A 144,179-nucleotide genomic window follows, 5' to 3' on the forward strand; every position below is an offset into this window, starting at 1 on the left:
CACGCCCCTCATCCCCATCTCCTCCACAAATATGCTCTTCTTCCTGTGCTCCCCATCTTTGTGAGGCTGTCGTAACCAACTCATCACCCAAGCTAGAAAACCCGAAGTCTTCAAGTGGCCCATAGTCCAATGCCCACAGGCCTTTGCAAGGCAAATCAACGTGGCAAGCCAAATGGCATTTGGGGAGAGGCCTGGAAGACAGGAACCAGCAGGAAGAGTTAGATCATATTCCTTCACATTTTTGTTAGTTTTTCTAATTGCAAATAATCCAAACAAAAAGAAGTAGATCTTAAAAGTCATTCAAGATCCCCATTTCTCAAAGACAGTCATTCTAATAGCATACCTCCTGTCAGACCTTTAAATGCATATATATCTATAGGTATATGTATATTTTGGATTTTTGTCAATTGTGAATGTATTAATTGTCTAGTTTCTTGCTTCTTTCATTTTTAATATATTTTGAAGTCTTTTCATATCATTTTTTAAACATGTGCATATTATTACATTATCTGACTATGTCATTTCATTTAACAAATATCGTAATGGACATAAAAATGTTTCAAACTTATCACTTGTACAAGCAACTGAAGTGAACCACCTTGGACATGTATCTTTGTGCATTTGAGTGAGGAAATCTGCAGAATAAATTTCTAGAAATGGAACATCTAGGTCAATAGATATTCACATTTTAATCTTTGATGGATTCTGCCAAATTGCCTGTAAAACGCTCTCTCAATTTACCCCCTTCCCAACGGGGAATGCATTTCCCTACCATCTCACTAACATCAAGCATTATCCATCTTTAAAAGTGTTTTGCCAATCTGATAGGTGAAAATATATTTTTGCTGTTTTAATCTGTATTTCTTTGTTAGTTTGAGCACTGTGGGTTTTTTTTCTGTTTCTTTTTAAGTGACTTTCTAATTCAAATCTGCACATTTATTGTCCTGTTGTTTTCTTTTTTTATTGAGTTGTAGAAAGTTCTTTATATATTAACACTATTAACCTTTACTATGTAATAAATTTTGAACATGTTTTTCCTCAATCTGGCATTTATACTTTCATTTTATTTATAGTGTCATTTGCCTTACAGAAATTTTAAATATTTATGTAGCTAAATGTTTTCTATCACGATTTCTGGCCTTATTTTCATTTTACCTGCCTTGTTTTTAATGATCTGTTAATGATTTTGCTCTCTAGTTAATCATGAGTTCTTTGAAGGCAGAGGCTATCTCTTACTCATATTGGTAGATCTCTACTTTAGAAATCACTCACCCCTCAGCCTTGGCTATGATAAGTATTCAATAAATAAACACATCTCAAATTTTTATTGAGTTGACAGAGTTCCGTGTGCTATAAAATACGCAGGCATGAAAAGTTTAATTCCAAGATTGAGGTTGAGAGAAAAGCTCTAAGGTAAGTTGGCCTACAAACCAAAATGCATGGTGAGTTAGAAAGTGTAATTTCAATCAATATGTGGAATAAGATCAGGGTTCAATTCAGCTGGTAATAGAAAATTATTAAAAAGATCACAAGAAATGTGCTCTATATTTGTTTCATTTTAAAAGCTTGTTTTTGTCACTGAATTATCTGCTTTCAGAATCAGAGTTTAATATGAAAGAGTTATAGTTTAATATAAAAATAGTCACAGTTTAATACAAAAAGCCTGAATTTAATATAAAAATAATAAAGTAGGGAGTACAAATGATAATCTGGATCTCATGCAAACCATATACCTGATGAACCACTCTAACCATGTTAACGACCCTGTGTCTACCCCTAGCTGGTGGCAGCATACATTAATTGTTGGACACATAGGGAAGAGAGCAAAAGGCAGAATCTTACGTGCAAGGACTGCACACCTCAAGGTATAAAAGGCTGTGGTTTGTATTCTTAATGCCACTGCAGCAAAACTTGGGAAAGCCATGCAACGTTGGGGGAAATCCCCTGGCCTCAGTTTGGCTATTTTAAAAACAAAGAGGTCACCAGGTGGCCTGGCAGCTCCTTCCAAAACGGAGGTCCTCAGAGTCTATGAACATCTTTCTGTAAAACGGTTTCCAGGGCCCTGCCTTCGTGGGATTCCCTTGCGATTTAATCAGAGGTGTGAAGGCAAACCCATCGCAGCTGTTACCAGCTGTTCTGTGAGGCTGCTCTGGGAGCCCCCAAGAGTGTCAACACCGATGTCTGTATGAGTTAAATTAAATTCCAGGGTCTGGTGTGAAGCTGGAATGGGCCTTGATGTTGTTATCTGTCTGCTGCTGGGTCCCTGCAGGGCCCATTGCTTCAGCTGAGATAGCATGAGAGAAGGGGAATGGAGCAGAAGGGGCAGTCTTCTCTCTTTTTTATTTATGCATGGTTCATACTCATTTTATTACATAAATTAGACCCTGGTCACTTCCTAAAAAGACTCAAGATGATTCATTAATTCACTTGAATAGCCAGTAGCCTGTGCCTGCTCTGTGCCGGACCCAATGCTAGGGGCTGGAGGAGACAGAAACACATGGAAAAAATGAATACTGTCTCTTCCATAGTAGGACAGAGGCCCTGGATATACAGAGACTATGAGGGCAGAAGAAGGAGTAAGCAATTTTGATAGCTCAGATGTGAATATGGTGAGGAACAGAGAGGGGAAAGGGAATGAGTGCCTTCTAGGAGGCAATATGGCATAATGGTTAAAAGCCTGAGCTCTGGAGCCACGGTTCAACCTCTCTAAACCTCCGTTTCCTTATCTGGAATATATAACTGCAAAATAGAATAGTAGAACTTCCTTTCCTGAATTGTTGGGAGGATAAATGAAAAATGCATATAAAGCACTTAGCACTACGTTGAGCACATGGCAAGCATGTAATCCATAAGTGCTATTCCTATTATTATTCTGTGATCAGTCACTAAGATGGGCTTTATCATCAAATATTGCATTATACTCATTTTACAGATGAAAGGGAGGTTCAGAGAGCTTATGTAGATTTCCTAAGGCCACACAGCTTGGAAGCAAAATTCTAACTAACTAACTTCAAAGCCCATTTTCTTTCCAATGCTGTGATGCCTCAAGGTTTCCCAGAAGACCTGGTATTTGAAGTGAGTGTTAAAGAATGAAAAGAAGTTCCTCTGTGGAGGTTAGGAAGAAGGAGGAAATGCCAGACAAAGGAAACAGCAGGTGCCACTAGAGCACAGAGGCAAAGGTGGAACGAGCTGTCTGGGGTTGGGGCGGCGGGGAGAAGCTGCTGAAGCTCTGGGTTTCTCAAGTTTCCTCCAGTGGAGGCTGGGATGGAGGACATGAAGATGGACCAGATAGAACATTCAGTGACTCTTGTCTTGTCCTCTGCCCACCCTGAAGTTGAACCCTCACAGCAGGTGGGAATCAGAACCATTCCTGTCCCCTCTTCTGACCTTCAGGGTACATGGTCTGATGGCCCTTGTGAGTCCCTTGTTCCCATCTGACCAACATTATGGTCATTGCTGGAGCCTCCGCACATCCATTCCTCCACTGTACCCTGCTCCCGGGCCCAAGAGGTGTTTGTTTGTTAATGGGTATTCTGTTTTTAAACCAGCAAAAGGCAGAATCAAGATAGGGAGGAAAACCTCTCACACTCTGACACGAAACCAGGACTTGCTTTATAAAGGGCTACCGATTAGGAGAGTTTTAGCATCCTCATAATCTCTACCAGCCCCTTCCCATTCTCTGATGCTCTTTGAGTTTTTGTAAATTGTGTTAAAGTATTTTTGGTTAGGTAAAATCATCTGGGATAGCCAAGATTCTAAGATGACCCTCAGTGACCCTCGCTACTATTTAAATCCCTCCCCTTTGAGTGTGGGTGGCACCTGTAAATATGATATCACTCCTATGATTATGTTATGTTATGAGGCAAAAGGGAGATTATTCTGGGTGGTCCTAACTTCATCAGGACATCCCTTTAAAAGCAGAGCAGAGCATTTTCTCTGGGTGGTCATAGAGGAAGGAACCAGACATGTTCCTGCTGGCCTGGAAGAAAGCAAACTGCTATGTTGTGAGTTGCCAGGAAGAGAAGTGGTCTCCGGTTGCTGACAGCAGGCCCCAGATGATGGCTAGAGAGAAAACAGGGGTCTCAGTCTTACAGTCTCAAAGAGCTGAATTTGGCCAACAACCTGAATGAGCTCTGAAGTGATTCTTCTCCCAGAGCCTCCAGAAAGGAATGCAGCCTGGCTGACACCTTGATTCCAGCAGACCCTGAGCAGAGAATCCAGCCATCCTCTGTGAGGACTTCTTAACTAGAGAAACTGTGAGTGCAACAGAGGCGGGCAATTTGTGACACATCAACAGAAAACGAATACAAGGCTCCTCATACAGATATAAAAGGAACAAGTGTCAAATACTTTCTTTAACTCACTAGTTCATGAGGTACTCTGTAAACAGTTACAACCTGTTCAAAGGAGGAGTCACAGAATCGCCATGTAGACAATCAGGAATATTGAAATAAATGCAAAAATTGTCAATATCCACAGAGCAATAATCATTACAACTCCAACGGACAAAATTCATTTGCACTTCTAGGGGCAGGAATCACCACATTGCTATCAGTTTTCTACAATTTATAAGGTTGTAAAATAGCTCGAAAACAATGACAGGAGAAGATACACTGAAAGAAAGGGTCATCTAGGAGGACTAGATTAGAATTACCTAGAGGGGGTGACTGGGTGGCTCAGTTGGTTGAGCGGCTGCCTTCGGCTCAGGTCATGATCCTGGAGTCCTGGGATCGAGTCCCATATCGGGCTCCCCTGCTCAGCAGGGAGTCTGTTTCTCCCTCTGACCCTCTTCCCTCTCGTGCTCTCTCTCTCTCATTCTCTCGCTCTCAAATAAATAAAATCTTAAAAAAAAAAAAGAATTATCTAGAAGTTACTACAAGGACAGCCAATAATCTTCATCGCCCAGTTTAAAGGACTTTCACAATCTTTCCTTATTAAGTGGTATGGAAATGCAGCTTCAAGATAGGCCATCACTGTCACACATATCCCTTCCCAAATATTGCCACTTTAATTCTGCCACACAGAGATTGTGGAGTGGCTATGGACTGGGTTTCAGTAAGGCCAAGGGCTGGATGAGTCTTCACATCCGTGATCTGACTCATGATTCTGTCTTCTCACAAGACTCAGGTGGGTAAGGTAGAACCAGTAACAGTTACCCCCATGATGTTGCTTGGACACTGGGGCCCAGAGAGGAGGGGTCACACTGAGTCAGTGGCAGGTGTGACCCTTGATCTTCTTCCTTCCCATTCAGGGCTTGTCTTCTCCATGCACCACCCTCCTTATCCTCAGGTGGGTGAAATTTCTGCCTACCTTTCCCTCCCCTCCTTTGCGCTGGACCAACCTCCCATCCACACTGCAGGGCTTGGCACCTGATGTGGGGATTGGCTAAGGCCTCAGATGCCCCGTGTCCAGCCTGCAGAGAGCAATCCCAGGCCTCTGAAGAGCCTGCCTGACCCAACACCTCCCAGACTTCCAACCACCCTTTGTGCCCTGAACACATTTATGCCTATGTTCCCTTCTTTTGCTCTAGTAGCCCAACAGCCCCCAGAATAGCTCTCAGATATGACTTGCCCAAACCTGCTGTGCCAGGGCCACCTGCTCTGCCTCTTGGGCTGCCCACCCCAGCCACCCTCCTCTGTTGGCTTCCCACTGGCCCTTGGGCTGGGAAGTCATCTGGGAGGCCAGGCATGCCAGTCTGCCGGAGCTTCTTCCCAAATCCTCCTCTCGACTGGTGCCAAGCACTAGTGCAGGACAAGCCACTCACTGATGCCAGGTCGGGCAGCTGGCTGGCAAACTGACCACCTGCTCAGCCCACAGAGAGTAAAGTTTTTGTTTTGCTTGCTTTTTAAATCCTGGAGCTGAGACTCAGAGCTGAGAGGTTTTGAAGAGAGGCTAGTCTAGCCCTACACCTTTCAGACACGATCACTGCAGCCCAGAGAGGAGATGGGCGCTGTGAGGGCTGTTCTCATTGGCTGGGAACCTGATCTATCGGTCAGGTGGGTTCAGTACTGAATGCCCTATCTGCTCCTTGGGGACCCCTGTGGGTGCAGATCAAAGGGGAGTGGGGTGCAGCTTGATCAGGACTTTTGCATTTGCTAAAGAGGCAGAATAGCTGGAGATGGAACCAAGCATCGGCTCAGTTGTGTGACCTCAGTGTCTTCGGTTTCCTTGCTTCTCACCCCCTTCTCTGTCTCTCTCTCTCTCTCTATGCCTCATGCTCCAGCCCTGTGAAGGAACCACATGCTATTTCCCAGACATAGCACGTTCTTCAACACCACTGGGGCTTCCACTGTGCTCCTGCTGCCTGAGCTGCCCTTTCCTGACTCCTGCCTGTTTCAAAATTCAGGGCAAGCTCCATGGGGATCTCTGCCCCTTCTGTCCCTGCTTCACTCCTGTTCCCTGACAGAGGAATTCACCTGTCTCTGTTTGCAACCCTTTGCCCTCTTTTCAGCACCTGCAATACCTGGTTCCTCCTTCTTTGCATCTGTTTGTACCCCCTCCAGCTTGTGAGCCTCTCGGAGGCGGCAGCCGAGTCTTACTCGCCTCCATAACCACACACACACACACACACACACACACACACACACACACACACACACACACACAGTCTGCCAGATGTTTGCTGGATATGGGTACACTTAGAAAACAAAAAGGGACAAATACCTTCAGTGATATTTACTAAGGCTTTTGGAAAGCATCAAATGTATTTAATTATGGAGAACCATATGGAAATAATATAACTAAACTTAGAAATTTACCTTGGTTAAAAATATCACAATATAGAAATGATCTTAAAGACAATTTAATGAGTTGCTGATCTGAAAATGGAATCACATTTTAAATATTTTAAATACATCCTATTTATTGAAATGGTAATAACTTTTTAAAAGGTCCAGATGACTTGGGCAATGCTTGAGCATGAATATTTTTGAAATGTGTTAAACTTTTTTAATAAATAGAGGAAGAAGTAAAGAAAGGGAAGGAAGAAAGGAAAAAGTTACCAGAAAACAGCCCTTTGATCTCCTTCACGAGGCTCATCATACTCATTACGCCATCAGGGCAAATGACACCTCCCTGTGTCTCAGCTCCTTCATCAAAAGCCAGAGCTGGACGTGGTAGTGAGAGACATGCTGGGTGCTGGTGGAGGGTCATTGCATTGTCTTTCAATTACCCTGGACCCAGCAGTAGAGAGAAAACTCTGTCTTTTGCGGGGGAGAATGAAGTTACTAGCAATGAGAGAAAAGTAAGACAAGGAGCATGTTCTAGAAGGGCTTTTGATGTCAAGCTGGTCTGAAGTTGGGAAGCCTTTGGACATTTGAAGCCAAGTCTCTCTCTTCTCTGAACTTCAGTTTCCAAAATGAGAAAGTTGGACCCAATGAGTCTAAGCTCATTTCCCGCTTCCACAGTCTGTGAACCCACCTCTGGCAGGCTAATTATGAAAAAGCAAAATGATCCCGTCAGGGCTGGAGAAAGTTCCAATGCCCACGCTTTATAGGAGACATCTCCCTCTTTCTCACAATTTTCCCCAAGCTACAGAGCCAAATCATTCAGCCAGCTGCTGGGGACCTCCGATTTTGGATCTTTTTTGTCCTTTGTGCCTGAAAATCATTCAGCTTATCTTCGACCTGCTGGTATGTTCCTCATATGTCAAAACAGCTGTTGGAAAGTGAAATGGTTGGATCTAAGCAACTGGGGAAGAGTTGTTTGTTTTAAGGCTGGAGACCCAAGAAATGCACATGGCTCCTTTTGTGGGTTATATTACAGTGCATCTGCAGGGCCTTGTTATTTCTAATTATAAAGTAGTTTCATGGCTTCATAGTGTCTGTTGTGCAAAGGGTGGGTAGAGATGGCCAGAAGTCCTGAATTCATGTTATGGCATGGCTGGAAAAGGAAAGGATGTTTATGCATGAGCACGTGAATATCCAGACTGACTGCTGGCAGAGCCAAGATTCACGGACCCAAGCTCTGAGAATGTCATGGGTGGCACCACTCACTATCCCCACACCCTATGGCTGAGTCATATCCCTCAGTCTTTTCACATGCGTTTCTGCTCAACTCCACCTCCCCGTCCTGGGTGTGAGGTGTTTGTGAGGCAGCTTGGACCAAGCATGCTAAGCAGGACTGTGACAAATGCAGAAACAGTGATGCAAAGAACATGCTAAGAGGAGTTGTCACAAGACTGATGTTTCAATAAGCTTGGTGTGTAAATACAAGCAGGACTCCTGAGGACCCAGGTGACTTTTCCCTATTTGTGTCCAGGAGGCAAGGGGACCAAATATCCCATAGACTGGTATTTGAAACCCATAACCTTTCAGGTGGCAGAGGGAAAACTGAAGCATGAGCCGTGACTTGCCTCAGGTCCCACAGCTGGTCAGAGGCAAAGTGAGGGTGGCAGCCCTGGGTCTGGCCTGACCTGCTCCTCTCCTTGCCCTGCCAGGTGGCCTCCTGGGGCTTCTTCTTCAAGCCTCAAGGCAGACCAGGGCTCACAGGAGCAGAGAGCTCATGAAACATTCAGAGGGAATGTACTATTACCTTCCGAGGCCTAGAATCTTGGGTCATTTAGGAGGAGCTAAGGAATAAGGAGACGCCTTCTCCTCTTGGGTTAAGAAACAGACCAAGCAGATGCTAGCCCATGGGTGGGCAGGGATGCCACATATTTTGGATCAAGGCACATTTGATGTGATCTCTGCCACCTACTACTTGGCAAATGTTGACACTGGCAAGGCGCATAGTGCCAGGCAGAGGAAGGAGATCTGGCCTAGGGTTGGGCGACCAGTGTGCCTGGTGTGGTTCTCTCTCTGCCTCACAGCCTCTGCCCATTTAGTGCTGAGTGCCTACTGCATGCCAAGTGGCTTCAATAGATGTTGTCTCATTAGATCCTAGAGCTGTGGGCTGCTATAAGTCCAGGCTGTGGACACGTGCAATGGAGTCCTCCTTAAAGTCCCTCTCATTACATCCACAAAACTGCCTTGTCACGTAGGGGTTGGCTATCTACTTTGAGATCAGGCAGCTGAGGCCCAGACAGAAGAGTGTAACCATACACATTCTAGGGGCTGTGGCCAGGATTCAAACCCAGGTCTGTTGGACTCTTGACCCATGCCCTTTCACCCCAGCACTCTGCCTCTCAAGGAGAAACACCAGAAGGTCAGGCCTCTTCTTACTGTCTATTTTCTCTCTGAGAGCACTTAACAACGTTTATGGCTTTGATGGCCAGAGGCTGAGTGAGGTCAGACACCAGACAGAAGCTGGTCCCTGTGGACTGCAAGACAGATGGTGGAGGGACAGGGGTCAGTAGGGAGAGGACACCTAGAGAAACCCCCCCCCAGGGTGCTGCGGGTAGGAGCAGGGCCTTTCTTACTCTGAGGGAGCCTGTGTTGATGGTGCTAAATGAAGTGGACAAGGTCAGACTCCCCTGTGCACACCCGCAAGTGGAGTCAGCTGGTCAACCCCAATTACAAGTCAACGTGCTGCCATGACAGCTGTCAAGCCTAGAACGCTGAGATGCAGGCAGAAACAGAGTGAGTGCAGGACATCAAGGTGTCGAGCCAAGTGGACGGAGCAGCCCTCTGCCTGCTCACCCCTCTGAGGGCATGACCTGCTGTCACTCTGGCCCTCAGCCCCAGAAGGACTTCTCCTGGAGCCGCATTCTGCAGACAACTTGACTACTTGACTACTTCCTCCCTCCCAGCGGGGCAGTGAGCCATCCAGACTCCTGCCCAGCATGGCAAAGGGGAAAGCAACTTCAGCGAATGGGAGCTGGAGGGGCGCTGCCAGGGGGCCAACCTGAGGGCAGCTGAGCAGAGGCTGCTGGTCGGGCTGCCCAGAGTGGGGGTTGCTGGAACCCCCCCCCAAAAAAAGCTCAGGCTGTGCCTAGGAGCCAGGGACTCTCACATGACACCAACAGGCGGAAGGAGACAGGGAGGTGTTAGAAGACTCCAGAACAAGACATGGGAGCCCAGGAGGTACCTAGAGGATGGCTTTGCAGGGTATGATTCCTCATCTTGAAGTCGGTCTCTGGCATTTGAGATTCTGGAGCCTGGAGCTCAACAAGGTCCCAGGTTAGGTTCCCCTAAAAAGCCCCATGGTCCACTGACTGCACCCACTGTTCTGCTGCAGGAGTGGGGGGTGGGTAGAAGCACAGAGGACAGCTGTGACTCATCAGGAACCCTCAGATTGGTGGAGCAGATCAAAGAAACCCTGTGCGACTAGGACTTGTGCTTCTGGGCATGGTGAGCCATGGCATGGGCGCTGCCAGCCAGGGAAGTCAGTGGCCAAGCTGGGCAACAGGGCTCACAGGGAAGCTATGGAATAGGAGGAGAGGGGAAGGAAAAGAAAGGGAGCGGGCAGGGAGGGTGGGGGACAGGAGAGGTTGTGGTTGTGGGTGGGACAGTCACTTCTTGGCAGACCTTGGTGATGGGGAAGCTGTGGTAAACAGGAGGGAGAGGTAGAAACGAGCAATCCTTGAGCAGAAAATCTCAGCTGGCTCTGGCATTCTCACTTCCCTAAGCCCAGGGACATAGAAGGAGAGAGGAGAGAGGCCAAGAAGACTCCAGAACATGGCTTAGCCCTGCTCGTGCTTCATGCCTATCCAGTGTACTCTGGAGGGGCTTTGCAAGGACCTCCCTGTGCATATCCATGCCCTGGATCCTAGAGAGGACTGATGGTGGGGCAGGAGGAAGAGAAGGGCAACAACAGCAGAGAGGCCACCCTCTCTCACTCAGTTAGACTCAGGAAGGACTTAGATCACAGATGAACTGGAGGCAGCAGGGAGCAGAGGCAAGGACCCCATTCCTCTTGTCTGGCCAAAAAAGCCCCTGCAAAGGCCTGCTCTTCAACCACAGAGGACCTGACAGAGATGCCCAGTGATCTGGGCTGAGCTCAGCCTGACACGGGGCCCCTCTCCTGATGAGCCAGACGAGGTGGAGGGGACCCAAACATGTGTCCCCATGTCACTGCTACCTTATGAGTCCCCTAGTGTGTGGGGGAGTCTGCCCTAGGTAGCTAGGTGTTTCTTGGTGTGAAGATTTCTAACCAGCTGGAGCAGGATCTGAACCACATATTGTGCTTTTGCTTCATCCTAACCAAATCCTCTCCAGATTGTGGACAAAAAGCCTTCTAGAGATTTTGGAAAGAAAACAGAAGGGAAAAAAAAAGGACAAATATAAAAGAATAAATCCCGGTGTTGGCTTTGACCAAAGTGAGCAGAGACCATCTAAACCATTGCTTTCTGCCTCTTGAGGCTGTAGGTAGTGGAGGGAAGCACAAGTATTCTGACCTTAGACATGCCTAATATGGTGCAATTATGGAAGAAACTGGTAATTACAGAGATTGCATCATTTTCTGTATTACTAAGTTGTTACCAAGTGTACTACTAAGTAGATTCCGCTCGCCCAGGGGATATGTAACTAAGTTTTTGGCTTGTGAAAGGTAAAGCCAAGAGCATTTTTTGGAATGAAAAAGTTGAGACTGAAGGAACACAATTTCTCCATATTAGAAAGCAACAGGGGACACCTGGGTGGCTCAGTTCGTTAAGTGTCTGCTTTTGGCTTAGGTCATGATCCCAGGGTCCTGGGATCGAGTTCCGATCGCTTCTCCCTCTGCCTGCCACTCCCCCTGCTTGTACGCGCACGCTCTCCCTTTCTCTCTCTCTCTCTGACAAATAAATAAAATCTTGTTAAAAAAAGAAGGCGATAGGAATTTCCAATTTATTGAGAGTGCGGAGAGGAGGGAAGGACTCAGTAGGGAGAAGTGGGTCCCATCAACCGGGTGGTGTGTAGAAGCCAAGGAGACAGATGGCTTGAAAGGGCCTCTCTGTGACAGGGATGATCAATGAACTTGAGCACCAATAACATCTGGCAGGTAATTTTAAGTTGTTTCTTCTTCTGTGATGTCATTTCAGGCTTTGTGTTAGTGGTGCTTTGGGGAATGACAGATATGGGGTACAGGGACTGGAGTTGTCCAAAGAGTGCTAGAATATGATGGAGACATGGTGTGATGGTTGACTTTAAGTGTCAGCTTGGGTGGGCCACAGTACTTAGATCAAACATGTTACTGTGAAGGGATTTTGTAAATGAGGTTAACAGTAGACTTTGATGGGAACAGATTACCCTCCATAATATGAGTGGGCCACATCCAATCAGTTGAAGATCTTTAAAAAAAAAAAAAAGACTGACCTCTCTGAGAGAAGAGGGAATTCTGCCAGCAGACTCCTCCAGATTCAAATTATGACACATCCCTGGATCTTCAGCTTGCCGGCTTACCTTGCAGATTTTGAAACCTCTCTCTCTCTCTCTCTCTCTACACATAAAATACACACACACACACACACACACACACACACACACACACACACCCCGTTGGTTCTAACATAGTAAAGATGTAACCAGAGGTGGGCGAATGGAAGCTATTATGGAAGTTTAGAACCAGATATGGCAGGCAAAGGCAAGGACATGTAAATTCCCTACCCCCCATACAAAAATCTTGAGAGATATTCAGGAGGGGACCAAATTTCCTATCAAAATCAGGCTAGAGGCATGTGAAGCAGCTTCTGTGTAGGGAACAGGGCCACTCCAGGCACTGTGGGCAGGGAGGGATTTGCCCCAGGGCAGGGGGTTCTTACCCAGTCAATGGCAGGGTTGCCAGGAGTAGGCTCCCCGCTGGCCTCCAGGAAGAACCCTCAGGACAACACAGAACACAACACAGAACTGAACCCCCGGGGTTACAAATGCCTCTGAGAACACCACTGGGACTCTGCTTGCAGAAAAAAAGCCAAAACTACCACTGTTGCTGCTGCCGCTGCAAAGGCTCTAGAAATGAGACAAGAGGGGCACAGGCAGGGAACGTGGCTGCAGGGAGATGGTGTGTTTCTGGGTTGCTGGCCAGCGGGAACAGCAAGCAGCAGGTAGGAAAATGGATCTTCCTCACTCCAGCTTCCAAACCTCACACAAGTGCACCAAAAGGATGGCACCTGCCTCACACCTGCAGCTCTCACCACGACAGGGTCTGGGAAATGTGGTCTTGAGCTGTCCAACCTGAGCGAGCCCCTCCACGGGATGCTCCTGGGAAATGTCCTGGGGCACATGGGAGGCTCTGGAAGCACACACACAGAGGAGTGAGGCCTACAGCGACAAGAGTCCTCTCTACGAGCACACAGGGTGATAAGTCACGGCTCAACCATGCCTGCCTTCCTAGGTGTGGGGCATGAAAGAACACAGCTGCTGGGAGCAAGAAAATGTTCTCTGCTCTCGTGTGGAAGATGGAGAGCATTAGCAGGAGATGGGGCATTTCACTCCAAATGCAGTTGAGATCATATCTTGGCTTTGTTCCCTGAATCCGCACAGTTATTTGTATTCCAGCATAAAATTCTAACTCCCAGGACCTGGTTAACAAAGGCGGCACACGACACATGCCCCCGGGGGCCAGCCAGATGGAAAGCCCAGTGGAATTTCACTTTGAAGTGTTCTGTGTTATCTGACTCATTTGCAAAAGAAATGAGCTTTGTGGGGTGTTCAAATGTTTCCAGACATAACCAGTTGCCCCCAAACCAGAATAAAGTTATAATCTCTCCTTCACCTTACACACACGCATGGGCACAAATGTACACAGGTGGTTAGAATCAGATTTTGTCTCCTCCCCAGGCTCTGCAAGGGGTAAGCAGGAGGAGGAATCAAAACAAAAACACCTCAGATCAAGAAATGATGGATTTGTTTTTCTCCCACTTTGACAGTAGAATCTGAATAACTGTATGGCTGGTCTAATGAATTACACACTCATTTGTCATCAGGATAATGCAAAATAGGTGACGAAATATTCTCAGTCAGCCTCCAAGGCTCTGTGGTGTCAGGGACCAGCACATATAGATTTGGGCTTAAATCTCAGCCCTGCTGATTTCCAGCTGTCTGACCCTACAGAAGTACCTTCTGCCCTCTGAGCCTTGGTCTCCTTTCCTGTGAAATGAGCATAAAAATGTTGATCTCACAGTATGGTTAAGAGGAGGGCATGAAAGGGCTTCAGAAACCACAAAGGGCTGCTCGCACATTAAGATCCCTCCTTCTACCTAGCGATCCTATTACCCCAAACCACCTTGCCTTCCCTGAATTCAAGGAGCAATCCCTCCCTTCCCCCCACCCACCACCCGCTGTGTACTTGTTCCAGCTCTTCCCTCTGCTTAGAAAGCCTTCTCCTGCCTACTTCTCCACATCCTTGCCAATATCCCCTTTTGGGATGGGGGCTGCCCATTGCTGATTTGGGAGGTGGGAAATGGTGTGAGGCTTGGTTCTCTTCACTTCTCAGTAACTCGGCATCCCAGGGCCCCCAGAACATTAGAACCAAAGGGCCTCGGAGACCATCCAGTCCAACTCCTCACTGATGACATAGGGAAAGAGAGGCCCAAGAGGCCGAGGTGTGCCAGGCACCTTAAGGAGCCCTGTGGCACCCAGGCCACTTGGCAGTGCTTGCAGTAGTAAATTCTTGGGCCTCTTGTTTTCCTCTTTGTAGAAGTCAGGGTTCTCTAGAGACACAGAATCAATAGGATGGATATGAGGGAGACCGGCAAGTCTGAAGTCTGCAGAGCCGATGTCCCAGTATGAATTCTAAGGCCAGCTCACTGCTGCAGAAGCAGGATTAGCTGATATTCTGGTTCAAAGGCCCTCAGACAGAATTCTCTTTTGCTCAGGGACGGGTCAGCCTTTTATTCTATCCAGACCTTCAGCTGATTGGGTGAGGCCCACCACCACAGGAAGAGCAATCTGCTTTACTCAGTCTAGTGATTTATTTATTTATTTTTCTACACCTTTATTTATTTATTCATCAGTAAGTTTAAATCCTTGAGCATCACACAGATTCTATGGTCAATGGCTTCAGCAGGAAGGTTGCTTCAGAATTTGGCATGAATCATGCCACTGTTTCCATAAGCATGAGTTACCTTTCCCCCAGATTACTCTAGTTTTGTTTGTTTGCCACCAGGACTCACTGTGCTGGTCTTTGCTTTGTATCCATAAGCACACCTCTCGCCCAGACAGAATTCAGTTGCAACTCAAGCATGAATACCTTCAATTTTAAGAAGAGTTATGTGTTCCCTCTGGTCTGGAGACCCCACTTATAGCCAGCAAAAATGGCCTTGGACCACAGCCTTCAAGACATATTTGTTGTTTTAGGAGTCCTGTTCCCAGCAGGCCTCCATAGGCTCCAAGATGGTGGAAAAAGAAAGACCAGTCTAGTGATTTAAATGTTAATCTCATCAAAAAACACCATCTCAGAAATACCCAGCATAACGTTTGGCCAAATATCGGGGCATCCCATGGCCCAGTCATGTTGATGCATAAAATTAACCATCCTACTCATGAAAGTCAAAAATCTTTCAGGAGTTAAACAAGTAGGAGTGTGTCTATGAGATGGATATTTAAAACACAATGGAGGGGAGCCTGGGTGGCTCAGTTGTTAAGCATCTGTCTGCCTTCAGCTCTGGTCATGATCCTAGGTCCTGGGATTGAGCCCCACATCAGGCTCCCTGCTCTGCAGGAAGCCTGCTTCTCCCTCTCCCACTTCCCTTGCTTGTGTTCCCTCTCTCGCTGTGTCTCTCTCTGTCAAATAAATAAATAAAATCTCTTAAAAAATAAAATATAAAAAATAAAAAAATAAAACACAATGGAATTTGGAGAGAGGTGATTTGGATTTATTTTTTAATTTAAATATTTTAATTTAAATATTTCTAAGTGAGATTTCTGTTTAAAATGGCGTTTGGTTGGTACTTCCCCCTTCGCATCCCCCCCACCACCCATATTGTTGGTAATACAGTGATGAAGACAAATTCGCAAAGACTAAGATGCAGTACGTGCCCTCTTTAATACCCATCACCAGGCTAACCCATCCTCCCACCCTTTACTCTGCCTTCTTTACAGCATTTCACACTTTCAAATGTACTATGTAATTTATTTATTTATCACATTTGTTGTCTCTCTCCCCCACTGACATTGTTGGGAAGAATTTCAATCAGGATTGGAACACAGATAAGGAAAAGGAAGACCAAGCAGAAGCCAGGATTTCAGCTGCAAGATGAGACTGGTGAATGAGGCCCCACAGCTACCACCACTGAACCCCAGATATGCCATTTGTGCAGTTGACAATAGGCCTTGGCCACTGCTGCTAGCCCTACTGGATATGGAAACAGTGTGGCCACCACTCATGGCTAGAAGTAGATTTTTCAAGGCTCCTACTTCTTTATCTCAATAGACCCTATCCAAGGCAGCTGCACTGACTTGGCTGCACCTGGGCCCTAGCAGCAAGGGAGGCTGAGAAAGCAGGTGTTAGGCATACTCACTGCCAAACATAGAAATGGGGTTCAGACACTGAGCAGCCAAGAAAAATATCTACCACATTGGGGCATACCAAGGCCATGAAAGAAGCCCAAAAATTCCAGAAAGTTGGGATTGTACAGGCCATCTTCTCTTATCATAATCTAGTAAATCACAGCTGTTTGGCTGAAACAGACCAAATTCAATAGGATACAAGCAGAAAAGAACTTCATTCTTTCTTCCTGCTGTTCCTTCAAACTGGTTCTGTACAGATTATTTCTTCTCCAATCCTTGCATGAAATCTCTGGTGTGTCCTACCATGTTTCCAGTCATCCTTGGATAAAACAAACAAGCCAAGAAAACCTCTACCTTTTAGTCACAAAAACTGTCTTGCCTTTCTCAGTAAGGAAAATGTGTCCTATCTTCAGTTCAATCTTCTCCTCTTCCCTGCTCTGGCTAGTCAGGGCTGGGAAGCCTGTGGTAGGGGAGGTGGCATGGAGCACCTCTGTCACATTTCTCTTCCTCCAGCCTCTTCCACTCTCAGCCTCTCAACCTAAAGCTCCCGACCCCTTCAGGTGGGACCCAGAGGCAGCGAATGTCAGGGATAACTGCACAATCTGATGTGGCTGGTGCTGCTAGGGTCAGTGTTGCTGTTCTCTGGCACTTTTGTGGGTTTCACAGAAATCTCCCCACCTGGGACCCTGCGATTACAATCTCCAGGACAGGATCAAGCTTGTCTCTGTCTGGCAGCTTACATCGCCAACTGATTCCAACTGACTCCAACCCTCAACCCTGGGCGGTCTGTGGTCCATCTTCCCCACGTTATCTTTGTTGGATCCATCAACCCTCCAAGGGGACTTTTGGGGCAAAGTCCTTATGAAGATGGCCCTAGGTCCAGTCTCCCCATGAGACCCACAGTAGGTCCATGAGAAAATGTATGCATCTTTGATCCCTTCTGTTGACAGAAGTATGACTCATTCTCTATGCGGTCTTCTTTGTTCCAGCCCCTCAGGTGGATGGCCTTGGCCTCAGGCCTTTGAATTTTCCAGAAGTCAGTCCTTCCCAGTCCACTGCTCCTAGACTCTAAGGGACACACATATGGAAATGAGAGGGAAGCATTCCCAGCCTCCCCCAGGTGAGGGGAGGGTAAATGTCTCCAACAACTTTCTCAGAGAACTGTTCTCCCCCAGACTCTTCACTCTCAACCCTTTCATATACTTGAGGTGGATATTGGGTTAAGATGGTAAAACTCAGTTTCCAGATGCTTCCTTAGGAAGACCTGTAGAGATGGTCTGGTTTCTCACTTGAGGATGTGGGGGTTTTATTCCCAGATTTGGGGGCTTCAGCCAAAGTGAGAGGGAGTCCCTAGTACAAAGAATCTATTTTAATAATAAAATTTTAAATAGGAAAAAATTTGGAAATAAAAATATATTCCATATAAGAAAATAAAAATATTATATATTAAAAATTACAGTTAATTATGTTGTCCAGAGAAAATTTCATTGAATATTTTAAAAAGAAACAATAAAAATTAGTCATCTAAGCATTTAACTCAAGAAGTTAGAAAAAAAAGCAGCAAAATAAACGTGTGAAAAATAGTAAGAAGAAAGCAATAAAGATTATAATAAAACTGAACACATTCAGTAACAAGAACCAGTAGAGGGATTAATAAAACCAAGAGTAGTTTCTTCCAAAAGTCCAATAAATTATACATACTTCAGGAAAAAGTAATCAAGATGGATAAAGGAAAACAGAAAATGTGGCATTAAAATTAAGAAGGGTGACAGAACCAGATACTGATAAGATTTTACAGTTATAAGAGGACATTATGTATGTCTCTAAGCTAAATACCTTTAAAACTGGGAGAAATCAATAATTTTGTAAGAAAATATAAGTTGGCAAAGTTAACCAAAGAAAGAAAATAAAATACTATGGAAGGAAACAACACAATTATTAAGGAACCATTACCAAATAAGGCTAAGAGCTCGCACTGTTTTATGAGCAAATTTCTCTAAACCTTTGAGAAACAAGTAATTCCCATGCTATTTAAACAGTTCCAGACCAAAGAAAAATATGGAAATCTTCCCAACTCCTTCTACAAACCCAGCATATCCCTGATTCTCAAGCCTAACGGGAGTGTCACAATACAGAATGCTTGCCTACAGATTTTTTGAAATCACAATAAAGCAATAGCAAATAAGATTCAGAAGTACATTAAAATGATAATACCCCATGCTAAATAAGGTTTATTTCAAGAAGGTAAGAATGGTTTGATATAAATCTATTGGTATGGTTCCTTATATTAATAGGTTAAAGGAGAAATACCACATGATCATCTCGAAAATGCAACAAAAGAACACAATTCAACCTCTATTTCCAAATTCTGAACACTCTTAGTAAACTTAGAATAGAAATATATTTCCTTAACTGAAAGGAGTATTTCCTACCAAAAGCTGCTATCACACCCAGAATGAAATATCAGACACATCCCTGTTGTGGGCAGGAACAAGACATGAATGCCTGTGATTACCATTCTCATTTAACAGAGGACAGCTGATTAATTCTTAAACAAAGGATATGAATAGCACAAAGAAGGAATCAAAGATAATATCTGCAGATGATATAATTTTCTAGCTTGAAAATCCAAAGTTATCAACTAAAAAATTCTACTACTATTCATTATACATGAATGAGAATATTCAGGAAGGTGATCAGTTACAAAAAAAAAAAAAAGAATCAATCACTCTCAATACATTAGCAATAAAATGGGAGAAAATCCAGAGGATAAGAAGAGCCCATTCACAATAGTAGCAAAATACAAATGATCCAGAAATTAATGTAACAAGAAGTCTATGTGACAAAGACTATAATGCTTTACTGAGATATGTAAAGACAACCTGAATAAATGGAAAGGTATATCTACAGCTTCTGTCTATGGCCAGACAGGCTGAACACTTCACAACTCCAATGTGAATGGCGCCCCCTGGGGTTGTGCAACGGCACCCCCTGGGGTTGTGCAATGTGGTGGCCTTGGACATATCATGTTCCTGGGTGGAAAGATTCAGTAATGTGAACTTATCAGTTTTCCCCAAATGAATTTGTAAATTTAATAAGATACCAGTTAAAATCCAGCAGGACATTTGAGAACTTAGCAAAATAATTTTGAAGTTCATAAATGTGCAAGGATAGTCAAGAACATTCTGAAAAGAAATAGTAAATGAGGAGACTTACACTGCCAGGCATTAAAACATACGCCAAAGTCAGAGTGTATTGGTGGCTCAGTCAGTTAAGTATCCAACTCTTGATCTCAGCTCAGGTCTTGATCTCAGGGTCATGAGTTCAAGCCTTGCATTGGGCTTCACATTGGGCGTGGAGCCTACTTAAAAAGAAAAAGAAAAACATATTCCAAAGTCAAAATAAAGAAAACAGGGAGGTACTGATAAAGAAAGTTGGTACATTCAGCTCAACGGAACAGAGCAGAGTCCACAAACAGATGCAAATTGAGGTGCCAACTTAGTATATGATAAAGGTAACTATTTATACATGTATGTTGGGATGGGGGGGATATCACACTAAAGTGATGTCAGGACTACCAGCTAACCACTTAGAAAAATAGAAACTTTTTTTTTTTTATATAGCAGAGACCATAATAAATTGCATTTGTAGACTAGATCGAGATGGAAAACATGAAATGACAAAATATAGGTGGACATTTATATTTTCCTAGGGGTAGTTTAGGACTCTTATTCAAGCCAATATCCTCATTAGTTTAGGGATGAACAAATCATCAATCATTTTTGCTGTGTATTATGAAAAAACATACAAAACTCCTAAATATTCCTAATTTATAATTTTCCACGCAAATGGAGCAAAAGTCTCACTGAATCTCTCATGAAAGAGCAGGTTACAAAGAGAAATGTAATTTTATTTTAGAGGGCCATATAGAACTTTTAAAACATAGCTTCAGGGGCGCCTAGGTGGCTCAGTCGGTTAAACATCTGCCTTCAGCTCAGGTCATGATCCCAGGGTCCTGGGATTGAGCCCCGCGTCGGGCTCCCTGCTTGGTGGAGAGTCTGCCTCCCCCTCTCCCTCTGCCTGCCACTCTGCCTGCTTGTGCTATCTCTCTGTCAAATAAATAAATAAAATCTTAAAAAAATAAAAATAAAATAAAACATAGCTTCATTGGGGAATAATTTATTACAATAAGTTAGCAATTTTATTTGTAGTTTTTAATTGAAATATTTATTGAGATAATCATAGATTCATATGTAGTTGTGAAAAATATTACAGAGAAACTTTATCCAGTTTCCCCCAATGGTAATAACTTATAACACTGCAGTACAACATCACAGCCTAGATATTGACATTGATAGCATCCACTGATCTTATTCACTTTTACTTGTACTCACATGTGCGTATATTTAGTTCTATACAATGTTATCCCATGTGTAGGTTGGTGTATCTACCACCACAATCAAGATACTGAGCCGTTCCAACACCACAAATATCCCCCATATTGCCCTTTTATAACAACACCCATATCTCCCCCTCCACACACACATAGTTTAATAAATGTTGACAAATAAATACAGCCCTGTAATCTTTTCCACAATTAGAAAACATTTCTATCATCCCAAAAGTTCTCTCTTTCCTTTTTGCAGTCAATTCCTTGCCCTCATTCCTCACCCTTGCCAACCATTGATCTGCTTTCTATTCCTGTAGTTTTACCTTTTCTAGAATTTCATAGATATGTAATCAGCGTAATGTTTTTGAGAGTCATCCATGTTGTTGAAAGAATCAGTAGTTCATTCCTTTTATTGCCACATAGTATCCCTTTGTATGGATATGTCATATTTTGTTTATCCTTCCATCTATCTATAGACATTTGGGTTTTCCAGGTCTTTATTATTATGAACAAAGCCATGAATATTCAAGTTTTCATCTGAGTGTTTTCATTTCTCTTGGGTGGCTACCTAAGAGTGTGATTGCTGGATCATATGGTAAGCATATGTTTTATTTTGGATAGTTTCTAAAGCTATAGTTTTCCTTCTTCAAAGTCTAATCTGGTATTAATAGCATCCCATGTGTTTTTGCATTTCAGATACCATATTTCCCGTTTCTAGAAATTCCATTTGGATCTAAAATTTTTTAAACTTCCATTTCTTTCCTCATCATGGTCACATTTTCCTCTACCTTCTCAAGCATATGGATCATGATAGCTATTTTAATGTTCTTTGCTAAATCCACCATTCTCTATCATTTCTTGGTTTGTTTCTAGTGATTAGTTTTCTATCTGGTGATGAGCCACATTTTCCTACTTCTTTGCTTGCTTGGTAATTTTTTATTAGATGCTGGACATTATAAATTTTACATTGTTGATTGCTGGATTTTGTTGTATTCCTTTAAATACCACTGGATTTTGTTCTGGAGCACAAATCAGTCGGATCCTTTTGAGACGTACAGAGAAGATTTTAGTCTAGGGTTAATTTTGCCTCACTATTAAGGCAATACCTCTTTGAAGATTCTGTTCAATGCCTCATGTGTAAGGATGTCTATCCTCTCTGGCTGGTGGGAACATGAAGAATTCCCAGCCCCATGTGAGCTCTGGGAACTATTTTGCCTACTCCTTGCCTGGAAACAGACATCTTCACTTAGGACTTTAAAGCATAACATTAAAGGCAGAAACTGTTAAGGAAAAGAGTTATAGATTTGACAACATAAAAATTTTAAGCCTCTCTCTTTGGTTTCCTCTTAAATTCACTTCAAGTCAGCTGTTGTTTCTCATTAATTTGAATGCCAGTTGGTAGAGGGAGAATATCAATGGGTCCTGGGTCTGGAGCCAGCTCTGCCACTCACCGTGCAACCACAGGGGAAATTCTCCTTTCCAGGCCTCCTTGCTGATCTGCAAAAGAGTGGGGTGCTCCCTGAGGCACTTCAGCCCCAATACCATGCCCTCTGGCCAGATAGTACCAGCTTCTTGCTCATTTCTCTGCCTCCATAATAACTGATGCTCGGGGCCTCCAGCTCCACCACCTCAAAGCAGCCTTCTTATTTCTATTTCCCTTTTTAAATATAATTTAGTTTTTATCTGATTTATGGACTTGGTCCCAGTCACTGAACTTCATTTGGCTTAGACGGCTTATTGATTTTCAATAACGGTGGAGCAGAAGAATAAAGAGATGACAGCAGCACTTGGCTACAGACCCAGGGCCGGCTGAGAGAGGCAGGAATTAATCATCTCCGGGGTGATCACGCAGGCTGTCCCTGGCAGGACAGCGACCCAGGGAGCTTGGCCAATGTGGGACAGCACAGCAAGCCAAATGGTGATTGTCTGCGTCTGATAACATGAGCACACCAGACTTCTCTGCCTGAGTTCTAATTCTAGCATTACCCGATGTGAGTCAATCACCCATCCAGCATCCTCATCTCCACCGAGGGGACGCTGAAAGAGCTCCTGAGGCTAGCTAGAGGGAGGCTGCGCCATTTGGATCAACAGGGAGGAGAAGATGATTACGTACAAACGTGCCAACATTAAATAAATGAATGGAAAGATAAATAGATGGTGAAAGGTGAAGGAGATGCAGATGTGCCGGGTATGCTTGTTGATTTTGGCGTGGCTTCTCTTGGTTGCCCGTAGCAGCTGAAAACAGCAAGTCTGATCTATTTTTACTTCCCTAAAGAAATGGAAGGGAAAAAAAAGCTTTCTTTGTCTCTGGTCCTTTGCATATGCTGTTTTCTGCACAATGTTCCAGCCCTCTTTTTGTGTGGCCACTCCTGCTTCTCCCTCAGGTCTCAGCTTAGTTGCTGACTTCTCTGGGAAGCCTCTCCTGATCCCCTCCTCCCCGTCCCAACACTCTCAACCCCTTTCCTCGTTCCCCCACCCCTGGTGGCCCCTACCTCATGCTCCCCCAGATCCTGTGTTGACCCCGCTACCCTGTTAGGACATTCACCACACTGTATTACAACAGTTAATATCGACAGTGTTGTAGTTCACTGTTACAGCAATAGCAATAGTCTGTTTTCTTAACTTTAGGTCCTACTAACTCCCAACTCTGGGAAGGCAGCGACTGTGCCTGTTTATTCACCCAGTGTCCTGGTATATAAGAAATAATAAATATTTGCTGAATGAATGAAAGCTAAAAAGAATGATTTTCAAAGTTACACGTTCAAACAATATTTACTGACAGTTATTTAAATACTAACATTATGGGTAGGTGTTGAAATCTATTAATTCCTTTACTTAATCCTCTCTACAACTCTTTAGTTGTATGCATAATAAAACACTCAGAGAGGTAAGGTGACCAGACCAAGGCCACGCAGCCAGACTCTGGCTAGGCCAATTTAGAACCTGGGTCCCCTGACTCCTAATTCTAGTTCTACTCCTTTCCCACTAGGGGAACTCAACTGGTTCCTTCTCTTCCAAGGACCCCATAGTTTTCTCCTCTGTTTGATGAGTGGGTTGAACCAGACCAGTTCTTAACCTTTGAGAACTGATGAAAGCTATGAACTGTAACCCCAGGGAAATACACCTATGCCCTGAAAAAATTACACACAATTTCACGGGTTCATAGACCCCCATAAAACCTAGCCTCTGTTCTCAGATTAAGGGACCCTGAACTCACTGGTCATGAAGACCAAGGCAGCCCTCTCAGTCCTGCACAGTCTATGATTCACCCACTGACGTTGGTTTTATGAAGTGGCAAAATTCTTCCATTCCTTTTTCAAAGTCTCAATCCCATGTCTCCTCCCAGCCAGCTGGGAGCAGCTCCACCCTGCCGTGAGACCCTATTAGCCCCCAAACCCCAGGGCCCTGCCAGACTGCAGCTGTCACACTGAGTCCTGGTCCTGATTTATTCTCCATGGTGTCTCTCTGGATGAGAAGTTGTGCATCACAGCAGGACTCAGCCCCTGGTAGAAGAAATGGCCAAGTTCAATCCTTAACAAATAAAACCACTGCTGTTCAGTAATTCCCATGGTTCATAAAAAATGGGATTTTCTTGCTGCAGCAAATGTGGAGGGTGGGAGATGTAAAGATGCTCCCACTTCGGTCTATGGAGGGAACCCTAACAATATAAATCAGTGAGATAGATAACCTTCTCCTCTATTCATTATCTGGGCAGGCCAGAGCCAATGTGTTTTTTTTAAATCCCCTATTATCAGCCCTTCCCCCTCAAGGATAGCTGCACTATCCTCGTCTGAAATCCACCAGGAACACGACAGCAAAGAAACAACTTTCTGTTTCTGAAGATTATACCAGTTCTCCAGGATCTCGAATGCCAGGCCAATAATTTCCAGTGAGTCTTACCAAGGGGCATCCAGGATGGGGCAGACCCCTGGGGAAGGTGCTGGTGAGAGTGATAGCACCAGTTTTTTGGGTTAGAAAGCTCATTTTGGCTGTGCATGGGGATCCATTGGAGGGACTGGGAAAGATGAGGATACAGATGAGGTGTTTGGGGAGAAGCCTGGTGCAGTCAGGAGAGAGGCCTCCTCTGATACCTTTGCCTTCTCTTATTCCCACAATGGGGATGGCACAATGTCCATTATAGCTGTATGCAGACAGGATACTCTGCCGCCCTGAACGAGGGAGTGTCCAAGAAATGTAAATGGAAACTGTTTGGTGGAGCTTATTGGAAGACTTTTTAGGGAACCCTTTTACCCTTCTTCACTTCTTCTTTCTTCCTATCTAGAATGCAGATGGGATGGCTGGCACTACAGCTGCCTTCATGCAACCATGAGGAAAATGCCAAGAGAAGCACAGAGACATCAGCTCTGACATGCTGGAGCTGCTGAGTCAATGCCAGACACTGTCTGCTTCTGGACTCACACTGTGAGAAAAATCCCTGTGGGGCATCAAATGGAGAAGTTAAATAGGAAGATGGATAAGTCTGGAGCTGGAGTGTCGAAGGCATATTACATGGGGGTGGGTGAGATGATTCAGGGAGAAGATAGATAATGCTTGCTTGCTTGATTGAGTGACTGATAAAAAAAAAAAAAAAGATGGTCCTGGAGAACACCAGCCTTCAAAGAAGAGGCTGGAGAAAAGGGACCGCAGAGAAGGAATAGCCAGAGAGAGAGGGCACCTGAAACCTCTGGGGTCTTGGGAACCAAGGGAGGACAGAGACTCTGGAAGCAGTGAGTGGTCAACAGTACATGTGACAGAGAGGGCCAGTGGCTGACACCAGAGAAGGGGACTTAGTGGCCATCCTCACACATCAATGCCAGTCTGTCCAAGGACCCCACTGTGCCCTCCAGACCCTCCTTGTAAGACTGTGGGCACCTCGCAGGCTGGCAGCTCCCAGGAGTCTGCATAGACAACAAAACAATGGAGAGAGAATACTTCCTTCCCGGACACTGTGACCAGGAGATATTTTGGACATGATTACTGGACATGTATTTTCTCCCTCTTCCTAGCCTATGTTCAGATGCACTTGATCTTCTTAGATTTGATTTTTCTTTGCTCAAATGGCACACAGCGAGGCATTCAGTACCAGCTCTGCCGCATGCTCTGTGGGCCTCAGACGACTCACTCGACAAGTTGAAGGCAGAGCAGAGGCTAGAACTCAGGCCTTCTGATTACAAATCCATCAGGTCTCAAAACCCACCAGTGTGAACATTTCCTAGGTCTGGCTTTTAACAAATGTATTGGAGGTTGGCATGCTGCCGATGTTTTGCTGGCTCAGGAGTACCGGGATATTTTTTGCAAATTGGGTACTCCATCATGTAGAAAAACATCTTTTTAGGGGGTAAAACATCTGGAGTTACATTGCATGAAAAGAAACTGAAGGCCAGGTTACACACTTAGCACACAGTTCTCTCGTTTTAATGATGCTCAAAGATTTGGAATGTTCATCAAATCTGTTTGTTGTTGCTCTGACTTTCAATGTTTCCCTGGGGAGGTGCCGCTAGTTTTTTCTGTCTTGTTTAACCCAGTAGGATTTGTAGGGAAGCATGTGTCTCCCAGAGCTTGAACAAGATCCCCACAAAAGCTCCAGATCTCACAGATTCTAAGTCACAAAAACAAGCTTCTAAAAATAGAAATTGCCTGGCAAGAACACGAGTCTTGTCCTACTCAACCCAACCCCACAGGCAGCCTTTGTTTTGATACCAGGCCTGATGGTATTAGTATTCGGGGACTTCTACTCAAGGGCATAACCACAGTCAGCAAATCTAGCAATGAGTAGAAGACTGGACACAAAACAGGGACGTGATAAAAGGCGGAGCTTTGCAAGTCTCTAAAAGCTTGGGCAGAGTGCCCAGAGATTTATAAAGTGCTGGTCTTGGAGTCAGAAACCCAAACTCTAGTTCCGATTCTCCACTGATTGTCTGGATGCCCTTAGGGAGCTTCTTCCCCTCTCTGGGCTTTAGTTTTTGCATCTATAAAATAAGGATGGCAAATTCCAAAGTCTACCTACTTCAGAGTTGCTGTTGAAAGCCGTACGGGGGACACCTGGGTGGCTCAGTCAGTTAAGCGTCTGCGTTTGGCTCAGGTCATGATCTCAGGGTCCTGGGAACGAGCCCTGCATTGGACTCCCTGCTCAGCGGGGAACCTGCTTCTCCCTCTCCCTCTGCCATCCCCCCTGCTTGTGCTCTCTCTGTCAAATGAATAAATAAAATCTTAAAAAAAAAAGTTGTACAGATGTGAAGCATCAGTCCATAAAAAAAGACTGTCCCTTGGTGACCGGGCTCTGGTAGAGCACATTCAGACAGCCTGCGGTGCTCTTTGAGCAGCTCTGGAAGACTCTTTCAGGCAGAAGCATGTGTTTTCCTCCAGAAAGGACTCTTCTTATTGAGGCCATTCATGGAGGTGCTCACAAGGACTGTGTGGGCCACTCCTCAGCACCTGACATTAAATTGGGAACCAGTCCCTTCCCTTGTCTCATCAATACAGACCCAGAACCCCAAGTGTGCAAGACAGATACTTTAGCTGCAGGGGCTACAACTGATGGCCTCTGTTTGGTGTCAGTAAGTCCGCCAAAATAAGAAAACAGATTTGGTGGTGGGATTGCATCCAGAGAAATTGACCTCATCTTCACTGTCACCCAGTCAGGTCATTGCAGGTGCTTCTGTGAGCAGGAGGACAAACCAGTCTCTTGTGTTTAGAGAACATCTTGCCCCTTGGGAACTTCTGAATCTTGTTTGTGAGTGTGTGCACATGTGTGTGCATGTGTGCATACATGAGTGTGCCATCTGTGGGGCTGTATATTCGGGTCTATGTGCATGTTCATGAAAGCACATCTGTGTGCTTTCAGGGGTGTGTGTGTACATGTTTGTAACTGTGTGTGTGTCCATGCACATGCATAAACTTGTGTGTGTGTGTATGCATGCATGTGAATATGTCTATGCCCAAGTGCACATACTTACTCTCTCACAAGGAGGGAGGTTTATTCAATTGCACCAGGACCACAGGATAATTTAATAAGCCCTGGGTCTCCTTGTCCAAGATGCTGAGCTAGGGAAATGACAAAGCCTTTCCAAACCTGAAAGACAGATTAGTTCATTTTCAGGTTTTGCCATGAATTGGTGGTTCCCAGGATGGCTAATGGCTTAGAGAGGCAGCATTTGCATCCAGCAGTGTCAGAGTGGCTATGGGATTAGTGGCTAGGGGGTGATTTAGGATAGCTATTTGGAAACATCTACCATTTTCCAATAATGCTTGAGAAATTGCCTCTCCTGAGAAATTTCACGAGGGCCTGGAACAGTGATGAAGGACGCCGGGGAAAATGCAGATTCCTCTTGTCTGAGCAGCACAGATGCAGGCCTCCAGAAAACCTGATATCCCAGATACCTCTAGGCAGATTGGCCGCATCGATTGCACTGTTGCCCACCCCGGTCTGTGCACGTGCTCGTCTCCCTGCACCTCCCCCGGGTCACCCCCCAACAACTATCTGATGAAATTAGTATTTGAAATACAATAAAGTGATTAGTTCACTTGACTGTGACAAACATATTTAATCTTCACCGATCGATAATGTCAGAAAACCAGCACCATTAGTTAAATTATCCCCTGGACTCAGAGAAGCAAACAGCCTAATTGAAGAAGGCAAACACCAAGGCCTCCTTTTAGCCCAGGCACATCCCACCTCATGGATTTGTAGAACTCTGATTTGAACTTTAGCCATAACCTGATTTCTCTTCAGCCACCACTGTCTGGACCCACTCTGGGCCTCAGTTTACCCATCTGTCAGTACAGTGCAGAGATGGAGAGGAGAGACTCTGGAGCAATGATCTGTTCAAATCAGCACTAGCTGACCATGGATGAGTGACTTAACTTCTCTGTGCCTTAGTTTCTTCATCTCTCAAATGGGGATGTTGATACTAGCATGTGGGTTCTTGGAAGGGACAGGTGAAGGAGGTCTGGCCTGGGTTCTCCCCCTGGTCCTGCAGTGCCACAGTTTGACCACTTTGGCTCCTTCCCCCTCTCAGCCTCAGTCTCCCCGTCTGTAAATGGTGGGAAGTGAGATTGCACAGGCTCCTGCAGCCCTAATGTTCCATAAGCTTCAGAGCCTCACGTTCTTGTCGATATATATGGGGGTTACTAGAAGTGAGCCAGGGCAGGAAGGCTAAGTGATCTCATAGCCAAGGGAGGATGCCTTTGGGGCAACATAATAATGTTCTGGGATCTGGCAGGGTAGAGAATAGGGTTAGTAACACAGGGAACCATGCTTTCTGGGTGTGAAATGAAATCAATTCCATTTCGTTTCAGCCCAAGAAGCCTCAAAGGCCTGATATCCACAGTGGGTCTGCCTGGCCAAGGGAAGGAAATGTCTCACTCACTCATCCAGTGTTTGTGAAGCATCATCTCTGTGGCAGACCTTGTATTGGGAACAAGAGATACAGGGGGCGACCAGCCCCAGCCTTTGTCCTTTGTCTCCAGGGACTGAGACACATGAACAACCACCTCCAATATGGTGTTGTATTAGTTTCCAATGGCTGCTGTAACAACTCACCACAAACTTGGTGACTTAAAGCAATACAAATATATTATCTTATGGTTCTGGAGGTCAAGAGTCTAACATGAGTCTCATTAAGCTAAAATCAAGGACTTAGGAGGACTGCGGTCCTTTCTGGAGGTTGTAGGGAAGAATTCAATTATTTGCCTTTTCCAGCCTCTAGATGCTGCCTGCATTCCTTGCCCCACCATCACTTGACCTCTTCATCCATCATCACATACCTTTTCTGTCTCTCACATTCCTGTCTCCTTCTTATAAGGACTCATGAGTAATTGGACCCACGTGGATAATCCAGGCCATTCTCCCCATCTCAATATCCTTAATGTAATCACATCTGCAAAGTCCCTCTTGCCATGTAAGGTAATATATTCAAAGGTTTCAGGTGCATTCTACTTACGACAGACATAAAAGTCCCAAAGCTGGAATAAAAGACTAGGCTTCACCCTTCCCAGGAAGGCCTGAAGGTGCCGTTAGAAGTGGTCCTTGAAGCGTAAATAGTATTTGGACTTCAGGAGCAGAAGGAAGATCATTCTAGGCAATAGGAACAAGAGCAGCCAAGGGTTGGAGGTGGGAGATTGTGTGGTATGTTTGGAGAACACAGTGGCTGGAAATGAGCAGTGAGGCAGGAGAAAGGCTAGCACGCGAAAAGCCTTGTATGCCAGACTTAAGGGTGGGGAACCACAGAAGGGTTTTAGATAAGGAAGCAGGCAGCTCCGACTTGAATTTCACGAAGATCATTCTGGTTACAAAGGGAGTATTGATAGGAGGGGGTAAACTGAGGTCAGGGACACCAGCGAGGAGACCGCTACGGAGATTCTGAGATGATGAACTAAGATATTGACAGGGACAGAATTCTCAGAGGCTGTAGGTATGATGCCAGCACCTGGCACTGATTGGGAAAAGAACGTGAAGGAAAGAAGGCTAAGACCACCCCCAGGTCTCTGGCTGGGGTGATGGTGGACAGCAGAGCCAGAGCCCCTCACTAAGACAGACCTCTTGTCTCTAAGTGCTTTCTTCAGCACGGCCATGGTATCGGGGCACTGTGAGCATGCGTGTTTGTGCACCCACCTGTTGCAGTGCCCACGGTGACTGAGGCAGGGCCTGCCGCCTCTCTCCAGACCTGGCTGGTGCCCCCCTTGCAGAATGGAACACCAATGCCCAGCTGCTGCTGGGATGTTGCCTAGGCATTTCCACATGCTGCAGACCCAGGCCGCCACGCCCTCTGACAGGGGCATAATTTATTCTCTCTAGCACTGATTGTTGGAGGGAAATCCTCCTGTTTCCAATTACTCTGTGGGTCAGGCTGATAAAATGTTGGACTGAAGGTAATTTCCAATGCATAAAATGTGTTGGGTGTAGAGTGTTATTAAGAGAGAACAATGCCCTGAACAAACACTTCCTGCAAGGAAGCCTGGCGTGAAAGGGACTCAGACCCCAATCCTGCTTCAGTTCCTCAGGCTGGCGGACTTGCCGAGCTCAACTGGAAAGGACTGTGAGAGTCACCTGAGCTAGATCCTTCCCTTCAATCCATTCTGCAAGAAACAGGACAGCAGGGTGATCAAGCCACAAGCCAAGGAGTCTCATGGCCCTGGCTCCTATGTCCCGCTCTCCCACTCACCAGCTAGGGACCTCAGCAAGTCCTTCAGGACTGCCTGTCAACCTTACTCGCTTTACAGTATCAAGGGAAGCACTAAACCTTTGTCCTTGGCATCACTGGGGTCTCTGCTGGACATCACTTGGACTTAAAGCTCCCTCCTTGTAGATTCCACCTGGGGAAGGGGAAGAGCAATTAACACCTTTCCATTCCCTGAAGGACTGGCCCTGCCCCCTACCAATTACTGAATCAGGACCCACCTGCTCTTGAAAGTGGTGACCAATTATCAGGAATAAGTGTGAAGGCGAGGCTGCTGCCCAGAGCCTCATTACCTGCTTCTTCATCAGCCTGTAGGGGAGGGAGAGCCCCATCTAGGCTCCCCCTAGAGCAGGAGGATCAAGGGAAGATGAGGATTTTCTGAGTGTTCATCCACCTGCTGGAAGGAAGGGCACTCACTCTGCACTGTCAAAGAAATGAGGCAGAGGCTTGTGGGTTGTTGTGTTTTTTAATTATATATGCATGTTTCTAGCAGATAATGGATTTAAATATTTGCCTGTGTTTCTTCTGTCATTTCCCTCCTGGTTCCAAGAAAGAACCTGGCCTTTACTCTCCATTGACTCTGGAAGAGCTGCTTGCAGGCATCGGTTCCCACTTGGCCTTTGTTTTCCAAAACACTGAGTTGCTGGAGGATTCACACAAGGGAGGCAGGGAGAGAGGAGCTGGCTGTGAGAGGGGAGATGTCCCAGCAGGGCTTTCAGGAGCTGGGGCCCACACCCACTTTTCTGAAGCGCCAAGGGAGATGGCAGGCCTTGGAGGGGGATGGCTGAGTGCCCGCAAGGAGGCTGGACTCTGCCTGCACACTGCCCAGACTCAGACCACAGAGCAACTGGCAGTGACCACATGCAGGCCAGTAGGGGCAGCCATGACAGGCCGGGCTAGGAGCCATTATCCCCTTCTCCCTGCAATCTGGGGACCCAGGGAGGGTGAGGTGCTCCCTCACTTTCCGAAATGCCTGAGTCTGAATGTCCCAGCATCCTGGCAGGGGTAGGGAAGAGGTGGAGGCTGTGAGTGTGAGTTAGAAAAAGTGAAGTGATATGATTTGTCTTACTGATTCAGGGTTTGTTTGTTTTTTTTAAGATTTATTTATTTATTTGAGAGAGAGAGTGTGCACACATGTGTGGAGGGGTGGGGGTGGGGTCGAGCAGGGCAGGAGAGAGAAACCTAAGCTGACTCTGCACTCAGTGTAGAGCCTGATGTGGGGCTCTATCTCACAACCCTGAGATCATGACCTGAGCCGAAACCAAGAATAGGACGCTTAACTGACTGCACCACCCAGGCTCCCCAATTTCGGTTTTTGAAAAAAGACACAGGCTATGAGGGATAGCAAAAGGATAAAGCCATCCCAGGCTCTGGCTTGGGTGATTGGGTGCCTATATGAAAATGACTGGAAGGAAATTCACTAAATGTTCACAGTAATTTTCCCTGGGTATAGGAGTTAAGGGGGATTGGTATTCTCTTCTTTTGGTAACAGAGCTTTTATAAATGTTCTCTAATAGGATGTTTTACTTCAGTAATAAGAAAAAAACCTAGAATTGATGTACCACACCTTTAGTGGCCCCTCATTACCTATAGACTAAAAGTGAAAAACCCCATGGCATAGTTTTCAAGGGTTTCCTGCTTCTGGAATCTCCCCTCCCTTTAAGCCATCGTGTCTTCCTCTGTTCTGCCTCCCCTCCCCTGGCCATTCATCCTTCAAGACTCAACTCAGAAATGCCCATCCCCGGGGAGCCATCTCCTCCTCACCCACTTCTACTATGGCTCTATGATCCTTCAGTGTAGTGCCTGTGTCCATTTTCTATCTCCCCAGCCAGCCTAAGAGTACCACAGGGCAGGGACCAAGTCTAATTAATTTCTGTTCCCAGCCTCTGGCTCAGGCCTGGGCACACAGTTGGTGCTCATTAAATGCTTGCTGAATGAACCGTGGAGGAACTGTTGTCCTTTTCTCTTTGTATACGGGGATCCTTCTCTCCTTGACGGGGATGAGGTGGGCAGTGCCCCCAACACTTGCCTGCAGACAGTAAGACTGGAGTGGGGACACGTGACAGCCCAGCTCGTCTCCGGGGTATTGTCATCCCTTTTGCTCCCTGTGCTGATAGGGAGTTTTATGAATCAGGCTACAATGACCTTCAAAGAAATTCTTCAGGTTCCTCAGAGATGGCCACTGTCACGCACCAAGCGCTTGGCAAGCAATTCAGTTCCAAAGCACTCTGCTTCCCATCCTCAGCTTTCCTTCCACTTGGACCCTACCGCACCTAGCAATCCAGAGGTGTGCTTGCCCAAGGAAGGTGAAGTGGGGTATGGGGAGGCCTGCAATGTATGCCACACAGGCTTACTCAAAACAGCATGGAGAGAACTGGAAATGCAAGGAGCTCCTCCTACCCAGTGCACACCTCTTCTCTACAACTGCCCACTCCTGTAGATCTCTTCTGCACATGGCCTTATGGGAGACAATTCTTCATGGATTTCTCATGTTTCTGCATGTCTTACAAACAGAAACACTGTCAGCTTTCACTCCAGACTCTTGTTTTTATGGATGTCTATATAGGGAACAGCCTTGGAAGATAGAGATCATTTCTCCTCCTAGGGCAGGTGTGTTTGCTGTCCAGTGAAATAAAGGTAATGTCTCTCTCTGGGGCGAAGATAGATCTGTGTATGAGCCCTGGTAAAATAGTTGGATTATCTAAACTTGGGGTTCCTCAGATTTAGCACACACCCATTATGCATGTACTACCCACCAAGGCTGCTCTGATCCCCCCTGTGGGACTCAGGGAGAAAGGGAACTGATGTGAGCATGAAACTAATGCTGATGGCTATATCATGAGCAATAAAGTCTTTTGTCTCTGACCCAGGAGTCTCATGTCTTCTGCCGCCCTCCATGTAACTGTGGCAGGCTGGTTTGGTAGCTTTCAAGTAGGGGAAAATATCAGACCTTCACAGCCCTTGACAGGTTTACATTCAAAGGAAATATTGAATTTTATAAAATGTTTCCAGTTTTCTTGAAGTTTTTATAAAACTTCATAGAAAACTTTTATAAAACCAGGAATGAGGCTGGAATTTGTTGAACTGGGTGCCAGTCCTTTACATTCATTATCTCACAGAATCCTCCCTACAGCCCTGTGAAGTGTATGTGATAAGCCCCATCTTACAGATGAGGAAGCTGAGGCTCTGATGAGTGAGGGGACTTGCCCAGGGTGGACTGAATTAGAGACCCAGTCTATTCTCATTCAGCCCTGGTGCCTCTATCTCAGATCCCAGCAGTGCAGAGAGCTCAGAGCAGCCTTGAAACCCACTCTGTGTTAATAATCTAGGAAGCAATAGGTGTTTCTATGGCAACCAGATTCCCAAGGTCCACATCAATGCAGCAAGCTTCAACCCTGAATCTGACCCTAAAATCCCTAAGCTGCAGTCTTGGAGGTTATTCCCAGGGAAATATTCTGGCCTCTTCTTGGTAGAATCAATTCATAGAAAGGGGAGACCTCAACCCTGGTAACGACTGGAGTTGAAAAGTGCTAGAATGTGTACATCCTCCTGAAATTGTTAGACATTGCCATGATGGAGTCAAGAAGTAAATACAAATTGAAGACCTAGCATGTGCCAGACATTGTTCTGGTAGTAGGCATAAAGCAGTAAAGAGGACAGAAAATCTCTCTGCTTTCACAGTGCTTCATTTTTAAAAGATAAATATATAATTTAGTAGGGACTAATCATAAGTGTTAACAGCAATAACAAACAAAACAAAAATAACAACAAAAACAAAACAGGGTAAGGACATAGAGAGTGAAGAAGGGGTGATAGTGGAAGTCAAGAAAAGTTTCTCTGAAGAGAGGAGGTTTGAGCTGATATTTGATGAAAGGAGGAAGTGAGCCAGATAAACACAGGGGAAGAGCCCTCCAGACAGTGGAGACAACAAGTGCAAAGGTCCTGGGGCAGGAGTGTGCTAGCATAACTGAGGAGCATTGAGCTGGCTAGGTGGCTAAAGAGGAGTGACCAAGGGTGAGCCCAGTAGGAGATGAAGTGGGACTTGGGGAAATGAGGATGGCCTCCCATCAACGCCAGGCAGAGTGGTGTTTATATCTTAAGGCCTGTTGTTTTCCGTTTTTGAGCTTGAATTTCCTTACCTGCTGCATGAAGCCACTGACATCTTCCCTGATGAGATAATGTATCTAAAGCATGAGGTCCTAGCTACTGTAATTATCATGGGTTTATTATTGTTTAATTTCAGTATCTTCTCCTCACCATGCTCCTATTCCTGCACCACTAGAATTGGATGCTGTCGCTGCAATGACTTTGCGCCTGTGAGCCGGGGCACCGGTGGGGTGGGGGGTTGAGCCTTTACCAGTAATTACTGCTCCTGGGAAGCCCTCTTGGCTCGGCTCCACGCTCAGCGTGGTGAGGACGACAGCCACTTGTCAGAAGCCTCCCAGAGAGACCACCTGGAAATGAGAGCAGCCCTGACCGGGGGAGCCGTGCTGAAGGGGGAAGGGAGTGCAGGCCCCTTTGTCATTAGGCAGCCAGAGCTGGAGGGATCGCTCTGGTTTAAATTAAGGATTTAATGAGATGAGGCCAAATTAGATGCAATTAAAAAGACACTTTAGAGCTGGCAGACAACCAAAAGAGGCAGTAATGACTTTCCTAGAAGGGAATCCCACAGGCTGGGGGTGGGGAGGACCAGGAGGTTTGGTTTTCTACTCCTGGAAACATCCAGGGTTGGGGGATGGAAGGATAAAATAGGATCAATTATTGACAATGCTGGTGGCCAGTGAGGGCTGGATGGCCCTCAGATGTTGGCCCGGGAAGGGCCTTTGAGAGATTGCCAAGGCTTATTATGGTTTCCGAACTGGGATTTTTAGTGCCCACAAGGATCCAAAGAAGACCTTTACTAAATTTACCAAGCACTGTCCAAATATATAACCTAAATTATTTTAAATCTTGAAGCAAAAATGTTGTGCATGCTTTCAAAATTTTAGTTCACTGGGGCTAGCCAACATGCTGCACAGTGAGATTCTATATTACCCTCAGGATAAAGCTTCCATGGTGAGCCTGGGCTCCCGTGTGGATTCTAAGCACATGCACCGTTGCTTGGGAAGGTTGCTCAACTGTCTCACTGTACTGCCCTCCTTGGGTAATTCAGGCCTGGACATGAGTTCACATGTCACATTGTCCTAGGTGAATCATGGACAGAGCTCAATTATATGTCCAGCACAGTTAGATGCAAGTCTTGGACACTGAAGATGGGCTGGGGAGTAACAGGGGAGTAGGTAAAAGTGCCAGAAATCTGATACTATTGTGTCAGACTATTGCTGGGTGTAAGTTTAGGCACTTTTTAAAAAATTTTTTATTTATTCATTTGAGAGAGAGAGGGAGATAGCATAGTGGGGTGAGGGAGAGGCAGAGGGAGAAGCAGACTCCCCACCGAGCAGGGAACCCGATGTGGGGCTCGATCCCAGGATCCTGGGATCATGACCTGAGCCGAAGGCAGACGCTTAACTGCTTAACCGCTTAACCGACTGAGTCACCCAGATGCCCCTAGGCACTTCTTATTTGATCTGTTAACTCAGTGAGCTCAGTACAGTCCCATGGTTACTCTGCTTACTATTCTAGATAACGTGTTTGGATAAAAATGAATCCTAAAGCTTGGATTTAACATGCAAAACAAGATGAATTTGACTGTTTGGAAAGTTTGAGTGAAGAGCTGTCAGAGATGGGCACTGAGGTGTGAGATTTTCTTAAATGACAACCCTGGACACCCTTCAAGCTGCATTTGAAAAGTATTTTTCTACCAAACAATGAATATTTAAACTAAGAAACCTATTCATCATCTCTCTCCAAATTTAATACTGGCTGTTTAAGGAACGAGAACAGGGCTTAGGTATTATTAATAATTCAACCCTGAAACAAAATAATTGCCTATTATTCCTCTTGAAGTTCCTAGATCAATTTAAATGGAGAATGTTCTAAGATTGGAAGGTTAAGTGTTTCGAAAATCTTTTACCATTTGCAACTACTATTCGTGGTGGAACAGGATCTTAATAATACAGTGAAACCAAATCTAAACACTGAAATAAATTGGATATTGATATGGATACCGGATTGCAATTATTATTTATAATGTCCGATTTCAAATTATTTGGGTTACTGAAATGGTCTCATTATCCTCACTGGTTGACTTTATAATAAGTAGTGCTTATACGTTAGAAATGAAACACAAATTTATAATAATGTCATTCTTGTCAGTTTTACGTAATGGACCTCCACTGTCAAATGTGTTTGAATATTACTGCTGAAATGGTTGGAAACCGCTAACCTAATCCAACCCCGTGGTGATACAATCAAGAAACAGACCCCAGAGAGGAGCAGAGGATTGTTCACTCAGGACCACGAGTCAGCAGCAGGGCTGGGCTTATAAGGGGGATCCCCTGACCGCAGCTATAAAGAGGCCCAGCTCTGCTTCCTTTCCACCTGGTCCGCCCTCTTCTCTCTCAGTGGGACCCTCTCCCATCCATCTCTCTCCACACAGTGCTAAGCTGTGACTAAGTTCCCTCTTTCAAATCCTGGGGTGGATTAGAACAGCACTTTCAAACTCTTCTCCCTGGAGCCACCGGGTCACATAGGGGAGCCTGGTGGCCCACTGTCAGGCAAAGGGGAGACTGAGCAGCAAAGCGCCAGCCCCCAGCCCCACTCCAAACAAAGACGGTGAGTGGAACATAGCACAGTGCTTGAGCACAAAGGGCTCGGACACTGGGATGCCTGGTTCAAAGCCCACCTGCCCCTCTAACTGAAGTAAACCGGGCATGGCAATACTGCCCGCCCAGTAGGGCTGCTGGGAGAACTTAGGGAATCAATCCATGATTGATTCTAGCCAATCACTCTTAGCCATTATTATCTGTTTTATAATCAGGCATTGATGTAAGATGTTCTTTTTTCTAAAGGATTTGGCTGCTAAGGAATGTAGGGCAAGAAACCGGCTTAGAATATAAATCTAAAACATTTTACCCTGGCATTTATAGTCTTCAGCCATTTCCACCCCTCTTGGCCTGCCTTCCTGTGTCTTCTCACTGCTCCCAAGGTATACCCCACCCACTCAGCACCCCCCCCAACTCCGTGCTTTTGCAAACACCACTCCCCTCACACACGCCTCATCTTGCAAAGGCCTACCCATTATGCCACCACTTCTCAGAAGCCATCCATGGTAGTGGACCTCGATAGTGGCAACTCCAGAATTTCTACAGGAAGGGTTAATGGCAGCACTGGATTGGGGCGTGGAGGCTGATGTCTGTGCCACAAAGAGTAGCTTCGACCTAATCCTACCGGGTACTCTGGAGTGTAAGTCATGCCTCAGGGTTCTCCTGTCCCTCGAGACCAGGGAGCTGGGCACCTGCCAGTCATTAGCTAAGGGGAAGTTAATTCCCAGACACTTCAGTCTGCCTGCACTTTTGGGAAGAGTTTTCTGGTAGCCTGGGGCAGGCTACTGAAGGGGAGTCACTGGTATAGACCACTGAAAGCAAAAGAACATAGGAGGCAGGGGAGGAGGGCAATACACAGACTGCTGGAGGGCCTCTGAGGGGCACTGGGTGGAGCCCTCCAGCCTCCACCTCAGACACTACACCATTCCCTGTATTCAAGGAGCTTGCAGAGGGGAAAATGCATATGCCAACAGGTAAATTCAGATTCATAGGTGATCTGGGGTGATCACTTGTCTCCACTTTTCCAAAGATCACCTGCAAAGTGGGGAGTTATAAACTAGGAATTGAAGTGTGCTTTGCACTGGAAGTGACTGAGCTTGCATTACCATGCCTGATTTGCATCTCTCGCTCCCACCCCCAAGTCGGGGCTGCTATCTGTGCTGTTGCCCCAGGATGGTCAAAGACAACGCAGGAATCACAGGGCTCTGGCTCCCCACAGACTAATTGCAAGCCCAGGATATCAAAATGGACTGATTTCCCCAGGGACACGGACATGTTTTCATAATTCTGACATTCTCTTTCATCCTACATCTCTGACAGAGCCAGGATGTTAATCAAGTCATTTCCTGTGCATATCCACACTCCCACCTCTGGTTGTCAGGGCAGTGGAGACGGACACTAGGGAGGAACTGGGATAGGGCTGTAAGAGGGCTGCAGCTAGGTGACAAACCTGAGAATCTGTGAAGAGGGGGCTCTGTCTTCCCAGTTGATCCTGAAACCCAATCCTAATCCTGTGGAAAATTCACGGACTGCCAGAGCTGAAGGGCCCTTGGTCTCCAAACCATGGCTTCCAAACAGTGCTCCTCCAACCCGACATGGCAAGAAAGGATCACCAAGGTCCCCAGGAGGGAAGGGACTAGCCATCTGCCCCAGTCTTGAGTATGGCCTTCCACATTAGAGGCCATCTGAAAAGCTATCTGCAAATGGTAAAGAGTCCCAGGTGCACTGACCTGGCGAAGCCATTCCCCTTAGGCTACAGAGGCCCCTGGACAGAGGGAAGGGAAGAGTCCAGCAAGCTGGGCAAGAGCCTGGCCTGGACCCAGAGCTCCTGATTCCTAGTTTAATTTCCTCACCTTCACTGGCCCCCTTGGCTCCCCACCCCCAACTACCTCTCACCAAATCCGAAATTCAGAGCATGAAGCCTGGAAGGGACCCAACAGGTGATTCATTGCACACCTCCTCCTGCCATCAGGCACCTGGCTGCTCTCACAGCAAATGCTCAGCCAGCCTTAACTTGGACCCACCCAGCCACGGAGAGTTCATTGCCTCTTGTGGTGGTCCCTCCTGTCTTTGCACAACTCGGTTAAAAAGTCTTCCTCTGGGGCGCCTGGGTGGCTCAGCTGTTAAGCTTCTGCCTTCGGCTCAGGTCATGATCCCAGGGTCCTGGGATCAAGCCCCGCATCGGGCTCCCTGCTCTGCGGAAAGCCTGCTTCTCCCTCTCCCACTCCCCCTGCTTGTGTTCCTGCTCCCACTAATTCTCTCTCTGTCAAATAAATAAATTTAAAAAATCTTAAAAAACAAACAAAAGTCTTCCTCCTATTGTTCCCCAAACTGCCTGCTGCTCAACTTCCTCAGTCTGCCTCTGGAGTCCCATGAGGCACAACTAACTGTTCCCCTCTCCTGGGATAGAGCCCTTTAGAGGGCAATAATAGCCACCCCAACCTTACTCCTTAGAAAAGATTTCTACTAGCCCTTCCCATTCAACTGCCACTTTATGTGCTGTTCGTACTAACAGCCAAAATTCTTCACTGCTTTCCTATTCACATAATATTGTCACCTTCATTATGGCTCTTGCTCTTCATGAGAACACTGTCCAACATGCCCGGCAAGGATCCTATCAGTCCATTTAACAGCAGCAACCAACAGAAGTGCCGGGATTTGCTCAAGATCACATAGCACAGCTAGACTCCAAAGTTTCCCATTTTCCTTAGGAGAATGCTTGGGTGCTGCATCTCGGTAACCATGGCGCTCTCATTCTCTCAATAGCAGGTGTCCCTGATGCTTCCCTTAAGGGCCCATCCAACCTTGCAAGCCCCCTAATTGGGGTGACATTGAAAAGAGTGTCTGGCTCCTGTGGCTGTGATATTTAAATCATCTGAGCCCTATGTGAGCAGGTAGGGAGGTGGCTACATGGCTCTGATCGCCTGGGACCCCCTCCTTAATCATGTGGGCCCCAGTGGTTATATTCCATGTGGAGAGCTGGGCCTCTGATGTCTGACCTTCAAAAATAGGGCAGCTCTGGCCAACAGGAGGCAGCCGGAGCCGCTTCCTCATAATGCCAGCTGACTCATTTTTTTTTTCATTTGCTCAGCCAGTTGGTGGGTGAATTAATTAAGTGATACAGCCAGAATAAACAGCTACAGACTTCACTCTGCCAGCCTTAGCATCCTCCTGTTTTGGACTCTTTAGATGGATGCTGGGAATGGGGGAGCAATGGCTTGGGACTTGGGATGAACTGGGTTTGAATCCCAGTTCTGCTACAGCAGCTTGGTTGCATGGTTTTGGACAAGTCCCTTCCCTGACACAAGCTTCAGTTTGCTGGTCTTTACAGTTAAAGGACTGGATTCAGGGAGTGCAAGGGGGCACTTTTCAGGATGTTGCTCTTCAGAGCCTTGTGCAAGAATGAGCTAGATAAATGATAAACAAAGATGCAGAGGTTGCAAGCTGATGGCCTGAGAGGTACATCTGTTTCGTGGATGCGTTTTATTTAATGAGCATACTACTATGCAGGGATAGGTTTTTACTTTGAATGTGTTGAAATGGGAAGTACATGTTTTAGTTTGGCCCCGTCCCCACCATTCCCTGCTTTCCTATACCTAGTCTCTTTTGGGACCAGTCTGGCTTCTGAAGACTATTGAGTGTGCAGCCCCCGGGGCTGGTTGAATCATTTTCTGTGGACAGGAGAATAACAGGGACGACAATAATAGCCACTCCTGTTCTATGCTTCCGTTTTTTCCATCTATTGAAGTGTTTGGCATGATGCTAGGGTCTCCAGGCAATTTCACAAAGTCTCCAGTTCCTTATTCTCCATCCACATAGAATTGTGGTGAGGCTCAAGTTGGCTGTGTGTGGTAGGGATTAAATGTATTCTTCTACAAGCTGCTTGCCAGTGTGATTGCATTTTAGAGATGAAAGCTAACTTCGTCTTAGTGGATGATTGTTTGGGAAAACACACTATCAGATCTTTGTTATCGAAAGGCAAGGCCCAGGGCTTGATTTTGCAGAGTGGGGGATGGTGGTAAGGGTTGTGATGGATGAATGGAAACAAAACTGCTCCACGTAATAAAGTAAAATTAGGTCATACTTTGGTAGAGAGTTTATAAAGTTAACTGGTTCCAGATTTCTTGAAAGCTCAAAAACAAGATTTGGGGGGGGGCGACTTAAGACATGGGAGAGAAAGCATAAGAAAAGGCTTTTGTCCTCAAACAGGAGCGAATCTGAGCAGCACTGACCAAGGGAGATATAGTCAGTCAGTGATTCTCAAAAATGTTAAGTTGAAAAATGTCAACACACTAGATCAGGAATCACCAAATTATGGGTGTGGGTCAAATCCAGCCCATTGCTCATTTTTTTACTGCCTACAAGGTAAAAATGGTTTTTATATTTTTAAATGGTTGGGGAAGAAACAGAATATTTTGTGACATGTGAAAATGATATAAAATTTGATTTTCGGTGTCCATAAAGTTTCCTTGGAACCCAGCCACGCTCATTTGTTTACACACTGTTTACAGCTGATTCTGCACTACAGTCACAGACGCCGGTAACCACGCCAGAGGCTGCACTGCTGCCCAGTGTACAATCACCTCAGCAAACACGCTTAGACCCCTTGGAGGAGGAATGGGGGACTCATCACCCTATAAACTTGTGTTTTGGGATCATTCCTCCTAAAAAGCCTCCTCTTCTGTCAGTGGGTTCCAGGTATGAAAACTGGCTCAGGTCTATAAGCTAAGAAATATGCATGCCTTTTATTATTGGGGCAGCCATCCATCCTTGGCCTCCTGCCCCTCCGTTCTTGTCTTCTGATTACAGATTTCAAGCAGCGCCCTGGTTGGCTGACTGTCTATTTTGCCTGCAGGAATGCCGACTTAGCTCAGGCTGCTATAAGAAGATGCTGTAGACTGGGTGACTTAAACAATAGACATTTATTTCTCACAGTTCTGGGGTGGAAAGTCCAAGATCAAGGGGCCAGCTGGTTTGGTTCCTGATGAGAGCCCTCTTCCTGTCTTACAGATAGCTGTCTTCTTGTTGTATCATCACACAGTTGGGGGCAGGGGGTAGGGAAAGGAGCTGCTCTACTCTCCTCCTCTTCTTATGAGGACACAGATCCCATCATGGAAGCTTTACCCTCTTGACCTTATCTAAACCTCATTACCTCCCAAAGGCCCCACATCCTAATACCATCACAGTGGGAGTTCAGGCTTCAACATGTGAATTTGGGGAGAAAACAAACATAAAGTCCATAAGAGATTCATTGCTCTATCAACATCTCCACAACTTACAGAAGATCAATCCCACTTAGCTGCTTCTTCAACTTGACTGGTTGTTACCATATTGGGGCCCCTCCTCCCATGGCGGGGTGTGTGGTGGTGGGGGGCGGATAGCACAGCCACCTGGCCTCTGTTACTTCAGGGCCCACGGTCCCCGTGGCTGTCTACAAACCCAGCCTTGTGACCACCTTTCCTACTGTCAGCTCTGGCTGGCAGAGGAGAGCCACCACCCTACTCATCAGCACAAACCTGATGGTTTGATGAATGGTGAGTCCTTGGGTCTCCCATGGAGTGTAATCCTCTGGTGGGTCTTCTAGCCTCACATGAGATACCATTCCAGCATGCCCACTTCCCTGAGCCCTCCTATCCCTCCTCTACCATCTCCCAGGGCAGCTCAGGCATTTCCACCTTGGTCTGAGTGGCCACTACTATTGCCAGGCATTTTTTAAATAAAGATTTTCTTTGTTTGAGAGACAGTTAGAGAGTGAGGGGGGAGGGGCAGAGGGAGATGGAGAGAGAGAGACTTAAACCAACTTTGTCCCGAGCCAGAACCTGATATGGGGCTCGATCTCATGACCCTGAGATCATGACCTTGAGATCACAACTTGAGCTGAAACCAAGAGTTGGACACTTAACCGACTGTGCCACTCAGGTACCCCTATTGCCAAGCCTTTAAGAGCTGTCCCAGCAGTGAGTTTGCCTCAAACCCTGGAGTCCTTGCCAGAGTGTGAAATCTTAGTATCCTGAAAAGTGCCCCCAAGTCAATAAATTCACTCTTATTCAGTCTCATGTTCCAGCCTCCTTGCCAAGCACCCTCAAAATCCAATCCCAGGGCTACTCCTCTGGCTTCCCCTGGAATGTGCTAGCTAATTTTTCTACCTCCTCCTTGGGACTCACCATGTCCCAGAACAAGTTATGCGGGATTTAACCTTAGTTATCAACATGGCAGCCAGTGGGGGTAGCTCCTTAGGACAGGACTCTTGTTTTCTCGGGGTCAGGGGGTAGAGAGTAAAAGGTTTCCTAAAGGAAGAAGGGCTAGCTCCTACTACAGAGGAGTCAGTCACCTCTGTAAGCTCTGGCAGTTCAGGTATGTCAACAGTCAAAACTCTTGGGGATAACACCCAGAAGTCTCACCCATGTTTTAAAGTCTGAGGTTTTCCTAGCCAGGACCTTCAGCACAACAGACCGACCTTGACTGAGCATTTAAACATCTATGGCCTTCCACAACTCCATCAAGTCCTGACTGCTTTCATTGCAAAGATAAGAATTTCTTTGTAATTTACCAAGGAGAGCCCTGGCTCTCACACTTAACCTTTAACTGTTGTTAACTGCCCTCAGTTTCTTATTATCTCTGTGCAGGTCCCCAAGTCACCTCTTGCAAAATCTTCAGTGGTTGGGTTACCACCTTGTGCCAAGGACTAACAGAGCCCAAATGCCACTTGGGATGGGTCCTCCTTGACATAGCCAGCCAGTGAGTGAGCCAGGCTCCAAATCCCATCATCTTACTGTCTGTTTTCTCATAGCTCACCTCTGTTAGTTCAAGTCTTCTAAGAAGTAGATACCAACAAAGGGTTTGATGTGCAAGGGAATTATTAGAAAAAACACCTAAGAAGGACAAAAGGAGATGGAATAGAGAGTAGGCAGAGGCTGCAGACTGTGACACAGGTCTGCCGCCCATGAAAGGAGAGAGGGAAGGAGGACTGTCAGGAAGGAAGAGTGTCAGACTCCAATGCAGTTCCAAGAAGGTCTTGGCCAGTACCATGGGGAGGTCCCAAGCAAAGGTTAGAGGTGTCCCATGATGGGAAGAAAGGGGCCAACACCAGTAACCCAGTTGGGTTCAATCTGTGGCTAGAAACAGCCCTGGGGAAGTATGACCTCAGCATGATTGCCATGATGGATTCAAAGGTGGTGCGATGGAGAACTGTCAGCCACCTGTGCTCTTCCAAAACTTCTCTTAAAGGAACTTCCATGGCCACCACTACATTTCCATTGGCTTGTCCCACCTTCAATGCAATGCCACAAAAATTAGTTTACTGACCATAGAGCCAGGCAAAGGCGTGGGGTCAGATAGAATCCAATTGAGCATTATTTTAAATTTTATTATAAGTGCCATCCCTGTCAGAAAGGAAAATTGGGAAAAAATGGGGAATTCATTTAGGTATTGAATAAAGTGATTCATTGTGTAAAAGTAGATGCCTCATGGTTGGTGGGGGTGGGGTGTGTGTGTTGCAGACTCAAGTCAGATAAGTAATTTAGGTAATGGTATAACTTGCACCTAAGGGACCTGGGTTATGAGTACAACTCTATTTGAACACTATGAACTTAGAATTCCCTGGTGTCACATTAAAAAGTACATGAGAAGTATCACCCAGGACGATTATGTTTCTAAGTCTCCAGTGCCAGCCACAACCTCTGGACAACAGGTAATGGCTTCCCTCCGAGGTGGTAACTAGAGCATGGTCATGAATGAGTGGCCAGAAACCTCAGCTTGATTGAAATAAGTATTCCTGGAGTGGAGACCTCAATTCTCCTGGGATGAGAAAGCAGTTCCCTTTGTTAAAAGGAGTCTTTTTAGCCTCTGGAAGGTATAAATTAAATACAGAAATAATGAAGTCCATTAAACCCATAATATTAATACATTTGTATTTAAATTTAGGAATGATCTGTCCATATTTGCTATTTGCCGAGTTTGTGATTTGTTAAGAGAATTTGGCATATCTGAGATTATACTGTAAGTATGTAATTGAGTAATTGATTTTAGACTTGTGATTTAAAATTAAAAGTTGTAAGAGAATTTGATTAGTTTTGTAAACAGCACTGGAATGTTTATGAGTAGTTGAGATTCACCATATTTAGGATTTTGATTTATTAAATTCACAAGAGTAATTTAGGTGCTTGGAAAGGTTTTGCTTGTTAGATCAGGCACACGAAGTGCTCTGAGTGAAAAAAGGATGCATCAAATTTATAAACACACTTCAAAAAGCTTAAAGGAATCAAATAAAATAAATTGTAAATGAGACTGTTTAAGGGAATTTGGATTTACAATGAGGGCAATAAAATTTGAAATTAAACTTAAAGGCTTAGGTTTTAAAATTTGTTATTTTTCTGCATCAGAAAAATTATCCTGGTCATCAAGAACTCCTTCTGACACTATGTCTAAAAGGAATCCATCATTGTTCTCCAACCCAAACATTGGTTCCTGAGTGGTGTACAGCACTACCATGCACTCAGGTGTCCAGATGAGGGTCCTGGGCACACCTTGTGCTTCCTTCCTTCTTCTGCACATCTAAATAGTTCCCTGTTGCTTATACCTCCTTCATGACATGGGATCTACCCTCCTGTTTCCCCCTACCCCTCAGGCTTCATTCCTCCCAGGTTACTCATATGCTTCAGGGGGCCTCCCTGCCTCTGGTCTCCTCCCTTCTTTCTTTTCTTTTGAGAATTGCAAAGACACTGCTAAGAGAAGTAGGGAGACCCAGCCTGCCTGGCTCTGGCTACCTTTACATCTGCTGCCCCCCTGGCAGCTCCAGAAGTCCGTGGAGAGACATTCTCTGAGTACTTTGCCCCTGAGTAGCAGATGGTCCTTCCAGAGCTGAGTCACAGCTTCCCGTCTAAAATGGCAGTATATCTCCATGAGCCCAGTTGTTGAAGACTACTGTTGATGCTGGGATGTGTGTTAGGAGAGGTGCAGCCTCCTCTCTACCCATCTGCTTCTGCTGCACCTCTGATTGGGGTAGAAGCCCTGGAGAGGTTGAGGGTGACAGCAGCTGCCTTCTCTGGGCCTTGCCCCTGCTGATCACTTTCCTCTAAGGATCCTGTCACCTGACCTAACTCTGAACTCTCGGAAGGCAGAGCCCTATTCCTGCCTCCCTTAAGGCAGAGATGGGCATCAACTGGAGGTCAAAGAAGCAAGGAAAGGACCTTTGTAGCAAGAGCATGGGAACAGAGCAGGAGCCCACGTCCAGCTCCACCGTGGGCTATCTTTGTAAGCCTGAATAAACCATCTCCCTCTCTGGACCTGGTTTCCCTGTCCCCCTATAAAGTATTGGAGACCCCTTTACCCAGCAAAGCCACTTCTAGGTGTTTATCTGAATATACTCCCACATGTGTACAAAGAGACCCAAATAATGGCAACCTCGCTAGTAACAGTGAATAGTGAATAGTGTCCATCCCAATGTCAATCAACAGAAGCATCCTTGAATAAATCATAGCACACATGGAGACTGCGTCTATCAGGGTACAGTCAAAAAGAATTTGCTCCAGTCATTTTCCACCCCCAACATTCTGTTATGAAAATTTTCAAATATATAGGAAAATTGAAAAAATTGTAAAGCGAGAGGCACCTGGGTAGCTCAGTTGGTTCAGCATCCAGCTCTTGATTTTGGCTCAGGTCATGATTTCAGGGTTGTGAGACTGAGCTCTGAGTTGGGCTCTGTGCTTGGCAGGGAGTCTGCTTGCAATTCTATCCCTCTCCCTCCGCCGCCCCCCCACCCCGCTCACACATGTGCTCTCTCTCTAAAATAAATAAATTTTTAAAAAGATCTTTAACAAATTGTAAAGCGAATATCCATATACCCACTAAAATGAACATTTGGCCTTAATTGCTTTATCATATATATCTATCCCTCTAACCATCTGTGTATCCATCTTATTTTTTGATGTATCTCAAAATAAGGTGCAAACAGCAATATGCTTTACCCAGAGACACTTCAACATGTATATCATTAACTAAAGTTCCATATTTGTTTACAGATTTTTAAGGTAAATTTTCATGTAATCAGATACACAAATCACAAATTTTAAGTCTTCTATTCAACGGGTTTTGCCAAATTCATCCACCTGTGTAATCCAAACCCTCATCAAGATATACAACATCAACATAATAGGTAACTTCACTCCAAAAACTTCCAGGCTCCCCATGCTAACTGACAGGGCTAAAATTACTTTTTTTTTTTCCCCAGTCAGTCCCCACTGCCTCCACCTCCACCTGCAAACACTGTTCTGAATTTTTTCCAGTAGAACTTAGTTTGTCTGTTCTAGAACATTCTATAAATCGAGTCCTGCTGGGCAAGGTCTCTTTCAGTCTAATGTTTTCAAGACCCACCTGTATTATGCATTGTGGTTTGTTTCTTCTTTTTGCTGAATAGTATTCTATTTATGATATGGATAATCTGTTTGCATGACCACTATCCTGTTGATGAACACTTGGGATATTTCTAATTTTTGTCTATTTGTGAATATAGCTGCTATGAATTTTTTAAAATATTTATTTGTTTATTTTAGAGAGAGAGAAAGAGCACGAGCAGGAGGGGCAGAGGGAGAGGGAGAGAGAATCTCAAGCAGACTCCACACTGAGCACAGAGCCTGAAGTGGAGCTCGATCTCACAACTCTGAGATCATGGCCTGAACCGAAACTAAGAGTCAGATGCTCAACCAATTGTGCCACCCAGGCACCCCTGCTATGAATTTTTTTAAAACAAGTCTTTTTGAGGTCATATATTTTCTTGGGTGAATACCTAAGACTGGACTTGTTGTTTATAGGGTAGGTTAATGTTCTGATTTATAGAAAGACCCAGGGCACTGCTTTCACCCATACCCCACCATGATCAGGCTTGTATCCCCTCCCATTCTTCATCCCAGTGCAGATGCCAGCCTGCTGATGCCATCACCCTCCCTTCATGGTGAATTTTCTCTTGGGGGATCTCCTCGCCATTCATCCTTGTCATCGGCCTAGGTCTGGACATCTCCAAGTATGCTTCAGTGATTGTAACACTCAAGGGGAAGGGCTAGATCTCTATCCCTTTCATTCCAGAAGGCCCTGCTTCCTTATAAATGTCCCTGTCTCTCTCCCAGGAACCTCTAGGCTCTCCGTGCTAACTGGTAGGACCCAAATCAGGCAATAACATTGGCCTCTAAGCTGATTCTAGGCCCCGAATGAGTCCAAATGTTCCATCAGTAGGGCTAACCACCCATAGCCACCAGACTGCATTCTTCTCAGAGCCATTCAGAACCAACCCCCCGGCCCCATCTCCCTATGTTGACTGCGAGGGGTCACCAAAGAGATTACCAGTGCTCTCCAGCTTGGCGAGGGTCGGCCTTCATCTGAGCATATTATAGCACATATAACAAACAGGGACACTCAAATTCCAGTCCTGACTCTGTCTTTCTCCAGGCATTTCTTATTGCATCTATAATTATTTTATTATTGAGAAATTTCAAATACATTGTAAAACAGAGAGAGGAGTCTCTGCTGAGCTCCTTCTCTTCTAGGCAACCTGAATTTCATGCTCTGGACGAAATACCTCCATCTAAGCCTTAGGTTTCTCATCTGAAAAGAGCCATGGGTAAGCCATTGGGGGGTGGGGAAGCCCAGGTGAAAAGAAGCCCCTCCCATCACTGAGGGCCATCCACTTACCCTTGAATTTGTGCCAGATTCACAGTCATCATCTATAATCCTCACTTGGGCTTTGGGAGGAGGGTGGCCACTCAGGAATTATGAACCTCCTTTACAGAGGAGGAAATTGAAAGCAGGGGATCAACCTGTCACATCCCCAGGCGGGGACTCTATGTGCTTGTCCAGCTGTTGAATATAGTAATTCGTGGTGAACTCTCACCTGTGGAAGGGGTGATGCCTGATGGCTAAAAGCCTGGGTTCAGGAGCCAGACTGCCTGGGTTCCCATCCTGATTTTGTACTTAATGTTGGCAAGTTACCTAACCTCATTGTGCTTTGGTTTATTCATCTGTAAATGAGTATCCTGAGAGGCCTTAATATTGTTAATAATGAAGCATTATTATTTTTATAAGGCACTGTAAGAATTAAAGGTACACAGGTAAACACTGGTAAACACCTGTAAAACAGAATACCTGATAACAGATGTTCCACAGACACAGGCCTGTGTCCCTGTGTCCAGTTCCTCTCCGTACCTCCCTCTTTCCCTTCCCTGCCCCTCACATACACAGCTGGTGCAAGGACGCCGAGTGCTCAGAGACTGCTGAATGAGAATGAATGCATAAATGCATTTAGGTCATTGGAAGCCTTGCTTTCTATGGATGTAAGATTGGAGGCAAGTCTGGCTGGTCTGGCTGAGGTATACTGGAGCTACCCCTGCCTGCAGCCACATGAACGAGCATTTCCCAAACCCCTTTCCAGTTGCCCTGACCCTGGCAGGGTGAGCTGCAGGCCTCTGTGGAGCTGTTTCTCCACAGTTCATGGTGCCTCTCACTGCCAGCTACAGAAATCCCTCTCTTTGTTAAAACTCTTTCTGAAGTCAGACTTTCTCGGCCAGGACACTGTTCAGTTAATGAAGCCCATGGAGACAGTGGAGGCTGAAACGCACAGCCTCGCCCCAGGAATGGGTCTGGGGAGAGCAGTTTGCCAGGGGCACCGCACAGCGGAGTGGAGCAAGGCTGGCAGACACATCCCGAGTCCTGAGTCAGGGCTGGGGGGGCCTTTGCAGTCTCCCCACAGCTGCCTCCTTGTATGGAGAGAGGGGAGGCTGGCCCAGAGGCCCCTGTCATGGGGAGTCAGGGCCCAGCCAGGCCCAGAATCTAGTGCTGTTAACATCCCTCTCTCCCCACACAACACAGTGGGTCTCACACTTGAGTGGGCATTACAGTCACCTGGAGGGCTTTTTTATTCAACAGCTGACAGACCCCACTCCCAAGTCTGGAGTAAGGCCTGAGCATTTGCATTTTAACAAGTTCCCGGATGATGCCAATGCTGCTGATTGGGGACCATACTTTGAAAACCATTGTTTTAGGAAACTGCCTTGTTCCTTGGAAGGGAGAATGGAGCCTAAAAATATGGTGCTGAAGAGGCAGAGATAACAACTGCCTTCTGGTACGAAATACGACAGAATCTAAAAAACTCAAAGATCCTATGATGGGCAAGCCTCAGGGGAGGGCAGCATGCTGGTGGGGAAGGAGGTCAGGGTCCTGGGCAGGTTCAGACTGGAGCAAGGTGACTAGGGAGCAAAACTTAAGGAGACACTCCCTCTCAGGTTTGTGCAAGTACAGGATCAGCAGCTTGAAAGGGACTGTCTCTTTAAATGTGCCCTAGTGTCTGGCTAGCTTCTCCCTAGTCCCAGCTTGGCCCCTGTTGTCCAGATAATAGCCAGCAGCAGTGCCACCCCTGTTTTCAGAAGCAGGGCATTTAAAGGCTTAGGCCAGGAAGGGGAGTGTGTGTGTGTGTCTGAGAAAGAAAGAGATAAGACCAGGGAAAGTGGCAGAGAAAGGCCTCTGCAGGAGCATACAGCACTGCACAGGCTCCTTGTTAATTCAAAGGTGCCTCCTGGACTAGCAGCATTACCTGCTGGGGAGCTTTAAAAAATTCTGAAGTTCAGGCCACACTCCAGAAGCTGCATTTTAACAAGATCCCCAAATAACGTAGCCCAGGAACACTGGGGCTCACCTGGGAGGTTTTTTTTTTTAAATACTGATGGCTGGGTCCTGCTACCAGAGACTTTGATATAATCCTCCTGGGTTCTGCACAGGCACTGAGGTGTTGAAATCTGCAAGGTGGTCTGAGGGCTAGTGCTGTAGAGAGTGTCACAGGTCTTTAGAATTACTGCGGAAGGCAACATACATAGTAGAACTCATATGGCATTTTAGTGTCTGGGGCATGAGTTCTAATCCTGACTCTGCCACTAACCAGCTATACGGCCTTGGTCGGGTCACTTTCTCTCTCAATTCCCTCCAAGTAAACGGGAATATTAACAACTTCTCTGGACCAAAACATTTGTGATTATTAGAGTTCAAAGAATCTTGGTTAACATTTAGGTCACATAACCTCAATTTTACCATTGAGAAAGCTTAAGATCTCTCTGGGTCTCAGTTTCTCCACTTACTAAATTGGACATTGACCACTAAGGACCCTTCTCCAAAACATGTGCGTGTTTCTGCCTTTGCACAATAGTTCCTTCTGGCAGCAATACCTGCTCTTTCTTTCTCAGTTCAGCACTCTCCTTCCTCCTTCAGGCATGGCTCAGGGTGGTCTCTCCCCTGAACCCTCCACCCTCATCTACTCAAATTTTAGGCTTCAGCTCAGAGTTTACTTCTTACAGGGAGCCTTCCCCGACCATCCCTTCCCAAGCCCAGGTTAGGGTCCCTACAGTACCTGAACTTTCCCACCCCTTCCTGCCCTTTATCTCATTATATATATATATATATATATATATATATATATATATATATATTTTTTTTTTTTTTAAGTAGGCTCCATGCTGGTGGAGCCCAACTCAGGGCTTGAACTAATGACCATGAGATCAAGACCTGAGCCAAGATCAAGAGTTAGACACTTAATCAACTGAGCCACCCAGGTGCTCCTGTCACAGGGTATTCTAATTGTCTAAATAGTTGTCTGATTCCCAACTGGACTATGATAGCCCTGTGGGCACCCTTCATATCCACCTTGCATCCCCAGTAGGTGTTCATCAAATATGTGCAGAACATTGAATGAGTGACAGCAGGAGGTTGTGATCAACAGACCTACAGCTAATTCTTGCTCCAAACTTGTGGCCTTTACCAATTTAATTCAACTCAAAGTTTAGAAGGGAACTGAAGCATGAGGAAGACCTCGTTATTTTAGGTCTCTTCCCTCCTGACATTATCCCCAATTATCTAACTGCTGGAAGAACATCGTTTTCTGGATGGCTGAAGATCAACTGAGTTAGAGGCCCAGGCAGAGCTCCACCACAGCATCTCCCAGATGCGCCACAGTTTACAAAGCTTTCCCATATGTTGTCTCCCCATTGGGAGGATGGTAGTGCAGGAATTACGGTCATCACATTGAACTTGAACTGACAAAGGGCAGGCATCCCATCTATTTTGTTCACTGAGGTTTCCTCGGCACGCTGTCTTTGCTCAATCAGTTATGTGTTCTGTGAAGGAATCTCTTGTCTCATAGATAAAGGAAAGGGAGGCTCAGGAAGGCCAGGTAGTTTCTCCCATGTTTACAAAGCTGGAGATTCAGAACTGAGGGGTCCCCTGGGCATGCAATAACTAACCTAGCGCAGAATTTATGCATATTTTGTATGAAAACTTTTTCTGCCTCTCTGCTTACTTACCATATCTTGTCAAGGGATGGGGTGATGGTGTCTAATATCTAAGCCTGGCAAGTCCTGGGGGTGCATTCCCCACAGCCCAGTGTTTTCTCTGTCTTTGGCTTCTGTGGGTTTGCCAATGTGCAAGCCTGATGGAGTATGCCCAGTGCCAGTTCACTCTCCTCTACCTCTGAGCAGAATCCTCACTGCCCATCCCACTGTAGTCACAGAGCAAAAGGGTCTCCCCACCCCATCCCACTCCAGCCTTCAGCTCAGTACCTGACAGGATTACCTAGGACTCAAAGAAAAGAGCAAAAGGAGGCTAAACCAGGCATTTCGCGCCTGCTTTTAAGTTGGGCGGGGAAGATGGTGGCTGCAACATGGTAATGGCTGGAGGCAGCTCGGTCAGAGTGAGAACCATGCCTCTCTTATTCCCCAGCAGCAAAGAAACCACAATATCTGCACAGAGTAGTCAATGATGAGCTCCTGACTGCATTTTCTAGCTTCTTTCAACACATTGTAACAAGGCAGTTAATAGCCTAGAAATACGGAAGGAGAGGATTTTAGTCTTAGTTCCACCACTGACTTAGTATGTGATCTTGACTAAGTTAGTCCACACCACCCAGAACATTCTGGAAGAGCTGCCTTAAAAGAATGGACATGAGTGACAGCAGAATTATTACTGATTTAACACTTCACAGTTTCCAAAGAACTTTCACATACATCAGTCTGTTTAGTCTTCAGAGCAGGTCTGCGTGCCCATTTTACAGATGGATAAGTAGACAAATAGGTTAAGGACTTGTCCATGGTTGGTCACACTGGCATTATGAGGTAGGGTAGAGACTTGAATCATATTTTGACTAAAACCCTCATTTTTTTTCTCTTCATTTCCAGTTAGTTGACTTCAACAAACATTTTTCTGATCACATACTACACACAGGGCCCAATGGACCAGCCAACAAATGAAAATCTCATGCTGCCTGCCCTCTAGAAGCCCAGAGTCCAGTGGCAGAGTCAGACAAATACTTTACAAACAGCCCTTTGGAAGAAGAGGTGAGTGACCCTGTCAGGGTGGGATGGGTAGGGCTTCATGAAGGAGTTGGCATTGTCTCACTCTAGAAGGATGAGTAGGAGCTCCGTAAGAAAGAGAAATGGGAGAAGAGGCAGAGATATGTTGCCACCAAACACACAGAGAGTGCAGAGAGGACAGAGGTTCCCAAGTGCCCTGACAGAGATGAAGAGAAGATAAGGCTGGAGAGTCACTGACCCAGACCAGGAAGGATTAGGCCAGCAGACTAAGAACTAAAGTCTCATCCTTTATATGGCTGGGAAACTTTGAGTCTTAAACACCATCAGATAGCTCAGATCTGCTTTAAAAACAAATTCAAAAAATAATTTTCTTGCTATATATATTCCTTGTAAAAAATGGAAGCAAGCAAAGAAAATTAAAATCACTTTTAATCACATTGTCCAGAGATAACTAATGTTTTCTATGAATATATATGTTTTTCTAAAATGTCTTCATAGTTATTCCTTTGTACCTTTTCCCCACTTATTATTTTGTGCACAGTTTCCATGTCATTCCATATTTGTCCTCAACTGTGGCTCTGATTTTTGGAGGGGTCATGGACCCCTCAAAGATCCAATGGAAACACAGACCCTGTCCCCAGAAAATGCACATCCCCAAATACACACCAGTCATGTTGCCAGGCAGAAGGACAGGCCCAAGGTTGCCAGTTCTTTGGATGTAGTTTCTAACAAGCTAGAAATCCATTTCTCATATGAAATCTCCTGGTTTCTAAAGTTGACCACAAATATGAAATATTAAAAATAAAAACAAAACAAAAATACAAACAAACTCATGAGAGGTCTTAGTCTGTTCTGGGGCAGCCTGTTTATAACCTCTGGGCAAGACCAAAGTCACAGATATTTAGGGCTTGTGGTCAGACCCAGCTCGTGTTTTCAGCCTTGACTTGCCTAAACCAAACCCCTCTCTTTACTTCTCACTTCCACACCTCAGCTCCTGCCACTTCATACATGAAACACCTGCCCCAAGCCCCACCCCTGCCACAGGTATTGTCCAAATCCCACTGGAATCTATGCAAGGCTTTATGGGTGAACCTCAACACCTGCGATGCTCCCTCTGTTCTTAGCTACTTGTGGCGCCATCTCCAGTCCTCTGCTGCACTGGGAACCCCTAGGGATGGCACTGTTTAGGTCATCTCAGTGCCACCCACCGTGGGGTCCCCCCTGCAGGGCCCCTAAAGAGCCAGGCCAGAGCATATGCTCAAGAAACTCTAGCATGGGTGAGAGAATGTGCAGCATTCATCCCTGTGCAAGTGAATTCCTCAGTCGGAGCAGAAGGATGGATAATTACAGCCTGGCTTTAGCAATCTGCTATGCATTCACCCCTCAGGGTGTGTGAATTGCTGTGAAATTCTTATCAAGGGGAGAGTGGAGAGTGACTCTTAAAGGGAAAGTCAAAGGAAGAAAAGCCCTTGTAGCTCTAGAACCAGGCCTGTATTGACCTTTGAGTCACAGAAAAAAGAAGACAGAGCCAGACTGGCCCAAGAATGCCCTGGTATGACCATGGGGTAGGTGTCTTTTTCCTTTCTGAATAGTAATGGGCAGAACCAGATCACTTCCTAGGGCCCTTCCTTTTGTATAATCTCAGATAATAAGATCTATGTGGCAATCAAGGGGATTTATAGTGTTAACAAAATCTAGGGGTTACAGAGGCTGACTTTTCTGGTGGTCTCTCTCTGATGAGGCTCCAACAGGGAAAGGGTAAGGCCAGGAGCTGCTGCCCAGAGCCCACTAGAACAGCTGCTTCCACTTTCCCTGGAGGTGATCACTTGGTGAAGTCCTCTGGGTCTCAAAATTCCTCTGGGCCAGTGGAGATCTGACCACTGGGCAGACCCTGAGACACTTCCTGGGACAGTGAGAAGCAAGGCTGAGAGTCAGTACCTGCAGGACCTTGAACAGGCCACTCAAACTCCTTGAGTCTCAGTTTCTTCATGAGCAAGATATGAACAATAAATCCAATTCTGGGTATTTGAGATTATGACATTTAAAAAATCCAGCATAGGGGCGCCTGGGTGGCTCAGTTGGTTAAGCGACTGCCTTCGTCTCAGGTCATGATCCTGGAGTCCCGGAATCGAGTCCTGTATTGGGCTCCCTGTTCAGCAGGGAGTCTGCTTCTCCCTCTGACCCTCCCCCCACCCCGATGCTGTCTCTCTCTATCTCATTCTCTCTCTCAAATAAATAAAATCTTAAAAAAATTTTTTTAAATAAAAAATAAAAATAAAAATCTAGCACAGACCTGCCACATGGCAGGTGCCTAATAAATGTTAGTTCTTTGTCTCATGAGCCTCACTTTGATATGAACAGGTCAGTCTTTGGACACAGACCTAGGCAGTTCTGCAGACTCCAAGAACCTGTTGTGTGGGGTTTTTTTCCCTAAAGATTTATTTATTTATTTTAGGGGGGTGGGGAGAGAGAGAGACAAGGGGGAGGGGCAGAGAGAGAGAGAGAGAGAAAGAGTGAGAGAATCCTCAAGCAGACTCCCCACTGAACAGGGAGCCTGATGTGGGGCTCGATCCTAAGACCCCGAGATAATGACTGAGCCAAAATCAAGAGTTGGACACTCAACCGACTGAGTCACCAAGGCGCCCCAAACCTGGTTTTATCTTCAACTGAACCACCCCAGCCCCACCCTGATACAGCTTTGGGGAAATCATCTCAGCAGGGCAAGTGGCATAGGATGGTGAATGCAGGAGGGAGAATTTAAGAGAAGCTGGATCAGGTGGTGGAGGACCTGAAAACCCTCACTGGATGTGAGATTGTGAGTCCCAGTGGGCTCTGTCCAAGGAGCTGTCTCAATTATCTGGATCCCTAAGTGGGCAGGACCTGGGTTCCAGGGGTCAAAGAGTAAAGGGCAGAACCCCAGACTCTGAGCATGGTCCCCCAGGTGGCACCTCCCAATGGCAAGGACTGGTGACCCCATGAGGAGGGGCACTGGGTAGAGTGAAGCTACAGATAGGGGAACTGAGGCCCATAGCCACTGGGGGAAAGTGCTCAGGGGCAGGGCCAGAACCCAAATTTCCTGAGCCCTTCCTGGGTACCCACGGCCTCCCAGGGGAGGAATCCAGGAGGCAGGATGGAGTAACAGCTCTGGGCACAAAGACCCAAGGCCTGAGAAAGAAGAAACCATCCCAAGTATGGGGTCAAACATCACCCCACTAGGCACTCCGCTCACCTGTGCCATGGCGCTCCTTGCTTTCCAAACGAGCCCTTAGTGTAGAAGCACTGGCTGCAATCTTAAAAATTAATTACTAGATTCCTGCCTACTTTTTGTTTTTTAATCAGAGTTTGTATGTTCAACATGCTTGTTTCCTTTCAGCCTCTTCTTTGTCCCACTGCACTACTCGCTCAGCAGCTTTCAGATCATAATGTAGTGCCTGGGTTATAGTAAAGTTTCAAAAATGCATGTTAATAGAAGTCCAGTTCCTTTCATTTATGAGCATGTTCTCTGGCCAGGCCCTGTGCCAGGTGCTGCGGGTACAGAGACACATCTCCCTCACCCTAGATCACCACCACCAGGGCTTAGCACCCTTGGCCTCCATGCCTGGCTCCCTTGATTGGGAATCCTTGAGGGCAGACTCCCTATATTACTCCATTCTCTGTGGCACAGGGTCCAGCTCAGAGCAGGAGCTCAGAGAACATGGGATTAGGTGAGCAGAGAAGCAAATGTTTTGACCCCAAGGAAAAGACCCCAATGGAAAGCAGAGCAGCCAAAAGCTAGAACTGCTACAACCTGTTGGTGTCTGTCTCCATCTCTCTGTGTCTCCATCTCTGGATCTATCACTCTTCTTCCCCCCTTCCTTTCCTCTCCCCCAGTGTCTGCCTCTAGTTCATAAACATGCTCACATTTGTTTCCATGGGTCAACTTAGAAATAAAGATAAGTTCTCAGTCATTTATGTACGACTAAGATGATTTGTGACAATAATCAGCATGCAATACAGTTGACAAGGGTAAACCCCACATGGCTGAAATTCTCATCGACTAAAAATTGACTAAAACATCAAATCTTGACATTGACTTGCTAAATATGGCCCAGGAAACTCGAGGAAACTCGATCTAAATAGTGGCCAATATAAGAAAAACCACAATGCAGATGTTATCATGAGTCAACTAAAAAAAAAAAAAACTGATTGATAAACAAGTCTTCTTGGTGAACAACAGCCTTGAATGAAACAATGTCAGTAAGACTAAGAGATCAACTAAATTGATCCAATTTTAGTATATGTGCTGCCAAAGCGAGCACGAGATCAACTAAATTGAAAAGAAAAATGACCAAAGGAATCAATGAACTTTATGGTGCTTGCCTTGAAAAATATTTTTCCCATAAAAATTAATCAGTGTTGATATAATTCTTATGAAACTATTGATAACAGCAGAGCCAAATGCCCAGGCCTAGGGTGCAATGGGGACACGGATGGGTGGGTTTGGTTCACCTATCTGCTGTCTCTTGCTACTTACTCTGTGCCTTCAGCTGCCTGCCACGAGCTGGCCCAGCTCTTCCCGATTTGTAATCATCACTGTCCTACCAGTGGTTTTTGTACTTCCAAAGGAGCTGAGTTTTTACACTAATCGCTGCCTCCTTAATCAATTAATGAGACTTAAAAGGCCATTTATCATTGGAAATTGCAACCGGAATCACCAGAGCACTACATTGGTCCACAGATGCTAAGGAATTGCATCGTACATTGATAATTGTACCCTGGCTTTAATGAGATTCTTATTAACATATACATTATTAATTAGACCATTAATGCAGATGTCATTTTGAGTCACACCAGGATTCCCGATGGCTCACATGGTTATTAAACCTCAGTAACTTGCAGGAGGAATTAATATTATATTAAAGTTTCTCTCCACTGTGTATTTTAAATTAAACGCTTGCTTTCGAATCTTACCCACATCATCCACCTCCTACGTGTTAAAGAGAGGAGTAAGAGGGAAGCATTTCATTCTAAGACCTGAGAGCTTCCTATTTGGCAAATAACTTTGGTGTCTGTAAGTAGATAGGGAAGGAAAGGCAGAGAGAGTGGGGAGGAGAGAGGAAGGCCCTCCTTCCCCATCCCCCACACCTTGGGAAGAACCCCTACTGTTCTTTGATTAGCAAGGTTTCCTAATGCATCTAAAATAGAATATTCATTTTTTTCTTATAATAAAGCATCATTTATTTGCTGTAAATAATTTAGGAACTGCACATAAGCAAAAAGGAGAACTGAAAAGTGCTCATTCTCTCTGTACTCAGTAATTACACTCTGAACATTCTCATGTGCTATTTTAGTCTATTTTCCCTATGCTTAGACATCCTTTTACACAAAGATAACCATACTCTATATATCGTTTTAAAACCTTCCTTTTTAACTTCATATTTTGTGAACACTTTTCTATATCAATAAATGTTCTTCTAGAGTATCGTTAACTTTCACATTATACATACCAATTGACTTCATTCTTTTAAATGGACATGGGATGGTCAGCTTGATGCATCAACGTGGTTAGGCTATCGCCCCAGTTATTCAGTCAAACTCTGATCTAGATATTGCCATGAAGGTATTCAGTAGATGTAATTAAAGTCCATAATCAGTTGACTGTAAGGGAGATTATCCTAAATAATCTACGCAGGCCTGATTCAGCCATTTGGAAACCTGAAGAGCAGAGTTGAAGCTTCCCTGGAGAAGAAACTTTGCCTGTGGACAGCGGCTTCCGCTCATGCCTGAGTTCCAACCTGCCCTATGGATTTCACTTACCTAACCAGCCCCGACAGTTGTGTAAGCCAATGCCTTGCAATCAATCTCCTAATATATCTATCTCTTACTGGTGCTGTTTTTCTGGTGGAACCCTGATACAGGCTGCATAGGATTTTACTATATGGCTATATCATAATTTATTTAACCAATTCCCCACTGTTGGACATTGTGCTGGATGGTCTTGCTGTTAACTTGGCACTATCACTCCTGTTTCAGGCTGGAACTGCCCTTCCCAGTCTACTGTTTCTGGAATGGTTCCAGAACAGTGGAGACTGCTGATGAGAGGAACCCATACAAATTTTGAGGGGGAGAAGCTAAAGGGAAGCCATAGTTATTGGAAAGGCATGGCAGTCAGCCATGATGACAGTGTCACCAGGCAGTTTGGCAGATCTCCCCATGAGCTCCCACTCCACAGCCTCACTTTGGTAGCCAGATGCCTACAGCTTCTCAGGCTTTCCCAGAAGCTCATCTTTCCCACCTGTGCCACCTGCACCACCTACGCTTCAGATGGAAATGATTAGCAACTGCTTTTTGAACACTTGAACTTTTCCCTCTAGAACCTGGCTCCCTTGTCTATTCCCAGATTTGCGTAAGCCCTAACTCCTATGTTAAACCCTCTATTCCTGTAATACTTGTAAAGGCTCTGTGTTCCTGACTGAAACCACTAGTAGTTCAGGGGAATATCCTTTAAACGGGAATGTGAAATTCTTTCACTAATATTAGAATTAAGGATGTTAATGTCTCCATTGCTACATCATGGTCGTCCATGGCACAAAGTGGCAAAACACCTAAATTATATTAAATTATTATTAATTGTAGTCATCTGAAGTATCTGTAAAAAGACAGTCAGGTAGCCAAACAGCTGCTGCAACAGAACATTATATTGGAAGTAAAGATCGTAAGGACAGTGGAGTTAGTTGACTACTTCTAATTATGCTACAGAATTTGAAAGAAAGAAAACGGAGAACTCGGGCTTTATATTTCCCTCATGGCCTGAGTACGAAAAGATAAAGCTTAGGTGACTGCCCTGAAAAATTCTTCAAGATCACAGAATTTGCTGATCTGATCATGTTCCCATCACGGTGAAATAGCAGGCCTGATAGAACAGTGGAATGGCCTTTTGAATACTAATTTATGGCACCAGCTGGATAACAAGTCTTTGCAGGACTGGGGTAATATCCTACAGAATGGGGTGTTGGGATATTTGCTCTAACTCAGTAACCAATGTATGGTACTGTTTCTCCCACAGCCAGGAGTGGCTCATATCACTATTACCCTTAATGATGCACTAGCAATATTTTTGTTTCCATCCCTGTGGCTTTGGGCTCTCTGGCATAGAAATCTTTGTTCCCAAGGGAAAACTGCTTCCATCAGTGGACACACAAATGCTTCATTCTGTACTCACGGGAGTGATTACTATACAATGGGGGCTGCTGTAAATTAAATGTTTGTGTCCCCCCTCTCCAAATTCATATGTTGAAATTAATCACCCAAAGTGATGGTATTAGCAGATGGGACTATTGGGAGGTGATTAGGTCCTAAGGGCAGAGCTCTCAAGAATAGGATTAGTGCCTTTAGGAAAGAGACTCCCCAGAGCTCCCTGTACCCTTCCACCATCAATGAGGAAGTGAGCTCTCACCAGACACCAAATCTGCTGGCGCTGTGATCTTGAACTTCCCAGCCTTCAGAGCTGTGAAAAATAAATGCTATTTATAAGCCACCCATCCAGTCTCTGGTATTTCATTATAACAGCCTGAACACACTAAGACAAGGGCAAAGAGGAGTCTTTCTGGGACCCAGGAGACTTTCTGGATGTTCCCTAATGCTCCCATGCCCTGTGGTCAAAGTGCATGGAAAATATCAGCACAATCTAGTGACACAGACTCTTCAGGAATGAAGGTTTAAATTAGCCCACCAGACAGGGAAACATAACTATCCAAAGTGCTTGCTAAAAGCAAAAACAGATTAAGGAATGGGTAGTAGAAGAAAGAAATCAAATCCAGCTACAACCACACGACCAGTTGCCAAAATGAGAACCATTTGCTTTCTCATTTCCTTGCTTTGCTATGTTTATGAATATTAACTTCTTTTTTGTTTCCCCCCTCCCATTCTTTTGCTGGCTAATATAAAGTATATTAATAGTGGTTAATTCTACATATCTGTATTTAAGGTACAGGGTACAAAAAAGAGGTGAGGGGCACCTGGGTGGCTCAGTTGGTTAAGCTTTTGACTCTTGATTTAGGCTTAGGTCATGATCTCAGGGTCATGAGACCAAGCCCCACATCGGGCTCCATGCTCAGCAGGGAGTCTGCTTGAGATTCTCTCTCTTCCTCTCCCTCTGCCCCTCTCCCTGCCGCACGCACTCTCTCTCTAAAATAAATAAATCTTAAAAAAAAAAAAAAGGCAGGGTGACCCCAGCCAGAAGTCAGTCTTAGTGGAAGGGATTTGCATGAATGCCAAGTTGACAAAGGGATGGACTCCTCTGGATCTTTTTGGAACAACAGCTCCTGTATAAGGGTGGGAACTGCATTTCCCAGAATCCCCTTCCCTGTGTGGTTTGTAGAATTAGAGTTGTCAGAGGGGAACTCATATAAGATTTGGAAGGCAGAAGTGAAGCAGAAGCCATTTTTCTCAGGACATCATGGCAGTGGCTGTGGTAGCAGTTAGATGTGGTGGTTTCACAGAGGTGTCCCATGAATGCTCACATTATGACTCCCCTTTGGTGGTCAGACATGCTGGGCTCCATATACCCCCCACCTCCCCACCATCCCCATCTTCAGTGTGAAGTGGTTAGTCACTGAATCACCTGACTCCCCTTCCAGACCTCCACTCCCCAGGTCTCAGACACTGGTATGGCCACCTTGTCATGCAGGCCCCTGAGTTGTGATTTTCACTGAATCCTCCCTACAGGGGACATATTATACCATCTGATTTTTGTTTTAAAGAAAAGTATTAAAAACTTACAGAGCTTATGGAAAGAAATATTGGAGAGAAGTAATTAGCTGTGCAAATGGACCCTTCACCCTCTAAAGTAGTGGTTTTCAAATGGGGACTATTTTGCCCCCTAGGAACATCTGGCAATGTCTGGAGACATTTTTGGTTGTCATTCGGGTGCGGGGGGGTGAGCTGGTTGCTACTGGCAGCTAGTAGGTAGAGGCTAGGAAAGCTGCTAAACTTCTTGCAATGCACAGGACAGCCCTCCCAACTACCCCTCAACAAAGGATTATCTGGCCCCAAATTTCAATCATACCTAGGTTGAGAAGCCTTGCTGTGGTACATGCTTTGGTGTTAGTCTAGATCTTGCAACTCCAAGTGTTCTCTAGTAGGAACACCTTCAAGGAAGTCAAGGAGGGAGGAAGGAATTTGAATGTTCTCAAAGCTAAGCCTACAGGCTCCCCTGCTCTAAAGGGGTCCCCTTATTATTGTAAGGACCTTTAAAATGGCAAATTCTCCTGGTTGAGGTTTCAAAAAAGATATTCAGATTACAAAGTCAGTTTTACTACAATTTTTCCAAGCCTCAGCCAACTGGGTGAAAGAGTGTCCAACTCTGCCCTGCTAGGACACACTGCACTGTTGTTCAGAGGCCCAAGCACTATCCATATGGCATCTTAATGCAAATTAGAATAAGCCGCCCCTCTCCCAAGTAAAATTTTAACTGGGTGTATTATTTACATCTTAATAATAATAATTACAACAGTCATTTTGTATAAAATAAACAAATCAATTGTAGAATATAAAAGAATACTTGAAATTCATTGAGCTGTACACAGAAGATGTGTGTACCATATGTATATTAAACAAAAATAAAATGTTTTAAATAAAATAGGAAATTTGAGCTTCTACTCACTAGAATTAGTACTGGAATACAATTATTTATTTTTAAACTGTTGTATCAGACACCTCTTGTGCCCCCCCCAACACCATATCATCAAGGCCACTTTTTTACTCCAGCTGTTTCTAAAGCACTCAGCTGTGTTACAAGGGTAACCTGAGAGCACCTCACCTCAGCTGGCTCCCCCCCTCCCCATATCTCCTGCTTTCTGCTCTGGGGCTTTTCTGCTGGGGTCACATACCACATTCTGACAAATGTGCAAACTTTAAAGTACACGGGGGTTAATTCCCCAGAGAACAACAACCTCTGACCCATGGGGGATGGGCTCCAGTGGAGACAGCCTCCAATCTTCTGCCCCATGGGGTGCATTCCACATGGCTCCTCTGGGTCCCAACCAGATGGAGCCCAGGTGCTCACAGCATGGCCAGCTGCATAACAGGGACATGGATTGACTTTCCTCCCTGTTTCACTTTTCCTAGTTCCTTGGTGCCAGTATCCCAAAATGAACCACCTTCACGAAAACCCTTGATCCAGCCTTGATATTTTAGTGGAACCTGGACTAAGACATGGCTCTCACTTTCGTGGAAACAAAATGTTTATGATCATTTTAATGCTTACTTGCTCCAATATCTTGTTTTCTCTAGAAAAGATTGCTAGATTTGACTGATTATCAATCTTAAGCAATTTTAAATACATTTTAATTTCAAGAAGCAAGGCTCTCCATTGGCAACCAATGTTGTCAAAGTTAAATACATTCTGAGAACTACAAAAGTATTCAGAAAGGCGTCCAGTAAATTATTGATGCAAGTGTATTGCTGAACATCGAAAGGAGAGTTCAGAAAACAGTTTAAGGTTTTAGTTGCTCACAGATCAATGCCTCGTCAATAGCACAGCAGTCAATTCCAGTTGTAAATTTTTTTTTAAGTTTTTTTATTTGTTTATTTGACAGAGAGAGAGAGAGTACAAACAGGGGGAGTGGCAGGCAGAGGGAGAGAGAGATGCAGGCTCCCCACCGAGCAGGGAGCCCATGGGGCTCGATCCCATGACTCTGAGATCATGACCCAAGCCGAAGGCAGACGCTCAACCAACTGAGCCACCCAGGCGCCCCTCAGTTGTAAATTTTCACATAATTACAGTTGTTCAAGTTCATCCCAATTCTTCAAATTACATGTCATTTAGAAGAATGAAAGACCAGGATATTTTTCAGCATTACAAAACTTTCTTATAAAAATAATATTGTTTTACCCAATATTTTTAAACAGAAATTGATTTTGAAATTTTATGTGGGTCACAAATAGGATGATCATAGAATTCATAGTCAAATGAGTTTTTTTCTGACTTTTTGCCTTATATTTCTTTCTTAAGAGAAGCTGACATGGGGGTGCCTGGGTGGTTCAGCCAGTTAAGTGTCTGACTCTTGGTTCAGGTCATGATCTTAGGGTCATGAGATCAAGCCCTGTGTTGGGCTTTACTCAGCACGGAGTCTACTTGAGATTCTGTCTGTCCCTCTCCCTCCACCCTTCCCCCCATCTTGTGCTCGCTTGCTCTCGCTCTCTCAAATAAATAAATCTTTTTTTAAAAAAATAGAAGCTCACATCAATGATCTCCAATTTGTTTAGCATTAAGAATAATTATTCTTAAATACTATCATTTAATTTCTCTTTAGAGAATGTTTCAATTCTTTTGATGCTTTCAACACATTTGGTATATTAGTTTTGGTTCCTGTTTATACTCACACTACTAATTTTACATAAAATATCATATCAAATTGGTACCAAGAAAATTAATACAAAAGTAAATATTTTTGACAGTATGTGTCAGCTTGCATTCTGCAGTCCATATTTTCATAAACTAGGTCTTTTGATTATAAAATGTATTCCTTCTCCCAAAGTAGAAATAGAACAGTAAGTATCAACCTGGTTAGAATAAGACATTTTACTTCCCTCTGCCAGAAAATCATCATGATAAATGTATAGGTTACCCATCTTTAGAGTGAAAAAATTTATAGTAAAAATATTTTCTAATATTCTAAACAAGGAGGTTGCTTGCAAAATAAATGGCATCCTGAGACATGCCCAAAGACACAACTTTGGGCAGTATACAACATGAATAGCCGCACATGGGAGCAATGTGTCTTGTTGGCATTTTAGACCCCTCCTCCCATAACTTGACCCCAACCTACCTTAACAGCTTTTCACTTCACATACCTCTGCTCTAGCCAGTAACCATTCCCTATACCAGGCCTTTGCTTTTGCTGTTCCCTCTGCTTTGGATGCCAACCGTGACCTGCCCCTGCCTAGTGACATCCTAGAGGCACTCCCTCCCCCAAACCTCCACAGCATGTTTGGAAGTCATTTGAGCCTGACTCCTAACCAGGCTGTGAACTCTCTAAGACACAGAATAGATCTGTTCCATCTCAGCTTCCTAGTAGTCAAGCCTAGCCCACAATGGACTCAGAAAAGTGGGATGAATTAAGAAAGGCCTAAGATCCAGGAAACTCTCTGAGGACCATAGTATTTCTTGGTGGTGGCACTAGCTGCTGTTTAACTTGGGAGTGTTAGAATGATAAGGGGCTCATTCTCTGAGGGCCCTTCATGGGTAGAGAGGGCCCATGTGTTAGGAAGCAGGGAGACAGGTAACCATGAGGCATACTTTCTAAATAAGGCTTCCCCTCCACCTGAGCTCTCCTGTGGACACTGGGGCTTTTGTTAACTGCCTCAGCAACTTAGCCTTTAATGAGCACCTACTGTGTGCTAGGCCCTGAGATAAACCAGACACAGACTCTGCCCCAAGGAATCCGCAGTCTGGTGAGGAAGACACATGTGGATCAGTGATAATAGCCCAATGTGTTTATATTAAATGCTTACTAGAGGGAAAGGCTAGATTTGATGTAGGCACACATCAGGCAGCATCAAGAAGTGACACTGAAGCTGAGATGAAGGCTGAGGAAAAGTTTCTTGGTTGGGGGGGTGGGGGGTCTAGGGATGGAATTCCAGGCAGAGGAAACCGGAAAGAGTGGACAAAGGCATGGAGGTGTGAAACAGCCTGGCCTTTCTGGGGAGATATGGATCATGTTGTATGACTGGGACATTCAGTTATGAGTAGGGCAGGAAGCCCTAGAGATTGGTACAAGCCAGATTATGATGCCCGAGAGGTTAGACTATTCTGAAGGCAACAGGGATCCTTTAATCCCTAGACACAGATTGGAGTTTTAAGAAGGTCATCCTGGGGCGCCTGGGTGGCTCAGTTGGTTAAGCGACTGCCTTCGGCTCAGGTCATGATCCTGGAGTCCCGGGATCGAGTCCCACATCGGGCTCCCCGCTCAGCAGGGGGTCTGCTTCTCCCTCTGACCTCTTCCCTCTCATGCTCTCTGTCTCTCATTCTCTCTCTCCCAAATAAATAAATAAAATCTTTAAAAAAAAAAAAAAAAAGAAGGTCATCCTGGCATGATCCACGTGCCCTGGAGACTGAGCCAAGCTACCTGATTGAGGGTTCATAAAAGGCAAATAAAGGACATATGGGTCACTGAGGATCTTTTTAAAACACAGCTTCTGATTCAGTAGGTCTGGAATGGGGCCTGTGATTGTGCATACCCCAAAAAGCTCCCCTGTAATGCTGATACTGCAGGACCACACCTTGAATAGCAAGGGAATGAAACTTATTTGCTAGCCCAGTCACTAGTGAGTGGTATGAATTCATAGAACACCTTCTGTATTCTCAGGTTGTCACTTGCCAAGGATCGAAACCATTTTCCCTGGGCCCTGCTGGTCGTACCATTCCCTTGCGTACATGGATGAATCAAAAGGTGCCCAGGTCTTTAAGTGGAAGCAAGGGGTGATTGGTAGATGGACAGTAGGTCACAAGGTCCTGTGTCTCAGGTTGATATATAGGCAGCTCCTCGTCCTGCAATAAGCTTAAAAGGACACACTCATCACAGGGTATGTCCAGCCCACACTTCTGGAGTGCTGTGCTCAGCTCTGTGAAAGAACAATAGTCAACCATAGTATGCCAGGAGTGAGAGAACAGGATGGAGAGAGGACCCAATGACTGAGGGTCTGGGGCACTCAACCTGGAGAAGACAGGCTCAATGGGACAGTCACCTCCAAGTATCTAAGGGGCTATCACAGGACAAAGTGAGCAGATATGATCTGTGGTTCCCCGGAGCTGAGCTAAAACTAGTCAATGGATTGGAACCACAGCAGGAGAGATCTCCTTCATTATTAAAAAAAAAAAAATTCCAACAATCAGAGCTGTCTGAATAATGGATGAGCTACCTTGGATGGTAGTGAGCTCCTCCTCACTGGAGATGGACAAGACTGTTTTAAACAGTAGAACATTGAACTGGATGATCCCTAAGTCCTGAGATTCTCTCATCCACTTACCAGCTCAAGAGACAGTAATAACTGCGGTGAGCCCAGAAACCCACAATAGGATTCCAGAGCCAACTGAGTTGTCAATCCACTGTGCAAATAATAAAATGCTATTCATATTTTCACACTCTCCCTTCATATCCTACCACCTTGTTCTGACTGTACCATGCTTCGGAGAAATCCCTCACTCTGCTGGAAGTCAGGAATCATGGTTTGGGTCTCTCTGGCCGTCTTTCTTTATGGCCTTGGGAATGCTGTCTCCTCTCTCTGGACTTCAGTCCTGACCTTAAACATCACACCCTGACCCATTGCCCAAAATGACAAGTAGGAAGTTCACTTAGGATGAGGACCATCTCAGGTTTACTGGTGAACCTCGGGCCCTAAAACATAGTAGGTGTTCAAAAAATAGTTGATAGATTGAATTGTGCTCAGTGCAGTGACTAGGATTGTTGAATGGAATGAATTGAGTTGAGATGAATTGAATCGAAATGAAATAAATAGGGCGCCTGGGTGGCTCAGTTGGTTAAGCGACTGCCTTCGGCTCAGGTCATGATCCTGGAGTCCCGGGATCGAGTCCCACATCGGGCTCCCTGCTCAGCAGGGAGTCTGCTTCTCCCTCTGACCCTCTTCCCTCTCGTGCTCTCTATCTCTCATTCTCTCTCTCTCAAATAAATAAATAAAATCTTTAAAAAAAAAGAAATGAAATGAATAGAATTCACAAATGTTTTTGACACAGAGTAGCAGAATGTTGGTGCTGGATAAAATTTATAAATGGTATTTAGCCCCAGCCTCTACCACTCACCCTTCCTTCTGTACCCTACCTCCATTTTCTGCTGAAGGACAAAGGGGTTGATGAGGTCTGTTCTTACTCCTCACAGAAAACACTATCTCGGAACTATCTTACTTGTGCTAAAAGGTTCTAATTTTTTTATTTCAAACTAGACCTTTACTCTAAGCTCTAGATGTGTTTGGCCTTTGCTCACCAATATTTCAAAGATGATTCCACATGCACCACAAAATCAAGATGTCCTACTTCCCCCAAACCTGTCCCTCCACCGAGCTCTCATCTCATCCCCAAGTTCTCTTAGTCAAGAAACCTAGGGTCATCCTGGATTTTTTAAAAAACTCAGCTGACTCCAGAGGGTGGAGAATAATGAATGATTCCTGAGTTTATTATTTTTACATCAGTAATAAACTCAATTTTGCAAGCTTAGAATAATAATTTGAAAAAGACGCAGTGCAGAATTGATCTGAAAGTGCACCTTTCAGCAAAGCACGCAAATATTTGCTGAAATAGCCAGATTATAAATTCCATACTCATCACAGTTTTTTTTTCCAGAGGCAACAGCCCCTCCCCACCAGGTTGTCCTTGTTGGCAGCCAACCTGGATCATGCTTTCTTGCCAAGAAGGGGTAGAATCTACTTGAAGGGCTGCCAAGGGGCTATTAAGTGCCTGGGGATCAGGCAACCTGGGTTCTTCGCTCCCCATCTGTGTAAGGGGGTCAGGGAGTTGGACAGAGCCTCAGAATGCAGATCCTTGGACCTCACTGATTTAGTAGCGGGTCCCTGGAATGTGCATTTTCAACAGGCTTCCCAAGTGATCCTGATGCAGTTGGTTTGCCAGCACCATAGTGAAAAGTACCAGACTAGAACATTTCAAGGGGTCCTTCTGGGACTGACAGACACCCACTCCTCTCCAATGCTCAGAATAGGAGCTGGCTCTTATGTGTGACTGGGACCACTACAAACCACAACTATGTGATGCCCCAACATGCCTTCCTCCTGAGGACGGGGTCAGCTGTGCTAGGAATTGACCAGCAGGACTGCTCTCTGGAGTGGAAATTTTTAAGGAAAACTAAAATATTCCGAAACAAAACAAAATGTATTTCCCAGAACACTCCTCAAAGATGGAGCCACGCATGCCTGGAAAACATCCCTTAACATCCTGGGACCAAGATGCCAACCTGCCCTCTCAGGAGGGAGGGTGGTATTTGTTTCAGGGCTCCTGCTGGTAAGCAACAGAAATAGGCTCTAGCTGGTAATAAGCAAAAAGTAAATTCAGTGAAAGCACGGGGAGCAACTCAAAGAATGGTTGGGACAGATGCAGAACCAGTATTAGAAAATGGGCAGGGGCCAGAATCACAGCCAAAATACCACCACACAGCCAGAGTATCAAGGAATCCACTCCCGGCCCCAAATCCCACTGGCGATGACTCGGAGGGCAGTGCTGCTGGTATGGGCCCTAGGTGCCACCAGCAGCCCCAGTGCTGCTGCGGCCCCTGCAGGCAGGCTGGGGACTGCTGCATCAGGAGGGAGTCTCCACTGTCTCCTCATGTCACTGGAGCAGGAGGGTCTGAGTAACTGCAGCCTACTGCAAGGAGACCTAGAAAGTGACATTCCAGCCTTTTCCACTTCTATGATGAGAATCAGGCCCAAACCTAGGCAGGATGTTCAGATGACAGGATACTTCCCAATAAACAAAAGTCCACTCCACAAAGACCTGGCTACCTATAGGGCTCTGGTCTTTAGAATGGAACAGAATGGGAAAGAATAAGAATAAGAAGAATAAGAAGTAAATATATCAGGACAATAGAAACAGGATTTGTGTTGACATTCTTATTTCCTCTCTCTAATAGATTGTTTCATCTCTAAATAAATGTCAAGGCTTTTGTTTTAAAGCTGAGTTAAAGTAAGTACCCACCTGCCTGGGGTACCTCCAGGACTCAGTGAGAGCCTGACCGTTCTCTGACCGTGAGTTCCGTTGGGTCAGGTCAGGAGATGTAAGCTCAAATCCCTGGAATGAGTCATGGAGGCCTCTCTCAAATTGTATGGCCCCATCATGGAGGAGGGGAGCCTGCACCCCAGCAATCAGCAATCGCAGCAATGCGATCCGTAAAAAGATAGGACAGCTGTGTGGCTGACAGCAGGAAGAGGGTGCGACCACTGTGCCGCACACCCGCCAACCTTTAGGATCCTAGGGTGGGGATGACATGGTTGTACGGCCTCCACCCTCCTCCTCCTTGTTGATTTTCACTTGTCCACAACCCAATCATTTTGCAGACAAAATTACTAAAGCCCAGAGAGGGTCACAGAAGGCACCTTGCCTGGCAAACCCCAGAAATTGCAGGGATCCAGGTGGGAGCAGCTGCATCCCTTTTCCAACATTCAGGTCAGAACCCACTTGGAGTCAAAGGGGCCTGAATCAGCCAGCTTTTGCTAACAGCCTAAGATATCAGTGACTCAAAATGAACACTTATTTCTGGCTCACATCCATATCCACTGTGGGTCGGCTCTGGCTCTGTTCTACTCCATCTTCATTTCAAGACCCAGACTAGATGAGAACACCGTATTTCAGTCCCATGGAAGAAGGGAAAGAGCAATCATGGAAGTATGTGCCGACTCTTAATGCCTCTACTCAGATCTGGCTTGTGGTACTTTCTTTCACTTCCATGGGCCAAAGCAGGTCATGTGGCTTTATCTGACATCAGTGAGGTGGGGCAGTTATAGTCTTCTCACAAGGAGGGCAGAAAAGAAGGGGAACAGTAACACAATCCAGCATGGAGCCATCCCATGGGGAAACCACCATGGCAGCCCCCTTCTGGGGCTCCTGCCCCTCTGATCTGCATGTCCTCCAGGCTCACCAGGCCCGCCCCCCAGGCTGGTCCATCCCATTCCTTCTGCTCCTTCCACACTGTCCCTAGGATGTGGCCCCACAGTTCTAGTCCCATCTTGAAGATGCAGAGACTGAGGCCCACCAAGAAGACCCAGACCACAAACTCCTTCCTGTTGACCTTCCCTGGACAAGGAGCTCCCTGTCCACTCCACCCTCCTCCTCGCCTACTCTAAGTCCCTCGGAAATAACTGTTCTCTATGGAGTGCCTGCTGCACACCTGCTATCAATCTATATGTTCCTCCCAGAGTCTCCCAACCACTCTGTGAGGTCAGTAACACTGATTATGCATGCCCTTTCACAGAGGAGGAAACTGAAGCTTAAGGGTGAGTGATTTGCCCAAGGTCACACCCACAGAAGGCAGCAAACCAGGTTTGTCCAACTCCCCAGCTGCCACTGCCACTCATGCTGGCTCAAATCCCCTCCTCCCCAGCCCCGACCCACATTCACTGCCACCTGTGGTGGTGTCCAGCGTCAGGATGCCACAGCTTTGGGACTGTTCACCTTCTCACCAGCACTAACTAATCTTTAATTCAGACCCATGAAGCCAGCCCTTCAGGTCCTGTTGCCAGCCACAGAAATGAGGATAAATGCGGCTGTCAGCGGCTTCCTGCCTCTTTGTTTTTTAATTTACTTAGAGTGGGGTAGCAGAGATGGCAGGAGAGGAAGCAGATGGCTCAGCGTGACAGATGGGCTCCTATCCAGTGACACAAGGACAAGGTGAGAGGACGCGTGATCAGGAGAAAACCCAGGCTCCGTGTGAGAACTCGTGCACACAGTCTCCTGTGCTAGGGCATCTGGGATGTGGCCAGCTCGCCAGGCCTCTGGGTGCTAGGCTGGAACTCTCAGGGCTGGGGCTCTAGTTTGCCCAGCCCCACACCTTCACCTGACAGTGAGGACACCAAGGCCCAGAGAGGGGCTGCAGCCTGCCCAGAGTCACCTGGTCAGCCACTCAAAGATGCCTGACTCCACAGGGCCCCAGCTGCACTGTATCATCAGTGTGGGGGGTGAGGCCTGTGAACGAGCTCCCTGGGGATTGTCTCACCTTACCGGACCCACCCACCAAACATTTTTATAGAATTTTACCTTCAGCCTCGGTTTGCTTGTGCTAAAGACTCAAGGCAAGCTCTCAATAGAGTGTTTCATGCCTAGAACACCCCAAGGTCTCTAGCACATGAGTGGCAGCAGCAGGGCTCCAACCCAGCTCTGGGAGCTTGGAGAAGGCAGCTCCCATTCCATCTCTGTCCTGACTCCCTGAGAAGGAGCACAGGTGGGAGAAAGAGATAGGACATGGGGTGTCACTGGTGGCAGAGCTTTAGGGCTTCCCACAGTGCTCCGCCCTGGTTGTGTCATGCAGGGAAAACAGTACTGCTTACGTGGGCGGCTGCATTCAAAGGGGAGAGGAGTGGGAGAGGAAAAGGCACTTTTGTCTCCTGGCACACGTGAGATTCGAGCAGGCAGACACAGGTGGCCCGCAGCAGAACCAGAGAGCAGGATGGGACCAGGCTGCAGAGCTCAGCACAACAGAGTGAGAATCTGCGTTCCCAGGACAGAGTAGGCAGGAGGGAGCGAGGGAGCGGATGGAACTGGGAGAGCAAGCCTAGAGCCTGCCGTGGCAAAGTGAAAGCTTTGTTCCGTTCTGGGAGAGGTTGGTTTGTTTTCACAAAAATTGTAAAATGGGCTGCATTTTATATGTCATTCAAGTTTAGAAATGAAACATTAGTGAGATAAAAAGATGAGCCGGAAATGGAATGAACCCAGAGGCAAAGGTGACCATGGGAAAAGACTTCCCCTCGGAAGTTACAGAAACGTTGGGGAGCACCGGATTTTTCTCAGACAGGGATTAAAAGTTTAAATCTATTGTGACGTAAGAGGCTGCATCTGGGATGCCGTATTACGAAGGTGATTTTGTAGGAGAGAGAGGAAGATGGAGATGGAGAAGCAGCTTTCTCCACGAGTACCCTCCTCAAGAGTGGGGAGCATCTGAGGATGAGCACAGGAGCGGCTGTGCCCAGCTCTTCCCCCCCACACCACAAGCACACCTCAGAGACCAGCATTACAATCCTGTTTTAGATGTAGGGAAAGGGACAATGATTAAGCGACTTGCCCATGATCACCAAGCGAGTGAGAGGAGGATCCAGGATCCTACCTCAGGTCTACCCAACTCTAAAAGTCAGGTCCACTAGGGACATGCTAAACCTGAAAGTAGGGCAAGGTTTTTCTCCTCCCTCATCATAGCTTTCCTCACCTGCCCCCACGTAAGCCACATGGCATACTTACCATTTCTAGAGACCCTAGGGCTGGGCTCTTGGTGGGGAAACACAGAGGCACAGCATACTCAGACCAGCAACCGAGACCACAGGGCCCATCTCCTATCCTGATGGACCCAGGCTCCTGTTACAGAGAAGCCCAGGAGGAGAGCCATCCCAACAGTGAGAGAGGAGGGAGAAGTGGGTGGAGAAGGATTCCCTCAAACTGTGTGTGGGTTCCTGGAGGATAAAGACTTCTGTACCAATTGATTGAGGGTTCTAAAGCCAGGCTCTGCAATCAGACCAGGGGTATCCACAGGTGAACAAGGCAAGAACCTGAAATCTCTCAGTTAGCATCTTGGCAGGAAATACAAATCCACTCGGTGAAGGAACCATTTGCAGAGACGTGAGCAGGATGACGAGGCACCCAGAGAGTAGCCATAATGGGAGTCATTCCACCTGTAGCCTAAGAGGGCAAGGGGGAAGACACCATGTCCTAAGAGCTTCGTGAGAGCTAAAGCTATATGTAGAGTGAGCTCCCGCACTCACTCTGATCACAGAGGGAGGCAGGCCCTGCCAGAAACATGATGCCAGGGCAGAAGGGGAGTCTGGACCTCTGACCTCTCCCTCCTACAGCTCTCCAGTCTGCAGTGGCACCTCCCCTGGGCTGAACCTAACCAGATGTCCAAGGGCAAAGGAGATGGTGTGATCCCTGGGGCACAGGGCAGGCCAGGAAAGTCAAAGACTGGAACGAAAGTGAATGACAGTGGAGAAGAACCAGTCCCAGAATGTGACCATCCAATTTCTCCAACAAACCCCTCCTGACCAGGGCTTAACAAACCCAGTTATTTTTAGGTCATATGTTGGAAATAAGAATTCTACAGTTAGGAACATGCAGATTTTCTTCACTGCTTCCACCCTTTTATGAAATTACTGACTTTCATGTTGACTTGACCCTGATCAGACCCAGGCCACGGCCTCAGACCACAATGTGAAGACTGCAGTTCAGGCTGGAGGTGACGCCATGTTCTCCATCCCTTCTAGCTTGGGGAGAGTGGCTGAGAGGACTCCTCCCAGGTACGGCCACAGAGTCTGCTGTGACACTAGACCCTCCCTTCAGACTGGGACCTTCCTAACAGTGTTCCTGAGGACTCAAAGCACACAGTCAGCATGAAGAGCCACCTTCATAGATTTTTCACTGCACACTGAAAATTACACGAGTCTCCAATTAAACACACACTTTTACCCTCCCCACTGAGTTTTTTCCTCTCCTCCGAGTCCTGCTCCAATCTGGGACTAGCCACTAGAATTCAAAAATCCTTTTTGGAGAGAGAATCTAACTCAGAACCTCTAAGTCACTGGAAGAGGCACGGATCGTTCTGGAAGCAATGCTCCCAGTGACTTTGAGAGAAGGGGCGGATGTGCGTGAAGGAGAGACCCGTCGCCCTCCATGAGATAATGCTGCAAAGATTTGTTGGATTTTAATAGATTAGCAAAACCACATTGTTAACATCAGCCAGAGCTACAATTTTGATATGATTTGCATGTTCTATTCTCCTGGTCAGTATATTCCTGACACACTTGCTTTCCCCAAAATACTTTATATCCTTCAAGGTTTATCTCATCATTCATTCATTTATTCAACAGATTTTTTTTTCAACAGATATTTTTGAAACGTGCTTTACACAGAGCATATTGCTGGGCACTGGAGCTACAACAGTGATGAAGACAGATTTGACCTCTGCTCCTAGAGGTTTTCTTCATGATGCAGTCTCTTCCCTCTTCGACCTCGCCCTAATGATCCTATTGCATTTGACCTTCAGTGACAATCTCTTGTGTGTCTAGTCCTCCACACCAGAACACGAGCTGCTGACAGTGTGCCTCCCTCTACATTAACCGGCGTGGCACCATACACAGGAAATCAGAATCCAACAACAATCTTTCAGACAGACGAGGCCAATCACTTAACCTCAACCTCTTCATCTGTGTAATGGGAGACATTATCTCAGGGTTTCCCGAGTTGAATTTTCTGAGTTGATGCTTGTGAACACACTTTGCAAACTGTAAACCTCTAAGCATCAGTAGGGAATATGCCCTTAATTTACCACCAGGACCATCCGAAGCAGTTTACCAAAAAGGAACTCCGTCCAGCTCTTCTGCCGATCAGGGGTTGCTGTGTGCTCCTGGGTGAACCTCAGCCAAACGGGAGAGACAAAGCAAGTGCTGATGAATCTACCACCCCCGTGTCTGTCCCTATAGTTAAAAGGCGGGTCAATTGCCATAGGCTCATTTGTAATCTTTACAGTTGTCTGTGCTGATTGCTTGGGTTAAGATAGGCCCTAATCAGTGGAAGGGGCCCAGGGGCTCAAGAGTGCCTTTTGTCTCTGAGCCTTAGCCTAGTCCCGCTAGAAGCTGGGGGAAAGGGTGTCAGCCGTCGGGTACCGGTGCCTTTTGACTTCCATATCCAGAGATTTTATGGAGCCTCGGGAGCTTTGGGGGGTTGACCTTTGATGGAGGTGCTCCAGAGGTAATCCCATTATGGAAAGGCACCCCTGCAAAGTTTCATTACACTGATGCATACCGTCCATATTTCATCATCATCAAGACAGGTTTTCTCACTCTTTTGACATGAAGACAGACAGGTAGAGTCATTTTTATTTGGGCTGCCTAGTTTCATCCTCAGGGAAGCTGCTTCCTCTGGCTTGCATGATAATTGAATTTCACGGATGGAGTCTTCCACATACTTCTCAATTAGGGCTGTGTACAGGCAGCGAGGTTTTTCAGGTGTTGATCTATGATTGTCACTCTTGTTTTAGCTTTAAATTAATCTTCTTAATTTCCACCAGCTCTAAATCTGGCTTTGCTAAATAGCATTATTCTGACTTAAATGGTCTAATCTGTTTGTCGTAAACTGGGTACAGCTGAAAATCGTGTATGCAGGAGCCTTCCTCATTAATCACAGCTGACAAGAAGTCAGAAATCAAGAAGCAAAATTGTCTCTGAAGGCAAAGTGGGGAAGGATTGAAAAAAGCAGCCAACTAGGGGTGATGGCAGAGCTGGGAGGTGTGGGGCACATCTCAGCTCTGTCTGTGTGGCCGTGGGTAAGTCCCTGCCCTCTCTGGGCTTGCTTCTACCTGTGTGTATGTATGTTTAAAGGAAGGCAGGAAGGAAGCAGGAAGAATGGAGATCAGTTGTCTCCAGGGACCTTTTCAGCTGTAACGTTCCCTGAGCCTATATATGACCTCTCAGAAAAATGCCACCAACATGACATGTTTGTATTTAAATGCACGGCTGTTACTGACTCTTCAGAGCACTAAGAGAACCTACAGTCTCAGTACTTTACTGCAGCATTTTCCAAAATGAGGAAGGCAAAGCAATTTTCGGTAGTAAAGGAACACAGAATCAGTGACCCGGGTTCCAGGCTCTGTCCCCCTGAGCAGCTGCACAAGGGCTGTTTGGTGCCACACATCTGAAGTGCCTCTCTAACTCTGGCCCCTCTCCCAGCTTAACAAGAGAAGGAGCAGCCTCGGGCTCAGCAGCTTTGTCAGGCAGCAGACCCAGTTAAAATCCAGTATCTGGTGGTGGTGTGTGTGCTTTCTTTGTTTTTCTCCATATAGGGTAGAGACTGTTTCCTTTTAAGACATATTTATGAAGGAGCTGATTTTAAAGAATATTAAGTTAATGCAGAAGTTCTGTGGCTAGGGCAAAAATTAAAAGTAGCATGTAAATGTCCAGTTTTGCAGTCTCTGGAGAAATCTGTAGTGCCTTGGTAGAGGACCAGGCGCTATTCAGGTTCTGGGGAGACAGATGTGTAACACCTTTAGGTCCTTACCACGCCCCCACCCCCATATCCTGAGTGAGTGTCCAGGCCACTCTTATGCCCCTTGCATGCCACTCCCATCTTGTTGCCGATCATGGGAACCAGCCCTTCTATGAGAAGCCCTTGGATCCCCATGTTGTCACTACTCTGCCCAGTGGGGTGACCAACCATCCAGAGGGAGTTCCTGGGACCTGGGACTTCCAGTTTTAAAACCAGGACAGGGGGCACCTGAGTGGCTCAGTCAGTTAAGCGTCTGCCTTCAGCTCAGGTCATGATCTCAGGGTCCTGGGATCGAGCCCCGCATCAGGCTCCCTGCTCAGTGGGGAGTCTGCTTCTCCCACTCCCACTGCTCCTCCCCCTGCTTGTGCACACTCTCTCTCTCAAGTAAATAAAATCCTTAAAAACAAAACAAAACAAAACATAAAACCAGGGCAGTCCAGGCAAACAGAGACAAACTGGATCTAATGGGGAGCTAGCCCAATCCTGAAGCAATGCTACCCTCCACTTTTACTCCGCACGACCTCAGTGGCTACCAGTACAGGTGAGTCAACCCCCACCCCAGCAGACTGGCACCTGGCACCCTTCCAAACTCTAATCTTGGTTAGCACCACCTGCAGTCTTTTATAGCATTCTCCCTCTCCCACAAAAGCTATTTCACACTTCCTCTGTCCTCCCCAACACCCCTCCTCCCAACACCACCCTCTCTCCCAAAGAAGAGTTTTCCTGGAGGGCAGCAAGCAATGACAATGAAGCCACTCCCACCTGCCTGACCACTTCTCACTTCCCACTGGAGCTGCCTGTACGTAGTCCCTTCCCCTCCCTCTGGCCTTTTGTCCTCTTTGCTCTCTGCCTTATCTGCAGTCACTCCCACCCTACTGGCACCTGCCTGGTCTCTCAGAACCCTTGCACACCTCCGCTTGGAGCGACCACCTCCCTGGTGGTCCTGTTCCCATCCAAATAACTCTCAGGAGCTATCTCCACTTCCCTTTCTCAGCTTTCCAGCCACTCACCTCTTCATCCCCGCACTATGGCTTCTGCCTCCTCTAAAGCAGCTCTCCCCACATCTCCGATAGCCCACTGATTGCCAAATCCAGTGGACACTCAGTGTCCTTTGTTTTGACTGTTTTATAGATACCAGCTCATTTGAGTGAAACAATTTAGGTGTTGTTAAAGTAAAATGATACATCAGCCTACTAAGATAGGTATTCTATTATCCCCATTTTAAGCTTGATGAAACTGAGGAACAGAGAGGTTAAGTAACTTGCCCAGGGTCACACAGCCACATATGATAGAGCAGATGGCTCAGAAGTCTGTGCTCCTCACATTGCCCTCTGGTACCTCTCTGCTGCTCCCATCTCTGATATCCATTCCTTTCCTCCTAGTCTTTGCATCCCCAGCACCTGGGATGGGATCTAATACGCAAAGAGTACTCAACAAATGTTTGTGGCTTAGCCAACTGAATGCCTGTGGCACGCTTAGGGAAGTCACAATCTAGGGGAAGAAGATCAAACAGCAGCCACCATGTGCTGGATTTGGTATGCCGGATGCTCACAGGGCTCTTAAGACAGTGATGAGAAATAATAATAACAGTCACAATGAAAATGGCCACCCTTTGTTGAATTCTAAGATGCACCAAGAACTGTACTAGTTTATCTGTTATCCCACTGTATCTCCTTCAAAACAATCCTCTGAGGTATTATTCTTAAACCTCATTTTACAGATCAGGAAGCTAAAGTTCAAGGAGGTCCCCAAGGAATGAAACATATATGTAGGGGAGCCTCAGAGAGCAGTGTGTCCTGGAATGCTTCCCAGAGGAGGTGGCACCTGAGCAGGGTTTTGAAGCACGAGTAGATTTAGTCAACCGAAGAAGAGCATGAAGGTATTCCAGGGAAAGGGCACAGTGTCTGCAAAGGCTCAGAGTCAAAAGAGCATGTACTATCAGGGAACTCCAGATAGGCTAGGCTGGCTAGAGGTCAGAGGATGAAATGGGGAGTAGGTGAGGGGAGGCTTCCAAGGGAAGCAAGGAGAGGAGCCTCACAGGCCACAGGAAGGAATTTCAATGTCCCTGGGGCACAGGGCCATGGCTCTCAAACTGAGTGCATCAGAATTGCAAAAGTGATCCTAGACCTCCCCACATAATCTGAATCAGCAGATTTATGATAGGGCTCAGAAATGTGTGTGTGTGTGTGTGTGTGTGTGTGTGTAGCTTATTAAAGCTCAAATAAACAGCTTTACAAGATATAACTGATATACAATAAACTATAATATTTAGAGTATATAATCTGATAAGGTTTGGTGTATGTATATACCCACAAAAGCACCACCAGTCAGGAGAGAGTATGTCCAGCACCCTCAAGGTTTCCTCTGTTCTTCATAATCTCTCCCTTCCACTCCCATCTTCATTGATCTGTTATTATAGATCAACTTGCATTTTCTAGAATTTTATAAATGGAATCATACTACATATACTTTTCTTTTCAGTTTGGCTTCTTTGACTTATTTTGAGATTCATTTTTTTTTAGTATAGTCTTTTTTTTTATTTTTTATTGTTATGTTAATCACCATACATTACATCATTAGTTCTTGATGTAGTGTTCCATGATTCGTTGTTTGTGCATAACACCCAGTGCTCCACGCAGAACGTGCCCTCCTTAATACCCATCACCAGGCTAACCCATCCCCCCATCCCCCTCCGCTCTAGAACCCTCAGTTTGTTTTTCAGAGTCCATCGTCTCTCATGGTTCGTCTCCCCCTCCGACTTACTCCCCTTTATTCTTCCCCTCCTGCTGTCTTCTTCTTTTTCTTTTTTCCTAACATATCTTGCATTATTTGTTTCAGAAGTACAGATCTGTGATTCAACAGTCTTGCACAATTCACAGCGCTCACCATAGCACATACCCTCCCCAATGTCTATCACCCAGCCACCCCATCCCTGCCTCCCCCCCACCACTCCAGCAACCCTCAGTTTGTTTCCTGAGATTAAGAATTCCTCATATCAGTGAGGTCATGTGATACATGTCTTTCTCTGATTGACTTATTTCACTCAGCATAACACCCTCCAGTTCCATCCACGTCGTTGTTGAGATTCATTTTGAGATAGACATGTAGTTCATATCAAGGATCTGTTCCTTTTTATTGCAGAATAGTATTCCATTATGCGGATATACGGTATTTTGTTTATCCATTACCTGCTGATGGACAAATAATGCTTCTGTGAACATTTGTGTACAAGTCTTCTAACAGGCATATGCTTTCATTTGTTTTGGGTAAACACCTGGGGGTAGGATGGCTGGGTCATATGATAGGTGTTAAGTTTAACTTTTAAAGAAATGCCAAATTATTTTCCAAGATAGTAGTACCATTTTATATTCAAACCGGCAGGTATTATATTCAATGGCAATGAGCGGTATATCTCATTGTGGTTTTTAATTTGCATTTCCCTCATAACTGATGATGAACATTTTTTTAAAAGATTTTATTTATTTATTTGAGAGAGAGAGAATGAGAGAGAGAGAGCACATGAGAAGGGGGGAGGGTCAGAGGGAGAAGCAGACTCCCTGCCGAGCAGGGAGCCCGATGTGGGACTCGATCCCAGGACTCCAGGATCATGACCTGAGCCGAAGGCAGTTGCTTAACCAACTGAGCCACCCAGGCGCCCGATGATGAACATTTTTTACATTCATATTTGCCATTATGTAGTGTAAGTCTCCTGATTTTGTTTCTCAGAATCATTTTGGCTAATCTAGACTCTGTACATTTTAATAGGAATATTAGAATCAACATGTCGATTTCTACTAAAAAGACCAATTGGGAATTTGGGATTGCATTGCATCTATAGATCAATCTGGGGTAAACTGACATCTTAACAACGTTGATCCGTGCAATTTCATTTTTTAAGGTTTTCTTTAATTTTCCTCAGCAACATTTTATAGTTTTAGGGTACTGGTCTCTCACAACTTTCCTCAGATTTATCCCCAAGTATTTTATATCTTTTGATACTATAGTAAGTGGTAGTTTTTAAATTTCTATTGTTGCTAGTATGTGAAATATACTGGATTTTTAGGAATTGATCTTGTATCTTACAACTTCGCAAAACATACTTATTCTAGTAGTTTTCTTGTAGATGCTATTAGATTTTCTATGCAGATGAGCGTGTTGTATGTGAACAAAGACAGTTTTACTTTTTACTTTCTAATCTAGGCATCTCTTTTCTTTTTCTTGGCTGATTGCCCTGGCTAAGACCTCCAGTACTGTGTTGAATAGAAGTGGCAAGGATGGATATCCCTGTCTCATTCTTGATCTTAGTGGGAAAGCATTCAGCCTTTCATAATTTTTAAAAATATTTTATTTATTTATTTGATAGAGAGAGACACAGCAAGAGAGGGAACACAAGCAGGGGGAGTGGGAGAGGGAGAAGCAGGCTTCCCACTGAGCAGGGAGCCTGATGTGGGGCTCGATCCCAGGACCCTGGGATCATGACCTGAGCCGAAGGCAGACCCACCCAGATGCCCCCAGCCTTTCATAACTAAGTATGATCTTAGCTATCAAGATTTTGTAGATGTTCTTAATCAGGATGAGTAAGTTCCTTTCATTACTAGTTTGCTGACGGTTTTTATCAGGAATGAATGTTGAATTGTGTCAAATATGTTTTCTATTTAATTAAGATGATGATTTTTTTTATCTTTTACTTTGTTAATATGGTGAATCACATTAATTGATTTTTGAATGTTAAACTAACCCTGCATTTCTGGGGAAAGCCCCTCTTGGTCATGATGCATTATCCTTTTAATCTATTGTTGAACTCAATCTATTGTTGAACTCAGTCTGTGTTCATAAGGATTTATTGGACTGTAGTTCTCTTTTTTGTGTAATGCCTTTGTCTGTTTTGGGTATCAGGGTAATGCTGACCTCCTAGAATGAATTAGGAAATATTTCCTCCCCCTGTTCTCTACTCCTTATAACTTTTTGGAGGAATTTGTGTTGAATACATATCATGTCTTTCTTAAATGTTTTGTAGGATTCATCAGTGTGGGAAGGTGTATACATATATATACATACATATATGTATATATGTGTGTGTGTGTATATATATATATATATATATATATATATATATATAACTTACAAATTCAATTTCTCTAATAAAGAGTTATTCAGGTTAACTCCTTCTCCTGGAGTAAGCTTTGGTAATTTGCGTCCTTCAAAAGACTTGTCCAGTTCATTTAAGTTGTTGGATTTATTGGCATAAACCTGTTCATAATGTTCCCTTATTATCCTTTTATTATCTGGAGAATCTATAATGATACCACTTCTGTAATTCCTAATATTGAAACTGTGTCTTCTCTCTTTTATCCCTGGTCAGTCTAACTAGAGGCTTATCATTCTTACTGATCTTCTTAAAAAAAAAAAAAACAGCTTTTGGTTTCATTGATTTTCTCTACTGTTTTCTATATTCTATTTCATTGCTTTTCACCTTGATCTTTTTTTTAAAGATTTTATTTATTTATTTATTTATTTATTTATTTATTTATTTATTTGACAGAGAGAGACACAGCTAGAGAGGGAACACAAGCAGGGGGAGTGGGAGAGGGAGAAGCAGGCTTCCCGCTGAGCAGGGAGCCTGATACGGGGCTTGATCCCAGGATCCTGGGATCATGATCTGAGCTAAAGGCAGACACTTAATGACTGAGCCACCCAGGCGCCCCCACCTTGATCTTTACTATGTCTTTTCTTCAGCTTACTTGGATTTCATTTGTTCTCCCCTTCCCAGTTTCTTAAGGTGAATGTTGAGGTCACTGATTTGAGATTTTTCTCTTTTTTTCTAATGTAGCCATTTTAGTGCTATAAATTTCCCCATAAATACTGCTTTAGCAGCATCCTACAAAATCTGATGTTGTATTTTCATTTCATTCTGTTCTAAATATCTTCTAATCATTTTTCACTATTTATTTGATCCATGGGCTCCTTAGAAGTGAAGTATGCTATTTAGTTCCCAAACATTTAAGGATTTTACAGAGATCTTTCTGTTACTGATTTAGAATTTAACTCCAGTTTGATATGAGAAAAAAATTTCTATGAGGTGAATTGTTTGAAATTTTTTGAGACTTGTTTTATGGCCCCAAATATAATCTATCTTGGTAAATGTGCCATATGCACATGGGAAGAATGCATATTTTGCTGGTGTTAGAAGTATTCAATAAATGCTAGCTGGGACAAATTGCTTGATAGTATTGTTCAAGTCTTCCATATTCTCACTGATTTTCTGTCTACTTATTCTATCAATTTTTGAGAGATGATTACTGAAATCCCTAATGATAATTGTGGATTTTTCTAGTTCTTTTATTTTTTTAAAGATTTTATTTATTTATCTGAGAGAGAGAATGGGAGAGAGAGCATGAGAGGGGGGAGGGTCAGAGGGAGAAGCAGACTCCCCACTGAGCAGAGAGCTGATGCGGGACTCGATCCCAGGACTCCAGAATCATGACCTGAGCCAAAGGCAGTTGCTTAACCAACTGAGCCACCCAGGTGCCCCTTTAGTTCTTTTAGTTCTGTGAGTTTTGCTTCAAACTTTATTATTAGGCACATAATATTTAGGATTATATTATCTTGATTACTTGACCCTTGCCCCCTTATCACATCATGAAATGACCTTTATCTCTGGTAATATTCTTTGCTCTGAAATATACTTTGATGTTAATATAGCATTCCAGCATTAATTCCCTTAATATAGCATTCCATTTTCTTTGACTAGTGTTAGCATGGTATATTTTTTTCCATCCATCCACTGTAACCTGTCTGTGTCTTTATATTTAAAATGTGTTTTCCATAGGCAGCATATAGTTGGGACTTGCTTTTTTATTCAATCTGGCAATCTCTGCCCTATAATTTGGGCATTTAGACCCTGTACATTTTTTAAAAGATTTATTTATTTTTTAGAGAGCATGAGCATGAACAGGAGGGTCAGAGGAAGAGGGAGAATCTCAAACAGACTCCACACAGAGCACGGAGCCCCAACGCAGGGCTCTATCTCACAACCCTAAGATCAGGACCTGAGCCAAAACCAAGAGTTGGGTGCTTAACTGACTGAGCCACCCAAGTGCCCCTAGACCCTGTACATTTAATGAGCTTGTAGATATGGTTAGGTTTAAATCTATCATCTAGATATTTGTTTTCTAATTAACCCTGCTATTCTTTGTTCCCCTTTTCCTTTATCCTTTGCTTTTTTTTTAAGATTTTATTTTTTTTATTATTTTTTAAGTAAACTCTATGCCCACTGTGGGCCTCAGATTTACGATCCCAAGATCAAGAGTCACATGCTCTACCACTGAGCCAGCCAGGTGCCCCTCCCTTGCTTCTTTGATTACTTTATAATGATGAATATCTATATCACCTTTTATCACTGCTTTCTCTTTGTTTTGTTATTGTAGTAGAGTCTATAGGATACATATTTATCATAGTCTACCTTCAAGTGATATTGTGCCACTTCATGTATAGCACAAGAACCTTACAATAGTACACACACATTTTTCCACTACCAACATTTGTGCTGTTGATATACATTCTACATTTACATATTTTATAAATCCCACATCACACATAATTTTTTAATATTTAAATATCATTTATAGAATTTTAAATTATATATATGTTCATATATATATTTATAGTTTACCATCTCTAATACTTTTAATTACTTCCTGTGCATTTAGAATTCCATCTGGTGTCCTTTATCCTTCTGTCTGTTCAAATTCCTTTAGCATTTCTTTTTGTGTGGATGTATTAATGATGAATTCCCTTTGTTTTTATGTCTAAAAAAGTTTTTTGTCTTTTGTTTTAAACAATATTTTTGCTGGGGTGCCTGGGTGGTTCAGATGGTTGGGCATCTGCCTTCGGCTAGGGTCGTGATCCCAGGGTCCTGGGATCGAGCTCCACATTGGGCTCCCTGCTCAGCGGGAAGCCTGCTTCTCCCTCTCCCACTCCCCCCCTGCTTGTGTTCCCTCTCTTGCTGTGTCTCTCTCTGTCAAATAAATAAATAAAATCTTAAAAAAAAAAAACTATTTTTGCTGAATATAAAATTCTAGGTTGACAGGCTTTTTTATCTTTCAGTACATCAAGAGCATGGCTTCATGGTCTTCTTGCTTGTACTGTTTCTGATGAGAATCTACTGTTATCTTCATCCTTGTTCTTCTGTACGTGTCTTTTTTGCTTCTTGCAACTTTTTGAAGTTTCTCTTTATCAATGCTTTTGGGCAATTACTATTACCATACGTCTGATATCCTTTTCTTCATGTTTCTTGTTCTTGAGGCTCATTGAACTTAAATCTGTAGCTTTATATTCATCATTATTTGTCATGAGGGAACATACTCTGCATGTTTTCAACATTTAAACTTTTTGTTTTATTTTTTGCCCAGTATATGGTCTATCCTGGTGAACATTCCATGGGCACTTGAAAAACGTAAGTATTCTATAGTCGCTAGGTGTCAAAGTGCGTGATAATGTTGTTGAGCTCTTTAATGTCTTTACTATTTTTGTTCTAATAATTCTACCAACTACCACAAGAGTAAAACTATGGTTATAGATTTATCTATTTCCCCATTTAGTTCTGTCAGTTTTTACCTCATGTATTTTGATGCTCTGCTATTGCACACATTCACAATTATAACTGTTTTGTCCTCCCAATGAATGGACCCACTTTTCATTATGAATCTTACTTCTTTGTCTCTGATAATACCTCTTTTCTTGAAGTTTATACTATCTGATATTAATATAGCTACTCTAGTTTTCTTATGATTAGTGCTTCTGCATAGTGTGTACAGCAGGGTCTACAGAAAATAGACAGTTGTAGACAGCAGATAATTAGCTCCTGCTCTTTTAACCAGTCTGAGAATTTATACCTTTAATTAAAATGTTTAGTTCATTTACATTTAATATTATTCTTGATATGGCTGCCTTTAGGATGGCCATTTTGTTATCTGTTTTCTATTCATCCTGTTTTCTTTCTCTCTTTCTTCTTTTGTCTTCTTTTGGGTTAATAAACATTTTTTTAGTATTTCATTTTAATTACTCTATTGGGTTTTTTCCCTCTTCCCAACATTTTATTTTGAATCATTTCAAATGTACCAAAATGTTTTTTTTTTAAGATTATTTATTTATTTGACAGAGAGAGACACAGCTAGAGAGGGAACGCAAGCAGGGGGAGAGGGAGAAGCAGGCTTCCCACGGAGCAGGAAGCCTGATGCGGGGCTCAATCCCAGGACCCTGGGATCATGACCTGAGCCAAAGGCAGACGCTTAACAACTGAGCCACCCAGGCACCCCTCAAATATACCAAAATGTTGAAAAAATTTTTCAGTGAACATCAACAGTTTCTATACGCATAGAAAAAGAAAGACCTCCTTTGGTCCACCTACCTTGTCTCTTGGATTTAAATAGAATAGAGGTAAGTGCACTAAAAGAATTGCCTGAATAGCAATGTAATTCCCAAAATGTGGGGAGTGAGAGTCCCATCCTCACATGTATATCAGGCCTTTACTGTGAGAAGGAACTGGACAATCTGGACTGTTCCACAGAGAGTGACCAGGATAAGGCAGTGAGTGGATGCTAGGAGATTATGAGAAAGGAATTGGCTGTGCTGTACCCAAGAAAGAAGAGGGGGAGTTAACAAGAGACATTTATAGGTCATAGCCTTCCAGCCTCAGGGGAGGAAGGGAAGTTGTCTTTGAGAGAAGCCAGGAGTCAGGACTAGACAGACACTCCATGAAAACAAATGTAGCTTCAATAAAAGGAACAACTAACAGGAAAAGCTGCTAAAAATGAGCAACACTTCCTCAGGAGACAGTGAACTCCCCATCACTGAAGGTATGCAAGCATTCACTCACTCAACAAATATTTGTTGATCCATTATATGACAGACACTGAGCTAGGCACTGTGGATAGTGCAGTGATTAAAGTAGATTTCTTGTCCTCATGAGGTGGTAAATATTAAATAATCCCACAAATAAATCTATGACTATCAGTAATGGATCATTCAATACATCTGCTCTGGCAGGAATTGGAGAACAGGATTAAATGTTTTCTAACTCTGAGACCAAACAGCATAGAATCACAGGAAGCCCTATATAAGTGACAGCTTCTACAACTATATTATCATTATTACTATTTGCTGTATTATTCATTTGTTTCACATTTCCTGGGTGCCCACTTTTGGCTGTGCAAGGAGGCAAAGCTGCATGAGATGGGTCTTTGTCCTCCAAGTGGAAGGGACCATCCAGCGCAGTGTGGGAAGCGCTGTAATTAGAAACCAGGATCCCAGGCACTGGCAGCCCAGGAAGCAGTTGGGGAGATCCTGGGGTAGGAGTGGGGCTGGGGGAAGCTTCTAGAATAAGTGGGGGTGAGCTGGATCTTGAAGGGCAAACGGAAAGAGACTTGAAGGGAGGAAAGTAGGCAAAACTGCTGTCTGTTGATCTTCTTGCCTTCTGCAGACCTCCAGGAAACTAACAATGTGAAGTGCCCCCTCCTCTCTACCCCCCTTCCCCATCCCCTCCTCTCCAACACCCATCCCCACCCCCTACCCACTTGGAGGTGGAGAGGTAAGCTCAGCTGGGCCCCTTAGCCAATTAACACTCTTTGCATCTGAAAAACTCAAATCAGCTCCTCAGAGGTGTTAGAGATCAGAGTAATTAAGGTCTCTTTCTCATGCAAATCTAACCAGAAATTGAATGTTTGTCTCCTTGGAAAATTAAGGCCCTAAGTTCTGTAAGGTGGTTGTGAAATTCGGCATGGGGAGGTGATGGTTTCAAGAACTAGAAGCCAATTTGTTGGGACGCTCTCCAGAAATATTTGATTCAATTAAATAAATATGTACTCCACATGGCAGCAGAAGTGATATTTTTTAAATGCAAATCAGATCCCATCTCTCCCCTGGTCTCCGATGCACTCACAATAAAAGCCAACGCCCTTAGCAGTCTCAAAGCCCCTGCCTTCCTCCCAACTTCATCTCAGGTCCCTTCATAAAGTGCTTGTCACACTTCGTAATTATTTATTTACTGGTTGGCCTCCCCCACATCATTAATTAAATACATTTCTGTTACCACTCACCCTGGAGCACAATATATAAAGTTGTCCAACTGAAAAACAGCTCGATTGCAAATCAGCAATGTGCCCTAGAGCCACTGGGAATAGGACTCATATTCAAAACTTCCCTGCCCACGCATGGTATACCCTGGCTGGTGTCAGGTGCAGGGTCACCGTCACTGACTTCTAGTTGTGTCTCTGGGTTCACTCTTCTGGAGAACAACTAACTGTTCTCTCTCTGAGATGCCCCAGCTTCCTGAGCACTCTTCACAAATGGCTAATTTTTAAGTTGGACACTCAACAAACGTAATTTCCAAATGCAAAGAGAATTCCTCCAGCCATAGGAATAAACAGGAACAACATTTTATTTAACTGAGTTGTTTACTGTCTTTCCTGTCTCCCCAGTTGGGATGCAAGCTTTGGAAGGGCAGGGACCCATGTCTATCTGGTCACCACCTATCCACAGCACCTAGAACAGTGCCTGGAACTTAGGAGGATATTCCAGAAATAACAAATATTTTGAATGAATGGACTTTCTGAAACTGCCCATGTACAGATTTGGTGCCAGCACCATGGGTACAGAGGTGAACAAACCCAGATTCAGCCTTGGAGAGGCTCATAGCCCAGCAGGGGCACCCACAGGACCCAGGATTCATTTGTTCACTCAGCACTTGAGCGCCCCCTAAGGTGGAATCAGCCGGTAAGTGCAATGACAGAACATAAGCAAATCCGCCATCTGAGTTTGGGGGGAAGAAAGGAAGTAAGAAATGACCATCTTCCCATTGCGGGCAAACCCCCAGCAAGAAAGGATCCCAATACTTCATTTAGTCATCAAACATTGTTGGAACCAGGCACTGCTCTAGGCACTAAGGATACATTGATGGATAAAGGCTGTCCTTGTCCTCAAGGAAAAATGGGCAAAAACAACATTAAAAGAACCCACATCATAGCACCATGTCACACGGTAACAATGGACATATAAATGAGTCCAGACCTTTCACAGAAGAATGATTTATCACAGGGGAGAAGAGAATACAGTGGGTTTTCTTGGAAAAGATAATGCCTGAGCTGGGTTCTGACAGATGAATAGGAGTTTTCTGGGCAGAAAATGGAGAGGAGAATGGCATTCCAGGCAGATGGCACATCTGGTGCAGAGGCATAGAAATGTGAGCTAGCATGATGCATTTGAAGAACTGCTGAAATGTAATGTGAAAAGGGAGATCTGGAGGCACCAAGACAGAAGAAGTAACTGGGTCCAGATGCTGGAAGGCTTTGCCTGGACCTTATGCCTCAAGCTATAGGGGACCAGTGCTGGGATTACACACAAGAATGATGAATCAACTTTTGCCACATAATAAACCAGTCCATATCTCAATGGTTTAAAATTGTGTTCATGACTTACAAATCTGGGGTCAACCAGAGTTTGACTGGTTCTGGCTGGGCTTTGCTGCAGTGGTTTGGCTCTTCATGAGTCTCTTTTCTTCCTCCCGGGACCAGGGGCCAATGTGCGTGAGCCTTGATAATGGCAACTCAAGTACAAAGTACAAAGTACAAAGGGAGGCACAAAGTACAAAGGGAGACCTGCAGGATGTCTGAAGGCCTGAGCTCAGAAATGGCACATTACTGCTTCCACCTCATTCTGTTGGCCAAAAGAAGTCCCATGGCCTAGTCCAGATTCAAAGACATGCACCTGCAAAGTCATATGACACAGAACATGAGTAGAAGCAGGACTGAAGAACTGAGTCCATGAATGCACTGTAACACGGGTAACGTGATCGGATCTCTGTGTTAGGTCTCTTGGCCGCAATGTGGAGGGTGGATTAAAGGGGATAAGGCAGTTTCAGAGATTCAGGCATGAACTAAACGAATGCCCCTGGACCCCACAATCTGTTCTTTCCTCTATTCCACATACTGGGATTTAGCCAGATCAGGCAAAGGGGGGCTTATCTCTAGTCTTTTGTTCTATTCTAAGAGCTCAGCCTGAGCACTTTGGTGCTTGCAGCAGTGAATAAGGAGCCTTTGAAATAAGCAGATAAAGGCTAATATTCAATAAACTAGTGAACAAGGGTTTTCTTTAACTCTCTTGGAAAAGACATCTCTGAGACAAAAACAGAGCTGAGCTGCAATATTGGATAAGCCCCACTGATCACAAGAAAACCTAACACAGGTAATTGACTATTGGCAAATGCAACAGAACCAAATAAAGCAAGTAATTAACAATTATTGTGCTGGGAGGTAATGGAACTACAAATCCAGGCTGCCTAGGTGTTTGTCCCAGGCATTGATAAGAACAGAGTGTTTGTTAGTGGGTGAGTAACCCAGGTGTGAAATTCATTTTATTAGACTACATCTAAAAATAGGCTTGAATCAAACAGTGGAAAAGAACAGAATTCATCCCCACTTGCTCCCTGGGGTACACAGATAATAAACTCAAGGCTCTGGTTTTTGTTTAAAAATGGGGAACTGAGGTAGATCGTTTGCAAAAATGGTCCCAATTATTTCTCTTCCTGTATCGATGTTGTTTTGCAGATGTGATTTTGCAGCTCTTCCCAAGACCACTGTCTCTTTCCCTACCTCGGACACCATGACTAACTCTGACCAATAGACCATGGCAGTATTATCCTACTTCCAACCCTAAGCCTCAAGAGGCCTTGTACCCTGCTACATACTCTCTTGGGACCCTTGTCCACACCATGTGAACAAGCCCAGGCAAGGCTATTGGAGGGTGAGGTAATGAGTCAACCCATTTGTCTCAGCAAAGGCCCAAAGCATGTGAGACAGCTCAGCCAAAATCAGCAAAGAGGAGTGATTGAGGAGACCTAGAATGGCTGGGGTGACCTTCAGTCTTGGCATCTAGAACCATCTGGGCCCCTCAGGACCACCTAGGCCAGGGATGACAAATACACAACACATAAGCCCCCACCTCCTGTCTGGTGCCCAGGGCAGACATTGCTAATCTATTACCATACACCTTCAACTGAGCCTAGAAACAACTTCTGAATCCTGCTGGACACAGCACTGTAGGCAATCTCTACCCATCAGCTGCTCATTCCTAATGACTTCTATTACTCCCATTTCACAGAAGAGAAAATTGAGACACAGGGAGAACAGGGGACTTGTCCACGGAGAGCTTTCCCTATGCCACATGGCCTCCATGTGTTTGTAGAGAACAAACACTTTTATGCCTCAACTGTAATTCAGGGAATGACTCCAGTACATGGGAGGGGGTTTTTACAAGCAGCGGCATTTTTTTTTTTTCTGCTTCCAGTTCAAGTTGTTATTTGGCCATGTTTTAAAGAGCAGGTTTTTATTATCATAATAAGAGAAGACAAGCAGTAGATTGTGCCCACTGCACTTAATAAAACCCTAAGGAATTCGTTCATTCACCCATGGGCCAGGCAAGATGCTGGGCATTGAGTTTATGGGGACACAAAGGACATTCCAGGCACCCAGGGAGCTGAAATGCCCAACTCTGATATTCTGCTTAGTTGGGGTAAGGTGAGACTGGTTCATAAGCAGGCTCAGTTCAACTCTCCCATCCCAGGGCTGGAGGGACCCAGAGATTCCACACACACCACGGCTCACTCCATCTTTTATGCAGTCCTCTCTAGAGCCCTCTGACAGGGCCCCATTCACACACCTCCAGTGATGGAGAGATCATTACCTCCCAAGACTCCACAATTCCATCTTGGGATGGTTCTGCCTGCTACAAATTCTTCCTTTTACCAAAAGGAAACAAGGCTCTCTGAGACTCTCTGCCCTTGTACTGCGGGGAACTAACTTTCTGGGGACCTAGGAGAAAACACTGAGAGGGGGAGATGTCCCAGGAAAGAGAGACAAGAAAAGGAGAGAAGGAAGACACTAAAACTGTCCTTCCCAATTTACAGTGTGGCAAGAGCATTTCGTATCCTTGCTCATAATTCTTACTCCTATCAGTCAAACATCATCTTGTCCATTGTGCCCCGGTATATGCTGAGATCCTTGTAAACCCAGCTCCTTCAGAAGACCCCAAATGCATTTTCTATGGTATCCTGTGCAAGAGAGCTTGTTGCTATGGTAACAACTGGATATAAATTTCCCAGAACCCCTAACTAAACTATTAATCAGAAAGATGAGGAAAGGGCCAGGGAAGTAAATAAATCAGTTAAGAAAAAGACTCCTACCAGGAAGGGCAGGGCCACCCCACCCTTGCTAGGGTGATAACTCATCCCTCCCTTTGATCCTTCGATGGGGAGGGAGGGGCAGCTGGAGCCCAAGGGGAGCGCTACCTCACTCCCCTTTCCAACTATTTTGTCCCCCATCCTTGCAAAGTCAGAGAGGCTTAATAGTGAAAGCCAGTGCCTGGTATGTCGTCCATGGAGAATGAGAAGGGCCCTGTTAGCAGGAACATCAAAGGTAAAATGTTGGACCCTGAAAACAGTGCTCTGGCCAGCTTGAAAGAAGTGTTCTACTGAAGTGTGGTGATAAGATTGGGATTAGAGTCAGCACGGATGGGTAATAGAAGGATTAGAGTGATGAGGGTCACATTTTAACGAGAAGTTTATAGGATTTGTTTGGCTGGGTTTTTTCCAAGGACTTTATCTTACTTTCTTTAATGTTTATATTTGGCTGTCTTAATAAGGATTGGCATGGGAAGGCTTACTAGGCCTTCCTGAAGTGAAGGAGACCCACCTGCAATCTGGTAGGTCCCACTACAAAGTCTGACTCTGGGGATGGGGATGGGGGTGGGTGCTTGCTCTGATTATAGGAAACAAGGATGCTTTCCTGGTACACACAGAATCCTGCAAAGGGATCGTCCATGTGACCAAAAAAGGTTCTCGGGTCTCAGGCCTGGGAATGGTAGGCTCCACCTTGGACTGGACTGTGTCCCCTGCTGACCAGGCCTAGTGGTGGTCCCACCCCTGGTATAGGTTGGCAGGGGTAAGGCAAGTAAGCAAGGGAGGAGTGACTGAAGAATGAGCCCTGGCTCTCCTGCAAACTCACCCTGAGATCTTGGGCAAAGCCCTTCCTGTGTCTGGGCCTCAGTTCTCCAAACTCTATAAGGAAAGGTCTGGGCCAACTGAGGTCAAAGTCACCATGTAACTAGCAGTAATGGACCTTGATGCAAAGTCTAACACAGGATCATTTCCCCCTACCCCTTGCTTCTCCTTAAGGGGAAAAGTGAACTTCATCAAGAACGTCATCCTTGGGCAAGAGAAATGGAGGCAAGGGAGAGGAATCCCACCTCAAAAGCTACCCTGGAAGAGATCTTACCAGAGAATACAGAGGGATGCCTCTAAGACTCCAACAGACAGGTCCCTGATACCTCTTTGGTGCTCTCTCACGCTACATTTAAGGCTCTCAAGTGAGAAAAGAGGAAGGGAAAGGGACGAGAGGATGGAAGGGGGCTTTCTACCCTGAAGGCCGAGATTGAATTAAAACCTCAAAGAGAAAACTGAACAGCACCCCACTTCTCTCCCCTATGGAGCAAGTCTTCACCCCAGGAAAAGCACTGGCTACACAAAGCCACTTTGCCCACTGCCTCCTGTAAGCATCCTCAAAAAACTGTTTTAGGCTCATCAGAGTGGGGAGGCCTTGAAGGGAGCACTAAGACCCAGAGAGGGGAATGACAGACCCAAGGCCTCACAGTGAGAGGTGGGAGAAAGAGGACTCACAGCCAGGTTCCCTGTGCCTAGACCCACGCAGTTTCTACTGCCCTGGCCGAGTATCCTAACATTGTCTTCCTTGGGCTCTTGCTATAATGCATGCACGTTCTGCGGTGAAAATGGCAAAGAGAGATCATGCAGGGATTGGTAATTTTTCACAATGGGTGGCACCGAAGCTCCCCTGTTCCCTGGAGGAGGGAAATGAAGGGTTGATTAAGTACTCGAAACATCCCTGCCTGTGGACCATTTAATAAGTGCCTCGTCCATCTCTCAGGCATTAAAACCAACATTTGGTTTGCTAATCCAATTTGGCAAGCCTCTCCAAAGCTGTGATCGCTGGCTGCTGGGCGCCATTTTGTTTAATGTGTTAGGAATCAATGCAAGCTCCCTGCACTTAGTCTCACTACCACTTGATTAATTACAAATGAGACCTTTCCCTTTGCATTAATGTTCCAATACAGACAGAGCAACCCCCAATGGCCCAAGTAGCTCTGAGAATCTGGTGATGACCCAGCCAGTCATCTGATTCTCTCAGCCTAATTCCCAGATCTAAATAAATCAGCAGAAAACAGGTGTGGGGTCTGCAAAATCTCCCTGAACTTTGATCTATGCTATGCTGTCCACTTAGCAAGAGGAAATCTATAAGCAGGAGCCACAGAAGAACATTCAGCATCTTACCTAAAAATTAATGAGATATGCTGTCATTTTGTTATGCAGTGTCCCTTATTTGAGTGCAGAATGAGTGCTCAGTATATCTCTTTCTCTCAGCAGACAAGATTTTTCTGAATTAGTGGGGTTTCTTTTGCCTTGCCACCAGGAAGCTCAAAAGCTAAATATAGTTCCATGGTTCTAGATGCAGGTGCTTTCCCGCACAGTCAGAGTGGTTTCTCACCTCATTTTATTTATTTATTTTTAAAGATTTTATTTATTTATTTGACAGAGAGAGAGATAGCGAGAGCAGGAACACAAGCAGGGGGAGTGGGAGAGGGAGAAGCAGGCTTCTCGCCGAGCAGGGAGCCCGATGCGGGGCTCGATCCCAGGACCCTGGGATCACGACCTGAGCGGAAGGCAGACGCTTAACGACTGAGCCACCCAGGCACCCCTCTCACCTCATTTTAAATAAATATTTTTAACTATTATATCATGTGTGTTCCTTTAAAAAAAAAAAAACTATGAATTACTTCTTTTGCCCTGCAAACTTGCTTACGGTGTTGAAAATTTTCCTTCTTTCTTTCTTATAGGAGAATTCTCTTGGGAAAGGAAGATGTCATGGACATTTATTTTTGCCTCCACAGTATTAATTCTTCAAAAGACACAACCCATGGACCTCCATTCTTAGTTCAGGTTGTCTGAGTAGACCTCTACCCTCTGGCCCAGGGATGGGCATTGAACTCCTTGGGCCACAGTGATTGGGTTGGAGTGCCCTTTAACCTAAGGTGGTTCAATCAGAGTGAACATCAGAACTTCTGCTGGGAATGCTGAGCAAAGATTCTTATCCCTTTCTGCTGGGTTTGAATGTGTAAGGATGTGGGCCCAAACACTGCAAAAAGTCATCTTGTGAACCAAAGGGGAAAGCCTGTCTGAAAATGAGTCAACTTTGAGGAGGAAGAAATGAGAGGTAGAGAAAGAAAGACATGCATCCTGACAACATTATTTGAGCCCTTTATCCAGCTACAGGAGCTGATATATTCACTTTAGGTGGGTTTCCAGTGGCTTGTAGCCAAAAGAACCCTGACAGTTTCTGGGGCAGGGGGAGGCTGTTCACTGCACCTGTGCCTCCAAGTCACCCTCTCCCCAGCCCCTGACTTGGGAGACCACAGGTGCCCTGTGACCTGTCTGGTATCCTCCCCAGGGATGTGAGGGTTGTCGTAGTGACACTAGAGGCCTCTTTAGTGCCCTAACACATGAGAGGTCAGGTTTTGTTGACAACCTACCAGGCTCTTGTTTCTGAGCTCCTGTCAGTGCGGACTAAAGGACAGTCTTATCCTCTGCTCTCTCAGGGTTTCCCCTACCCCCTCTCCTCTCATGTTATCATCCCTCCTTTGGCCATCTGTCTGCTGATGCTTCCAAGTCTATTTCCAGCCAGACTGCTCTGGAGCTCCCCACCTGGATGCCCCCCAACCTGTGTGCCAGGCTCCTCAACCTCCATCCACATCTTCTACATCTTTGAGGGCACCTCCCTTTGTCAGGGCAGCTTAGAGACTTAGGGCATCTCTGCTCACTCACACTGTGCCTCTATCCAATTGGTCACCAAGTCCAGGCAGACATTTGCCTGATGTTCGTGGAATCCACTTCTACCTCCACTGGTTCTGTTTCAGTTCAGGTCAAACACAGGTCTCCACACTGCTAATCTCCCCTCCTCCAACTTACTCCCCATACTTCCATCTGAAACTCCTCCTAAAATACTGCCCTCGCTTGCAGCTTCCCTTCTCACAACCTTCGAGGGCTCGCTGTGACCAAAGTCCTTACCTGCATGATCTGGCCCCACATTGAAAATACTCCAGCATACAGTACATCTTTCTCTACAAATGCCTCAAACTACTCTTCCTCCACATCTTTGTTCACATGTTCTATCCCCCTCAGCCTCTACCAGTTGAACTCCTACACATCTGTCAAAGCCCAGCTCCAATTCTCCCTTCCTCTAAGAAACCTTTTACCTATGCCCACCTTTTTTTTTAAGATTTTATTTATTTATTTGTGAGAGAGAGAGAGCACAAGTGGGGTGAGGGGCAGAGGGAGAAGCAGGTTCCCTGCTGAGCAGGGAGCCCAACACGGGGCTTGATCCCAGGACCCTGGGGTCATGACCTGAGGTGAAGGCAGATGCTTAACGACTGAGCCACCCAGGCGCCCTTACCTACGCCAACCTTAAGAGTGGAATCATACTTTTGGCTTTTGGCTCAGAGTAGGGGAAGTTGCAACTGTCTTCAGCCATCTTGAATCCGGGTTCATCCGACACCAGCCGCTTCCACCATGCAGCCTGAGTTTGACCCCAATGAAATCAAAGTTACATACCCAAGGTGCACTAGTGCCACGTCTGCCTTGGCCCTGAAGATCAGCCCCCTGGCCTGTCTCCAAAAAAGTTGGTGATGACATCACCACGGCAACAAGTGATTGGAAGGGTCTGAGGATGACAGTGAAACTGACCATTCAGAACAGATAGGCCCAGGTTGAAGTGGTACTTCTGCCTCTGCCCTGATTATCAAAGCCCTCATGGAACCACTAGGAGACGGAGAGAAGCGGAAAAACATTAAACGCAGTGGAAATGTCACTTTTGATGAGATTGTCAACATTGCCCAACAGATACAGCACTAATCTTTAGCCAGAGAACTCTCTGGAACCATTAAAGAGATCCTGGGGACTGCCCAGTCTGTGGGCTGCAATGTTGATGGCCACCACCCTCATGACATCAACAGTGGTACAGTGGAATGCCCAGCTAGTTAAAAACTACAAAGAAAAATATCTCAATAAAGGATCATACTACAACAAAAAAAGGAGGGGGTGGAATCATAGATTGCCATAGACAGATATGTACCCAACCTATAATTAGAAAAATTATTTTATAAAATCACACAGGCCTATCCCTGACAATTGAAGAACCAAGTACAAATAAAAGAGGAGTCTTGCAGCCCACAGCACCTGCTCCCTCTCTTTCCACCCTCCCCTGTCCCCTGATTCCATCCTGTACTGTAAGGGTATGTGCACATAAGTGTGGACTTTAAGTCTTCATGCCCAAGGTCTACCTCCCCCCAACAGCTCCTGTGTCATTCCCACAGTCACCTTTTGACCATCCCTTGAGGCCAGAGGTTCACGGCCTTGCAAAAGATGCCAGTACAGGTTTTGGAAGCAGGCTTGGTCCATTTGGGCAGGAGATCACAAGGTGGAGAGGGCCAGAGGGAGGTCTAGAAGTGGCCTGGCTCTGGGGGGTCCTCAGCCCTGTGGGGAGGATGCAGCTGAAGGAGGGTGGAACTATGGCCTCTGCAGTAGGGCTTCTCATACATGAGTGTGCACATGAATCAGAAGATTCTGCATTTATAATGAGCTCCCAAAGGACGCAGAAGCTCCTGGGCCATAGACCACAGTAGGAGTAGCAAGGGACTACAGCACGAGGCTCAGGACCAAGGGTAGATGGAAGCTACATTAGCTGTATGGAGTCTTTTCTGCCACTTGAGCAAAGTACAATAGGAGCTTCGGTTCTCCAGAATGAGGGAAATAGGTTTACAGGAAGGACATCTCGGTCTCACCTCATTAGCTCCAGGGTTCTCCTAGCAGCCCAGAGAGGCAGTGACTAGGCAGGTTGGAAGATTTGGGCCTCTTGACTCTAAGTCCATGCCCTTTGTCTGCTTACTGCTGTGAGGAACCCACCAGAACCCTAGGAGCAGGTATTAGAAGGAAATCAGGTTGTTTCCTGGGTACCTATGACTGCCAGTGAAAACCAACCTCGCCATCAAAATTGCACAGCTAGAGCAATCCCACGTGGCATCTCAGGGATGTTGGAGGTGGGAAGACACTGTACTCCCCCCAGGGTCTTCCCTTCCCCTGCACTCTCTCATGCTCTAATTTCACATCCTAGCTAATTACTTGATTCTCTTCTCCCCCTCAGCATTGCTGACAAAGTTGGGCCTCCCTCCAGCCATTATGGCCCTAGGCAAAATGTAGCATGAAGGCTTGGAAGTAGGGGCAAGGGGAGGGGGAGGGTGGTGCCTCCTGCCTTCTTGGTTGTTCCTGGAGTCTTAATAAACCACTTGAGCTTATATATGTCTCTTCTTGCCTGGAGAACATTGGGACTGAAAGTACCTCATACAATTGTCTCACTTAACAATGGGGAAACTGAGGCCCAGAGAGGTGTGGCGACTTGCCTGAAGTCCTACAGCAAGTTGGTATGGAGCCATGGCTGAACAGAGGTCTCCCCACCCCCAGTGCAATTCTGCCCCCTTCCCCATACTGCCTCTTTGCTAAACCCATCCCTCACCCACCTTCAACATATAAAGGACCTCTCCCAGTGAATATCTGAATGAGTTTCAGCAAACCATTTCATCTGTCTGAGCCTACGTTTCCTTACTGCTCAGGGGGGAGGAGCAAGTCCCACCTCCCAAGTCATGGCGAGGACTAGGGGAGCCAGTGCGGGCCCGGGAGTGTGAAGTAACATGACTAAGGAAACAGCCCTTGCATCAGTTTCCTGTGGCTGCTATAACAAATTGCCACCAACTGTGGCTTAAAACAACCCAAATTTCTTATCTTACAGTTCAGGAGGTCAGAAGTCTGAAATGGGTGTCAGTGGGGTAAAATTAGAGTGTCAGCATGGCTGTATTCCTTTCTGGAGGCTCTGGCAGGGGAAGGGGTGGGGGAATGCAGGGCATCTGTTTTCTGGCCCTTTCTAGCTTCTAGAGGCCACCCACATTTCTTGGCCCATGGTCCCCTCCATCTTCAAAGCCAGTACTGACCGGTATCACTGTGGCCCTCCTCCTCCCCTGCCTCCCTCTTTCACTTCGGACTCTTATGATTACATTGGGCCCACCTGAATGATTCAGGACTCCATCTCATGGTCAGCTGACTAGCAACTGATCTGCAACCTTAATTCTCCTTTGCCTTGTAGCATAACATGTTCACAGGTTCTGGCAATTAGGGAGGCCATTACTCTGCGTATCACAGTCCTTGACCATTTGGAAACTTGGGAGAATCTGAGAAAAATCAGAGGAAAATACACAGGCTAAAAAATTTTGGCATGTAATCAATCCCAGGGGATTCATGGGCACCCAAGCATGAACCCTGGTTATGACTCTTGGCCCAAAGGGATAATGTGGGTCCCCACCTATGACATTTATCACAGGTACATTAGTGTGTGCACCCATAGGCACATGTGCATACATGTGTGCTTGTACATGTGTGTGCCTATACCTACTTATTTGTGCTATGTGTGCACATGCATCAAACTTACATGGATGCACACACATACATAGATGTATACATACCACACCATTTTCCCATGGAAATAGCATTTGGCTTTTCTTTGTGTGCGATATAGCACATTTGTGTGAGATACTGCACAGAAGAGCAGTCTGCCCCCGCATTGCCTCTCCAACCAGCTCATTTCACCTCCACCCCCGGTCCTTGGGGTCTGGCCACTCTGTGCTTGTCACTGACCTTCATCAATGACCTCTGGTAGATGTGGCCCCAGAGAGGGAGTACCAATCCCTGGCTGGCATGAGCTCTGTGGCTTATTTTTCTGCAGTATGTTCAGCTTGCAAAGCTGCTTCTCTGAGGCTTCTCCTTGGGGTGCTGCTAATTTTTTGAGTGGTGTCCTTTCAGGGTCCCTGGTTCTCACACCTGTGCATTCAGAGCCAGAGATGAAGTCAATAGAGGCCAGCCACAAGGAAGACAGGAGGGTTGACTGCACCTAGGCACCCACATGTACATGCACACTCACTCTTGGGCATGTCTACCAACACACCTTTATACACACACACACACACACACACACACACAGTTAATAAACACAAAGATGGTTCCTATTTTGGGGGATTAAGTGCTCAACATTGATACACTGCAATCCAAACCCTAAACATCCATTCTTATTACAAACACCACTCAGGGCCCAGGGAAATACACTATCACATTGCCCTATTTCCTTGAAACACACTCAGTCTGGAAATGTTGTGTTTCTGTACCTGATGACACTGGAAATGGACACTTACAGAAATCAGGAAAGACTGGCAGAAGAGCTTAGGTGATGGAAAAAGCAAGTTACCTTGTTAATTCCTTTCCAGCACAAAGCATGAATGTTATATTCTTACACAACAAAATGTCATTTCCCTACTGAGCCAAGCATCCAACTTCCTGCTTCTCTTCTAGCTCCAGTCCCGTTCCTGGAGGTACTCACTATTAGCGGGCCATTCACAACCACCGTATATGGTAGCTGAAGAACATGATGCCATACTCAACACTTCGTATTACTCTCAAATCTGCATATATGTAGATCTACACAGAATGTGCATGAAGCATGATATGAAGTATTTACCTTGGCAATCATGTGGATGTTCAATGATAGCATGCCAAGTTTTATTTTCATAGAAATGTTTACTAAGATTTAATTAAATTTTTTAAAATAAAATAAAATACATTTATTTAAATGGTGTTACTATACATGGGTTATAATTTGTATTTTATCTTTCAGTTTGTTAGATAATTATGCCTTCTTTAGAAGAAAAACAACTTCTCTGGAAAATGTATTTGAAAAATTTTTAATTCTTTGGTTTTTATGTTCACTTTAACTTATGCTTATTTTTAACTTATGCTTATTTTTAACTTATAGTTTTGGAAGGAAATATATTCAAATCCTGTATACTTTCACTACAATTACATTTCATGTTTTAATTCTTTAGAGTGGGGTTGACAAACTTTTACTTAGAGGGCCAGAGGGGTGCCTGGGTGGCTCAGTAGTTTGAGTGTCTGACTCTCGATTTTGGCTCAGGCCATGATCTCAGGGTCTGTTGGCTCTATACTAAGCACAGTCAGCTTGTTCCTCTCCCTCTGCTCCTCCCCGCAATCTCTCTCTCTCTCTCTCTCTCTCTCTCTCTCTCTCTCTCTCTCTCTCAAAAAAATAAATAAATAAAATCTTTAAAGGGCCAGAGAGGGCGCGCCTGGGTAGCCTATTCAGTTGAGCGGCCAGCTCTTGATTTTGGTTCAGGTCATGATCTTGGAGTCCTGGGATCAAGCTCCACTTTGGGCTCCACACTTAGTGGGGAGTCTGCTTGAGGATTCTCTCTCTCCTCCTCTCCCTCTGCCCCTCCTCCACACTCACACAAACACTTTCTCTCTCTCTCTCAAATGAATAAATAAATCTTTAAAGAGCCAGAGAGTAAATATTTTAGGCTTATAGGTCATACAGTTTCTGTCACAAGTACTCAACCCTGATGCTCTAACATGAAAACAGTCATGGACAATATGTAAAAAAATGTGCATGGCTATGTGCGAGTAAAACTTTATTTATGAAAACAGGCAGTGGGCGGGCAGGTCATAGTTTGCCAAACTCTGCTTCAGATCATTACTGTCAATAGAATCCAAATTTGTGAAAATCTTGATAACATAATTATTGAATTTTGCCAAGATGAAAGCAAGAAAAATAAATTCTGTGAAATGCATAACTTATGAATTATGTATACTTTGATTTTATTATTCATTCAGACTTTGCCAGCTCATCAGCAGTATACCCAGATATATTTAGTCATAATTAAATTCAATTGTTTTCAGTGATTTGTTGATTATCAGTCATATAAAAATTATAGCTTGACATATATTCCTTTTTTTTTTAAGATTTTATTCATTTATTTGAGAGAGAGAGAGAGAGAAACAGCATGAGAGGGGAGAAGGTCAGAGGGAGAAGCAGGCTCCCTGCTGAGCCGGGAGCCCGATGCGGGACTCAATCCCGGGACTCCAGGATCATGACCTGAGCTGAAGGCAGTCGCTTAACCAACTGAGCCACCCAGGAGCCCGACATATATTCTTGATTTTGTCATTTCAAAGGTGTATTTGTCAAGGCAGGAAGATGAGTATATGTCATTTCATAGTACGTTGGCTTGAATTACAACTTTTAAACAGATAAACATATGGTAGCTGGGTCTCCCTTTGTACTCATGTCCTGGACTCTGCAACAACTGGGAGTAGCCTGAGCCCTTCAGGAAGGTACAAGCTTGGCTGGCTTACTCTTTCACCATTTTGACCTTCCTGCTTCCCTGAAACATAGACATGATACTGGGAGTTTGGCTACCATCTTGTGACCATGAGGAAGAGGCTAAGTAACGGTAGAAACTTAGGCCTGTGGGCGCCTGGGTGGCTCAGTCGTTAAGTATCTGCCTTTGGCTCAGGTCATGATCCCAGGGTCCTGGGATTGAGCCCCACATCGGGCACTCTGCTCAGCAGGAAGCCTGCTTCTCCCTCTCCCACTCCCCCTGCTTGTGTTTCCTCGTGCTATCTCTCTCTCTATCAAATAAATAAACAAAATCTTTAAAATAAAAAAAAGAAAGAAGGAAAGAAGCTTAGGCCTGACACCACTGAACCACCAAACTCAGTTCAGAAACTACCCATCCCCAGACCCTCACCATGTGAAGAAAACCAATCACTATGTGGTTAAATCACTATTATTTGGGTTTCTGTTACAAGCAGCCAAACACAAATTCCAAAGACATAAATCCCAAATGGGAGGCAACTCTCCCTCCACAGCTTTTCTGATGCATCCATCACAGCTCCCACCACAGGCTGGTTCGCAGCACATTCACTCATTCATTCAATAAGCATTTACAAGCACCTATTCTGTGCCAGTGCCCAGAGTAGTTCTGGGCTACCATAAGGAACTGGAGGGAATACAGGGAGAGATCATCATAAGGAATTCACAGCTTGGTGATGGAGCTGAGCATGGAAACAATTACAATGGATCCTTGACTTACCTACAGTATTCGTTAAGACAGAGGTCCACATACATACATCAGAAGCCCAGACTAACGATGGCCTAAACAAAGAAGAAGTTTATTTCTCTTGTACATAAAAGTCCAGGCTGGTATGGCATCTCAGGCTGTGAAGCTGTCAGGGGCTCAGGCTTCCTCTTATTGTTCTGCTGTCATGGGATTCCGTCGTGCACCTGGTCCAAGATGCCTAACCACCTGCCCATATGCTAGCCAGCTGGAAGGGGTAGGGAGAACATGCCCCTACCCTTTAAGGGTACAACCCCCAAGATGCACACATCTCTTATACCCCACTGGGCAGAACTTTATTACACAGCCATAAGTAGTTGCAGGGAGGTCTGGGAAATACAGTCTTTCTTCTAGGCAGCCATGTGCTCAGAAAAAACTCAGGTTTCTGTTATATGGAAGAAAGGGAAATCAGCCATTTCTGCCATACTTTCCAAAATGGTGCCAAACCACAAAAATGATGAACTCAAACAGGTAGGCTTGTGACTTCTGGAATCACATTCCCAATAATACACTGGTATTTCCTCTACTCACTCCCCACTACTACTATTTAACTGTCTTTGAAGATTTCATTAAAGTTTTGTCTACATTTATTACACCAAGAGTGCGCACACATACACACACAACACGCAAAAAATAAGACGGTTTTTGTTTTTTGTTTTTTGGGTGTTTTTTGAGAGAGAGAAAGAGCATGCCTGCAAGGGCAGGGGCGGGGGATGATGCAGGGCTTGATCTCACAACCCTGAGATCATGACCTGAGCTGAAATCAAGAGTTGGATGCTTACCACCAACTGAGCCACCCAGGCACCTCAAAAATAAAAGAGTTTCTATCACTTAAAGTAGAGGCATTCCCGATGTGATGAATTGAGAACACCAAACTTCAGGGACAATTGGACAGCAGGCAGTCTGCTAGGTTCACTCACTAGTTCAGTATCTTGGTTCAGCATGCTGGCCTCACTACTCAGGATTCCAATCCACGGCTTTTATGGTCTTCAGAAAAAGCCAACACAGTGAGTGTTATGCCTGTGAGTGCCACAAATCCTGTGAACTGAGGTGAGTGTAATGATAAGTGAACGAGTGAAACAGTCCATTTTAATGTTGCTATTTTCATTAAAAGGACTTTTTAATGTGGTATTTTTACCAGCTCATTCTAAGCTGTATCAAGATGTAAAAGCTGTTTGTTTTCGGTGTAAGCCCACCTTTAATACCACCCAGTTTCTCAGCCTCAATCCACTTCTTGCTTCACTCCTTCCTCCCTCGTCATTCAACCGCAAAATTTATGACCATAGCAAATGGCCCATAATAAATGGGCCCTAGTAAAATATCTGTAAATCCGCCAGTCCTCTCCCAAGGGAGATTTAATAAAAAGGAACTCAGATAAAAATACTCATTAAAATTGAAACAGACTGATAGACAGTGCTTAATTTATAATTAATACATGAGAAAATTATGGTCTTTCTCATGGGTATTTGAAAATATTTTAGTCTCATACTTTTTGGCCAATATCAAAATTGTTCAATTAGTTCTCATATTTTAATAATGCCTGTGGTAGGTTTTTCTTTATACACAGAGATCATATTCTAGGTCCTTTTGGGGTTGGTCCTCACACTGGCAAATTTTCAGACGGCTTTACTGGGTTGACATTTTTAGTCACTACTTTTCATTTTCCTTTCATGACCTGACCTAACATGGGTAGAAATAATGAGATTTAGTGGAGTTTATTTTTGACAACTTTGGTGGCTTTAAATAAGTGTCTTTGACCTAATTTAATATGGTTGCAGATTTTAAGGTGCATTATCTACTAAAGCATCAAATGGAACCACTGGGTCATTAGTTGCCACAACAGAATCATTTGAGCTGCAAAAGAAAAACACAAACCACTTCTGTTCACTGCTTTTAACTCTTCCTTGGCTAATGTCTTTTATAGTTTTTTTGCACTAACTGTAAAAGATTTTTAGTATTCAAGAAGACTGAATAGGTGGATCTAATTGTCCTACTCCAAAAATATCACCAGAGATACTCAGTTTCTTCATCTGTAAAAGAGACTAATAATGGCACCTAATGCACAGTGTTTGAGAATTATGTTAAGATATGTAAAGTGCTTAGCATGGTGCCCGGTACATAAATGCTCATTAAGATGACAGCTATTGTTGGGACGCCTGGGTGGCTCAGGCGTTAAGCATCTGCCTTCAGTCATGATCCTGGGGTCCTGGGATCAAGCCCCGCATCAGGCTCCCTGCTCGGCGGGAAGCCTGGTTCTCCCTCTCCCACTCCCCCTGCTTGTGTTCCCTCTCTTGCTGTGTCTCTCTGTGTCAAATAAATAAATAAAAATCTTAAAAAAAAAAAAAAGATGACAGCTATTGTTATATTGTTGTTATTCTATAGGGCAAAGGGCCTGAGTCTGGACACAAGGAAACATTGGACTGACCCAGACTAAGAAATCCACCCCAAAAAGAAAGGCCTGTCCCCTCTAAAACTGTCAGAGACATGCATGAATAGTAAGGACTGGGGGAACTGCTCTAGACTGAAGGAGACTAAATGCAACATGTCAGCCTAGATTGGTCCTGGACCAGAGAGGGAACAGAGACTTTGTTGGGTCAGTTGACAACAATGGAAGTTCTTTGTGCAACTAGTCTTGCAACTTTTCACTGAATCTAAAATTATTTCAAAGTGAATTATTGTCATTAAAAGGTGTCTGCATATTTCTTTGTGCCTTGAGGAGGCAATGGGTTAATGTACACTTCCCTCAAGGGAGTGACCACCAGCCTCCACATACTTTCTTCTGGGGACTGCAGGTAACATGAGACCATCAGACAAACTGCAAAATATGAGTGAGAACACTTCCACTTCTGTTCATAAGGATTAACTGCTACAGAAACTGCCCTCCTAACCTAAACAACTAAAAACCCCTAAAATGAGTAAAATATTGTTTACAGATACTGGACTCAGGGAAAAACAGGACTGTGATTACAGGAAAAACCAGAGGTGAGGCCTACAGCTATCCTACCTCACTGCCTAGAGGGAGTTCCCAGGCCACAGCATAGGAAAGAGGACCCACACTGAGCCTAGCTGACTTCCGGAGTTGAGGAATAGATCAGAGTTCAAGGAGGCAGAGACAACTAGAATCTGCAGTACAGAAAACCAAAGATGAGGGAGCCACACAGAGGGAGCTCCAGAGATCCACAGTAAATACATCTAGAAGACAGATCAGGAGCTGCCTGTGATTGAGGGTGTGCAAAGGGAACTGGCTATAAAGAAACACAAGGAAACTTCTGGGTAATGGAAAAGTTCTATATCTTGATTGTGGTGGTGATTGCACAACTGAAAACATTTGTCAAAACCCATTAAATTGTACACTTAAAATTGGTGATATTGTATGTAAATTAACCTTAATAGAACTGTTTAAAAAAATATATGACTGAGAGTCATCTTGAAGAATCAAACAACAAAATCGCTTGTGATTTTGAGAAGTTTAGAAGCCAAGTCCAGTGTTTGTCCTGATGCCCTGTGAATCTCTGATCTCATCTTCATTGGACTACATATTTTGCTGCTCCAGGTTTTTTTAAAAAGATTTATTTATTTAATTGAGAGAGCGCAAGCAGAGGGAGGAGAGAGAGAGGGAGAGAATCCCAAGCAGACTCCCCAGAGCATGGAGCGTGATGTGGGACTCGATCCCAGGACCCTGAGATCAAGACCCAAGCCGAAATCAAGAGTCAGACACTCAACCAACTCGGCCACCCAAGCGCCCCTTGCTGCTCCAGTTTTTAGCAATTTCCTTTTCTAGGTCTTTGGAGCACTTTGATAGGCCCATTGAGAACTACAGATGAAGCCTAAAGAGTTTCTCAGATGCAAGTCTTGTCACCTTGAACTTCAGGACTCTCTTATACACTCAAGAAATTGCTCCCCCAGGGCTGAAATTCCTCTGCTGCTACAGAATGATTTTTATTTTGACCTGTTGCTGTGATAAATTACATTAACACATTTACTAATCTGAGCCATCTTTATATTCCTGAAATAAAAAACCAACTTGGTCATAATATATTATTCTTTTAACATACTACTGTATTGAACACTATTTCATTTGGAACTTCTGCCTCTATGTTCTTAAGTGTGTAACCAGTTTTTTGAACAGTCTAAAGTCAGCCGAGTATAAACATAAAATGGTTTTATGTTGGGCACCTGGGTGGCTCATTCGGTTAAGCGCCTGCCTTTGGATCAGGTCATGATCCCAGTGTCCTAGGATCAAGACCCACTTCAGGCTCCTTGCTCAGCGGGGAGCCTGCTTCTCTCCCTCCCTCTGCCCCTCCCCCTGCTTGTGCTCTCACTCTATCTCTCTCCCTCTGTCAAACAAATAAATCAAATCTATTAAAAAATTATTTAAAAAATGGTTTTATGTTTTGATCCAGTTGCTTACCTTCACACAAATTCTGTTAAATCCCTCCTTTATGCCCCATGACATTTGAACAGACCACATGGCTTTCTGGTCACTTTCAGTTACCAAAAATCCAGGCCAACCTATTACCAGTTTTAAACTCCAGTTGCAGCATGGGTACTCTGCGTGTGCGGGTCAAAGCATGTCTAGAACATTTTCTTAACCAAGCTAAGAAAAATGCAAAATTTAGATAGAACCCCACAGAAAAGCTTCAGAAATGTGCAGACACCTACAAATACCTTTTCATCCTCTCCATGGCCAGCGTGAGTTACAGAAAGCTTGAGACCATCCAGAATGCCTAGAAACAGCAGATGTCCTCTGTCAAGAACAAGGTGGTGATGGTGGCCTTGGATAGGTGCCTATCTATAGAGTACAAGGACAATCCACACCAGTCCAGCAAGAAGTTATCAGAAGTTACAGGTCCCTCTAGTCCACCAACCACCTAAGGAGGAAGCAAGTGATATGCTCTGAAATAATCCATGCCCTGGCTGGAAACAAAGCAAAAATATTCACCATGAGCCTGGACTTGGGGGTCTCTGCTCCATGGAAACACATTTGGCCTGCTCAGCCCTCCAGAGAGGTGACAAAGAAAGGAAATACTCCTACATGCTTATAGCAAGGACCGTCCTTGAAAACATTATACTACGTGAAAGAAACCAGTCACAAAAGACCACATACTATATGATTCCATTCACATGAGAGTCCAGAATAGAGAAATCTATAGCAACAAAGAGTAGGTGAGTGGTTGCTTAGGGCTGGGAGACAAGGGGATGGAGGAAAAAAGAGGAGTGAGAGGTAAAGGGTACAGGGTTCCTTTTTTTGAGGTGACAAAAATGTTCTAATATTTCCTATGGTGAGGGTCACACATATCTGTGAATTTACTAAAAACCACTGGATTGTACATGCTTTAAATGGGTGAAGTGGATGATATGTCAATAATATGTCATTAAAAGAAAGAGAGAAAGAGAGAGAGGGAGACTGCCAACTGGCCTGTGCAAGAAAGGCAATGCGTTAGGTGCAGCAGGCCCCATCTGTAGTTCCTTAGGTGAGATGTCTGAATTCAAAATGGCCATCAGATCCATGCAGCAGGCACAGACGGGAAGGTTTGAATCAATGGCCATGAGACAAGAAGCACAACCAAATCCTCAGAAGTATGGGAGGAGGGGATAACTCCTGGGGTACTCATGCATGAAGACACCCCCTCACCCCAGGTGACAGGCTTTCTCTTTCTGTCCTCTTCCCTCTGGGAAGAACTTACTTTGTTCTGGTCTGGGGACAAGGAAGGGAGACGGAAGGACTGACGTTTCTATAAGAAACCAGTAACCTTGTCTGCAGGTAACTCCCTGTGGTAACAAAAGGGCCCTTTCTTAGAAAAGGACTCTGAAGTCATGCTTTTTTGGGGATTTTCAGTATCAGAGCTTCTTCCCAGTCCTGGCTGTGCTGCAGACCCCCAGGTCCCAGCAGTTTCTCTGCACTGGGAGTGAGTACCCAAAACTTCAGAGCTGGAATTTCTTTCCTTTCTTTGTCCCTTTGGTTGGAATGGAGACTTGCTGAGGAACATGAGGTCCCTGGTGACCCTCACCCCTGCTCCACTTCCCTATGCCCACTGGGAGGCGGCCTGGGTCCTGCCATGCTTTAGTCCTATGAATGGCAACTACAAGAGAAAAGAGTTTATCCAACACAAGAATAAGGTCACCGCTGGAAGAGTAAAATAGTGTAAGTAGAATAGTCAAATGATGGGTTTTTTAAAAATATTTATTTATTTATTTTAGAGAGAGAGTGAGAGCATGGGGGTAAGGGTAGAGGGAGAGGGAGTCAATCTCAAACAGACTGCCCGCTGAGCACAAAGCCCAACGTACGGCTGAATCTCATGACCCTGAGATCATGACCTGAGCCAAAATCAAGAGTCGTACACTTAACTGACTTAGCCACCCAGGCACCCCTCAAATGATTTTTTTTTTCAAATGATGTTTTTAATAGCCAATGGTGATCTAGGAGGTTTTAGTCTTCTCCTGTCCTTCCATTTCTATCACATTCAGCCCTACTGCAGACCCTACTGTTAAGAGGCCAGGCTAATTCTCTAATTCCTAAAAGGCCTGGGAACAGCAATACCCCAATAGCAATGAGCATACCTAGCGTCTGGATCTTGGCTTCTAAATACTATTCTCTGCTGAAAGGAACAAGACTCCTTGGAGAAATAGCTGACTCCAGGTTTTATTTAATTCTTTTAAAGATTTTATTTGAGAGAGAGAGAGAGAGAGAGACAGAGACAGAGAGAGCAAGCAGAGGAAGGGGCAGAGGGAGAGGGAGAAGCAGACTCCCGGCTGAACAGGGAACCCAACACAGGGCTCAATCCCAGGACCCTGAGATCATGTTCTGAGCCAAAGGCAGACGCTTAACTGACTGAGCCACCCAGGCACCCCAGTTATATTTAACTTTCTAAAAGTATTAACTCACATTTTTTCTAATATCAGTCAAGAGTAAATCAGTACTTCCTGAGTCCTTTTTGCCTCTTCTTTGAGAATATTTTTAACTTTTCATTGTTTTGGACCACTTCTACAACTTCTAAGATTTTTCTCTGTTTAACAGGCACTTGCCCCCTGTCCTTTGGTACCAGGGCTTCCCCACTCAGTTCCTAAGTTTGCTTCATCTCGTGACAATCTTGAATACTTCTCCAAGTTCCTTATTCAAAAGGGTAATAGGTGGTATGTTTTTAAACCCTTGCATATTTGAGGGTATCTTTTTGAAACTTCAAACATTTAATGTAACTTTGTGGGACATCAAATTATTGGATCATAATCTTTTTCTTTTTTCTTTTTTTTAAGATTTTATTTATTTATTTATTTGAAAGAGCGAGAATGAGAGAGAGAGAGAGAGCACATGAGAGGGGGGAGGGTCAGAGGGAGAAGCAGACTCCCCGCTGAGCGGCAGGGAGCCCGATGCGGGACTCGATCCCGGGACTCCAGGATCATGACCTGAGCCGAAGGCAGTCGCCTAACCAACTGAGCCACCCAGGCGCCCCACAATCTTTTTCTTTATTCTTCTGAAAACTCTGTAAACATTCTCTATTGAAATTGAGGGCAACAAGAATTGGAGGTCAGTCTGATTTCTCGTCCTTTGTAGGTTTCCTTTTTAGTCTGCGTGTATACTTGCAGGATTTTAAAAATCCTACTTCTTCAAATATTTTTGTGAGGTGTCAGGTGTAAGTCCGTTTTCAGCGATTTTTGCCTGGCACATATTGATCTCTTCCAAGTGGCACTCTCCGGATTGTGCAGTATTCTCTTATCTATTGGATGATGGCTCTCTTTGGTACCACTCTCAGAAGCATGGAGTGTCTGCATGGTGCCTCTTTATTCTCTGGTCTCCATACCTATAAACTTTCCTCTTGTCATTTTAATTTCCCCTTTTCCCTGCATTTTTGATGAGATGTTTTGACCTTGACCTCTACAGCACTGATTTAATATTTTACAGCACCAATTCTATTCTTTAATCTCACTAAGGGATTAATGGTGAGTTTGAATTTTGTGATTACATTTTTAGTTTCTCTTACAATGTTTCCTTTTCTCATTAATTCTCTTTTCATTTAATCTTTTTTTTTTTAAGTCTCATTCTGTGGCTTTTTAAACAATGTCTGTCCGTCTACCCCCGTGGCTTCCTGCCTTTATTTCATAGGGGCCATATATTCTGACATATGTGAATGTTGAGTAGGATTTTCCCTATTGATCCAGAGTTGATGTGAAGACCCATTTTAGGACAAAGGGCTAGGTGCCCATGTTCTAGTTCAAGGGATGTGGCCCGCATAAACCTCATGATTTGATCCTGTGAATTCGACAGTCTGGGGGCTACAGGCCACTCCTAGGGTTCCTGAGCAGACAGCTGGACCTGCATTCCTGAGAATGCTCCTACAGAGGAATGACAAAGCCCCAACTCCCAGCTTCCCCCCTTCCCTTGAACCTGGCAAAAGCAGACCTGTCCAGAGCCCAGGAGGCTCCTTTTATAGAAAAAAGCTCTAGGGCTTCACCTAGTCAACATTGTCCCTGGAGGGGAGCTCAGCCTTTTCCCCAGCTTCAAACTCCTCCCGTTTCCTCTTCCTCCCCTGCACGGTCTTCCTTATCTCAGCCTAGGAACAAAGACATTTGAACAAATCCACAGGAACATGCTAATTGACAGGCCAGGTTCCTATTGCCCTGAAGGGATCATAGGCTTGTTGAGCACTGCCAGGGGAAGAGGAGAAATGAACAACTTAGCAATAGCACTGGCTCCTGTATTTGAATGTATTCAAATATGTCCCCTCAAGGAGTTTGCAGGCCCTCCGGGGTACAGGGAGTCTGAGCTGAAACAATTTCTCTTAATTGCTGAAGCAGACACCCAAATAGAATCCTGGATTTGAGATTCCCACATGGAAATTGGCACACTCTGGTTCCAGGGTTGACAAAAACTCCATTGTAAATCAGGGTCTGACAAAGTGTGTTTTTCAGAGCACTATTTCCACAGAATGTTAATAGGTATTTCTGAAAATAGGGTTCCAGTGAAAATAAATTTGAGATATGCATAGTAAACAGTAGCAGTTTCCTTTCTGCAGGACTTCTTGGCATCGTGCATACTAATTGCTTATTATTCAGTCACTCATCCTGCATATACTGAGCATCTATTGTGTACAAAGTGTTGTGGAAACAGGTGAGATTTCCACATGGTCCACGCCTACAAGAAGCTCACAGCTGAGCATTTCAACACCTTATTACTCAAATCATGGTCTGGGCCAGTAGCTGCAATACCAACTGAAAACTTGTTAGAAATGCGGACTCTCTAGCCCCACCGCCAGAACCACAGAATCCGAATCTGCATTTTAACAAGTTCCCCAGTGATGTGCATGTAAGTTAAAGTATGAGAAGCCCTGGAATCATGCATTGTTAGGAGAGAAGAAGAACACAACTAGAGAGAAAGCTGGAGGCCTTTTACTGTGGAGTCCAAGTACAATAGTGGCAGCAGAATTAAGGAGGGGCACATTGTCCTCACTTCAGAATGGACACAGCAAGGCTCTGGACAGGAAGACAGAGGAGGACACAATTCTATTTTGGCATCAGTTTTGGTTGAGGTGGGGTTCCACTTTGAGGAAAAGAAAAACCCGAAGTAAGGGACTTACATAAGATAAAAATTTATTCTTCTCTTACTTTTGAGAAGTCCAGCAATAGGAAATACTGGACTGCTATGGCTTACCACAAGATCAAAGACCCATGTTCCTTCTATCTTGTTACTCTACCGTGCATTCCAAAAGTCAGCTTATGGTCCAACATGGCTCCAGGGCCTCCAGCCACCATGGCTGCATTCCAGCAAGCAGGATATGAGAAAGAGGAGCATTTCCTCCTACTTTTAAAGACACTTCCGGGGCACCTGGCTGGCTCAGTCCGTAGGGCATGCGACTCTTTATCTCAAGCCACATGTTGTCTATAGAGATTACTTAAAAACAAAATGTTAAAATAAATAATAATAAAAGTAAAAGCACTTCCTTAAGGTTTATACACCATCTCTATTTACATTCCACTGTGTGAACACATGAGGGACACTCTCAAGGAACAACCTGAAGAGAATGTGAAAGGTGGCTGAAAACCTAGCAGAATTTAAGTTACTATTGTTAATATAACCTCCTTTGTACCCATAATGAATGAGGACCAGGAAATTCAGGTTACACTTGTTTCTAGAATCAGAGAGAATGAAGGAGTTGGAAAGTTCTCCAACTCGGGTGCTTTGGGAATTGGATGGGGTCATCCCACTCAAAGGTGCCAGTCATTTCTCAATTTCCAAATAATGATAATAACATTAAATTCATGGAGAGAATTTTCTGAATTTAAATCTTTTATTTGATACATTTTCTTAAAACTCTAGTGCTTGTAACTGCTTACCTACTTTTGAGTGGAGATGTTTACAAAATAAGTGAACAAATGGCAAATGGTGAAATGAATATTAATAAGAAAGAGAATAAAATTGCAAGTTCAACAACCTTTCCATGAGCATATGGTTTTTACTATATTTTGCATGGAGAAAAGAGCCATGTTTCCCTCAGGTAAACTGTTTTTCTGGTTCTCATTTGCATGTTGAGATTTCCCAGTGAACTACAAAAGGTATAATGATGTCCAGACACTCCATCCCTGAATGGAGTTGAGGTCCACTGCTCTAGGAAAAGGCCAAAGATGACCTTTGATGATCAAATAACCCCACTGTCCTCTGTGGCCCAAACCAGACACTTGAATTCATGTCAGCATTGCCCTCAGTTCCTACCCCATACCTGCTAAATCAGAATCTGCATTTTAGAACCCCAACATGGTTCGTGTACACATTGAAATTTGAGAAGCACTGTTCAAGGAAAGGAGGGATTTAAGAACGGGGTTGATCACAAGCATGGGGTGGGGGTGCATTAGGCAGGAATGTTTCTTGAAGCTGATTCCTGGAAGCTCTGTGTATGTATGTGTGTGTGTACACACATGTGTGCCTGCACACAGGTATGTGAAATAAACAAAGAAACACCAGGTCTTGATTTGCCTGAAACAGCTAAGCTAAATAAAATGCTTTGTCCTCAATACACATGTAAATACTTTCTCTTTCATTCATTTACATAACACAACATTCTCACATGCATGCAGTAGCATACATTCATACGCAGGCACATGGTCCCAGGCACACCTGCCCACTCACCTGCATGTACATATTCACATGCATTCACACACACACCCAGGCCAGGGGTAACAGTGACAGTGCAGCTACTCACAGGTCCATTTCTCAGGTGTGATAGTGTGCCACATGTTGGTACCCTGGCTGGTTTGTGGCTATCTCCATATCCTTCTGTCCAGATTGCTGGAATTGTGATGAGCTCTGTCCCTATCTGTAACAACCCATTTCCAGAACAGCCTCGGGATGAGTGAATCGCCGCAATGTTTGTCATCTTGCCATGGGATGGCTTCTGTCTCTACCCTATCTCCCAGCATGTGAGTCGTAGGACCTCTTTTTTGACTTGAAAGGTGTCTTAAAGATCATCCCTTCTGACCTCCTTAATGTACAGGAGACTGAGGCCCAGAGAAGGATACGGTTTCGCTCAAGGCCACCCACAAATTAGAGGCAGAGCTGAGCTTGAACCCTAATCTAGGGCCAGGGCCCCTTCTACCCTATGCCCCCCTCTTCCCAAGCCCTGATCCTACTACTGGTCCTTCCTGGCAAACTAGGTCAGGAACAGCACAAGATAGTGGCTATAAGTGGCCATGAGCACCCAATGACACGTTGGCCACATAGTTAAGAGGGGCCAAGAGGTGCTTCTGTCCAGCCTATGAGAAATGCTCCCACCCCATTGCCCCCATTTCCCCATGCAGGCCCTTCAAATGAACCAACATTCCTAGATGCCCTGGAGGTCAGGAAAATGGAGCCAGGAGTGGAGAGGGATAGACAGGCGAGGCAGTTAGAGCCCCAGCAACTCCTTTTTCTAGAAAGTAAATATGGCTCAGTCATTCCATAAATATCTTCTTTTCTCCCCATGCCTACTGTCTCCTGCCAGGTCTCATTCTCTGTCTGGTGTTCAGATCCATGACAGGCAGAGGGGTACCAAGAGGAATCAGACCTGAGGCTACCACAAACCCCCAAACCCACCACTGCAACCCAGTGTGGGAAGAGCAGAACAGAACTCATGGTTGGCGGGGGGCACTTTCCAGAGTAGTGGATACCCAAGCAAGTCTGGCAGAATTAACCCCAGGAGGAGGGCCATTCTAGAAAGAGGGAGAGTAGGCACAAAGGCCTGTAGGGGAGAATGTTTTGATCCATCATTTAGCATGAGTGGGGCAGAAATGCAAAAAGAGGGGTCAGAAGAAAAGACCCCCAGGGACCATCCTGGCAGGAGGAGGGCAGCACTGAGTAAGGGAGCCTGGGTCCCAGGAGCCATCTGGAGGTACTCAGGGGGCCGAAACAAAACACACTAAGAAACACGCATGACTGGTCCTCTTAGAACCAAAGGGGAAACTGAGGCCCACAGAGAGGTGGAGACACCCAAAATCACATTGTGGGCAGAAGCAGTATGAATGCCAGGAACTCAACCCCTTAACTAACAATCTGATTATCAGGTCAAATCCTTCCTCATTGCTTCCAAGTTCTGCCCATCCCAAGCTTGGGTATCAAAACATTCCTAGAGAGAGTAGTAAAGACACAAGGTTGTGGGGGAAGCTTTTCTTGCTGGAAAGAGCCTGACAAAAGCAGAGATGGGGGCCCAGAGAGACCGACAGCTGAGCAGATGTTGCATGACCAGGTGGGGGCTGGATGCCTTGAATGACCAGGCATCTGCAAGGAGCCCTGTGACCCTGGGGTAACATGCCACCAGGAGCAGCTTCAGTAGGACACCTCCTTTGGCCTGCCTCCCTTTTGCATAGTGAAGGGAGACCCCACAGGCCCTCCAGCTCTAAGACTAGGTGAGACACTGAGCTAGAGGAAGCCTCTGGAGACAGAACAAGCAGCTTCAGGTCCTGCTGAGTGTGTACTTGTCAGGAGAGTTATCTCGAGAGAGAGGAAGCAATTATATTTAGTACTTTCTGCCCCATACATGATTCAGTTGAATAAAGAATGTCACCTTTGCTGTAAAAATCAATTGTAATAAGGAAAACACTTCTACACTCAACAAAATCCTCGGGATGGGCAAGCATTAATTAATAATGCTGCTGCTCCATCTTTTCTATCACCACTAGCCCCTATTCAACAGGACATAGGATCACAGAATTCCCAAGGTGGGAGAAACAGGAAATACCCCTTGGGGAGGGAGCCCTGTGCTCTGGTATCAGACCATCGGCTAACCTGGGGCAGCACCAGCAGCAGCACAAACAGGAGGGAGGGAGCAGGTTATCCCAGAAGACAGGCAGAAGGGACCATGCCAGGGTCCAGGCAAAGCCCTCAGCTGCCCAGCTCAGCACAGGTATCAGCAAGGGGACCCAGCACATAGCTCTGCCCCCTGGGACTCAGTTCCTCCATCTGTATAATAATGAGGTTGTTGACCCTTTCAGCTAATGTGTTCTGTGACTCTGGAATCTAGTCCGGGGCTGACAAACTACAGCCTGCACACCAAATCAGGCCCACAGCCATTTCTGCATAGTCAGTGAGCTAAGAATTGTTTTTACATTATTAAAGGGCTATAAGAAGAATAGAAAATTGCAAAGAAAGGTATGTGACAGGGACTGTATGTGGTGGGCAAGGCTTAAAATACTTATTATCTAGCCTTTCACAGAAAGTGTGCTGATTCCTGATCTGGATAATTTTGGATCTGTGCTCCTGCCCCATTAGAGTTCATAGAACTCTCTGGAACTCTTTGGGATAAGCCAGGATTTCTTACTGGCTATGAAATCATTGTTTAATTCTCTCTCCTCCTCCTCCTCCTGTAGCTCCAGGAAGGCTTGCTCCAGGGCACTCCTAGGCCCTGGCATGTAAGAGATCTTCAGTCTGAATGAAGCCCATGTTTCTCTCATCCCTATAACCTATCCACAGCACCACTTAACCTGCACAATTACTTTTGCATAACGTAGACCGGAACCATAAGCTTATTTTATCCAATTAACCATCACTGAGGGCTTTACTAGGACAAGGTTCCATGCTAGGTTGGTGCCCAGGCCTGGCTCTTTCCACCAGGAGCTTACAATCTCATAAGAAAAATCAGACATGGACACAAATAGCTATAATACAAGCTAGACCATGATTCACACCCCAGAAGAAAGTTAGAGAAAATAAAATGCACACACAAAAGGGAGAGGCAATTATATCTGAACAGGAATTAACACTCCACTAGATAAATGGGCAAAAAAAAAAAAAACAGGAAAAGAGAATTCACAAAAGGGAATACATTCTAATAAAACAAATATATGGGAAAATCTTCAGCATTACTAGTAACCAGAAAAATACTAATAAAAAGTATAATGAGATATCTTTTTACGATTATTAAAATAGTAAAATATCTATTCAAGTCATAATGCCCACTGCTCTCAATGGTACAATGAAATGACTCTCACACACTGCTATGAGGTAGGGGTAAAATTGAATAACTCTTTGAAATCAATTTGGTAATAATATCAAATATAAATATGTATAAACTTTATGATCCAGACATCCCATTTCTAACAATTGGACCAAAGAAAAATAATTCAAAATAAGGAAAACTTTATATGCTAATATATGAGACTACTACCTTAGCAGTTATTTGGAAGCAATATAAAACCTTACGATGGAATTCTCTTCCCTGGGTCCCTTTTCTACACCAGCTATGTGACTATTTAAGGATGACTCACATTAGTAGAATAAGACCCTGTCCCTAGAAACACAAGAGGAGACTCCTCCTGAGAAAAGGGGACCAGTGTCTCGTGGGTGGCTAGACTATCCCAGGTAAAGTTTGGGCACGGTTAGTGGGTGTTTTCTGCCACATGGACAGGAAAAGCAGAGGAGGCTGGTCAGCTGAGGGAGGAAGGAAAGAATGAAGTTCACACAGATACAAGACACATCTTATAGCATTTGCATCCCTGTCCCGGGGCCCCCAAAGCCGAGCCACATGCCTACCATTGGTTTCTGTGAGATGCCCAATACCATCTGCACAAAGATCTTTTTTCTGCTTAAGCTACTTTAGGTTAAGTTTCTGTATATAAATATTAAAAATTGCAGTGAAGACTATAGACGCAACATGGGAGAAAAGCCTTTTGACTTAATAAGGGTTAAAAAATAAATCGTTTACTACATTGCAAATGTGTCGCAAACTCAAAATTTGTGGACCGAAAAGGTAGAAAGGAATACATTAACATGATAAAAGTTTGCCAGCAGTGGAATAGAAGTGATTATTTTCTCTATTCTCACACTGCTGTATTGCTTTTCCTAAACTTCAAACGAATTCTGAGGAGATGAGTCATAGACCAACACAACTGCGATGTGGACTGAACAGTGCTTGTTGCCTGGACAGAGGGCAGATATGGGGCCTTGGAAACCAAGGGAGGGATATTTTTATTACCTCCACTGAGAGATCAGAGAAAACACCATGAAGGAAGCCGTACCTGAAACGGGCTTTTAGGTGAGAAGGAAAATTGAGATGGAGAGAAAGTAGAATTGAAAGCTTGGAGGCGGAGAGCACCTCGTTTGGGGAAAGATGTACCAATCTCTATGGCAAGGGCAAGCCAAAGCCAAGATCAGTAGGAAATCAAGCTACAGTGCATAAGTTTTAAAGGGGTGACCTTCAGCCCACATCGGCCCAGTTGTTTTTTATTCGGTCAACACAGTGATCACACGTTTATAAATTAGTTGCTATGCCTCTCATCTCTAACCCAACTCCTCTAAGTTCTGCTTTGTGATGCTGGACCTAGGACGCCTATTCGGTTTGGCCAGTTGGCACCTTCATAGCCTCTGCCGATAGGGGGCGCTAAAGAAAGACCACATGGTGGAGAAGTAAGGGCTACACACACCACAGGTGGGAGCAATCACTGATTTAGCTTTAACTTATAAGGTTGACTGTTCACATACCATGTGATCCAGCACTCCCACTCCAAGGTATGTCTTTGAGAAACCCATGTGCATTGGGAGACATGCCTGAGGATGTTCACAGTGGCATTATTCATGATAGCAAAATATCCTTCCCATAGCAGGAGATGTGGAAACGGGAAGAGGACAGACAATGCTGGACACTCCCTTCTTCAACCCCCAGACCCCAGAGCACAAAGCCGCATGCCCTCCCCTCCGGCCACTCAGAATAACCATCGCTGCTCAGGGAGGGCCTCAGTTTACTGCCAGAGGATTCCAGAAAATCGGCTTCCTTTCCCTAATGAAAAATTAAACAAAAGTGTGCCTTTAGAAACACAGGCAGGTTCCTCCCTAGGTAGGGAGCTATGCAGGCTATAGTGAAGCCTGGGAAGAAAATGCTTTTGTTCCTTCCGGAAAGCCCACAGGAGTCAACAAAACAAGACACCAATTAATTTTTCAATAATATAGTCTGTTAGATATCCAGTTTTAGCTAAATCCAATCTAGGCTGCTTTAAAAGAGTAAGTCTTATCTCCCCATTGCTTAAATGCAAACTAAAAGGATAGAAATCTGCACACAGCAGGTAAGTAATGATCTTCAGGGTGGCGGGAAGAAGTCTGACGTCTCATCAGTGAGAGAGCTGTTGAAATGCATCACAGCGTTTTGTTTTGAGTCCTGTGGTTGGCTCACGAATGGCCCCAAAGATATCCAGGTCCTAATCCCTGGAACCGGGGAATGTCACTTGATAGGGCAAATGGGGCTTCGCATATATGCCAGGGAGGCTATCCTGGATTATCTGGGTGGGCCCTCAACGTGATCCCAAGTGTCCTTATAGGAGGGAGGCAGAGGCAGACATGGCACAGAAGAGGGGAAGGCAATGTGACCGTGGAGGTGAGGTTGCAGCGATGTAGCCAGCAGGCCAAGTGATGCCCGCAGCCACCAGAAGTTGAAAGAGGCAGAGAGCTGGGGCCTCCCCTGGACCATTCTAGGGAATGTGACTTAGCCCTCTAAGACTCAGTTTGAATTTCTGACCTCCAGAAATTTAAGAGAATAAATTTGTGTTGTCTTGAGCCGCTAAGTTTATTAGAGCAGCTATATGAAACTAATACAAGCCAGGACCCTATGTCTTCATTGGCAGCAACCTTCTTTGCCTAAGAGACTTGAATAATTGGGTGCCCCCTGACTTTTCTGCAGGGTATAATTGTGTCTTGGAAGAAGGAAGGATGTGAAACTGAATAGGTAAACTAAGGTCAGATCATGAAAGACCTTAAATGACAAGTTAAGGACCTTGGCTTACCCCCAAATTTCTGTAAAGCAAGAGAAGGTCTGGAATAGGGAAAAGGTGTGAGCAGATTTTTAAAAAAAAGTTTTTAAGATTTTATTTATTTATTTGTCAGAGAGAGAGAGAGACAGAGCATAAACAGAGGGAGCAGCAGACAGCATGCTCCCCGCTGAGCAAGGAACCTGATGTGGGGCTCCATCCCAGGACCCTGAGATCATGACCCAAACCGAAGGCAGACACTTAACTGACTGAGCCACCCAGGCATCCCCAGAATTTTTTTTTAATATACTTTAGCTCTGTAAAGAAAGAAATGGGAGGCAGCAAAATTATAAGCCAAGACACAGAGAAGCAGCTGTTTCTATCACACAGGAAAGAGAGGAGGATGGCAGGTCAGGTGAAGGGACAGTCATGAAGGCCTTAGACCCTGGCAGAGAAGAGAAGAGTGGCTTTTCTAAGAAGGGAGGTAGAGGAGGGCAGGTCATTTTCAAAAAGGACAATCCAGGTTCTGTCTGGTTTGGATGACAAATACAAGAAAAGGAAGGCAATTGATCACACCTCCCTACATGTATTTTTAAATGGCAAAAACCAACCAAATTATTCACTTACAAAGAGAAAGTCTTTTAAATTCCAAAAAAACCAGTGCAACTCTGGTTGGTGCCATGATCAGTGAAAGCCAGCTTGCACACTCCCTTTGAGCCAAATTTTAAGAAGCATTTCACATGGGGCCTTTGTGTGATCAACGCAAGTGGGACACAGATGTGGGGCTTTTATAAGGGAGGTGGCCTGGTAAAGAGAAAGATCCTTGAGGCTGGAAGGCAGGAACTCCTGGGTTCAATCCTGGCTATTTCATTAGCTGTGTGGCTTCAGACAAGTACTTGCCCCTCTCTGGGCATGTCTTCTCTTAGATCAGCAGTGTTCAAATGGATGGCAGAGCTCTGGAGTTCTGAAGAGGTGCCTAGGAGCCCTAGAGGCCTGGGAGTGGGTAGGGGGTCCCTCTCCTGACTCCTGGAGGGGCTGGTCAAATGTGATAATATTTTGTTTTCTTCCTTCAGCTGACATTTACTGACTCCCTCACTATCTGCCAAGCACTGTTCTAAGTTCCTATCTGTATTACTTATTTTACAGATGAGGAAACTGAGTCACAAAGAGCTAAAATGGCTTGTTTGAGGTTGCAGTGCTCCCAGAGGACAGAGCTGGGACAGTTCAGCTCCAGGGCCTGTGGCTTCAGAAGCTTGCTTCATGTCCCCAGTTATTCTCTCCCTCCTCTGTGCTCCCACAGTCCCCTGGTTTGTCCTCCATCGACCCTGTGGTACCCTGTCAGACTCTTCCAGGGCACACTAGGAGCAAGTTGAGGTTCAGGACTGAGTCAGGTTTATCTCTGTCCCCCCAGAGCACACAGCCTAGCCCCATAGGCTTGGCTCTTAGTGACCACTACTGAGGGGCTGTCCAAATAAAGATTTAAATAGGGAAGGAGGAAACCCAGCAATGAGGTGGCTCCTCTGCCCACTCACTGGGCACCAACTCTGTGCCAGACCCTGTGGACACAAAGAGGAATCTGACTGGGCCCCTGACCTCCGGAAGCCCAGCTTGGCCAAGCAGACAGATCCAGAAGCTGATAACAGAAGCCCTGTATACTATTGTCTAGCGTCACCCAGACAAACCCTGCATTTCACTGGTGAAAATAATAGCGAGATCACAGGAAACCTGCCTGTGCCCCTGACAGCCAGCCTTCCCAGACCCGGAGCCCGGCTAGTCACTGGGGAGGGCAGGTAGATGGCTATGCTGGCCAGCAGCCTCCACCCAAAGGGCCCTTCATTCCTCCATTCAGCCAGACGCAGGCTGAGGCAGAACCAGAGCTGGTCCTGGAGGGCTCAGATGAGATAGATCAGACACGGTCCCTGCCCTTGAGGACTTCGTGGGCCAGTGAGCATGGTGAGCTGCAGACACATAACCATCCTACTAACACACAGGACTCAGACACAGGCAAAGTACCTCCAGGTGCTAGGTGGGGGTCACAGACTGGCAGATCACAACTGTTAAGCATGCACTAAATCAAACCTTAATTTTACAGAGATAGACACTGAAGGTCAAACTGGGGAAGGGGCTTGTCCGCAGCCACACAGTGGTCAGTGACAGAAGCAGGACAGGAGTCCATGCATTCTCTCTTCACACCCCACCCTTTTCTCCAGTTTGGAAAGTAGAATTCTTAACGACTCAATACATGCTCTCCCCAGCAGTTGCTGAGATTTTGGAACAACAGACAAAAGAATTCAATGCTCCCATTCCCCACACCCACCCCCTTAGCCCACAGGGACAGTGGACACACTCCTGGTGTATTGCTGCTTTCATACCCAGCTTAGATCGGGGCGTGTCTGGGGAATCACATCCTGCTCCCAGAGCCCCAGAGGCTTGCCATCTGCTTCGGTGCTGACTGCCCCCAACCCACACTGCTCGCCTAAGCCCCTGGGCTGCAGTTCAAACCTCTGGGGTAGGCCCAGAGAAGCTGGGATTGTGAGGCACTTTTGTCCGGGGCAGGGAGTGGGGGGTAGGAAGAGGAGGGAAAGGGGAGGAGAGGGAAAGAGGAGGAGAAGGAGACTCCTAATTGCTGAGCACCTACTGGGCACCAGGGATAGCACTAACACCTTCCCAAGTGTTCTCAATTCATCCCTACAACTCCTGTCTGGGAAGGTAGGATGACCTATCTTCCAGACAAGGAAACCAAGTCAAAGAGGGCCTGCAAGAGTCACTCCTGGCGAATCACCAAGCTCTGGAAGGCAGAAGGGAGTTCGGCATCACCAATAGGGCCTGTAGGACTCACTGTCCATTTGTGAATACCATTTCCTGTAGCTTCATTCCATAAATCATGGCCAGGCTTCCTTCTCCAAGTGAATGACAGCTGCTGAGAGTAGTAACAGCATGAGCAGTATAAACAGTGGTATCACTGGAATGGACAGAGGCTTCAGGTTTCAGACTGAACCTGAAAGCCCTGGGGCTCTGGGGAGCTACCTCAGGGCTCAGGGGCCACTAGACATGGTGGAATCAGGCAGGCTGTCCCTAGAACAGAGGAGAGTCTGGAGCAATTCAACTAATGCAGGGACCACCCTGTCAAGTATATACTTAGTGAATGCCATAAAAAGGTGGTTCTTTGATTATGTCAGTATCAATTCAGTCAGCTGTCCCCCATGGTATTCTAAATACCCACCCCCATGCAAAGGGTCTAAGGGGTCTGAGCGTAGGGAAATGCCAAATATTTTTGCTCATTCTCTATATCCAGCAACTAGCACAGAGCTAGCCACATGGTAGGCCCTCAATAATTTTGCTAGATGAAAAAGTACAATCAGGCAGGGCTCTGACCCCAGCCAAAGGAGCTCCTCTCTTTTCTGGTCTACATCACTGGCTTCTATGTAGGTTTTCCTTTGAACAAAAAAGGTTTTTTAAAAATAGAATTGAAATCCAACGACCTAGTTCACGCTCCTCCTTTTATAGAAGGGGAAACCGAGGCACAGAAAGGCAGAGGGACTTGCCCAAAGGCACAGAGCTCAGCAGTACAATCAGTGACTTCCCACAGACTCGAGCTTTCTTCTGCCCCCTGTTAGATCATCTTCCAGGATGTTGAGACTGTGGAGCCAAGAGAGGGGCTGGGCTGGGCGCTGCTGGAGCTGCAGCCTCCGACTGCCTGGTACCAGAAATGCAGGGAGGGTGCGGCTCCTCTGACCACTCCTGCCACTGGGAACAGACCTCAAATGCAGTCAGAGGTGGTGCCCAAGATTTATGCACCATGATGTTTATCGTTGTGTTGTTTATAATATTGGAAAATTGGAAATGACCTAGAAACTGGTTAATAAGTTATGCCACAACCTTTTAATGGAATATAATGCAGCTAAATTCATCTCTTTGGAGACGTAAATAGTAAGTTAGAATCCAGGCAAAATACAGTCCTCTAAATACAGCTGACACCAATTTTAAAAAATATATATATTCAGGGGGAAAAAAGGCTTGTCAGAATATATATCCTAATACTAAGAATGGTTATTTCTAGGGATGTTAAAGGGGTGGTTAATGGGTGATTTTTTTCCCTCTTCTACATATTTTTCTATACCTAACAAATTTTCTGTAATAACTATATTTTACCCTTAAAATCTGAAAGGGAAAAAAAAATTAAGATTCTCTGACCAGGGCCAGACTCTCATCCTTTGATTCAGCAAATACCACTCAACATTTTGTTTCAGACCATTGTGTTTCCAGACACTAGAAACGTCTCAGCCTTAAAGCACACAGATGCCATTTATTTTTTTTTTTTAAGATTTTATTTATTTGACAGAGAGAGAGACAGAGAGAGAGGGAACACAAGCAGGGGGAGTGGGAGAGGGAGAAGTAGGCTCCCCGCAGAGCAGGGAGCCCGATGCAGGGCTCGATCCCAGGACTCCGGGATCATGACCTGAGCCGAAGGCAGACGCTTAACAACTGAGCCACCCAGGCGCCCCCACAGATACCATTTTTAATCCATTTCACGAGGCAGTCATCATGTATTAATAGAGTCCTTCTTAGTTGCTGAACCAATCATTAGAAATTCTAAAAATGTTGTAATACATATTGCGCATTTAGAAAAGCGATTTAAATGTTCAAGCTTTAAAACCCCAGAAGGTACTATTTATTTCTTTTGCACTCTAGATTGTCCATTGCCTTCTAAGAAGGAATTATGTTAGTTCTGTCCCCTGCAGAGACCTAACAGTTCTTTTTTCTTCTAGCTGACCTTATGACTGGTGCTAATGGTCCCTGGTACACTGTGTGACTTTGAACAAGTCACTTGACCGCTCTAGGCTTCAGCTTCTCCCTCTGTAAGAGCTTTCCCAGCTTGAGATTCTTAGCCTCTCAGTTCCATGGCAGTAGCCAGGGGAAAGTGACAAGATAGAGATTTCCAGCCTCCAGACAGACTCCTTGGCCAGGTCCTTATATGGTAACCCTCAAATGCTGGGTCATTGATTTCTGCATCCAGATTTCCAAGCATTTCAGAGAAGCATCATCCTTCAGGGGCGTTGCTAAGATAGATTAGGCATCCTAAATGGGGAAATCATCCTGATCTAAATCTTTATGGGCTCCCAGTGCCACATTAAACGTCCAAGCCCCAGAGGCTCTGAACCACAGCTCCTCCTCCCTCACAGCCCTTCAGGAGGAGTTCTGATTACCCCATAAATTACATGGTGTCAGAGGGTGTCTGCAGGCCCTTCATCTTCCAATCCAGCTGCCAACATTTTTATGGGATATGGATCCTGCCAGGCTCGGGCTCTCCTCCATCCCCATGGTTACAGGGAGGGCCCAACGGAACGTCTTCCTTGGAGCACTAGCTCAATCTCCACTGATGTTTCTCCCTTCCCAGGAACATATTAAATTCTGAATGGAGAGTTCTTTCTACCAGAAGCTTTTGTTGTCAGCTCTCCTGCCAAAATGAGGTCTAGGTGGCTCGTGGATCCTGTAGCTTCAATGAAACTGAACAAGCCACTTTCCAGACATGTGAAAAGCCTCACTTCTAATCCTCTTAGGATTTCAAAGGGGCTTGCCCAGCAGCCAGAATCCCTATTAGGATCCCAGTCTCAGAGCAAGACCCCAACCAGCCAAACACTATAATGGTGGAGCCATAAAAACATAAAGAAGGCCAAAATCTCAGGTAACCCCTACCTAGGCTCAAAAATCTTTGTCTCTCAGCTCAGTGAGGGCTGCTATTGACTCCCCGTGCCTGGAATGCCTCCATCTCACTCCTCTGGCCATTTAGGTCCATTGCCTACTGTCTTATTTGTGTTTTTCTAGATGTTGACCCTGAGACAAGGATTCAGGTGTAAATATATATTTGGAAGGTGACTCCAGGAAACACCTGCTGAAGAGCAGGAGGTAAGGCATAGAAGGGAAAGCAGCCAATAAAGGTGTGTGGTCAAGCCTCAACCCACTGGGGAACTCTGGGGCTCATAGCTCTCCATCCTCCTCTTCCCTGGGCAAGGTTGCTGGGGTACGCACACATTATTGGCCACTGGTTGGAGGTTGCTGGGGAGGACACTTATAGTTCTCTGGCACTTCTGGTCTGCCATGGGCTCTGGCCAGCAGGATAAGCCTTTGGGCAAAGAGATGCAGATACTGACACTTGGAAACCAGGTGTTCATCGAAATGGGAAAGGTCATACAGCTACTATAGCTGCTATAGGTGATATAGCTGCTGTAGCTACTCAGACACTTGGCAGGCAGCTCACCTCCTCTAGGAAGCTGTTCTGGCCACTGCATCCTGGGCAGAGTTAGACCAGCTTTATCCCCTTTTGTAACCTTGCCTTCCTGTGAAGAGGCAGGGAACATGTGGACACTGGGCCCCAGGGAAGGAAGTGAGTGCCCTCACCGCCAGTGGCTACAGAGACAGAACTCACCTAGGTCTGATAGTCTTTCTCCACCTGGCTGCCCTTCCATTCCCAATACTGAGGTGATACATTTGCTCCCTCAAGAAGATTTGGGGGAACCCAGAGATGCATGCTTCATGATACATCTTTATTGGCTGCCTTCTCTTCCCTACCTTACTTTCTCACCCTGCTACATGTGTTTGCTGGGATCACCTTCCAAATAAACTACTTGCACTCAAACCCTTGCCGCAGGTCTACCTCTGGAGACCCCAAGCTAAGAAAGCAGGCAATGGGCAGAAATGGTCAGAGAGGTGAGAGGGGGCACTTTTCTGGAGAAGTCTAGAGAGCAAGACTGAATAATATAAAAATGTCAGTTCTTCCCAAGTTAAATGCTCTGCTTAATACAATCCAATCACAAACATGTGGGACATTTAGAACTTAGTTTTAAAAAGGAATTTTTAAACCAGTGTATCAGTTTCTTGTTGCTGCTATAACAAATTATCACAAACTTAATGGTTTAAAACAGCACGAATTTATTCTCCTATGGTTCTAGAGGGTCAGAAGTCTGAGATGAGTCTTAAGGAGCTAAAATCAAGGTGTTGGCACGGCTTCTTCTTTCTGAAGTCTCCAGGAGGTAATTTGCTCTTTGCCTCCTCCAGTTTCTAGAGGCTGCCTGTATTCCTTGATTTGTGGCCCCATAGCCCCAATCTCTGCTACCACCATCTTCTCTCTCTGCTACTCCTGCCTCCTTCTTATAAGGAGCCTCATGATTACATTGGGCCCATCTGGATAATCCAGGATAATCTCCCCATCTCAAAATCCTTAACTTTATCACAACTGCAAAATCCTTTTGTCAGGCAGGTGGGGCGCCTGGGTGGCTCAGTTGGTTAAGCAACTGCCTTTGGCTCAGGTCATGATCCCAGGGTCCTGGGATCGAGCCCCGCATTAGACTCCCTGCTCAGCCAGAAGCCTGCTTCTCCCTCTCCCTCTCCCCCTGCTTGTGTTCCCTCTCACGCTATCTCTCTCTCTCTCTGTCAATTAAATAAATAAATAAAAATCTTTAAAAAAAAGATTTAATTAAAATCCTTTTGTCAGGCAGGTAACATTCATAGGTTCCAGGGATTAGGACATGGACTTGGGGGATGGGGATACATTATTCAGTGTACCACTGTTAGATTAGACAAACAGATGAATCAGAATTGCTAAGAAACTTTTGAAGAAATAACAATGATGGTAAACTTGCTTACTTGATAAACTATAAAACTCTAATAATTAAAACAGTATACCATTGGTAGAAAAACCAACAGTAATACAGTGATATAGTAACAAATCTAAATATGTTAAAGGTTGGTTTAAGATAAATATGGTAAATCAAGTGGAAAAAGAAAGAAGTGATTATTAACTATATAGTTCGGTTGGTTAATTACGTGAAGACAGATAGTTTGCTTATAACTTAAACTGCACGTAGATTAAAGAGTGTAGGGACACCTGGGGGGCTCAGTCGATTGGGTGTCCGACTCTTGATTTTGGCTCAGGTCATGATTGCAGGGTCCTGGAATCAAGCCCCATGTGGATTCCGTGCTCAGGGGGGAGTCTGCTGGAGAGTCTCTCCCACCCCTTCCCTTTATCCCCCCTCAGCACGCACAAGCATGCACAGTCTCTCTATCTCTCTCTCCCAAATAAATAAATCTTTTTTTTAAAGATTTTATTTATTTATTTGAGAGAGAGACAGAGAGAGAGAGTATGGGGGAGGGCGCAGAGTGAGAAGGAGAAGCAGAATCCCTGCAGAACTGGGAGCTGGTCATGGGGCTCGAACCCAGGACCCTGGGATCATGACCTGAGCTGAAGGCAGACGCTTAACCAACTGAGCCACTCAGGAGCCCCAGTAAATAAATCTTGAAAAAAAAAAAAGAGTGTAACGTTTAAGAGTTCAAACAAATAAAGTAGTAGAAGGAAATATAAATAAAAGATATTTACTAGCTTTCAGTATTAGAAAGGATTTTTCAATATAAAAAGAATAAAATTCCTAAAAGAAAAGATTATGAATTTAACTACATAAAATTTAGTCTCTAAGCCAAATATACTATTATATAAATAGCCAAAAAAACACATGAAAAAGTTCTTTTTTTTTTTAAAGATTTTATTTATTTGACAGAGAGAGAGACAGAGAGAGAGGGAACACAAGCATGGGGAGTGGGAGAGGGAGAAGCAGGCTTCCCGCTGAGCAGAGAGCCCAATGTGGGGCCCGATCCCAGGACCCCGGGACCATGACCTGAGTCAAAGGCAGATGCTTAACGACTGAGCCACCCAGGTGCCCGAAAAAGTTTCTGATGTACTAAGTCATCAGGAAAATGAAAGCTTTGGGGCGCCTGGGTGGCTCAGTCGGTTAAGCGTCTGCCTTCAGCTCAGGTCATGGTCCCAGGGTCCTGGGATCGAGCCCCACATCGGGCTCCCTGCTCCACGGGAAGCCTGCTTCTCCCTTTCCCACTCCCCTTGCTTGTGTTCCCTCTCTCGCTGTCTCTCTCTCTCTGTCAGATAAATAAATAAAATCTTTAAAAAAAAAAAAAGGAAAATGAAAGCTTTATTATGAGATATCACTACAAACCACTAGAATGATTAAAATTTATAAAACTTGCAACACCAAATATTGGCAAAAATATGGAGAAATTGCTGCTGGGAATATAAAATTGTATAATCACTTTAGAAAATAGTTCGGCAGGGGTGCCTGGGTGGCTCTGTCTTTAAGTGTCTGCCTTCGGCTCAGGTCATGATCCCAGGATCCTGGGATGGCGTCCCACATCGGGCTCCCTCCTCAGCGGGAGGCGGGCTCTCCCTCTCCCTCTCCCACTCCTGCTGCTTGTGTTTCCTCTCTCACTGTGTCTCTCTCTGTCAAATAAATAAATAAAATCTTTAAAAAAGAAAAAAGAAAATAGTTCGGCAGTTTCTAAAAAAAAAAGTAAACATACACTTACTCTATAATCCAGCAATGCCATTCTTAGATACTAATCTAAGAAAAATAAAAGCATGTCTACAAAAAGACTCATACAAGAATGCATTATTCATAATAGCTAAATACTAGATAGAGCCCAAATGTCATTGGACAGGAGAATGAAGAAAAAAACTGCACTATATTCATACAAAGGAATACCACTAAGCAATAAAAAGGAACAAAGTGTATCAACAATAATAACATGGTTAAATCTCAAACACAATATACTGAGTGAAAGAAGCCAGATACAGAAAGGTATGTACATCATAATTCCATTTGCATGAAATGCTAGAACAAGCAAGACTGATCTATGATGATAGAAATCAGAGCAGTGGTTGCCTCTGGCAGAGCAGGTGGGGCTGAGGATTGACTAAGAAGGGACACAAGAAAACTTTTGGGGGGCGGGGGGAGGGGACACGGTGTGCCTGGCTGGCTCAGTCGGAAGAGCATGCGATTCCTGATCTTGGAGTTGTGAGTCTGAGTCCCATGTTGGGTGCAAAGATTACTAAAAAATAAACTTAAACCTCCAAAAGATGAAACACACACATGAAAAGCAGTAATAAAATTATATGGATATATACCATACATATATACATATGTGCATATATAATACCTCAATATAAAATATGATAAAAGAAATCTCTATATGGAAAGTAGTAGTAAAAGAAATACAAATTAAAACAATAACTCTAGATATATCAACTTGATTAATAAAAATTTGGTTCATTATAAAATGCTGAAACTAAGTGGCTATCTGGATAAAGAAGGGGTAGGATGCTCAATAACTGTTAAGACTAACAATAATCTGGGGCGCCTGGGTGGCTCAGTCGTTAGGCGTCTGCCTTCGGCTCAGATCATGATCTCAGGATCCTGGGATCGAGCCCTGCATCAGGCTCCCTGCTCAGCGGGGAGCCTGCTTCTCCCTCTCCCACTCCCCCTGCTTGTGTTCCCTCTCTCACTGTGTCTCTCTCTGTCAAATAAATAAATAAAATCTTTAAAAAAAAAAAAAGAATAACAATAATCTTCCCTCATCCCAACCCATTCTCTACTGCAGCACTGGCCTTGGAAGATGACCTCCCCCAGGAGAAAGGACAACACCTGGCTTGGAATTCTGAAACGCAGCCATGGTTGCACGGGTCACCCAGAGTTCCATTTGGAAGCTCAGAGATGGAGAACTCTGGGCCCAGCACATCCTCTATGCTACAATGAATTTTCATCCTGATACAATTTCTTTCCCACCTCTTTCATCTCTGCAACCCACTGTCATTACCTAGAATCCTATTCGTTTAGTTCTCCCGTCTACACTACTCTCTCACTGCCACCCCACGTTCTCATGTAAGAGATTGACTTGATAATCTGGTATCAGTCAGGACCTTCCCAGAAGTTCTCAGTACCTTAAAAAATAGGGGTTATCTGAGAATACATTGCCTTATTTTCTTTGTGTAAGAATGTGCTGTCAAATGAGTGGAAGAGAGAAACAGGCAGTCCAGAAAGGTAGAAATGCAGTTAATTAACAAACATGTATTAAAACATTCCATGTCACTGCTAATAAAAAATACAAACAAATTAAGGCCCTACTTTTTAACCTATAAAGTTAGCAAAAATTAGTTTTTATTAACAATACCCAATGCTGGTAAGACTATAATGAAATTGGGGGTACTATATATTGTACTGTCCTTTGAGAAAGCAATTTGACAGTATGCATTGAGTCATAAAAACATCCAAACTATTGACCTAGCAATTCATCTTCTGAAAGGGAACATTAAAAAAAAGTCTAAAAGAAGAAGAGAAAAAGGATGTACAAAGATGTTCACAGTCATTTGGAAGCAGCATAAACAATCCATAAGAATATAGTTAAGTAATTAGGGCACACACATAAGATGAAATATCCTGTAGGCTTTAAAGAAGTGTGACTCAATCAAAATGGAAAAAGCAATTCACCAACAAAATGATCAGCCATCCTCATGATTAAATAAACGCAATTAGAGCAATAGAGATACACCATTTTTTACCATCCAGACTGGCAAAGATTTAAAATTACATTAATGTCCTGTTGGTGTGGGGCATGCTATTTACTGTTCATGGGAGTGTAAATATTGTAACCTCTTGTGCATGTGTGTTAGTTATCCAAGCATACAGAAAAATATGGGCAGTAATAAAATAAACATCTGTGTATCTCCTACCCAAGTTCTGAAATATTAACATTTAGGGGACTTCTTTGAAGAGTAACTTGTCTTTATCTCATTTGAAAATGTATATACTCTTATATACCATAATAACTTGATTTAATACTATGTATCCTCTTTAAATGTATATACTGTGATATACACCAAGAATTCCATTGCTAGGAATTTAATGTACAAAAATAGTTCCACCTGTGCACAAAGATGAATGTACTAAAAGGTACACTGAACTATTCTTTCTAATGATAATAGTTTGGAAATAGCAGTTAAGTCCACAGAGTAGAGAAGTGGTTAAACAAACCCCACCCCATCTCCCCTACAGAACTCCATCCTGCTCTTGAAACAGAATGAGCAACCTCTACATATGCTAATAAAAAAGTATCTCCAAGATACAGCATCGAGTGAAAAAAGCAAGGTATAGAACAATATGCACGTGTCTATTTAAAAATATACGCATATACACAATTATATATGCATTACAAGTTTTTGGAAGAATTCCCAAGAAAACTGTAAAAAGCAGTTACATCAAGGAAGGCAGCCTGGGGGAAGATGGAGATTTACTTTTCATCTTTTATTCCTTTTTGAGTTGTTTGCATTTTGTTTTACTATATACAGGTGTCACTTTTGTAATTTAAAAACTAATTTTAAAATATAAGTATAAATACTACAGCCAAATGAGAAATGTTTACAATATGAGGTGACCAAAGCAAAAAACCAAGCGAGAATGGGGACTCTGAGTCTCCAGAGCCTTGTCATAAGTCTTGTCACCTGCTACCTACCTCGTGCACTAGAAGTTCACAGTTCCCTCCAAGCTTTTGTGCATTCTGTTCTCTCTAGCTGATCCTAAAACCACTCTCATCCCAGTGCAATGTCTCTCTCTCTTAGTCCTAGAACACTTCTGCCTTGTGCTTTGCTCCCCTGTTAACTGTGATTGCCCAAACTCCCAGGCTACTCACAGCTCAGCCCTCACAGGCCAAGGCATGCAGGAAACATCAATACACATTCTAAAGAAGTCCCTGGCTCACTGTTTTCTGGAGATAGTTCCCAACACCCTGTAATCTGGGCCATGGGTGGGCACCTGACCTAACTCAGGCCATGTGGAATCCTTCTAGGGATGTCCCCAATTGAACCTGGAGAAAGGGGAACCATCCCATCTCTTGCAGCAAAGCTTTGAGCTGTGGGACACTCAGTAGTGGTCAGCACTGTGTCCGCTAATATGAAAGAAGCCATTAAAGAGTGGGGTTGACACATAGATAAGCAGAGATGAAAGATGGAAGGAGGTTCTTGGCTGTATTCAAGTCCCCATGTTCCTGAAGTCAATGGGGACATGATTTGTTGACATGAGAAAGGTCTTTGCACAATTTAGTGACATGGAAAAGTCCAGTGTCTTCCCAATAACCTGCTTTCCCCTTTGGCCTTAGCTTGTTTAAGTTGAGTTTCTGTGATCACCAAAAGCATCCTAATTGAATGAACCAAATGCTGTCTAATATTACCTCTTGCTGTAAGGAATCCTGAAGTCAAGCTTGGTAGACTCCCTGTAGGATGAGGCCCCATTATACCCCCTCATCTGCCTGGGGCAACAAGAGGCCCCAGCCATTGCCCCTGTTCCAATCTCTCTCCACCTTCCCTTCTACAGACTTCCATGAAATCCCAAAGGATCCATACTGACAGGGGGCTGCCTGTCCATCCTCCTTGGTTCCAGGAGCACAAGCCCAAAGGAGTGGTGTACTCACTACTACTCACTCCTTCCCTGCCCAGACTTTGTCTTGGGACCTCGCACAGACAGCCTGACCAGCAGAAGGGCAACTGGGAGGGAGGCCTGGGGTGGTTTCCATGCCTGAGCTTGGGTGAGGGTTACGGCTTTGGGGAAAGCTTTGTCTCAGAAGAAACACTGTACAAGCCAAGAACTGCTCTAAAGTTGATTTGAGGATCCCATCTCAGTGCTGCCTCTCTAGCCCCTTATCCTTAATGAGATGAGACAAGATAAGATAATGGCCAAGAGATAGACTGAAGCCCTGGAAAACCCCTGGCTGGTTCAAAAGCCTCAGCCTCTAGTCCCAGCTCTGTACCGACTGGCTGACCGGCTGTGTGACCAAGCTTCTTCCCCTCCCTGGACCTCTCTCTCCAGGCTGTAAAATGAGGCGGTTGGGCAATTTCTATGGACACTTCCCAATCTGATGTTGGTGGATGCCCTGTTATATGGAAAAGGGGAGGGTACAGGGAATCCCCAGGGGTGGAAGAAGAGAGTGCAGTACAAATATCAGAGGTGTGTAGACTAATGGCAGCCTAGGAACCCCATCCTAGGCACAGCCTGAGACCTGCACCTGCCACCCTGCCCAAGCTCCTCAGCTCAGACAGCAGCGTGCCATGGGATGAGATGACACCCAGAGATGAGGACTCATGGACAAGTTCTCTAGTTCCAGCCACAGGATGTGGGTCCCTCCAACCTAAAAAGGCATCTTTTCACATCCCACCATCTCTCCTCCTCCTACTTCATCTTGGCCCCTTTGATGGTAGAGGAAAGGGCAGGATGACAGGGGACAAGTCCAAAGAACAAGCGCCCTTGAGGGAGGTTTGGGAATGGGGGAGGGGGCAGAATCCTTGTCTGTGAGTCAGGAGGCCCTGGTTCAAGGCCCAGCTCTGCCGCTGTTCTGTGTGTCCCAGACAGTCCCGTTTTCTCCAAGCCCAGGTCTGTCCTCTGCACAACAAGGGGTGAGACCATGTGACTGCTAAGTACCCTTAATATCTGACATTTTGCCTTTTTCGGAGCTGCTACTCTAGTAATGATTCTGGGTCCTCATCCTCCCAGGAATGGTGCAGCTCAATAAGCTCATAATCTTATTTACCAGGGGCATTTGATGACCAGCCTGAGTAGAGACAGAAACAGTCCTTTACACTCAGAATCTTCAGCCATCCAAGGGTAGCCAAGGAGCCTTACAGATGAAACCCTGGCCTCTTCCCAATGCCATCCCTGCCACCATTCCTATCTTTAGGAAACAGGCCACATCTTTTATAGGGCCTGGAAAAGTGGGCTCAGAGGGCTTTGGGCAAAAATAACCACCTCCCTGCCCCAGGGAAGGTGTAACCCAACAGAGTAGGCACCTGTGCTGTGGAAAGATGCTGGGAACTAAGAGTCAGCTGTGTGACACCCGGGGATAAAGGAATACTTGGGGTCAGGAGGTGGGGGGTATAAAGAAGGGGAGTAAAATAAGTCACTGACACATCCCATTGGATGTTTGCTTGTGGTCTCCTGGCTTCTCTGGACCCAGAGCAGGAGAGTTTCCTGGTGGACCCCATGTAAATTCTCTGAGTAAACAACCCCGCATTTAAACATAGGCCCCAAGGCAGCCCACACACAGATGAAAATGGTTTGTGGATTGTCTCTACTGCACCGTCACTCTATATAAATAGATGAAGAGTTGGTTTTACCCCCACTAGGCCCTGTCCTCTAAGACTGTGACCCTGCCTGGGAACTTACTATGTTCAACCACCAAGATTATAGGACAAACTGTTTGTTACTGCAAGTTGTCTACCCTAATACATTACCAAAGCAAACAAGTAGATCCATCTTTGCTTAACTTTAGGGGGCCTGAGGTTCTCCCTGGTATTTTGAGGTCCCACTCCTCTAGGAAGTTCTCTGTCCACTCTGGCATGTCTACACCCAGCATAATCCTCCCTCACCCCCAGCATTTCATCACCATCCTCCAGGCCCAGTCTTCCCTCTGCAACTCTTCACCCCCACCCCTGCCGCTGAACCATTAACTAGAGCCATGTACATTCACTGAAAGTCTGAGGGTCAGAGCATGGAATTACCTTACAGAATAAGAAAACCATTTAAAATGAAATACCAGTTTTCACTCTAGCTAAAGCTCATCAGCCAGACTTAACCATGGGGAGAGCCTTATTGCTTTGGTTTTTGGTAAGACTCCAGCTTCCCTGTGCTTATTTATTCATTCAACAGTTATTGACTGTGCACCTGCCATACCCCAGACACCCCTTTGAAGTGCTGGGGAGATGCAGAAAACAATGAAAAGTCCTTGCCATTACAAAGCTGCCTTTTTAGTAGGGACAAAAGACAACAAGCAAACAAATAAACATATAATATGATGTCAGAATTTCAAAAATTATTCAAAACACGAAAATAAGTCCTTTTCCACTATAGCATTGTCTAACAAGCTGCCTAATGTCCTCTAACGTCTGAGGACCGTGTTGTCCAATAGGGTAGCTGCTAAAATTTATGATGGCCATTTAAATTGAAAAGTTCACTTATTAACTTGATATGAATTAATGAAATATATTTAATATAAAAATTATATACTTACAAATAACACATTTAGGTCATATTAAGTTATATTTTATTATACTTATTTCTATTCTATTACATAGTACATTAGTATATACAGAAATATAATATATATCTACTATTTCAATTATATTTATTGAAACTTAATTTAAATAAATATTAAAATTCTGGGAGTGCCTGGGTGGCCCAGTCTGTTGAATGTTTGATTCTTGGTTTCGGCTCAGGTCATGATCTCAGGGTTGTGGGATCAAGCCCCAAGTTGGGCTCCATGCTCAGCAGGGAGTCTGCTTGAGGATTCTTTCTCTCCCTCTCCCTCTGCTCCCCCTCCCCTGCAAGCGCTCTCTTTCTCTCTAAAATAAATCTTAAAAAAAAAAATTCTATTTCCCAGTCACACTGACCACATTTCAAGAACTTCCTAGCCACATGAGGTTAGGGGCTATCATGGTGGATGGCCCAAATATAGAACATTTCATTCATTGTAGAAAGTTCTTTTGGACAGTGCTGTTCTAAGAGAGTAACTTTTGCTTGACTATTTGCTATTGATTAGGGCCCAGACTCTAAGAAGTGAAATGTTGACTTAAAGAAGATGGATAAGCTGCAAATGATTTTTGTCCAGCAGAGATGCAAACGATTTCTGTCTGGAAGAAAAGATAGCCCCAAAGGCTACAGTTTTATTGTGCTATACCAATTTGGTATCGAACTCTGCAATCTTATCCTGGCACTCTTTTTCCATTGATTATATGTATCAGTTTCTCATACCCCCTTTGAACTGGCTTTGTCATCCTGCTGATACCCTCACTAATGAGTTAAATAAATCACTGACACATCCCACTGGATCTTTGCTTGTGTGCGATCCAGGTTTTTGACTCTGTAAATTATACTTTGTTTGATACCAGGTAATGATTAGGGTTTGAAGGAAAAAAGCAGAGTGAGGAGATAACGACGGTGCACAATTTTAGCTAGGCAGGTCAGGGGGGGCCTTCTGCGGAGGTGACATTTGAACAACGACTGAGCGAAATGAAGGAGCAGGCTGCTTGGAGGTCTAGGGGGGAACATAAGTGCAAAGGCAGGTGTTGAAGCGGCACTGTACTTGGTGTTTGAGGTAAGTGGAAAGCTAGTGTGTGTGGAGCAGTGTGATCCTGATGGGTGAAGAGCTATGGGAGAGTCCAAGGTAAGGACTCTGGATTGCATTGTACAGGTGGGGGAGGGTTTTAAGGTGGGACTATAAGTACTCCCTCTCATACTCCAGGAGGAGTGTTGAACCATGTCCTTTGTGATCCGCCCTGCTGAGACCCTTCCTGGGTGGGAGGGATGGAAACTCTTCACAACAGGCTAAGCCACAGAAGGCTCACTAGTAACAATGCGGGTGGACCCCCAGAGGCGTGTGAGGCTGTGACCTGGGAGTAAACTCCCCTCACCACTCCCGCTCTCCTGCTTTAGCCCCGCCCACCTCTGTGTCTCACCTAAAGGCTCCGGAAGGAGCTTCTCTAAACAAAGGAACAATTTTCTTTAGAAGAAGACTTTGACAGACCTCCAGAAGGTTCCAGCTTTCAAAAGAGCAGTTTTTCTTTTCATTCCCAATAGGTGAAGTTGGGTTTTCATCAGACATAGTTGCAGGTCTACGGCTTCAGAGAGCTGGTGCGTTTGTTAGTACAAGCCCAAGGATTTGGGATGATAAGGAAGTGAAGACAGGAGGGTCAAAGGGACCGAGTGCAAATGGGAGGTTACAAAAAGACATCTAGACGACTCTGTAAGGTGGAAAAGCAGGGGCAGAGGGAAGTTGTGGTTGGGGAGTGAGTGAGATGTCGCAGCTAAGATTTCAGGGGTGGGGAAAGCACTGGTGAGTGTAGGTCCCAGCACACAGGCACCTGTATCAAATCCTAGCTCTGCTACTTAGGACCTGCATGACCTTGGGATTTAGCTGGTGACAGCCCTAACAGACTCTTGCCTCTGGCAGGCAAATAATCTACCCTCCCTATGCTAGTTTCCCTGAGTACAATATGGTAGAAGAGTGTTCCTCAGAAGGGTTGCTGGAGCGTCAAATGAGATAACATGTGTGGAGGCCTTAGAACAGTGCTTGGCATGAGGCGAATGAGCCCTAAACACTAGCTGCTCCTATTGTTATAAAAGATGATCCCAGGGGTGCCTGGCTGGCTCAGTTGGAAGAACATATGACTCTTGACCTCAGGATTGTGAGTTCCAGCCCCACGTTGGGAGTGATTACTTACATACATACATACACACGTACATAAAATAAAAAATGATCCTGGTACTGTGTGGCTGAAGTGGAGTGTAAATCCGGGGACACTGAGGTCACCTAGGATGGTGGTGGGACTTAGTTGGAGAGGAAGAGTATGCTGAATTGAGTGTTGCCTGCCAAGGCAGGAGTTGGCTAAGACTGTCACCAGCTAGACCTCAAGACCTGACCTTTACTGATCATCTGCTTGTACCCATTTTCATTTGTCCCACATTTTTCCTTAAAGCTCTTCTTTCCAGCTCATCTTTTAACTCAGGCAAAAGACTCTATCGGCATGACATCCTGTGAGGATAATTGAAACTACCCCTCAAGCAATTACAGCCTGAAGGAAGAGCTCTGATGGCCCAGACCACCTAGACCAGTTTGAGCTAAACCCGCGACTCACGCCTGCATAGATGGACCATGGAGTGACCTCTGGAATGACCAACATTACCAACATTACCTTTACCTCATTAAACAAGCTTCATTTACATAACATACAATGTATATGTAGGCATGATTCCTTAAGGTGTGTGAGTGACCTTATGCCCACCTCTTCATAAAATGACAGGGCTTCCCTATCTAACTATTCATCCTAATGATGAAGGATAGTTGGAAGGCAGGCAGGCAGGGACAAGGGGCCCCCTGCCCTAAGAGGAAACCACCCTTAAAAGGATTTTACACCACCCTGGAAGGAGCCCTCCACTCCTTCCCATGTGATAGGTAGGTGATTGGATGACAGGTGCATGGAGGGTTAATCAGATTAAAACAGCCCGACAAGCCCATAAAACCCCCTAGATTTAGAAACTCCGGTGGCAACCCCCTGGGGTCCCTTCCCTCCTCAGGAGCTTTGTAGTATCACTTTGGTATCGCTCAATAAACCTTGCTTTGCTGCCCACCACTCTGTCTGGTCTACCTCTTCATTCTTTGAAGTGGCATGACCAAGAACCGTGGGCACCAAAAGAGAAAAAAATCCTGTAACACTAATCCTAAATAAAAGGAATCCATTCACCCTTGCTTGGGGGTCACAGCTGTGGAAGTTATTCTCCATGATTTCCTTATTTGCTGCAAATAAAGTTTACTTTGTGTGACAATTCCACCTAGTATAGTTTCTATCTGTGACTCACATTAGTTTGGTTACAGGACTGGGTCAGAATGGCAACCTGCCTGCCTAGGCACTCCCCAGGGTCATCTTCCAAGCTCCAACTCCTGCTCCCCTCCTCCTCAGCAGAGCCCAAAGTGAACCCCAAGCCTCTTAGAAGCCCTCAGTGCCTCCCAGGTTTATGGAGTCCCAAGAGCTTTACATGTATCACCAAATTTGGTCCTGATAGTCCTGAAAGACAAGTATGACCATCCCCTTTTCACCTCAATCCAAGGCCCAGGGGCTCAACTGGTGAATTTTCTTCCTTTGTTTCAATCAGAACAGCCTCCTTTTTGTTGGTGTCGATATTGGACTTTCTTTGAAGATGCTGCTCGACAAAAGGATGCCTAGTTTAAAAAGTAAACAAGGAAGGAAGAACTGACAAGACCTAGGCTTGATTATCTTAAAAGGGGTCTTAAAATTCTGACATTTTTGGCCCCCAAACTGTGCTGAAACCTTCCAGGTAACCCTCAGTTTCAGTGGGACCCAAAGAGGTCTTTTCCCCCAAGGTCATGGCTAACTATGCTCCTTCTGCCTCACATAGATCTATCCTTAAGTAAGCAGAAATGCTGGGTTTCTGGGAGGAGAGGAGGGGTGGAGCCAGAGGGAGAAGAGAAAAGGAACCTGATATTGTTCCTCACCAGATCTCTCTTACTCATTGAGATTCTACAGCAGGCTGCATGATACACTTCAATAGCTCTGCTCGGGAATTACACACAGAACACAAAGATCCAGCAAAGCTTATCTGCCCACCCAGGAGAGTCACAGGACAAAGGGCAGGCAGAGGGTGAGCCCATTCTGCTCCACCCCACCTCACCCCACCCCAGGTGCCACTTCCCTTCCTCCCAGAGAGCGCAGGGCCCTCATCTCTGCTGATGAAACAATCTCCACACTGAGGCACCTTCATTCCATCCTCACACGGCTTCCTCCATCTGGAAGGGAATGTCCTTCTGAGCTGGAATCCTCTCAATTGCTATCTCTGAGTATAAAGATGACCTTCCTCTCCCATGTTTATGTCTAAGACGTAAGATTGGGTTAATTTAAATCTTTTCTTCTTTGTACTTTTCTGTACTTCTTGGTTCTATTTAATTAGGAAGTATTGCAAATACAAAAGCAATAAAACTATTACTTTTATGTAGATTTTGTTTCTTATCACTACCTACCTACAGGGTTCAGGAAGAGGTTGCTAATCCCCAGCCAAGGAGAACTTCTATCTCTTCCGAACCCCCAGAGCTCTTGATTTTCCTTCTTCCACATCCCTGAGCATTGTCTGTCTGCAGCTTTAGTGTTGAGTCCAGATCATAACTCCTTCCCAACCAGACTGTAAGTGCACTGAGGACCAAACTGAGTGATTTGTCTCCACTGCCCAACTCCCTACCTCCAATTCCTCCATCAACCCCACACCATTCCCCCTTTCAACAACACAACTATCACCATCCACCACCATCCATCAACATTATCACCACTACTTCCACCACCATCACTACACTCACCATCACGAAACATAACCACCACCACCCATCACCAGTCATCACCACCACCACCATCAATACCACCATCACCACAACTCCAGCATCACCATCACTACCACTATTACTCCATCAACATCACAATCACTACTGTCCACCAATACCACCCAACAAAAACAAAAACACCCATCTACCACCACCACCTATCACCACCAATACTACCAACTCATCACCACCACCCATGACCACTATAGCATCATAATCACCAGCACTCATCAACATCACCCACCACAAACAAACATACCCCCAACTACCACCACCACCACCATCAATGCCACCCACCTCTACCACCATGACCACTCCTAAGCATGTGCACCATGAATGGTTGGTTGGTTACATGAGTGAATTGAACAAGTGTGTATATGAATGAATAAGTAAAGGGATAAAGAAAAGACAACCTCAGAATGTTCATGAAAGGAACATTTGATGATTTGTGGTGTGTAATGTAGGTAGATTTATACGTCTCAGCTTTGTCTTTTTAACATCCCTTTCATCTCCCTGATTTGCCCCTCTCTGTTGCCTTCTTCAACCACTGTCCATATCTTCTCAAGCCCAGGCATGGGGCAGTCTCATCTAAAATAGTTCTCAGGTGGCTGTCAAGGCTTTGAGACAAAAGAGCTTAATGTCTGAGTTCCTGGTGAATGAAGTGAAGTGTGCACCACCATCACCACCATGGGAAGATGGTGATAAAATGTGTCACCAGCTGCCTCTCAGCTCCTGGGGTGATGAGGTGGGGCTGTCCAAGTAGCTCTGGATAACAGCCTAATTTAAAGCAGGGGAGGGGCACCTGGGTGGCTCAGTTGGTTGAGCATCTGACTCTTGATTTCGGATCAGGTCATGATCCTGGGGTCATAGGATCAAGCCCTACATCAGGCTTCACACTCAGTGCAGAGTCTGCTTGAGATTCTCTCTCTCCCTCTCCCTCTACTCCTCCCCCATTCACACGGGTGTGCTCCCTCCCAAATAAATAAAATCTTTTTTATTTATTTTATTTTTTTTAAGATTTATTTATTTGAGAGAGCGAGAATGAGAGAGAGAGAGTACATGAAAGGGGAGAGGGTCAGAGGGAGAAGCAGGCTCCTCGCCGAGCAGGAAGCCCAATGCGGGACTCGACCCCGGGACTCCAGGATCATGACCTGAGCCGAAGGCAATCGCTTAACCAACTGAGCCACCCAGGCACCCAAATCTTTTTTAAAAATAAATAAATTAGGGGCACTTGGGTGGCTCAGTTGTTAAGCATCTGCCTTCGGCTCAGTTCGTGATACCAGGGTCCTGGGATTGAGCCCGGCATCGGGCTCCCTGCTCAGCAGGAAGCCTGCTTCTCCCTCTCCCACTCCCCCTGCTTATGTTCCCTCTCTTGTGCTATCCCTGTCAAATAAATAAATAAAATCATTTAAAAAAAAGAATTAAACTGACCTAAGATTCACAGGAGAAAAGCAGACATATTTAAAAAAATAAAATAAAAAATAAAAATAAAAAAATTAAATTAAAAAGTGGGGGAGAAGAAGAGAGAAGCGGTATCATCCAAAATCAAATTCTGGGGACGTTTCTGGGGCATTAGTTATTCTCACTGGCTAAGAAACCTCACTCTTGTCTTCCCAACTTCCCTCCCTGCCACTCAGCATGCAGCCTGATGCCCCAGGACATTGCCAGAAGCCAGAAGATCTTGGTTCTACCTTCTAGCTCCCATTCTAGCAATGATTTTCTGGATCTCTGTCTCCCCATTTGAGCAATGAGGAACTTAGGAAAAATGTGTCTGATGTCCCTCCAGTTTTGATGGTCCGTGATTAAACATTTCTACCAAGAAGTTTTCTTTGCCAGACAAATCAATAGGTAGAGTTATTCTCTTGATGGATAATCCCTTTCTGTTCACATCCTTGACAGCAGACATGATACCAAAGTAAGATTGGGGGGTGCCTGCGCAGCTCAGTCGTTAAGCATCTGCCTTGGGCTCAGGTCATGATCCCAGGGCCCTGGGGTCAAGCCCCACATCGGGCTCCCTGCTTGGCGGGGAGCCTGCTTCTCCCTCTACTATTCCCCTTGCTTGTGCTCTCTCGCTCTCTTTGTCAAATAAATAAATAAAATCTTTAAAAAAAAAACCCAAAAAACCAAAGTAAGGATTGGGAGTGAACATCAAAGAAAAAGGGATAGAAACCTTTATCTTTAGGTCCAATTGCTCCATCGGTCATGAGGTTCAAAACTAGAAGGGACTCGGGGATCATATGATCCAAACCCTGGCGTGAAATGCTCAAGACCCCTAACCAGGCAGCTGCGGGGTTGGGCCAGGCCCAAACCCCCCAAACCAGGGCTAGATGTCCTGCAGCCCCAGGAAACCTGGATGAAACTACCAGATCAACCTCAACACTTTTCT

Source organism: Callorhinus ursinus, unplaced genomic scaffold (assembly GCF_003265705.2).
Source record: "Callorhinus ursinus isolate GAN/ISIS: 27379988/994484 unplaced genomic scaffold, GSC_fseal_2.0 scaffold24, whole genome shotgun sequence".
In the NCBI taxonomy this organism is placed as follows: Eukaryota; Metazoa; Chordata; class Mammalia; order Carnivora; family Otariidae; genus Callorhinus; species Callorhinus ursinus.